The following is a 144,179-nucleotide window of genomic DNA, read 5'->3' on the forward strand; positions in this document are numbered from 1 at the left end:
TGGCAACCAAATTTTACATTTTTTTTTAATTTTTTTACAATTTATTAAGTAATTTTGAAAATCGCAGATCCGATGGTTCAGAAATTTTTACTGTTTTTTACTGTTTACAGAAAACAGCAATTTTCAAAATTGATTAATAAATAGTAAAAAAAATCCAAAAAATGTTAAATTTGGTCTCCAAGCACATTTTAATATGGAGATCACATCTAATGTTTGGATCGGTCGTTTGCACTTTCAAAATGAAAATACGGCGTGAAGTAGAAACGCATTTTACTTCGCAACTCACCGTAGCTCATCTCTAATATTAGAATTGCAACACTCGTGAATTTCTGTTTGGATTAGTACTAGACTGCCGAAATTTTTATTAATATCCAAAAAAAATATGAAATTTCAAAAACTATCTAGGTTTACGCCTTTTTTTTAAATTTACTGAAACCGCAAATTTTTTTGTGATTTTAGACTGAATTATTGCAAAACTTTTTTGTGGTTTTGGAATTCCAAAACCGCAAAAAAAAATTACGGTTTCAATTTTTTTTTTCAGATTTTATTTAAATATAAATATTTAATTTCTTTCTTTGAAAATAGATGAAATATTATATAATTTGATTTATTAGAAAGACTACTACAAATAAGCCGGATCAACATTTTTCATGCCGGATTTTTTGCGTTTATAAGAAAAATTAATATATTTCTTTATGAGTTATTGAAAAAAATAAAAATGCTTGGATTCTGAGTTATTGATCCCAGTTTAAAAGTCACTTCTAGGTATTACAGAAAATATTATGATCATTCTAGTACATTTAATTTATAAACAATTGTATCTATTTTGAGAATTTTTTTTAATAACAATCATGAAATAACTATTTTTTTGTTTTTTTTTCAAAAAATATATACATATTTTTAGAAATTAAATGCACTAGAAGGATGACAATATTTTTTGTTTTAACTTAGAAGTGACTTTTGAACCGGTATCAATAACTGAGAGTCCAAGAATTTTTATTCTTTTCCAATAACACATAAAGAAATATATTAATTTTTCTTACGGCAGCAAAAAATCCGACATGAAAAATGTTGATCCGGTTTATTTGTAGCAGTCTTTCTAATAAATCAAATTATATAGTATTCCATCTATTTTTAAAGAAATATATTAAATATTTCTAATATTCAATACAAAAAATAAATTAATTTTAAATATTTCTATTCAAATAAAAAAAATCTGAAAAATGAAAAAAAAAATTGAATATGCAAAAAAAAAAATTGCTATTCTTTTTTAAAAATAACGACAAATTTTTTTACGGTTTTGGACTGAATTATCACAAAAAAATTTGCGGTTTGGGTAGATTTCACAAAAACATAAAAACCTAGATAGTTTCTGAAATTTCATATTTTTTTTGGATATTAATAAAAATTTCGGACTAGACTGAGTCTTTGTTGACAATCGGAAACTACTTATTTGTATGGCAAATATCAAAATAAATGTTGCATTTATTACATAAATGGTGCAGGGCTGTAATTATACGAGAAACTACATATTTTTCTTTTTTCTTTGTATACTTTTTTTTTCTTTTTATTGATTGAGGAAATGTCCTAAAAAAAAATCGATCCTAAAATTATGGATTGCTTAAAGGATAGATTTCTAGTAAATTGAATAATATCACATATATATTAGAACTTTGGAGAAACAGTCAGGAGGAGGAAGTATAAACCCTCATAAGAAATGTTCAAAATTAATAAAGAAAGATTTATACATACTTAATAGTTGAATACTTGGTTTGTTAGGTGAATTAATATTGTATGAAAGAAAAAAGAAAAAAGTGACAAATAAATTATATTGAAAATAAGGTAAAACATACATGATAGCACAACATAGTGAATTGAATAAAGATAAACCACCGGTACACACACAATTTTAATTGCATACATGATATAATGTAAAAAAGAAAAGAAATTAAAATCACATAAGGATGCAAGATGTATAAATATAGGTTCAAACTTCGCTTAGCGCAATCATTGTTTTTTGTAGCTAAGCACACTATATTTGGTTTGGATAAAAGAAAGTATGGTTTGAATAAAAGTAAGGATAAACAATAAAATGCCTGCAATGACAGAGATGGTTATCCATGGATTCGCAAAGTAGCGGCTCTTGAGCTCTGCGTATGATCTACTATAACTTCTTTCATGATGTTCCCTGACCTTCTCCGACAAAATGTTAAGGTCATTCGGCATACGGACATTATTGAAATCTACATCGTCTCCTTTTAACCGTTGTAGAGAGCTTAAAACCTCCTTTTCGTCTATTCCCGTGCTTGGGACGATTCCATTCGCTCGCAATAGTTTGACATCTGCTTTTGTTGGTAACAAGTTCATCATGCATGCAACATAGGCAGTGACGGGGAAACCACAGTCTACGTAACGCCGTTCAAAATTTAAAAGAGTACGATAGATTTGAAAGCTATACTTGAAAATGTGCAAGGGTGCTATTTGCATCACTCCGGATAACCTCTTGTCCTTGTAAGCCACATGAATACCGGCATGCTTTTCGAAAACAGTTGCCGATAATTTCAAGTCGGTTGCACTTGGTATATAGACGTTACCCATTTTCTTTGTGGGTTGCAACAATGACCTTGTTTCCCCCAGATACTTCCCTGCAGGGGTTCGAGTCCAATGGAAGATGTGTATTAGATGTTTGAAGCCACCAGGGGGGAGGGTACCGATACCGGTACCACCATGCACTTTAGACCTGTGCACTCCCGGATAGAGATCATCAAAGCATGAGAAAGCAAGTTCGTTGATTGGGGTACCAACAAGCTCGCTTAAATTGGAATGGTTTTTACTCGACAAGAAACCACGGAATCTGGTAGTCCATGGTCAACATCTGAAGTTTGATCTTCATCGAGTCTTCCATTATATATTGGTATAATATATAAAACTCTATGGACCTTTGATCTTTTGGATCCCTCATTTTCTCTTTTGTTCCACTCAAAATTTCTATTCCGTCCCGGACATTTTGGAATAAAAGAATGACAAATACTAAGATGCAACTATTGATCAGTACGTATTCTCGGAAAAGTTCTTTGCTATAATAATAACCTTTGCCCCAATAGTAGCCCAGGGCTATATGTTCCTTCTCTTGGATGTATTCAAGGTATGAACGTACGTCGAGATCCAACCACCGCCTCATAAATGCGACAAATTGCCATCCTCCGGAACTTTTACGCTGATTAATATCGGAAACCCAATGATTATACTGATCAAAATAAACGAATTTTCCATTATCAGCAGCAGTAAATATTGATGGCTTTTCTTCACTGTCTGTTGATGCATGCAATGATTCGGTGGGAATATTGGAGAACGGCTCGTTGTGTTTATCTCCAATGTTCACAACCCACTCTTCAAATTGCTGGGCATCATTACTCATTTCTGACACTCTTCCCGATATATCCACAAACAAGCTGTTCTAAAAATAATGTTGAACGTGATTAAATAGTGAACACAGATATGCTAATCGAACAAGCATCGTTAATTGAAAGTTAAGCATTGATTAGATAATTTGTAGAGGTAAAACTAGAGGTGTCAATTAATGGTGTTACATACGGATCGGGTGGAGACATATTTATTACCCATACACATATTCAAATAAAATTTCCTTTACACGTTAAGTATATATTAAAAGATACTGGGTAACAAAACCAATAATAATTAATTATCAAATAAATTGATAGCTTATATAATTTAATTCAAAAACATATAGCATATAAATAGATATATTAAATACATCATGTATGTAATTAATATCATGAAATGTAAAAATAATACATCATGTCCAAATAAATAAATGAGGAGGATCCAATTACACCTTTTTAGGTGTCACTTAATTACACTTTCTATTTACATCTTAAAATCGCTGATCCAATACCATATGTATCCCGGTTTACAGAGGAAAACTGATAAATTTACAGAGGTAAAACTTACTGTTCGGAGAATCAACTAAGATATGGCAAGTGGAGATAAACAAACAAGCTCAAGCTCTTCCGAAAATATAATTGATATTATATATGGCAAGTGGAGATATATATTTTATTAGGCAATGAGGATACACCCAGGTAAGGTAGTCACCCTTATTTATATATAAGATACATTGGGAATAATAATATGTCCCTAACCTCACAAGCAAAGGCATTATTATATTCCAATGCAAAAGCAAGTGAAATTGGTATTGCTTAAAGATATATAGGACAGCTAGATTCTCTCTCTCTCTCTCTCTCCGTTTTTCTCACTTCAATTAAATAAGAGGAGGGTTCAAATGTCTCCATGTTTTTGTGTCTCCATTTCTCTCCATCATTTTCAAAGTTCAAACAGTCGATCTGAACCGCTCAACCTAACCTCCATACTAAAATATGTTTGGAGACCAAATTTTATATTTTTAGAAATTTTTTTACTATTTTTTTAGATAGGTACAAAATCAGTAAATCTGAACCATCTAAAAACAGTATTTTTGTACCTATCTAAAAAAATAGTAAAAAAATTCCTAAAAATATAAAATTTGGTCTCCAAACATATTTTAGTATGGAGGTTAGGTTGAGCGATTCAGATCGACTGTTTGAACTTTGAAAATAATAGAGAGAGATGAAGGCATGATAGAGACACAAAAACATGGAGGCATTTGAACCCTCCTCATTAAATAATGCATCTTGATTAAAGAAACCTATATATTCCACGCAAATGCAGTACAAGAAAAGAACCAAGTCTCTTTATTCCCACATCAACATGTGTGTGTGCCGTTTATTTTAAAATTATTAATGCTCCTTGCTATTAATTTGTAGGAGTTTATAAGCTATAATTGGGCTTGGGCTTAGCAGGCACGGCCCTAGTGCTGTGCAGCCTGGGAAACCGCTCTGGGTCTCAAAATTCAAGGGGCCTAAGAAAAAATATTTTGTATATATATAAAAAACAATGTGTATATATTAAAAATAAATAAAATGTTCAAATAGTTGATCCAAACTATTTAACATGATATTCATATGAAAATAATTTTTTTTTTTTGTTCAGAATCTTCTTAATCAATGGATTTTCTACCTATCTCAACAAATAATAAAAAAATTCCAAGAAAATGTAAAATTTGGTCTCCAAGCACGTTTTTATATGGATATCATACTAAATAGTTTGGATCGACTGTTTGGTTTTTGAAAATGAAAAAAATGACTTAATAGACATATAGTGTTGAAGTACTTATCGAAGTGTATTAGCCGGTCTCATAAAAAAATTGTATATATAAAGAGTCTCAAATTTTCTTTCGCTCCAGACTTCAAAATCTTCAAAACTAATCCTGGGACTGAGATGCATCTTGACCTTATTATAAGTATGTATGCTTCTCAATTTTCTATAATGGATCATCTTTTATTAAATTTTGAAATGCTAGCTTGAGTAATATATTGATAACCAACAAGACTTCAGAACTTCACTATTTAATTTTCTATTCCCTATTTTATATTATTTATTTAGTGTTTTATGGCCTTAATTTATTAATTTTCAACGGATTCATTCCTGAAAATGTTAATATGATAGCCATTAAAGACCTTGTTGATTATACAAAAGCCCATCTTTGCAATTGGGTTGGTTGCTCCAAAATTAATTGTACAATTTATTTAAGATTAAACCCAGCAAATATTCACCAAATACGGCCATTTTTATTAATATCCTTAAAACAAATCAAAATTTTAAAAATGCCCCTGTCCCCAATTTTTTTTAAAAATGCCCTGACCGCCTGGGCCCAGGGCGGCCCATAGCACAAGTGAGGCGCCAGCCCACAGGGCGCCTCATGTATGTGTTTTTTTTTTTTTTTTTTTTTTTTTTTTGAAGAAATCTTAGTATTTTGATTTGAATAATTTTGTGAAAAAAGTTTAGGGTTTATGTATATGTGTATGTGTATGTCAAAAAATAAAATATTATGTGTATGGCTACCGGAAACACTTCGGCCGAGGTGCTTCCGGGGTTATATTTTAGTGTGTAGCAAACAACAAATCTAAACCGTTAGATGTTTAATCTATTATAAAATATGCTTGGAGACCAAATTTTACATTTTTTGGAATTTTTTTACTATTTATTAAGATGGTTTGAAAATAGCTGTTTTTATTAAAATTCTGCACCATTAAAAAACAGCGATTTCAAACCATCTTAATAAATAGTAAAAAAATTTCAAAAAATGTAAAATTTGGTCTCCAAGCATATTTTATAATAGATTGAACATCTAACGGTTTTAATTATATTGTTACGCTTTTAATTATATTGTTACGCATATATTATAATAGATTGAACAGCAGTCCCATAGTCAAAATACTACAGTCAGAAATATATTACAATAAACAAAAAAGTTCACACAAGCAAAATAGCAAGTTTATCTGCCCCTACCACGACGTCTCAATAAACCTAACAAACGACTAGTTGTACTGGTATGAGCTGCAGGTGCGGCATTACTTGTAGAGGCATGGCAACTAGATGATTGGCTCGGAGGAGGGGGGGTTGTGTTCTACCAGTTGCTTCAGCAACAACTCTAGCATTTTCTCTTTCGTTGTGCGCGTTTATGGCATATGAAAATAAGAATACAATTCAGTTAGTAATATAATAAAATCATAAATGAATTTCGTACAATGCTACATACCTGCCGTGCGCCTGTCAGAAACAGAACGGCGAGCCCGATTTCCCGACGGTCGCCTACCACCCATCTCGTCCATGGTCATTACAATACGTTTGTGTCTCCTCCTCCCCTTTCTTATCCATCCTTCTGAAGGGAGTATTCTATCACCGACATATGCAGGCCACTCGTGCTGATCGGGATAAGAATGGAAAGATCCACCCCAAGTGGAAGCAAGGTAATCGGTACGGTACATGTCAGCAATATAGTGATCCTCGCAGTAGTTCCTCACTCGGCATACCGCCATCACGTGACTGCAGGGTATGTGACTTAGTTGGGGTCCCTGGCATGTACAGGTTACCACCCTGGCATCTCCGAATTTAACCACGTACCTGCAAGGCCTCTTGACAAACGCCATAGTGCCGTCTGGTTTACGGCTTCCATCATTACCCATCGGGATCACGGTCATAGTTGCACCTTTGTTCCTGTGTCGTCTTAGTTTCTCCTCCACCCTTGTTGAAAATGACTGGTTCATCCTTATTAATTCTGCGGCCTTAGCACGCCATTCCTGAAACCAGGCATTTAACTTGTAGAATGTGTCCTCTACAATTGCAGCCACAGGCAACATCCGGCTCTGCTTGAATACTGCATTCAGCGACTCGGACCCGTTGGTGGTCGTAATTCCCCAACGCCAACCTCCATCACGGGATTGATATATTTTCTCGTATGCTGGATCTTCGTTGACATCTCGGGGATTATTTTTGCCCACCTTCATTAAGTAGAGATTTGCCTTTGGCATGTACTACATAAAAAATAAGGAAATAGAATAATGTAAGTAAACAATTGTACTAAAAAAAATTGTTTTCTTAAAGTACAATAATATATGTAAACAATTGAAATACATGTACCTTTGCAAAACTGCTAGTCATCTCTACCACCCTTCTCGGCTTTTTCTTTCTGCAATTCCATCTAAATGTATCAGTGACCCACTTGTCGCCCCCGGTTGCCTTGGAAAGGTTCTCCGCAATGTGTTGCATACACAACCTGTGCACACACTGTCCAGTACGTGTTGACCAACCGTAATCTTCACGATCAAAAACATATTTTATTCCTTTGTGCTGGTCTGATATCACGCAGAAAAACTTCCCTTCCCCAATCACCCGTCTTCTTAAAAACTACATAAAGAATCCCCAGTTCTCGCCGTCCTCTTTATGAACAATTGCAAACGCCAAAGGCAACAGCTGGTTCTCAGCATCATATGCGCATGCTATCAGTAGCCTCCCCTCATAACGGCCAGACATGAAGCATGCATCAATGCTGATAACGGGTCTGATGTATGGCACAGCCTGTATACAAGCACCGAAAGCCCATGCTATGCCCTTGAATTGTTGAGCTCCCTCTATTAGTACTCCGTCTTTATCAAAAAAAGGGCCATGCCATCGCTCATATACGGTGCCGACATTGGTACTTGCCATGGCCTGGAGCAATGGTGCCATATAGCCATACGAATCCTTCCAACTACCGAATATCTTGCAGATAGCAAGTTCACGACCTCTCCACAGCCTGTTGTATTTTGGGATTACATATTTGTATTTGTGTCTGACGGTCATAGCCACCGCCTTGATGCTCATCGATGGATCCAACTTAATGTCCTCCTCAATTGCATCGGCAATTAGTGATGTCGTCAGCTGCGCATGGTCTGTCCTTGTTGACGCAGACTTGCATGTATGAGGTGGTTCACACTTCTTAATAATCCATGCTTCCCCTGAACCCGTAGGGGTTGCAAAAAGGCGGAACTCGCAGCGCGGGTGAGTTTTACACAGCACAACTAACATTGTTCGGTCCCTTTTGTGTAATATACATTTCCAGTTGCCGTGAACATGAGTCTCATTTATTTTCTTTACAAGTTCGTCTATGTTGGTATAAACTTGCCCTGCGGCAAGTTCTTTATTGTATTCAACACGAGGACCGAAGAAACTAATGTCTGCCTCTTCGAAAGCTGTGGTGTCGTTGAATGTGGCGACCGGATGCTTACTTCCCCGACCTGTAATCGGGAATTTTTCTGCCCTGGATAAACCTGGTACATTTGCATCACCATCTGATAAGTCATCAGCTTCCCAAACCCCTTGGTATTCGTCCCCCGTTTCCATTTCCCTTTCTGGTATGGCATCAATAGCATCAACATCAATATCAATATCATTTCGATTAACGGGTACCGGTCCTGACTCTGGCATAGTTGAAAATCTAGGGATTATGGGTGTCTGTCTGGGTGGTGGTGGCAACTCTTCAATATTTTCTGGGGAGTTGTGGTACCCCTGGTTGTCATAACCGGGGCTGTGGTACCTCTGGCTGTCATAAGGGGACTGCTGGTGATATCCCTGGTTGTCATAAGGGGATTGCTGGTGGTACTCCTGGTGGTCATAGGGGGAGTGCTGGTGGTACCCTTGGTGGTCATAAGGGGAGTGCTGGTGGTATCCCTGGTTGTCATAACCCGAGTGCTGTTGGTATCCCTGGTTGTCATAACCCGAGTGCTGTTGGTATCCCTGGTTGTCATAACCCGAGTGCTGATGGTACCCCTGGTTGTCATAACCCGAAGGTCCGGCCCCAGCCGAACTTGAAGGTCCAGCCCTCGTCCGGGGAACCCTCTTCGAATATATGTCCATCACCGGGACCCCACAAGCCACAAATTGAGTAGACACAACTCTCAACAAATTGGCATCTGTTATTGGAAACTTAACAAAGTAAGGTCTACCCCCCCCCCCCCTCCCCCGCGTGAGTTGTCAATCCGTGTAGCCAATTCTATTTCATACCTGTTGGGGTTTACAGATGTCTTTTCGTATATTAGCTGCTTCAGTTCCTCAAATGTGGTATTTTCATTAATCTCGAAGCCAAATGCGACTTCTTTCGTGTAATGCACGCCATCTTCATCCCTTTCTAGCTTGCCGCCGACATACAGTGCAACTAACATCCCTTCTTTAACAAACTACATTTTAACAAAAAATTTACAAGTATTACATTTCATACCTGTTGGGTACAGTAATAAATGACTAATTGAAAAATAATTAAAAAAATTCCAATTTTGCTACAGTACGATACAGTAAATGTACAGTGCGCTACAGTAAATGTACAACAGTGAAAATTAACTACAGTAATGACTAACTAATTATCAACAGTAATGACTAATTATCAACAGTAATGACTAATTATTATAATTAAAAAACATACCTAATACTCAAATCCTCGCCTCGAGCGAAATCCTCGCCTCGGCTTCTTTCTTCTTCTTTTTTCTCTTTTTTTCTCTTTTTTTCCTCTTTTTTTCGGCAGAAACGATGGGGGAGAAGAGGCAGAGAGGAGGGGCGGCTCACGGGTGATTATAGATGGGCAGTGGGGCGCCAGATGGGCAGTGGGGCGCCAGATGGGGGGGCGCCTCACTTGGCTTATGGGGCGCCATATGGGGGTCGCCTTACTGGTGTTGTGGGCCGCCAGTTGGGCCGGCGCTCCATGGGCTTTTTTGGGCCGCCCGAAGCCCAGGCGGTCAGGGCATTTTTAAAAAAAAATTGGGAGCAGGGGCATTTTTAAAATTTTGATTTGTTTTAGGGATATTAATAAAAATGGCCGCACCAAATAGCGTCTCTCCAAATATTCCATTAATTGTGGACCTGGATGTCATGAGCAGTATCAGCGAGACATGATTGGCCGAACTGTTAGACATTTGCAGAAATACCCATTAAGTTTCTGAATTTTTTAAAATCTTAACCGAAAATAGTAACTCCCCTTTGCTAACCTTTACCAGATCCTACTCCAATCCAAATTCATATCACCTAAAGCAGCTAAAATTTGAGTTTATATCTGGACCATCAGATCTGATAAGGCGCGAATATTAAAGGATCCCTTTGTATTTTACCTCAGCCAAGATGGGTCCGGATTCTGAACGGACGGTCCTGATCAAACCAAAAATTATGCGTACTCCTCCCATCCACCTCCTTTCCTGCTTCCACAAATTTCCATTTTCCGTGGCTGAACAGAGTGTAGTACTTCGTGTGGCAGGTTTCTTGATAAATTGAGATCTCAAAAAAAAAACTATGTAGGTATCATTTATCGACTTGCTTTAGATTTAAACACACAAGACCGACCAAAGAGGATCTGAACTCACCTCCAAATCTCAACGAAAGACTTCCCAAATGGAATACGAGAAATCTATATCTCAATCTCCGATTCCAACCCTAAACCCCAATCCCCATCCTAATCCAAACCACCACCAAACGGGGCACCGGATCAAAATCTAAAACACGAAATCTGAATCTGCATCCAGATCTCTCCTGTCTTACAGATAAACGATTTGTATGGTTGTCGGGAGATATTGGTTGCTCTCAAATTGTACAATATTTTTTTTAAGATTAAGCCCAACAAATGTCGACTAAATAGCGATGCTCCAAATTTGCTTTGTTGAGTTCAGAAATGTCAGCATTATTGGGACCAATTAATCCACATCCGAATATTTCATTAATTGGGGACCTGAATGTAAAAAAAGACATAAACAGCATCGACGAGATATTTGATGGGCCGAATTGTTGGACATTTGCAGAAATACCCAATCAATTTCTGGGCTTTTGAAAATCTCAACCCAAAAATATTAATTTACCGATACAGAGGATAGAGGAAGAAGCGCAATTATGGCTAACATATTGCTAAACAAAGAGACATAATAGAGGGAGTGAGATAACGAGGAGATTTAAATTTGTGTGTATTATTAATCTGATGAATTTTCGGTTTCTAATGTGAAGCATTATAGCAGGAGGTGTAATAGATAAAGACTGATAGAAGTTTGGATTCAAGACTGGTATCAAAGGACAAGTACCAGTCAGATAAACCACAAGTCAAGAACAAACTAAAAGAAAAACAAATTATGACTCAAGCTTTCTAAAAGTGAAGATGCTATGAAAGAAACTCTATATGGCCAAACCTGAATGAACCATTTGATCAATCAAAGCAAACTCAAAAGGACTTTTGAGTTGAAATCTGGGTAAACAATTACGATTAAAAAGTGAATGTATATAATTGCATCCCTAAATGTGAAATAAACTCATAAAATGGAATCCTATTGTGAAAACAAATCTATCTGGGTAGACAATTAAAATTAGAAGTTTGGAACGATCACACATGCAGCAAATTTCATCAAAGGTCTTCTTCAGCCTACAAGTAAACCAAGCAAATCAAACCCACAAGAAACAAATACCTGATGGTTAAAGCTCACAAAGTTGGCGCTAAGATTGAAGTTAGAAAAAAAACAGACAGGTGGGTCCTGCATGCCAGATTGAGTGATAAAATAAAAATAAAACAGAAAAGTGCAGATGGGGCCATTCTATTTTTTTCCCCTTTAGGATATCCCATTCTAGTTAATTAAGAATTTAGCATAATGATTCTGTCGGTATATATATATTAGAATTGCAACACTAGCTTTTGGTTGTTTGAATTAGTGATAGACTGGGTCTTTGTTGACGATCAGAAACTACATTTTGTCTGAGAAATATCAAAATACAGCTTGCAATTATTATATAATTGTTGCAGGGCTGTAATTGTGATGTTTCCATGTGTATTCTGTCAAATGTCTAATGTCATTAAAAAAACTGGTATAACTAAAATAAGGCATTGGGTCCCCAGGTTCTCTATATTCATTTTTTTTTTCTTTCTGTTTTTTATTGATTGAGGAGAGGTCCTGATATAAATCAACCATGAAATTATGGTTTTTAAAGGATAGATTTATTGATTATTAATTGGCATGAGAGTAAATTGAATAATATCACAGATTATAACATTGGGAGAAACACTGATGAGGAGGAGGATGTATATACCCTCATAAAAAAAATTCAAAATTAATAAAGAAAGATTTATACATAATTAATATTTAATAGTTGAATACTTGGTTTCTTAGGTGAATTAATAATTTAATACTGTACGCCAAGATAAAAGATAAAAATTGCACATGGTCCCACATAAGCACATAAAAATGACAAATGAATTACATTGAAAATAAGGTACAATTTACATGATAGCTAGCACAACATAGTGAAATTATTATAGTGAATTGAATAAAGATAAACCACCAGTATATGTTCAATGGCTGGTGAACCCCCGAGATTGATAATGCAAATTTGGAACTTACTGGCACGGCATCCTGGTTACGATTGTCACAACATTGCTAATTGGGCAAGGATCCATCAGCAGCAGTATACGGGTTTGCCATTCCCTCAGTCTCTTTGCTGTTTAGTGTTTTTTATGCTATGTACTACCTTGTGTTCACTCCAGTTCTTATGTAGTGCTGTTTATATCTATCCTTGTGTGTATTTATATGATGTATCTTTTTTATGTAAGAATGCACTGGTATTAATATAATATACAAGTGCTCAGTGCTGGCCAACTCAGCACTTATAACCTCCCTCATTTGAATGTGAAATGAGCCTGTTCACTTTTTCTGAACAATTTCGTACGTGCAATTTTGTAGTATATGTGATTTTGGCAGGACCACGTGCCATTCCGAAAAACATATATAGGAGATATTCTGCAGATTATTCCAAACAGGAGTACATGCAGCTCTATTTTCATAAAACAAAAACCTGGTTTTAACAAGAAAAAAAGAAAAAGAAAAAAATCTAGGTCTGGTCCATTCATGCATGGAGTAAATTAAATAATATCAGAAATTATTAATTTGGGGGAATTACTTACGAGGAAGTATACCTCCTCTCATAAGAAAAGTTCAAAATTCATAAATAAAGATCCATACATAATTAATAGTTGAAGAGATGTTTGTTAGATGAATTAAAATGGTCCCACATAGACACATAAAAAATGACAAATGAATTACATTGGAAAAAAAAAGGTACAAAACAAATTAAGACGATGGCACAACAAACAGCATAGACTTATTGACTATTCGCATGGGATCGAGTAGATTAATTTAAATTAATTTATACCAGAAATGGGAAACTTCAGGAAAGCTTTCTACACACTCCATATATACACTTCTTAATTTTGGGGGGTTAAAACCTAAAGAATCAATGATATGGTGGAAATTACCGGTTCCGTCAAAAATCAGAATTTCTCTGTGGCTAGTGTCACACAACACAATACTGACCAAGGATAACCTTAGTTTTAAAGGGTGGATAGGAGACCAAACTTGTCATTTTTGTAATGAAAACGAATCTATTGATCATTTATTCATCAAATGCCCTCTAGCACAACAAATATGGTTCTATTTAGGTAAAAGCCAATGGGTAATGCATAATTGGAATACATGGGATGATTTTTTACATTTTGCTCAATCCCTTGATTATGAAAACAAAACTGGTTTCCTAATTGTACTTAGTGCAGTAAGTTGGAGTCTTTGGAAACATAGAAATGAAGTTTGCTTTACTAATTGTGATGTTAAAACTGCTAGAACTTTGATTTTGCTAATTAAAACATTGTGTGGTTATTGGACAGGTAACATGAAGAAGAAAATCAAGGATGCAATTGGCGAGTGGCTTCCCGTAATAGAAGATGCCATACCCTTAGCCCAATTCATGCCCATGGATTTAGTTGCTTATCAGCCCCTTGATGGCTTTGGTGGGGAGGCACCAGAGTTGCCCTAGTGGATCATAAAGCGCAACCTCCAATTTTGTCGTTTAGATATAAGTAGCCTTAGCCCATTACTTAGTGGCCTAATATTAGCTACATTAGTATACTTTTGGAGTATTGCTAGTATTAGACTTTGGTTATTGTATGTTCTGTTTAGTGGTGTTTTGTTGATTTCTATGGATTCTAAGAACTTGGCTAGTTATGACTATGGTTAACATAGTCCAAACAGACAAAGCTTTTTGATGTAATTATCTCTATTCCAATCAATGGAATGGGCTGAATAGCCTCTTTTTTTTAAAAAAAAAAAATTTATACCAGAAATTGGAAGTTTTGAAGAAACACTCAGGATTGAGGCAATTTTAATAAGTTGTTTATTAGGTGAAATAATATTGTACTACGAGAGCAAAGGTAAATATTACACATTGCGCACATAGTCACATAAAAATGACAAACGAATTATATTGAAATTTTTTTTACAAAACTTGAAGGATGCCACAACAAATAACAAAGTGAATATTGAATAAAGATAAACCACTGGTCCCCACACACAATTTAAATTACATACATGATATAATGATATAAAAGAAAATCAAATTTGGATACAAGATGATGTATAAATATAGGTGTAGACTTAGCTTAGAGCAATTATTGTTTGTAGTAGCTAAGCGTTCCATATATGGTTTGAATAAATGTGAGGGCAAACAATAAGATGCCGGCAATGATGGAGAATATTATCCATGGATTGGAGCAGTAGAGTTTCTTGAAGTCTCCAATTACTCTATAGACACTTTTTTTATGATGTGCCATCACCTTCTCCTCCAAAATGACCAGCTCATTTGGCAAAATGAGATTACCGGAAATAAAAGTTTTCAACTCGTTTACACAACACAACACATCCTTGTCATCAAACGTTGTGCCTGGGATGACACCACTCTCTCGCAATACTTGGACATCTGCTTCTGTTTTCAACAAGCAAGCCATGCATGCGATATAGGCTGTGAAGGGGATTCCACAGTCCCTGTACCACTGTTCAAAACTGATAAGACTTTCATAGAGTACACTGCTGTATTGCAAAATGTGCCAGAGTGTTAATTGCATCACTCCAGTTAATCTCTTGTCATCAGAGTAAGACACATCAATGGAGCCACTCTCATCCTTCATGAAAACAGTTTGAGATAATTGCAATTCGGTTGCACTAGGTATATGGAAGCGGCCAATCGTCTTATTTGTTGCCTTTGAAGTATCCTCCCCATGGAGGGTTCGAGACCAATGGAAGATGTGTACTAGATGTTTGAAGCCACCTTGAGGAACGGTACCACCATCCTCCTTAGACGGGTGCATTCTTGGACTTCGTGGAAGGACTGTGAGTGCAAGTTTGTGGATTGGAATATCTAAAAGCTTGCCTATGTTGGAAAGCTCTGTATATATAGCTTCGAGAACAAACCAAGGTATCTGGTATTTCATGGTCACCATGTAACGTTGATTCTTCCCTGGATCTTCTTCTAAAAAGGTTATTAACTTTCCCAAGTCTTTACACGTTAGACATTTTGGAAAATTATTTTGGTTACCTATTTCATTCAGAATAACCTTTCTGTACCGTTTATCGTTATTTGAGAAAACAATCACAAATATTAAGAAGCAACTACTGACCAGTAGGTGTTCTATGAAACGTTTGCTATTTTCAGCAGTATGAAATTGTTCATCGACCTCACGATAGTTGCTCCAGGCTAGATCTACCTTCCCTTGCATGTATTCAAGGTATGATTTTAAGTTGAGACCAAACCAGTGCGTCATACATGCAATAATTTGCCACTTTTTTCTTTCAGGTATGAAAGAGGCCCCAAAATCATCCCAGCATTCCCATTTACCAAATATTGATGGTTCTTCTTCACTGTCGCTACTATCACTATCCATGGATGGTCTGGGTGCATGGGAGATATCCGGGTCCTCTAGTCGACCTTCTATATCCACAACCCACTCATCCATTTCATCCATTTCATTACTCGTGTCTGTTGATGGTCTGGGTGCATGGGATATTTCATCTACTAGTTGTTGGTCATCATCCCTCATTTCTGACCCTTCCCGATTAATCCACAAACGAGCTGTTCTGAAATAATGTGGAACGTGATCATTAAATATTGAATACGTAAGGATGCTAATAAAAAATGCATTGCAAAACCATATCCAGGTTAATCAAAAGTTAAGGTTTCTTCAGATAATTTGTTGCTTTCACGTGAAAATTGATAAATTTACAGAAGTAAGCCTAGGGGTGTCCAATGGGTAAAACTAAGGATCGGTGAGCGCATTTTCATACCGGTATAAAATTAGTCGTAGCGCATTGATAAATCGACCTTCTATATCCACATACCCTACACTTATAAGACAATATGTAACGAATTACAAATAACTGGTAATTAACAAATAAATTGATAGCTTATATAACTTTGTTAAAAAAATTAACAAATAAGTATTTAAATTAAATATATAAATTTTTATTTTTGTAACATTATTTTAAAATGTTAATCATTAATTAAATAAAATGGTATTAAATGTTGGAAAAAAATAATTTTATCATAATTTACTAAAAAAAATATTATAAAAAATGTTGTAAAACCAATGTAATTAATCATGATAATAAAACTTATACAGTTATACATGCAAGTAAAAAAAATAATGAGCAATTTTATTTTTATCAATTACCCTCTAACGAGTATGAAATGGCTCTTATTCCTATCCTAATCATTCGATAAGCTAATAAAAAAGTTTCTTACCCACACGGTTACCTTTACCCTTATCTGGAAAGATAACATGTAAGGAAACAAATAATGGGTAAATTACTTCTATGTAATTAAAAATTATTTCTATACAATTATCTTAAAATGTAAATTACTTATTAAAAAATTCAATATAAATATTTAATTAAACAAAACCATATATAAAATGTTGTAACAATTAATTTTGTCATAATTTACAAAACAAATATTATATAAAATTTTGTAAATCCATGTAATCATAATAATAAAATACATATTTTATACATATAAATAAAACAAAACATCATATAAAATTTTATTTTATCAATTACCCTCTAATCAAGTACAAAATAATTGTTTCATCCATTTCATTACTCGTTTCTGTGTTGATGTGGATATTTCATCTACTAATTCTTGGGAATCATGACCCATTTCTGACCCTCTGTGTATGGCAAAACCAATTAAGCTGTGTTCTGAAATAATGAGTACGTACTGATTTTAATCTTAGAATCATGGCAAAACCATATCAAGATTAATGAAAAGTTAAAGTTTCGTTTGATAAATTTGTTGCTTTCATGTGAAAACTGTTCAATTTACACAAGTAAAAGTAGGGATGTCAAATGGGTAAAACTTACGATCGGTGAGGGCATCTTCATACCCATATAAAATTAGTCTTTGCCACAGAATTACCCTTATTCATTAAGTATTAACTTTACACATACTCTACACTTATATGTTAAGATAACAAGTAACGAAACGCATATATAATAGATAATTACCAAATAAATTGATAGCTTATATAATTTAATTAACAATATAACAAATAAATATTTTTGTTGAATATAAAAATTATTCTTTTTATACCATTATTTTAAAATGTAAATTATTAACTAAATGAAATTATATAAATTTTATATTAAATAAAATGATATAAAATATTGAACAAATTAATTTTATCATAATTTACTAAAACAATATTATATAAAATGTTGTAAAATTAATGTAACTCATAATAATAAAACTTATATAGTTATACGTACAACTAAAAAAATAATTATCATATATAATTTTAGTTTATTAATTACCCTCTAATGAGTATGAAGTAGATCTTATTCATATCCTTATTCGATAAGCTAACAAAAAAAATTCTTACCCATATTCATAATTGTTAAATTAATGATTTTTTTTATTCGATCGTACCTTATCAAATATGATATAGACCGGTTAAACGGATATATATAATGGTTTCACTGACATCCGATAAAACAACAGACACTGAAAATAAAACTTCATAGATAATTCCAACTTAAATAACAAAGGTCAATGTGAGATAAAAATCTGATATATAATTAATTAGACTATGTGATATATACCTTTCTTTTCTAGATTAACTTTAACTTCAGCCACATTTTATTATGTAAAATACAACTTATAAATGTTAATACTATTTTCCGTTTTGCCCAAATTGTGTTATTAAATATTTTACTCTAAAATTATTAACTACCATTTGAAAACAAAAGGTAGTTAATACTAACAAAAGGCACACATTCTCCAGGATATGAAAATAACAAATCTCCCGACACAACTATTCATAACATCTAGTCATCAGCAGATATATATACACTGAACCTGTTGTATAAGCATACCGATCGGACAAATAATTTATAGAATTAAAAAGAAAATGATGCTGAGAATTAGAGAGAAAATGCAAAGATAAGTACCAACGAGGAGAGGAGGCTTGTCTTCGTCTCTATGGCTCTCGCTCCAAAGGTCGAGAAGGCGAATGAGATAACTTAGGAGATTTATAGAGATTAATGGTCAAAGTGGACAAGAGAAGACTACCTAGATCCTTTGCTACGCATTCGAAGTCTCTCTGTCTAGCGAGCTGTATATATTCAACAATTATATATGTAGGGTCAAAAAAGGTCCCTTACATTTTTCTTTATTATACTTCATTCTCCTATAAATATATACTTTATCAAAGTGGACAAGAGAAGACTACCTAGATCCTTTATTGAAAATCGTTGTTTTCATCAAATCTGGACCATAAAAAAATAGTAAAAAAATTTCAAAAAATGTAAAATTTGGTCTCCAAACACATATTAATATGGAGAACAAGATGAATGGTTCGGATTGACCGTTAGGATTTTGAAAAGTCGAATATTGAGCCGTTGCACGGAGGCCCTCTATACTACGTGTAGCATGCTAGCAGGTTCATATATATATAAGTAGAACTAGGGTGTTTTTACGTTCATCAAAGTCTTGATAAGCTTAATTAAAATACATATCAAATATACTTCAAACAACTAACTAAAATTGTTAAAACCCATCTACTTCACGAGTGATGTGTTGTTTACATGTCAAATTTATAAATTTGAGAATTAATTTAGTGTGAAGTCAAGCATTCAAAGAACTAGCTTTAAGTCTAGTGACAAATGACAACCCTATGTTGGGACTTGGGAATTAATTTATAAGTAGAACTAGGGTGTTTTTACACTCATCAAAGTCTTGATAAGGCCAAGGTCTCTAGCATTCCAATTAAAGCAATTAACCATAGAATCTAACTTGAACCCCTGGTTGCACAGCCTGAATATCGACAATAATGTCTCTAAGGGCAGGGGTATATAAATATAGGATCAGAGGTTTTATGTAAGGGATAAGATCAGAAAGGGAGGAGGTAAATGTGTCAGTAGATAAAGACCTAAGATGCCAAACAACTCTTTAAGTTTTTCTTCCTCTGTGGGACATAACAAAAAGCCACTCATTTCATACATTGGAACTCTTTCCAGATCTGTCAAACTAGTGTAAAGGAATTGTTCAAGAATGAATTTACCTAAAGTCGAGCCAGTTTTTCCTCTCTTAATTAGATACTAAAGATTGGAATTAAACTAGAAATCAAATCATCATTCAATTTTAAAATGATCTACACAAATTCAACGGAAATTAAATCTTAGTGGTGAATGGATAACGGCCTAAGTAACAGGTCTAAAGTAACCAATAACTATAAATTATCTCCAAAAATAGAGAAAAAAACAAAATATACACTTTGGATATGAAACTAACAAACCTCCCAACACAACAATTCACAAACAAACCGACATAGTAAGCATATATACACAAATCGGAGGATCGATCCACTAAGATTTGTGTCATTCAATTATGATTTGGAGAAATAAGAATTAGTATTAAATAAAATATGCTTATAATTAGATAGAAAAATATGTAGGGAGAAGTAGCAAAGAGGAAAGGAGAGGACGACTGTCTTCGTAATTTTTTTTTTTGAGGGCACAAGGAAACACACAGGTAAGGTAGTCAACCTTATATATTAACTGAATGTCCCTAACACACTTCACAAGCAAAGGCATTAATATATTCTAAGGTAAAACATGCAAGTAGGATTGGTATTGCTTGAAGATATATATATAGTACATATGGATTCTCTCTCTGCCTTTTTCTCACTTCAATTAGACAATTTATCTTAGTTAATGAAATACAAAAAAAGAACTAAGTCTCCTTATTCACACGTGTGTGTGCCGTCAATTTGAAAATTAAGTAATACTCCTTGCTATTTGTTGGAGTTTATATGTTATATATTTGTTGGTACGGTTGAGATGCATCTTAACATTAATTATGAGTATGCTTCAAATATCTGGATCCTTTTGGGAAATTTTATAATGCTAGTTTGAATAATATAGATGCAACCGACAAGACATCACAACTTCACTATTTAAATTTCTATTCCCCATTTTATTTTATATATTTAGTATTTTTGCAGCCTTAATTTCCAACGGTTTCATATATGCAAATTTTAAATTGACAGGATTCGGCCCTAATCAATAATAGATTCGGCAATTAAAGACCTTGTTCGGCATAGAAAAACCCATCTCTGCAGTTGCGTTGGTTGCTCTTAAATTGTACAATATTTTTATTTTAAGATTAAGCCCAGCAAATGTCAACTAAATAGCGACGCTCCAAATTTGCATTGTTGAGCCCTGAAATGTAAACGTTATTGGGACCAATATGTAGCTAATCATGTATTAAAACTGATTTTTTCAATTACTAAAATTGAAAATTGACGTTGATGGGACATGGATTAGGAGTATGCTCCACAGCCGTGTTATTTGATCACCATTCTCTGGTTCGGAAAACGATTGAGATAAAAAGTATGTTATCATATTATTTAATTAAGAAAAGTAGTCAGGGGTTATGGCTTTCTAGATCTATCGCTTTCTATTGCTTTGATTATCTGTTTGTAGCTTCTTGCGAAATTTGTAGGTTGCTATTGTGTTGTATAGCTTATCTTTATGCTTTTTTTCTTCCCTCTCATGTGTATCTTTCTGGCCATAAATTAAAATCTCACACACGAGGTCCAAGAGAAGTTGTACCGTCAAGTCGTCAACTACATGTGTACTACATTTCATCATAAAGTTGATAGGTGCTCTTCTTCCACAAGAAATTTAGAATACTTGTTGATTGGACATGTCTGTAACAGGAAGACTTGGAGTCGATCAGAGAAAAATCAACATAGTAAGGGACAATTATTTCATGAGATATTCACTTATAATTACCAATCGTTCACATAGATAAAGAAAATGAAAATCCATATGAATATTCTACATCTAGAAAGTTAATATTATCCACGAACTTATCGTGCACTGGAATATTCATGTTCGTTATATCTGGAAAATTTTGCGTCTTCTCAAATTTGTTTGAATTGCTAAAAAAAATAATTAGATTACCTAAAGAAGTAGTGCATTCCACACCTTGAAAATTTCATTATCAACAAAAAGCTTCTGGAACATCAATTTGAAAAAGAACATCTTTCCGAAATTTCAATTAACGCCATTTCCTTATATTTGGAACAGTAAATTTCCTTAATTTCACTGTACGTAATGTTAGAAATGTACCAGGCCAAAATATGTTGAGCCATATTAATAATCAATATTGGATCAGTTCTTATTGGGCTGGGCCCAAATTTTCTGCTCTCATCTGATTTGATCTGATCTGATCAGATCAGGATAAGTGTTTCTGTAGAGGCTCCATGAATTGGTGCAAGTGAACAGGCTCAACGAACTGGTGCAATCTGTTATAAATATACAATAGCAGTTCAATTTTTGGTTAGCCATTCTGTTCATTTCTATTCAGAAAACAAGAGAGAAAAAGAGAGTAAAGAAGGGGCTGTTAATTGTCACACCCCGAGACAACCCGCCACGTATTTATACGTAAGGCGTGTGCACATCACATACATTATCAATAATAAATACTCATGCAATATTTACAAGTCAAACAAAGTCTTTTAACATTACCAATAGTTCACACACATAACATACATTTAACATGAGTTCAAGACAAACATGGCAAAGAAATCGATAATTGTCACGTCAGTCAATGTATCCACTTTCAAAGAGATAATTAAAGTTTAACTAAAAGGAAAATAAAAATATATTTGAGTCATCTGCCGTTGACTTCCTGATCCGCATCCCTTCCATTCGTGCTCCTCATCGGTTTCATCATTTCCTGGAACCCACATAAAAGTGGAACGGGTGAGAGATCGAACAGTCTCTCAGTACGGGATTCAGTTCCAGTCCCGGAGTTTGTCAAATTTACTTATTAACACAAAGAGGATATTAAAATTATATCCTCACATGCTATATTACTAAGGCATATTTAAAACACACACACACACACACAAACATAAGCACACATACACTTCTTTAGTTATCTTTCATGTTTTTAATTGCCTCACCAGGGGGACTCAAACCCTACTAGATCTTGGCCGTGCCACTAGACGGGGACTCGAACCACCGCTAGATCTTCTTTGCCTCACCAGGGGGACTCGAACCACCCTAGCTATTGGCGTCTCACTAGGGGGACTCGAACCACCACTAGTTCAACTGTCTCACTCAACGGGAACTCGAACCACCGCAAGATATTGACCCGTGACGGAAAGTCTAACTAACGCCACGTTAACGAGGGGTCTAGTCGAACACCAGACCCAATGTATACATTCCAACATGCGTTCAACGCATATTGGCTCCTTTCCTTTAATTTATCCATTACATTTCATATTCGTTTCATTAATCACACACGAGTCATACTCAACACATCACGTCCTATAAATCCGTTGATCAAACGAATAATCAAATCCTAGTATTCTAAACAAAGCAAAAAGGATCGTTCGATTCAACATGCATAATTCTATAAATAAATAAATGCAAACAAAACGATAAGTAACAATTTGACAATGTCCAGGAAATCCGTACCTGTTGTCGTGGGATAGTTCACTCCTGCCTCTACGTTACTTCTTACTTCAGAATTCGGACCTAGACCATATAACACGGTTTCTAAATTAATATTTGTACATGTTTCTATTTTAACTAGTCTATTGCTAAACTAATTTTTGTTAAGCATCAGATCCGTATATTATTCATAATATTTAAACAGAAATATATATATTTTTTACTATACGATCTGACAAATAATGAAATTGTATATTTTTGTCTAAATATCATTCGTTAGATACCAAACAGAAATACCTATATCTGTTTTCATCAGTAATAAGATTAATTTATTTATAAGTTTTTAGAAGGGACCATTTTGCAATAAAAATTACTTTAGGGTTATCGGTGAATAAATTCCTAGGGTTATCGGTGAAAAATTACCATTTATTAAAATAATTGATGTTACTCAAAAGTATAAGTATAAATCAGTTAATAATCCCTGTTATCCAACTTCACAGTATAAATCCATTTAATTAAAATAACCCCATATCAAAACTACATAAACGATGACATATATATATATATATATATATATATATATATATATATATATAGTATGAAATAACCTCTTCTTTCTGGTTCCGAAAGAATGATAATCAGATAAAATAAAAGTCTAAGAAATATTTGATTATTGTTTAACAACATGATTTATGAAATTCCATAATTTTCTGACAATCAAAACCATTACTGATTCCATGATCTAGAGATTTTATCAAATAAATAATTTTCAGATAGATAAAACATAAATCTACAAAATAATTTAATTGGGATCAACTATATCACTAATATCGAATAATTAAGAAGTTCTTAAAGGTAATAAAAAAATTATAATACACGACAAGACAACATCTTCATAGAGGATATTAGAAACTATATAGTTTGAGAAAACTTTATTACATAAACAATTATACGAAACTATTGAATCTACGTACTAAGCACTAAATAAAAGATTGAAAATACCTTGATTTGAACAGCTTGGGTCTCTTGTGGAAGTTATGAAGGAAAGAGGAATAAAAAAAATATATAGAGATCTCTTTTGTCTTGTTTATAGCTTCTGTGAAGAAACTGGCGGCCATAGAGTTTCTGATTAGGGTTTTATTATATATTAACAGTGTATAATTATAACTTAAGAATCTGAGGCGTCCATTGCCAATTAATTATTTTTGGGAAGTGGTTTATGGAGAGATATTATAATAATCTGAAACCCACGCTTCAAATTCTTGGGCTGCCGAATCATTATGTTAACATATTTGACATTGTATATATATATTATTATTTATCCTTAATAGTGCTATGTTCTAATGAGCATGATAAATTTTAACGAAACGTTGTGTCAGAAAAGACAATATTTACTACGTAGTATGTAGCATTGCGAAATATTTGCATCAATTATTATTCTAATCCTGCTGAATTTTCCGGACTACACCAATTCTATTCAAGGTGCCTATTTCACATTCTTATTAACTAAGCTATTTAATTAAGAAAAGAAGAAAGATATCTAAATTATTTTCATCGTACTTTAATATAGTACTTCCATTACGTGGTGTTACATTAATTCGGTACTAGCATACCGAATTTCAGTAGTTTGGCAACTTGTTCGTGTGGATACTAATAGAGACGTGACTGCTGTGCTGTTGCGTGGATCTGAAAAGAGAAGGAAAAGAGAAGAAGGCTACTGCTAGGCTTGAAGTTTCCGCTATGCATCTAGTAGTAAACTCGTTTTAAATCTTGGAATTAATTATATACATAGATTCTGATTTTCGGATAGTGAACAAATCTTGAACTGATTCGAATTAATTGTTGCACTATAACTTATCTAAAATCCCAACACGTAATACATTTAAAAAAAATAAAAATGTAACTAGATACAAATAATGAATACGACATAATATTGATAATTATATAAATCTAATTTAATTTAAATGTTCGACACCTACATCTTATGAGCATGCATGCTTCAATTTTCTATAAAGGATCGTTTTTATGAAATTTAATTTGGAATCCAAGCTTAAATAACATACAACCGACTTCACTATTTAAATTTCTATTCCCTATTTTATTTTGCTTATTTAGTATTTGTATAGGCTTAATTAATTTATTAATTTCTAACTGATTCGTATATGGAAATATTATCTGATAAGATCCGGCCCTAATCATACAAGAAAAGTTATAAATTAATGGGATCAACTAATAGTCTCCATATTTCAGTTTCCTAAATGTCTCTCTAACTAACTGATGCATAAAGTACGATAGGGGCAGGCTACTAACTACCTTGGGGAACTACTAACTACTTGGGGAACCACTTATATTTGAAAAAAATTACAACTGACGCGCGCATGTATGGATACTTATACGCACAAGTATTATCATATAATATATTAAGTATTCATACCTAAGACACTAAGTATTAAAAAAAAAAATGGACATCAACTTTTTTTTCACTCTAATCACACACCCATATTTTACACGTTTTTAGAATTGGTCTTTTTTTGTCCTTTTAATCTCATCAATATTTTTAACGATATGTGAGGAATTTTGTGAATCTAAACTCATGAGTATCTTCTACGTAATTTTCTCTTTCAAATGAGATCTATGATGAAGTACTTTCAAGTTCTTTGTCCTTCAAGTATTCATACCTCAGTGTGTAAGTATTTATACATTGTCAAGTATTCTTCTATAAATTGTCGAGTATTCATACTTACTCAATAAAGTGTGAATATTTATGTTGTGAAGTATTTATGAGAAATTCATAGACGTGTCTTGAGCATTAACTACTTGGGGAACCACTATCGACTTGGGGGGACCGCAAATGTCACTTGAAAGCGACCACGATAGGGACCACATGCAGAAAACCAAGAACAAACAGATGCGTAATGACTATCTCAAGTGGCAATGTTGTAATTGTATTCATACCTCTTCAAGTATTCATACATCGACGTGCAAGTATTCATACCTCATTGAACAAATATTCATACAACTTCTAGTATTCATCTCTAAAATGCCGAGTATTCATAATTCCTATACTAAAGTGTGAATATTTATATTGTAAAGTATTTATGTTCAAATACTCATACCTTGTCGTGTAGACATCGTCGAGAAAGTATACATATCACGTCAAGCAAGTATTTATACCTCCTAATGTAAGTATTCACATCTATTACCTAATATATCTAACATGTTTCTAAGAAAAAACTAGGTGCAAGTACTAATGGCTATGCGTGCAAATATTAATATATAATATATCAAGTATTCATACTTACGCATTGAAGTTTTCATACCTCATCGAGAAAATATTCATATCACTTCGAGTGTAACGGTCATCGCAAGTGTCAGCGCTGTAATTGTTGTAAATGTTCAAATCTAAAATATCAAGTATTCATACTCATGCATTGAAGTTTCTGTACCTCGTCCAGAAAAAATTCATAACACTTTGAGCAAGTATTTATACATCATAATGAAAGTATTCATACCTAAGTAAAAGTATGTATACTGGCACAAAGCAGTACATTCAATATTGTTGAATTTATTCAAACAAAAATGGTATGATAGCTTGCATCTTTTTTTGCGGAAAATGTTATACCTTACGTTGCTCCTAACAATAATTAATATTGTTCGACAAGAGCAAAGATAAAAATCACACATGGTCCCACATAGGCACATAAAAAAATACAGATAAATATATTGCATTGAAAAGAAAGATACAGCATATATACCACAACATATTGAATGGAATAATTGATGATAAACCACCCGTACATACACCATCTTTTATTAGAAAGTTATTATTAAAATTTTAGAATTTATTGGTGCATGCTATTATTAACTGGCAAGGTTAAAATGTTCCTCACATCGTTATCTCCATTTTTATAGTCCAAAAAATTAATTCGAACCGCTCAACATCAATATGATCTCAATATTAAAAATTTTTGATTAGAGACAAAATTTTATAAATCTATTTTTAAATAGGTACAAAATCCCTTGAGTAAGATGAAGACTTCTTTCTAGGTTTCTTCTTTAATTTTTTCGATTTACGTGGCTTCTTCCTGCCACGGTCAGATGAATCTGGGGAGTAACTGAGCTTCCTTTTCACAGATTTTGATTTCTTCAATCTGATTTTGTCCTTAAATATATATCCAAAATGCAACCAATACTTAAATATTTCAATTAGACACCTCAATTACAGAAAAAATATAATTTCTGGTGCAAATAAGGCACTTGAAGAAATGAAATCAGACATTCAATCAGATATAATTAAATCAAATTGATTGGACAGGAAGACATTCAATTACTTCAATTTTTTCAATTAGGTTTTACTACTTGAGTAATGTTATGAATAAAATATTAATGTGGATGTCCATAACTCCCAATATTCATTCTCCACTATCCCCACTACTCCATGCACTACAATTGGAATTGATGGCCACTACTATTGAAATTTATTTCTCCATTTATTTAGATGGAATTTTTCATTTACAATTTGTAGCCTATAAATAGAGGCTTTGTAATATTGTATTGTACACATATGAGAAATATATGAATAAAGAGATTGTCATCTTTTTCCTCTCTATTTTGTTTATTCTTCTTATGCTTGTTTGTATTTATTTTATAACACGTTATCAGCACGAGAGCTCTACTAGTTGAAGATTCGAGGTAATTTTAATAACTTTTATTTCAATTTGATTTATATAAATAATACTTCCTAGTAATTGCTAAATGAAATAAGTTATCAATTTATTTATATTTATTTTGAGATGTTTAGTATGATTCATAGAATTTTATATGAAGTGCATTTTTTAATTTAATCTTCCCGAAGAAGGTTTAAAAGAAAAATCTTCTTGAAGAAGATTTATATGATGTATAAATATTGTATAGTGGTCCATATTTTTTTTCTTCAATAATTGAATCTTCTTGAAGAGGATTTCAAGAGATATTACGAAAATTCTCAATTTTATAAAATGCACCGAGCAATTGGCCCGAAGCCATTGTAGCCATTTTATCAACTTGAAGAAGATTTCAAAAGATATTAAGAAGATCTTCCTAAAGAAGATATAAAGAAAAATTATATGATACGCAAATTTATCATGATGTTTATATATATATTTTTTCAATAATTTAATCTTCTTGAAGAAGTTAAAATATATTCTAAGTTAATTTATTATCTCTTTATGGTTGAAGAGATTATAATGAGTTGTTGGACAAAATAATTCAATTTGTTCTGCTTCATTTCTTGAAGTAAATGTAGCAATATATAATAACAAATTTGAAAAAAAAAAAAAAAACTTGTGGACGTGGACGTACAAGAATGAGTTTATTATCATGGTGATTATTATAAAAACACATATTTTGTAACATCCGTAATTTTATAAATACCTCTGAACTTAGTTTTTTTTTATTTACTTATTTATAATTATGAAAAATGTGAAGGTTTAAAACACAAATAGTCCATTTTATTTTTGAAAAGAAAACGTGGCATTATTTTTACCACGTGGGCCCCATGCATGAATTACCCCCACTCTTAACCGACTTTCATTTGTATATCTTAAATACATTTAATCTCTCCATTTGAATAAAATCAGAAGAGAATAAAAAGAAACAGAAAGCGAAAGAATGAGAGAAAAAAAAATAGAAATATTTTTATAAAAGAAATATTGTTATGATATTGATAATCCGTCCGATTGAAATTCTGACTACGTCGCGCTGATTATGTACAATTATTGCAATCTGATTTGGATTTCTGGATTGATCACTATCAGGTAACCGGACTTCTCTATAATCTGTGTTTTCGTTTTGTTTGGTTGAATTGAATTTTGAATTGGGTATTGGATTATGATGCATATTTAACGGGATAGCGGGTCTGAGGTTCGAATTTGATTTGTGAAATGATATGATCGTGTGTTATGAGAATTTGAGAAATGATATGATTGTGTGAAAGGAAATGATATGGATATTGTATGACTTGTTTTATTGATAACCCAGACCCAGGTGCTATCACCAGTTAAATATGCAGATTTAATTTGATTTGAATTTATATGGATTAATCCAGTCTGTTTTGAATGGTTGTTTAATTAAGCCAGTTATAGAGAAGCGCGTCGTTAAATAACCGGTTACTGAGCTTTGTAGCTGACTCCGTATTGTTTCTGTTTGTTATTTTTGTTGCGACGTAGGTTGACGGGACGATGGATGGATGTCTGGGTGCCTCTCTTGTCGCGACTCCGGCTCGGCGGTGGGGTCGTGACATATTTCCACCTGAAGTTGAAAGATAATGAAAAAAAAAATTAAATAATGTGCAAAAATTAATGTGATGTTCATATTTTTTTTAATAATTTAATTTTCTTGAAGAAGATTTATGTGGCTCACAAAAATTAATATGATAATATTTAAATATATCTTCTTGAAGAAGATTTCAATAAGATTTATATGATGTGGAATTTTTTGATGTACTCTTCCCGAAGAAGATTCAAGAAATATTTCGAGTTTATACATTATTTTTTACATTATATTATGTTAATGAAATGGCCCGAAGCCATATGAATATAAATTATATTAATGAAATTGGCCTGAAGCTATTTCATCAATTTTATCAATTGACCTGAAGTTCAATTATAATAAATTATTGAAGCCACATGTCTTGTTCTGGTTGAACAAAATAATAGTTACACATGAAATGGAAAATAATATGATGGACAAACTATTAGATATGGACGTGATAATGAAGAAAAAGTGCATCATTCCACTAGAAGTGGAAAAATAAATGAACAAAAAGAATTACCACTAGAAGTGGACAAATAATTAGAAAGTGAAGAGAATGACAAATAAGAAAATTCGTGCTATTATTAGTCATGTACATGTCGTACACCAATGTACCTGTAGTATGTCAAAACATTATATTGAACTATTATGGACAAACTCAATTTAGTCAAATAATTTAACATTATTTGAATGATGAAAAAGAGATATATAAATAGGTGACATTTCTGAAAAATTGAGCCCTCACTGTTTGAAAAAAAAAATAGTATATCAAACTTATACAAAATTATTTGAAAATAGATGATTTACTTTCATAAATCATTTAATTTTCTATTAATACAATGTCCTAAAAGAAGTTTGTTCGTTTCTATTAATACAATACCTTAAAGAAGCTTATCTATTTCATTAGAGGTATTACATTATAAGGTGGAATTTTATTTTTTATCTTTTATGTTGTTACGGAAAATTGTTAGATAAAAAAAAATGAATAGTTGTTCATTCTTTATTTTGAAAAATGAATTCATACTTATTTATTATTTATATTGATTGTAGTGCATAAAAAAAATGTAAATGTAAGATAAAATTTGCTTATTTATGTTTATTTTTTTAATACTACTTATTTATTATTTTTATTATTGATTATTATTGAAATGGTGTTTATTTATTTTTATAAAAAAAATTGATTGAAAGCTCCAAAAGAATTATTTTGTTGTTACATGGAGGAATATAAATTTATATTGATGATGATGTATTATATTCTTGTAAGTCTCAAATAAATTTGTTAAGTTTTAAGAATATCCGCCGAAATGAATATCATATTGAGACAACTAATGAAAAAAAAATATTGAATATATGAAAAACAATGCATATTGAAAATAAATTGCATATGTTTTTTCTCTGACTTGTACTACACATATATTAGTGCAATTGAAACACATGTTATTGTAAATCAGAAGTTTACATACAAGAATATGTTTATAGTTTGGCATGACCGGTTGGACCATTCCGGATCAATAGTGATGCGAAAAATAATAGATAATTATTATGAACATTCATCAAAGAACTAGAAGATTCTTTAATCTGATGAATGTTTTTTTGTTGGTTTTATTTGTAGAACGTATACAATATGATATTTGTAAAACAATATATCCAACATGTGAAGCATTTGAGTATTTTATGATTTTAATTGATGCATCAATAAGATGGTCACATGTATGTTTATTATCAAATCGCAACCTGGCGTTTGCGAAATTACTTGCTCAATAGATTTGATTAAAGAGCATAATATAATTATGAAAATACGTCTAGACAATATCAAAATTAATGTTAAACATTATGTAGATGTTCGTATATAAAAAGAAGATATGATATTTTACATACAACAAAACTAATTCGCATCATGCCAACTAGCTATTATAAAGCTTCCCCTTATAATTAGTTTTTGGTCACATACCTAATATTTCCCATATAAGAATTTTTGAATGTGCGGTATATGTTATAATTGCTCCACCACAACGCACTAAAATGGGATATCAAAGAAAGTTGAGAATTTATACTGAATTTGAATCTCCATATATAATATAGTATCTAGAACCATTGATGGGAGATTTATTCATAGCTAATTTTGCCGGTTGTGATTTAGATGAAGAAAAAATTTCCAACCTTAGGGGGAGAAAACTATCAGCTTGAAAAAAAATATATTAGTATGAATTATTATTGTCTTATTTTGATCCTCATACTAAAGAATGTGAACTAAATGTTCAAAAGATAATTCATTTGAAAATGTTAGTGAATCAATTGCCAGACACATTCACAGACTCAAAGAAAGTGACCAATTCACATGTACCAGCTGCTAATGCTCCAATTAAAGTCGGTGTCCCTGTTGGACAAACTAATTATAACACGCATGAAGCGTGGAAAAGCAATCGGTTCCAAAGATTAAAAATATAAAAGTCCTCGATAAACAAAAGGAGCAAAGAATGAAAATGGTCAAGTCGAGGATATGATAATTTCAGATAAAACTCCAGAAGAGAATAAAATTATAAGTAATATTGGAGTTCCAGCAGAAACTCAAGTATCTAAAATTCATGAAAATAATGAGATCTTGATAAATTATATCATGAATGAAATAAGATGGAACCGAGATGAAATTGATATCAATAATATTTTTGTATATAATATAGCGCTAAACATAATAAATATTGAGGATCATGACTAGAAGTCTATTAAAGAATGTCGACAAAAGAATGATTGACCAAAATAGAAAGGTGCAATTGAGGTAGAGGTAAACTCTCTTGAAAAATGAGAAGTTTTTGGACTTGTAGTCTTTGTACCTCAAGGTATAAAACCAGTATGATATAAATGAATATTTATGAGAAAATAAAATGAGAAAGGTGAAATTTTGAGATATACTCATATGTGGTGGATGCAACAACTTTTTGATATATAATTAGTCTGGCAGTCCATGAAGGACTTAATTTGCACCTAATGGATATTGTTACAGCCTATGGCTCGCTTGATAATGATATTTATATGAAAATCTCTGAAAGATTTAAGATGCCTGAAGCATGTAATTTAGGTTCTCGAGAACATTATTCAGTTAAATTGAAAATAATTTTATATCGATTAAAGCAATATGGACGCATATGCTATAATCGTTTAAGTGAATATTTATTGAAACATGGATATAAGAATGATATGACCTGTCCATGTATTTTCATGAAAAGATACAGAAATAATTTTATATTAATTGCAGTTTATGTTGACGATCTAACATTCATTAAGCAATCTGATGGTTATAAGATCATTAGATGTGAATAAAGATCATTTAGACCTCGAGAAAATGATGAAAAACTATTTGGTCCCGAAGTACCATATCTTAGTGCAATATGAGCACTTATCTTGATGAGCATACAATACATGATATATTATTTATAGTAAATTTATTAACAGGATATAGTTCTTCTCTCACGCGAAGATATTGACATATAATTAAACATATATTTCACTACCTATGAGAAAATTTAGCAATACACAAAAACAAGTCAAGTATGTGTTTGGTTAAGATCTGTGATTTAACACATTTGTCAGACATGTAGATTGTCTTTTAGAGAAATGATCCCGAAGATCATATATGAATATAATATTATATGTATTGCTCAATGAAAGAAATGATACATTAAAGGAGATATAACAAAACATATTTCACCAAAATTATTTTTCACATATGATTTCCAAAAGAATAATGTTATTAATGTTCAGCAAATCCGTTCAAGTGAAAAATCCAGCAGATTTATTCACTAAGGCACTCCCTATTGCAATATTCAAAAAGCTAGTTCGTAATATTGGAGTTCGCCGACTTAAAGATCTTGATTGATGCTGTCATGAGGGGGAGTTAATATGCACTATATTTTCCTTAACCATGGTTTTTTCCACTGGGTTTTCCTGGTAAGGCTGTAGTTGCGTATTTAGAAGAATATTGTACTCTTTTTCCTTCACTAGGTTTTTATCCCATATGGTTTTTCCTAATAAGGTTTTAATGAGGCATATTCTTATGTAATGGACATCCAAGAGGGAGTGTTATGAATAAAATATTAATGTGGATGTCCATAACTCCCAATATTCATTCTCCACTATCCCCACTACTCCATGCACTACAATTGGAATTGATGGCCACTACTATTGAAATTTATTTCTCCATTTATTTAGATGGAATTTTTCATTTACAATTTGTAACCTATAAATAGAGGCTTTGTAATATTGTATTGTACACATATGAGAAATATATGAATAAAGAGATTGTCATCTTTTTCCTCTCTATTTTGTTTATTCTTCTTATGCTTGTTTGTATTTATTTTATAACAAGTAATAATTACTTAAAAAAGAAATTATAATCACAGATGTTTGTTTCTCTACATAGACACCTTAATAACAGAAAATTATGATTGGAGAGCAACTCAAGACTGTAACAAGAACCCCAACATTGAGAAAACGCAATGGGTTCCTCATGAGAAGATAAATCTAGACTGATTCAAATAAATCTTGATTATTGAACTAAACTCAAGTATTAATTGCAAGAGAGAGAGAGAGAGAAAACCTACGACTAAAGGATAGACCGAAAGTGGGATTGAGAAGAGAGAATGAGAGAGAATCAATAAAAGATATTTATTTGGAGATAACAACCCCAAATTCGGATTCCTTAAAGTAAGTCTGGATCTGGACTGTCCGATATTTGTTAACACCTCGGATCGGATGTCCAGATTCTGATCGAGCGGCTCAGATGTAAGCTAAAATATTATGTTATCTTAGAGAATGTGGATCAGATAACAAAGCTGAGACAATACTGCTTCAATTATTTTCCCTTGACATTTTTTTATTTTCTTTTCTTGTGTGTGAAGTGTCAATTTTACCCCTCATCAAAAGTTCGGTCTATTCATGGAATGCAAAAGTGGATTGGGCCCAGTGAGAAATTCTTGGGTCTTAATTGATTAATAAATTAATTACAATTAGATGCGGCCTATAATGGATTTCCAATTCTAGAATTAAGAGGTTTAGCATACTCATACTGTCGGTATAATATTAGAATTGCAACACTGGAGAATTTCTGTTTGGATTAGTAATAGACTGCCGAAATTTTTATTAATATCCAAAATAAATATGAAATTTCAGAAACTATCCAGGTTTTCGCGTTTTTTCGAAATCTACCCAAACCACAATTTATTTTTGCGGTTTTAGACTAAATTACAGCAAATTTTTCAAAATCGCAAAAAGAATTTGGGGTTGAAAAAATAATCGCAAATTTTTTTTGCGGTTTCAATTTTTTTTTTCAATTTTCAGATTTTATTTTATTTAAATAGAAATATTTATAATATATTTATTTTTTGTATTGAAATATTAGAAATATTTAATATATTTCTTTGAAAATAGATGAAATACTATATAATTTGATTTATTAGAAAGACTGCTACAAATAAGCTGGATCAACATTTTTCATTCCGGATTTTTTGCAGCAGTAAGAAAATTAATATATTTCTTTATGAGTTATTGGAAAAAAATAAAAATGTTTGGATTCTGAGTTATTGATTCCGATTTAAAAGTCACTTCTAGGTAATACAGAAAATATTGTGATCCATCTAGTACATTTAATATATAAAAAGTTGTATCTATTTTGAGAATTCTTTTTAATAACAATCATTAAATAACTTAAATTTTTTATTTTTTTTCAAAAATAGATACAACTTTTTATAAATTAAATGTACTAGAAGGATGATAATATTTTATGTATTAACTTAGAAGTGATTTTTGAATCGGGATCAATAACTCAGAATCTAAGCATTTTTTTTCCAATAACACATAAAGAAATATATTAATTTTTTTTACAGCTGCAAAAAATCTGACATGAAAAATGTTGATCTGGGTTATTTGTAGCAGTCTTTCTAATAAATCAAATTATATAGTATTCCATCTATTTTTAAAGAACTATATTAAATATTTCTAATATTCAATACAAAAAATAAATAAATTATAAATATTTCTCTATTTAAATAAAAAAAATCTTAAAAATGAAAAAAAAAAATTGAATCCGCAAAAAAAAGTTGTTTTTTTTTTTTGAAAAACCGCAAATTTTTTTTTGCGGTTTAGACTGAAGTACCCCAAAAAGAATTTGCGGTTTGAATAGATTTAAAAAAACAGTAAAACCTGGATAATTTTTGAAATTTCATTTTTTTTTTATATTAATAAAATTTTCGGACTAGCTAGACTGAGTCTTTGTTGACAATCAGAAACTACTTATTTGTATGGCAAATATCAAAATAGATGTTGCATTTATTACATAAAAGTTGCAGGGCTGTAATTATACGAGAAACTACATATTTTTCTTTTTTCTTTATATACTTTTTTTTTCTTTTTATTGATTGAGGAAATGTCCTAAAAAAAAAATCAATCCTAAAATTATGGATTGCTTAAAGGATAGATTTCTAGAAAATTGAATAATATCACATATATATTAGAACTTTGGAGAAACAGTCAGGAGGAAGTATAAACCCTCATTAGAAAAGTTCAAAACTAATAAAGAAAGATTTATACATACTAGTTGAATACTTGGTTTGTTAGGTGAATTAATATTGTACGAAAGAAAAAAGATAAAGTTGACAAATAAATTACATTGAAAATAAGGTACAACATACATGATAGCACAACATAGTGAATTGAATAAAGATAAACCACCGGTACACACACAATTTTAATTGCATACATGATATAATGAAATAAAAGAAAATCATACAAGGATGCAAGATGTATAAATATAGGTGCAAACTTCGCTTAGCGCAATCATTGTTGTTTGTAGCTAAGCACACTATATTTGGTTTGAATAAAAGAAAGTATGGTTTGAAGAAAAGTAAGGATAAACAATAAAATGCCTGCAATGACAGAGATGGTTATCCATGGATTCGCAAAGTAGCGGCTCTTGAGCTCTGCGTATGATCTACTATAACTTGTTTCATGATGTTCCCTGACCTTCTCCGACAAAATGTTAAGGTCATTCGGCATACGGACATTATTGAAATCTACATCGTCTCCTTTTAACCTTTGTAGAGAGCTTAAAACCTCCTTTTCGTCTATTCCCGTGCTTGGGACGATTCCATTCGCTCGCAATAGTTTGACATCTGCTTTTGTTGGTAACAAGTTCATTATGCATGCAACATAGGCAGTGACGGGGAAACCACAGTCTACGTAATGCCGTTCAAAATTTAAAAGAGTACGATAGATTTCAAAGCTGTACTTGAAAATGTGCAAGGGTGCTATTTGCATCACTCCGGATAACCTCTTGTCATTGTAAGCCACATCAATACCGGCATGCTTTTCGAAAACAGTTGCCGATAATTTCAAGTCGGTTGCACTTGGTATATAGAAGTTACCCATTTTCTTTGTGGCGTGCAATGACCTTGTTTCCCCCAGATACTTCCCTGCAGGGGTTCGAGTCCAATGGAAGATGTGTATTAGATGTTTGAAGCCACCAGGGGGGAGGGTACTGATATCGGTACCGCCATGCACTTTGGACTTGTGCACTGTTGGATAGAGGTCGTCAAAGCATGAGAAAGCAAGTTTTTCGATTGGGGTACCAACAAGCTTGCTTAAGTTGGAATGGTTTGTATACATACACTCGACAAGAAACCACGGAATCTGGTAGTCCATGGTCAACATCTGAAGTTTGATCTTCATCGAGTCTTCCATTATATATTGGTATAATATATAAAACTCTATGGACCTTTGATCTTTTGGATCCCTCCTTTTCTCTTTTGTTCCACTCAAAATTTCTATTCCGTCCCGAACATTTTGGAATAAAAGAATGACAAATACTAAGATGCAACTATTGATCAGTACGTATTCTCGGAAACGTTCTTTGCTATAATAACCTAAACCCCGATAGTAGCCCAGGGCTATATGTTCCTTCTCTTGGATGTATTCAAGGTATGAACCTACGTCGAGATCCAACCACCGCCTCATAAATGCGACAAATTGCCATCCTCTGCAACTTTTACGCTCATTAATATCGGACACCCAATGATAATGTTGATCAAAATAAACCAATTTTCCATCATCAGCATCAGTAAATATTGATGGGTTTTCTTCACTGTCTGTTGATGCTTGCAGTGATTCGGTGGGAATATTGGAGAACGGCTCGTTGTGTTTATCTCCAATGTTCACAACCCACTCTTCAAATTGCTGGGCATCATTACTCATTTCTGACACTCTTCACGATATATCCACAAACAAGCTGTTCTGAAAATAATGTTGAACGTGATTAAATAGTGAACACAGATATGCTAATCGAACAAGCATCGTTAATTAATTGAAAGTTAAGCCTTGATTAGATAATTTGTAGAGGTAAAACTAGAGGTGTCAATTAATGGTGTTACATACGGATCGGATCGGGTGGAGACATATTTATTACCCATACACATATTCAAATAAAATTTCCTTTACACGTTAAGTATATATTAAAAGATACTGGGTAACAAAACCAATAATAATTAATTATCAAATAAATTGATAGCTTATATAATTTAATTCAAAAACATATAGCATATAAATAGATATATTAAATACATCATGTATGTAATTAATATCATGAAATGTAAAAATAATACATCATGTCCAAATAAATAAATGAGGAGGATCCAATTACACCTTTTTAGGTGTCACTTAATTACACTTTCTATTTACATCTTAAAATCGCTGATCCAATACCATATGTATCCCGGTTTACAGAGGAAAACTGATAAATTTACAGAGGTAAAACTTACTGTTCGGAGAATCAACTAAGATATGGCAAGTGGAGATAAACAAACAAGCTCAAGCTCTTCCGAAAATATAATTGATATTATATATGGCAAGTGGAGATATATATTTTATTAGGCAATGAGGATACACCCAGGTAAGGTAGTCACCCTTATTTATATATAAGATACATTGGGAATAATAATATGTCCCTAACCTCACAAGCAAAGGCATTATTATATTCCAATGCAAAAGCAAGTGAAATTGGTATTGCTTAAAGATATATAGGACAGCTAGATTCTCTCTCTCTCTCTCTCTCCGTTTTTCTCACTTCAATTAAATAAGAGGAGGGTTCAAATGCCTCCATGTTTTTGTGTCTCCATCTTTCTCCATCATTTTCAAAGTTCAAACAGTCGATCTGAACCGCTCAACCTAACCTCCATACTAAAATATGTTTGGAGACCAAATTTTATATTTTTAGGAATTTTTTTACTATTTTTTTAGATAGGTACAAAATCAGTAAATCTGAACCATCTAAAAACAGTATTTTTGTACCTATCTAAAAAAATAATAAAAAAATTCCTAAAAATATAAAATTTGGTCTCCAAACATATTTTAGTATGGAGGTTAGGTTGAGCGATTCAGATCGACTGTTTGAACTTTGAAAATGATAGAGAGAGATGGAGGCATGATAGAGACACAAAAACATGGAGGCATTTGAACCCTCCTCATTAAATAATGCATCTTGATTAAAGAAACCTATATATTCCACGCAAATGCAGTACAAGAAAAGAACCAAGTCTCTTTATTCCCACATCAACATGTGTGTGTGCCGTTTATTTTAAAATTATTAATGCTCCTTGCTATTAATTTGTAGGAGTTTATAAGCTATAATTGGGCTTGGGCTTAGCAGGCACGGCCCTAGTGCTGTGCAGCCTGGGAAACCGCTCTGGGTCTCAAAATTCAAGGGGCCTAAGAAAAAATATTTTGTATATATATAAAAAACAATGTGTATATATTAAAAATAAATAAAATGTTCAAATAGTTGATCCAAACTATTTAACATGATATTCATATGAAAATAATTTTTTTTTTTTTGTTCAGAATCTTCTTAATCAATGGATTTTCTACCTATCTCAACAAATAATAAAAAAATTCCAAGAAAATGTAAAATTTGGTCTCCAAGCACGTTTTTATATGGATATCATACTAAATAGTTTGGATCGACTGTTTGGTTTTTGAAAATGAAAAAAATGACTTAATAGACATATAGTGTTGAAATACTTATCGAAGTGTATTAGCCGGTCTCATAAAAAAATTGTATATATAAAGAGTCTCAAATTTTCTTTCGCTCCAGACTTCAAAATCTTCAAAACTAATCCTGGGACTGAGATGCATCTTGACCTTATTATAAGTATGTATGCTTCTCAATTTTCTATAATGGATCATCTTTTATTAAATTTTGAAATGCTAGCTTGAGTAATATATTGATAACCAACAAGACTTCAGAACTTCACTATTTAATTTTCTATTCCCTATTTTATATTATTTATTTAGTGTTTTATGGCCTTAATTTATTAATTTTCAACGGATTCATTCCTGAAAATGTTAATATGATAGCCATTAAAGACCTTGTTGATTATACAAAAGCCCATCTTTGCAATTGGGTTGGTTGCTCCAAAATTAATTGTACAATTTATTTAAGATTAAACCCAGCAAATATTCACCAAATACGGCCATTTTTATTAATATCCTTAAAACAAATCAAAATTTTAAAAATGCCCCTGTCCCCAATTTTTTTTAAAAATGCCCTGACCGCCTGGGCCCAGGGCGGCCCATAGCACAAGTGAGGCGCCAGCCCACAGGGCGCCTCATGTGTGTGTGTTTTTTTTTTTTTTTTTTTTTGAAGAAATCTTAGTATTTTGATTTGAATAATTTTGTGAAAAAAGTTTAGGGTTTATGTATATGTGTATGTGTATGTCAAAAAATAAAATATTATGTCTATGGCTACCGGAAACACTTCGGCCGAGGTGCTTCCGGGGTTATATTTTAGTGTGTAGCAAACAACAAATCTAAACCGTTAGATGTTCAATCTATTATAAAATATGCTTGGAGACCAAATTTTACATTTTTTGGAATTTTTTTACTATTTATTAAGATGGTTTGAAAATAGCTGTTTTTATTAAAATTCTGCACCATTAAAAAACAGCGATTTCAAACCATCTTAATAAATAGTAAAAAAATTCCAAAAAATGTAAAATTTGGTCTCCAAGCATATTTTATAATAGATTGAACATCTAACGGTTTTAATTATATTGTTACGCTTTTAATTATATTGTTACGCATATATTATAATAGATTGAACAGCAGTCCCATAGTCAAAATACTACAGTCAGAAATATATTACAATAAACAAAAAAGTTCACACAAGCAAAATAGCAAGTTTATCTGCCCCTACCACGACGTCTCAATAAACCTAACAAACGACTAGTTGTACTGGTATGAGCTGCAGGTGCGGCATTACTTGTAGAGGCATGGCAACTAGATGATTGGCTCGGAGGAGGGGGGGTTGTGTTCTACCAGTTGCTTCAGCAACAACTCTAGCATTTTCTCTTTCGTTGTGCGCGTTTATGGCATCTGAAAATAAGAATACAATTCAGTTAGTAATATAATAAAATCATAAATGAATTTCGTACAATGCTACATACCTGCCGTGCGCCTGTCAGAAACAGAACGGCGAGCCCGATTTCCCGACGGTCGCCTACCACCCATCTCGTCCATGGTCATTACAATACGCTTGTGTCTCCTCCTCCCCTTTCTTATCTATCCTTCTGAAGGGAGTATTCTATCACCGACATATGCAGGCCACTCGTGCTGATCGGGATAAGAATGGAAAGATCCACCCCAAGTGGAAGCAAGGTAATCGGTACGGTACATGTCAGCAACATAGTGATCCTCGCAGTAGTTCCTCACTCGGCATACCGCCATCACGTGACTGCAGGGTATGTGACTTAGTTGGGGTCCCTGGCATGTACAGGTTACCGCCCTGGCATCTCCGAATTTAACCACGTACCTGCAAGGCCTCTTGACAAACGCCATAGTGCCGTCTGGTTTACGGCTGGTAGGAACGTACTCATTTGGATTTTGCACTTCGAATTCTGTTCCATCATTACCCATCGGGATCACGGTCATAGTTGCACTTTTGTTCCTGTGTCGTCTTAGTTTCTCCTCCACCCTTGTTGAAAATGACTGGTTCATCCTTATTAATTCTGCGGCCTTAGCACGCCATTCCTGAAACCAGGCATTTAACTTGTAGAATGTGTCCTCTACAATTGCAGCCACAGGCAACATCCGGCTCTGCTTGAATACTGCATTCAGCGACTCGGACCCGTTGGTGGTCGTAATTCCCCAACGCCAACCTCCATCACGGGATTGATATATTTTCTCGTATGCTGGATCTTCGTTGACATCTCGGGGATTATTTTTGCCCACCTTCATTAAGTAGAGATTTGCCTTTGGCATGTACTACATAAAAAATAAGGAAATAGAATAATGTAAGTAAACAATTGTACTAAAAAAATTGTTTTCTTAAAGTACAATAATATATGTAAACAATTGAAATACATGTACCTTTGCAAAACTGCTAGTCATCTCTACCACCCTTCTCGGCTTTTTCTTTCTGCAATTCCATCTAAATGTATCAGTGACCCACTTGTCGCCCCCGGTTGCCTTGGAAAGGTTCTCCGCAATGTGTTGCATACACAACCTGTGCACACACTGGCCAGTACGTGTTGACCAACCGTAATCTTCACGATCAAAAACATATTTTATTCCTTTGTGCTGGTCTGATATCACGCAGAAAAACTTCCCTTCCCCAATCACCCGTCTTCTTAAAAACTGCATAAAGAATCCCCAGTTCTCGCCGTCCTCTTTATGAACAATTGCAAACGCCAAAGACAACAGCTGGTTCTCAGCATCATATGCGCATGCTATCAGTAGCCTCCCCTCATAACGGCCAGACATGAAGCATGCATCAATGCTGATAACGGGTCTGATGTATGGCACAGCCTGTATACAAGCACCGAAAGCCCATGCTATGCCCTTGAATTGTTGAGCTCCCTCTATTAGTACTCCGTCTTTATCAAAAAAAGGGCCATGCCATCGCTCATATACGGTGCCGACATTGGTACTTGCCATGGCCTGGAGCAATGGTGCCATATAGCCATACGAATCCTTCCAACTACCGAATATCTTGCAGATAGCAAGTTCACGACCTCTCCACAGCCTGTTGTATTTTGGGATTACATACTTGTATTTGTGTCTGACGGTCATAGCCACCGCCTTGATGCTCATCGATGGATCCAACTTAATGTCCTCCTCAATTGCATCGGCAATTAGTGATGTCGTCAGCTGCGCATGGTCTGTCCTTGTTGACGCAGACTTGCATGTATGAGGTGGTTCACACTTCTTAATAATCCATGCTTCCCCTGAACCCGTAGGGGTTGCAAAAAGGCGGAACTCGCAGCGCGGGTGAGTTTTACACAGCACAACTAACCTTGTTCGGTCCCTTTTGTGTAATATACATTCCCAGTTGCCGTGAACATGAGTCTCATTTATTTTCTTTACAAGTTCGTCTATGTTGGTATAAACTTGCCCTGCGGCAAGTTCTTTATTGTATTCAACACGAGGACCGAAGAAACTAATGTCTGCCTCTTCGAAAGCTGTGGTGTCGTTGAATGTGGCGACCGGATGCTTACTTCCCCGACCTGTAATCGGGAATTTTTCTGCCCTGGATAAACCTGGTACATTTGCATCACCATCTGATAAGTCATCAGCTTCCCAAACCCCTTGGTATTCGTCCCCCGTTTCCATTTCCCTTTCTGGTATGGCATCAATAGCATCAACATCAATATCAATATCATTTCGATTAACGGGTACCGGTCCTGACTCTGGCATAGTTGGAAACCTAGGGATTATGGGTGTCTGTCTGGGTGGTGGTGGCAACTCTTCAATATTTTCTGGGGAGTTGTGGTACCCCTGGTTGTCATAACCGGGGCTGTGGTACCTCTGGCTGTCATAAGGGGACTGCTGGTGATATCCCTGGTTGTCATAAGGGGATTGCTGGTGGTACTCCTGGTGGTCATAGGGGGAGTGCTGGTGGTACCCTTGGTTGTCATAAGGGGAGTGCTGGTGGTATCCCTGGTTGTCATAACCCGAGTGCTGTTGGTATCCCTGGTTGTCATAACCCGAGTGCTGTTGGTATCCCTGGTTGTCATAACCCGAGTGCTGATGGTACCCCTGGTTGTCATAACCCGAAGGTCCGGCCCCAGCCGAACTTGAAGGTCCAGCCCTCGTCCGGGGAACCCTCTTCGAATATATGTCCATCACCGGGACCCCACAACCCACAAATTGAGTATACACAACTCTCAACAAATTGGCATCTGTTATTGGAAACTTAACAAAGTAAGGTCTACCCCCCCCCCCCCGCGTGAGTTGTCAATCCGTGTAGCCAATTCTATTTCATACCTGTTGGGGTTTACAGATGTCTTTTCGTATATTAGCTGCTTCAGTTCCTCAAATGTGGTATTTTCATTAATCTCGAAGCCAAATGCGACTTCTTTCGTGTAATGCACGCCATCTTCATCCCTTTCTAGCTTGCCGCCGACATACAGTGCAACTAACATCCCTTCTTTAACAAACTACATTTTAACAAAAAATTTACAAGTATTACATTTCATACCTGTTGGGTACAGTAATAAATGACTAATTGAAAAATAATTAAAAAACTTCCAATTTTGCTACAGTACGATACAGTAAATGTACAGTACGATACAGTAAATGTACAGTGCGCTACAGTAAATGTACAGTGCGCTACAGTAAATGTACAACAGTGAAAATTAACTACAGTAATGACTAACTAATTATCAACAGTAATGACTAATTATTATAATTAAAAAACATACCTAATACTCAAATCCTCGCCTCGAGCGAAATCCTCGCCTCGGCTTCTTTCTTCTTCTTTTTTCTCTTTTTTTCTCTTTTTTTCCTCTTTTTTTCGGCAGAAACGATGGGGGAGAAGAGGCAAAGAGGAGGGGCGGCTCACGGGTGATTATAGATGGGCAGTGGGGCGCCAGATGGGCAGTGGGGCGCCAGATGGGGGGGCGCCTCACTTGGCTTATGGGGCGCCATATGGGGGTCGCCTTACTGGTGTTGTGGGCCGCCAGTTGGGCCGGCGCTCCATGGGCTTTTTTGGGCCGCCCGAAGCCCAGGCGGTCAGGGCATTTTTAAAAAAAAATTGGGAGCAGGGGCATTTTTAAAATTTTGATTTGTTTTAGGGATATTAATAAAAATGGCCGCACCAAATAGCGTCTCTCCAAATATTCCATTAATTGTGGACCTGGATGTCATGAGCAGTATCAGCGAGACATGATTGGCCGAACTGTTAGACATTTGCAGAAATACCCATTAAGTTTCTGAATTTTTTAAAATCTTAACCGAAAATAGTAACTCCCCTTTGCTAACCTTTACCAGATCCTACTCCAATCCAAATTCATATCACCTAAAGCAGCTAAAATTTGAGTTTATATCTGGACCATCAGATCTGATAAGGCGCGAATATTAAAGGATCCCTTTGTATTTTACCTCAGCCAAGATGGGTCCGGATTCTGAACGGACGGTCCTGATCAAACCAAAAATTATGCGTACTCCTCCCATCCACCTCCTTTCCTGCTTCCACAAATTTCCATTTTCCGTGGCTGAACAGAGTGTAGTACTTCGTGTGGCAGGTTTCTTGATAAATTGAGATCTCAAAAAAAAAACTATGTAGGTATCATTTATCGACTTGCTTTAGATTTAAACACACAAGACCGACCAAAGAGGATCTGAACTCACCTCCAAATCTCAACGAAAGACTTCCCAAATGGAAGACGAGAAATCTATATCTCAATCTCCGATTCCAACCCTAAACCCCACTCCCCATCCTAATCCAAACCACCACCAAACGGGGCACCGGATCAAAATCTAAAACACGAAATCTGAATCTGCATCCAGATCTCTCCTCTCGAACAGATAAACGATTTGTATGGTTGTCGGGAGATATCTACATTTGGGTTGGTTGCTCTCAAATTGTGCAATATTTTGTTTAAGATTAAGCCCAACAAATGTCCACTAAATAGCAATGCTCCAAATTTGCTTTGTTGAGTTCAGAAATGTCAGCATTATTGGGACCAATTAATCCACATCCGAATATTTCATTAATTGGGGACCTGAATGTAAAAAAAGACATAAACAGCATCGACGAGATATTTGATGGGCCGAATTGTTGGACATTTGCAGAAATACCCAATCAATTTCTGGGCTTTTGAAAATCTCAACCCAAAAATATTAATTTACCGATACAGAGGATAGAGGAAGAAGCGCAATTATGGCTAACATATTGCTAAACAAAGAGACATAATAGAGGGAGTGAGATAACGAGGAGATTTAAATTTGTGTGTTGAGCATTTAGTTACAGGTCTATTATTAATCTGATGTAATTACTTGGTAGCATGTACCAAGCTCTAAAAAAAAAAGAAATGCTTGTGTATTATTAATCTGATCGATGAATTTTCGGTTTATAATGTGAAGCATTATAGCAGGAGGTGTAATAGATAAAGACTGATAGAAGTTTGGATTCAAGACTGGTACCAAAGGACAAGTACCAGTCAGATAAACCATAAGTCAAGAACAAACTAAAAGCAAAACAAATTATGACTCAAGCTTTCTAAAAGTGAAGATGCTATGAAAGAAACTCTATATGGCCAAACCTGAATGAACCATTTGATCAATAAAAGCAAACTCAAAAGGACTTTTGAGTTGAAATCTGGGTAAACAATTACGATTAAAAAGTGAATGTATATAATTGCATCCCTAAATGTGAAATAAACTCATAAAATGGAATCCTATTGTGAAAACAAATCTATCTGGGTAAACAATTAAAATTAGAAGTTTGGAACGATCACACATGCAGCAAATTTCATCAAAGGTCTTCTTCAGCCTACAAGTAAACCAAGCAAATCAAACCCACAAAAAACAAATACCTGACGGTTAAAGCTCACAAAGTTGGCGCTAAGATCGAAGTTAGAAAAAAAACAGACAGGTGGGTCCTGCATGCCAGATTGAGTGATAAAATAAAAATAAAACAGAAAAGTGCAGATGGGGCCATTCTATTTTTTTCCCCTTTAGGATATCCCATTCTAGTTAATTAAGAGATTTAGTATAATGATTCTGTCGGTATATATATATTAGAATTGCAACACTAGTTTTTTGTTTGGATTAGTGCTAGACTGGGTCTTTGTTGACGATCAGAAACTACATTTTGTCTGAGAAATATCAAAATACAGCTTGCAATTATTATATAATTGTTGCAGGGCTGTAATTGTGATGTTTCCATGTGTATTCTGTCAAATGTCTAATGTCATTAAAAAAACTGGTATAACTAAAATAAGGCATTGGGTCCCCAGGTTCTCTATATTCATTTTTTTTTTTCTGTTTTTTATTGATTGAGGAGAGGTCCTGATATAAATCAACCATGAAATTATGGTTTTTAAAGGATAGATTTATTGATTATTGGCATGAGAGTAAATTGAATAATATCACAGATTATAACATTGGGAGAAACACTGATGAGGAGGAGGATGTATATACCCTCATAAAAAAAATTCAAAATTAATAAAGAAAGATTTGTACATAATTAATATTTAATAGTTGAATACTTGGTTTCTTAGGTGAATTAATAATTTAATACTGTACGCCAAGATAAAAGATAAAAATTGCACATGGTCCCACATAAGCACATAAAAATGACAAATGAATTACATTGAAAATAAGGTACAATTTACATGATAGCTAGCACAACATAGTGAAATTATTATAGTGAATTGAATAAAGATAAACCACCAGTATATGTTCAATGGCTGGTGAACCCCCGAGATTGATAATGCAAATTTGGAACTTACTGGCACGGCATCCTGGTTACGACTGTCACAACATTGCTAATTGGGTTAGGATCCATGAGCAGCATTATACGTGTTTCACATACCCTCTCTAAGTCTCTTTGCTGTTTAGTGTTTTTTATGCTATGTACTACCTTGTGTTCCCTCCAGTTCTTTTGTAGTACTGTTTATATATCCTTGTGTGTATCTATATGATGTATCTTTTTTATGTAAGAATGCGCTAGTATTAATATATTACCCACTGGCTATTTCTCTCTCTCTCTAAAAAAAAAACACCCTGTATACTCCTCTGTAACCTAAAATAGAAGTACTGTTGAATAAAAACAGTAGCAAAATCATAATATACAAGTGATAAGTGCTGGCCAACTCAGCACTTATAACCTCCGTCAACATGTTTGAATATGAAACGAGCCTGTTCACTTTTTCTGAACAATTTTGTAGTATATGTGATGTGATGGGATGCAATTTTGTAGTATATGTGATGTGATGGGCGGGACCACGTGCCATTCCGAAAAACATATATAGGATATATTCTGCAGATTATTCCAAACGGGAGTACATGCAGCTCTGTTTTCATAAAACAAAAACCTGGTTTAATTTTAAGCAAACACACATGCATTATACATAAAACAAATTAAGAGGTAATAAAAATTGAATTGGACTTAAACAAAACACTTAAAAGATGGAACGTGATCGATTCTCAAAACAGCACATGATGATACTTGAAACAATTCGATTATGAATGCGGCAAGTTTGAGAATGGGGAAAGACAATGGTCGATATATGTCACACTCCAAACTAGAAATTCTGGATTAAGATGTGAGCATGCCTCGCCTCATGTTTATTAATCAATAAACACGCAAAGCTAACTAAACATAGACAATAATGATCAAGTAAAGCGGAAACATAATATAATCATAAAAGAGCATCAGTCATACATCCATAAATAAACATATACATAAAATATCCGTACAATCCTCATCATAATAAATAGAACATAATCTAGAGAAGGGGATACATAATCTATCGAGTTCCATGTATAATACAGGAACATGAGAACTCGTAAACCTAATCAAAAGTCATAAATAAAGATAATCAAACGGCGTGGCCATCGGGAACAACTCCTGGCATCTCCTGCTACGGATCGCCAGCCTCTGTACCTAAAACCCATATAAAAACTTGTGGGTGAGCGACTAATCACCCAATATGTGACCCAGAATTATCCGTTCAGCGATCCTCTGTGGTCAAAGCACTTTTACTAGTAACTTACATACAGTTTATAATGGTAGTTAATATGCACATGTGTTAATCTATCTCAATATCTAATAAAAAGAAAATACTTTTAATTAATGTCATGATACGGCTAATCTATTATGCCAACATGCGAAATATTCCCAAAATAAAATACAAGAGTGTATTATATTCATAGTCAAAATGGAATCCAGTACGAAATTTTAGTGTGTGTGAATATAATAATAATACGGATATTAAATCACCTCGTGCCGTGCCAATAGGATCAACAGATCCAATACGATATAATCCAAGTGCTGCGATCAGAGGCACAATGATACACGTTGCCTAGTGATATTGAGCATTGCCCACAAGATAGTACACGCTAGCAGATGGTTATATCTAAATTCAGGGTATCAACTCGCCTAAACGATTCTTCAGCCAAACATATAAAATAGGAGAAATCATACAAGCATGACGAAAAATAAGTTAAATCTCTTCTCTCATGAGCAGAAGAGAACTCTACCGTCCGGCCAGACCAATGGGGCCAAGGGCCTTTGTTGCTAACAGTAATGGCATCTTCCTTTTGGGGAATCAAACATATGGAAGCAAGATTAAATTTAGTAATGGCATCTTCCTTTTTGGAAATCAAATATATAGAAGCAAGATTAAATTTAGAGACATCTAAAGTATAATTATAGAAAGCTGTAAATAACTTAAGTAAGTCATCCTTAATGACCTCCCAAAAAGATTGATAGAATTGAAAGGACATTCCATCAGGTCTAGGTGTCTTAGAAAGATTACATGCAAAAACAACCCTTTTAATTTCCTCCAAAGTAAATGGAGCTTCTAAGAAAGCACACTAGTTACTATTGAGATTTTCATAAACCATGCATAAATCATCTTGTAAAGTCAAAAGTCTAGGAGTAGAAGACTCCATAAGACCTTTATAGAACTAAGTAATATGCCTCAATTTCTAAGCTACTTATAGTATTTTTCTTTTTCTTTGTTGATGCAACCACATGAAAAAAAATTAGTTTTGAGGTCCCCTTCTAAAAAAAATTTTAGTTTTGATCTTTGCTGCCTATATTGCTCCTCCTCCAAATATATTTTATGTAAATCAAACTAACATGAGCTCCAATCAGCTAAATCATGTTCATTAAGACAATTATCCTCCATTTGTTGTTCAAAGTACCAAATTCTAGCAAGCTAGATTTTGCACTTTTCTTCTCACCTCTAACATTAGAACTCCACCCTCTTAATATTGCTCCTCTTACTTAAGGAGAAGAATTTAACTCGTGATCAAATGGCCAAGAGACATATTCCATGTGGTTTGTCTTGCGTGCTGTGCAACAACTGTTCGCAAGAAACGGCGTCTCATCTGATGTTTAGTTGTTCATATGCAATAGAGGTGTGGCAGGGTATGACTATATTAATGAGTATGGCTAATATAACATCAGTGTCATTTCAGTCTATATAACACCAATTCCAAAACCTATCAAATCGAGTTCAAATGGTGAATCCAAACCGTTCAAACCAATTTACTTTATGAGTGATGCGTTTACATGCAAACTTTTTATATTTTCAAGTTATTTTAGTATCAAATCAAGCGGCAAAAAAATTGAAAAATGAATGTATTAAAATTAACTTAAAAACTCAAACATTTGACCGCTTGACTTGATATCAAATAAACTCAAAAACTTATAAATTTTATATGTAAATGCACAACTAATGAAGTAGATCGGTTTGAACGATTTGGATTCACCATTTGAAGTCGATTTGATAGGTTTTAGAGTTGGTGTTATATAGACTGAAATGACACTGATGTTATATTAACCATACTCTATATTAATGGGTCTCAATCTGATGCAAAGGGGTAATTCGGTCCAGCATACATGGGATGAATCTTGGGAAATGCTTCGATCACTTTTAGGTAGGGTTGATAAAAAAATTTGGGCGACATGGTTCTTAGCAACAGTATGGTTCATCTGGAAGCAGAGGAACTGTGTGGCGTTTTGTGCTGTGTGACAGAATATTTGAAGAATGTAATCTATGGTTTAAATTTTGCAGAGGATGCGGAAGGGATGCAAGAGCTAGCTGGTGATTTTGTTGTGCGTTAGGCTGGGACTAATAGCTTGGAAGCCACTATCCAATAAATCAAAAAAAAAAAAAAATTTAAGATTAAGTCCAGGAAATGCCAACTAAATAGCGACACTCCAAATTCGCTTTGTTCAGACCTGAAATGTAAACGTCATTGGGACCAATTATATAATCCACATCAGATTATTTCAGTAACAGCAGCGACGAGATATGTTGGGCCATTTGCAGAAATATTCATTAAATTTGGAATAATATTAACTGCATGTCTCTAAGCTACTTCACAAGCAAAAGCATTATTATATTCTAAGGTCAAAGCAAGTTAAATTGGTATTGCTTGAAGATATATAGGACATCTGGATTGTCTCTCTCTCTTCCTTTTTTCTCACTTTAATTTGACAATTAATGCATCTTAATTAAAGATACATATTCCATGCAAAAGGACGACAATAAATTAGAAACCACTATTTATTTCCACATGTGTATGTACTGTTAATTTTAAAATTAATGCTCCTATTTTGTAGGAGTTTATAAGCTATACATTGGGTTTCGGCTGAATTCATCTTGACAATGCATCTCAATTTTGATGAAATTATGGAATGCTAGCTTGAATAATATATAACCGACAATACTTACAAAATCTTGTTTTTAATTATATATTTCTTATTTTATTCTATATATTTACTGTTTTATTGGAATAATTTATTAATTTTCAAAGGGTTCATATATGAAAATGCAAATAGTATGAAGCAACTATTGACGAGTAGGTGTTCTATGAAACCTTCGCTATTTTCAACTCGAAATTTTTCATCAATAACCCTACCATAGTAGCTCCAAGCTAGATCTTCCTTCTCTTGCATGTATTCAAGGTATGAACGTAAGTTGAGACCAAAATAGTGTGCCACTTATAGGTTTCAGGTATGAAAGAGGACCCAAAATCATCCCAACAATTCCATTTATCAATTATTGATGGCTCTTTTTCAATGTTTCTATCCATTGATGTTCTGGTTGCATGGAAGGTGTTTGGCTTCTCTAGTCGAGCTCCTATCTTCACAACCCACTCGTCCATTTTTTTTGATGCACGTGATATTTCATCTACTAATTCTTGGGAATCATTACTCACTACAACAAAGTAAACACTTTTTACGAGGGAAAAAACGTTTGTATGACAGTTGTCCGTCGCAAAAAGAAAAAGCTGAACAATGAGAGTAATCCGTCGCAAAAAGTCACTTTTTAATTCTCACGAAAAGTGTCTCATTCTTGTTGTGACTCATAAATCATATCTGACACTCTTCTCGATTAATCCACAAACAAGAGTTGTGCCCTGAAATAATGTGTAACGTGATTAAATATTTAATACTTACATATGTTAATCGAAGAAGCATCACAAAACCATATCCAGGTTAATGGAAATTTAAAGTTTCCTTAAATAATTTGTTGCTTTCATGTGAAAACTGATCAGTGACGACAGTTTCAGACACTTAACTATATCCGTTAAAGATTGCAGGCAACAAAAGAAAAGAGTGGATAATTATGTATAAATATTCTTATTTAATATAAAATTATTATATTTATACATTTAGTTTAAAAGTAAATTATTCATTAAACAATATGACATAAATTTTATATTAAATAATACGATAATAAATGTTGGACAAATTAATTCTGTCATAATTTACTAAAAATATATTATATAAAATATTGTAAAATCAATTTAATCATAATAATACTAATATAATTATATTTACATATAAAAAAATATTACCCTGTAACGAGTAGGAAATTGCTCTTATCCATATCCTTATCTGATAAGATAATAAAAAAAAATTATTACCCGATCATATCTATTTTATCAAATATGATATGGATCGGGTAATTAAACATATAAAAATGTTTCGTTGAAATCTTAAATAAAACAATAAACACAAAACTTCGTTGATAATTCCCACTTAAATAACAAAGGTCCATAACAAATGGAAGATCATATATATAATTAATCAGACAATGACATATATATATAAATTGTTAATACTATTATAAACGTTAATATGTAAAATAAAACTTATATACGTTAATAATTTTGCCCAAATTGTGTTATTATATATTTTAGTCTAAATATTACTAATTGCCATTTGACTAAATACTAGATTTAAACCCTTGAGATAGTATAAGATTTAAATGTAACATTAAGCCTAGATATATAAAACTTGTTACAAACGAGGCACTCTGCCTAATAATTAAACTAGAATTCAGATCACTAAATTATCTACGCAAATCGACCGCAAACTAAATCTTACAAATTAATATATAACAGCCCGATAGATTTAAGAAAGTAATAACCAAAACTATTCATAACATTGGTATATAAAACTATTCATAATTACATCTAGTCAGCATATATATATACACTGAACCTGTTGCGAAAACTTACGGTCGGACAAATTAAAATTAGTATTAAAAAAAAATAAGATGCTGAGAATTAATTGTAACACCCAGTAATTTTAATTATATTTCTAAAATTTATTTTTGCACTTAGTCATAAAATAAGAAAACATAAAGGGTTGAAGTAAAAATGTGATAACTTTAAAAATAAAATAGAATGAGGTGGCATTATTGCCACGTGGCAATAGCATGGTAAAAGCCTAATATCAACTTGACACAAATTTATTTTTCAAACTGTTTATTAGAATTAACTGCACATTTGTAATTTGATTTTTGTATTATAATGTGATTGTATTTGTTTGAAATGAACGAGAGCTTGATGATCTATTTGTAAATGAAATGATCAACTTTTAAATAGAAAAATATTTTTATTTAATCTGCATCGTATCTGTTAATTAACAAAACAAATCATTGTTTGAATTAATTTGTACGCTAGCTGCAGTACGTCTGGTTGTGCATTTATTAAAGGTAGGGTTCGGAGATAAATAGGTAGGGTTGGGAGCTCGTGCTTCTGTTCATAATTTGGTGACTGGTCATTTCGTTCATTGCACATAAAGCGGAAACGTACAAGAAATTGTTGGGACACATTGCAATTCATATTCAATATTTCACAAATGGTATTAATAATTGAACATATATACAAGAAGTTGATATTACATATCGAGAAGTATATATGGTTCATTCATGGCTCATGGGTGGGCCCGGGCCATTGTTGATATTTATTTATACATAAAATCATAGTATATATATACACAACTCTGAATATTATTTCTCCCTACTGCTGGTCTTTTTTAAGAAAAAAGAACAAAATATTTGAAGTTTGAGAAAACATTAGTATTCTATCATATATAGTCATGAGAAACTAATTCAACATCGATCATTTTTTCAATCATATTCATTGATGATATTGATAAAATGTTAGATTTTGCAGCACTTTTTCTTTAAAAAGTTAGTTTGGTCGTGCATTTAATAAAGAATTAGTTTGGTCGTGTTTCATAATTCATAATTTAGGGTTGGGAATTGCATAGTGAATTGGACGTACAAAAAGTGGTTGGCGCACAGTGCTATTCATAATTCATTTAACATTTGTTGTGCATAATTTGGTAGTTGATACTACGCTGTCAAACATGGTGACGTCTCGAGAAGGTGCAAGAATAAAAGATCTTTAATAACAACAATAAAAGATCAATCATCATTCATTGCTCATGGGTGGGCCCAGGCTACTTATGGTCTTTTTATAATAATAAGAATAAAAGATTTCAAGTTTAAGACAACATTAGTTTTATATCATAGTAGTTAGAAATTAATACAACATTATTTTTTCTTTTTAGACTATCTAAGACTTCCAATCTTTTATAAGATCATAAAAAATTACAAAACCAAAGTGCAAGTGTCAATCTAAACTTTCTCCAATTTCAACATAAATCGGAAAATATTTCAAACTTATAAAGAGCATGGTTCACCAATAATTCTATAACTATCCATTTTTTGCAACTGTTCAGAGTGATAGAAGATTAAATAGTTTTTACATTGATTATAAAATATTTCGTGAATTATTAACATAATATTTAAGACCTCATGAACAAAAATGCAATTTATGTTTTTACAATACATAGAAATTATTAATATATATTTTTTCTTATATAAATTATCAATAATTAAACAAAAATATTAGAGCTGGACCCTTGCATTTTGGGAAATAAATCTGCTGTTATTCTCAGGAAATAACAGAACTTGTTATTCTGATCCCATCCATGCATTCACATTTTTCCATGTGTGAATTCCAACGAAGCAATTCTTTCAGGCACGAATCTCAACCAATATCAATGGTTGGAATTGGAATAACAGGCTCCTGTTATTTTCTGAGAATAACAGCAGATTTATTTCCTTCATTTTGTGGCAGATTTTTCAGTTTCGGTACATGTAATGCGCAGGGGCAGAAGGTAATATAGTGAGAAAGGGTGCTAAGCTCCTCCTATAAATTGAAAATTTATAAGGTCGATGTGAGAAACATGTCAATGTGAGAAACGTGGGGGAGATATTTTGTGTATCATTCCAAACACGAGTTGATGCAGCTCTGTTTTCATACCAAATATATTTGATTCAGCAATCAGCAGTTCATTTCCCAAATTACAAATCTGATTTTAATGATACCAGTCAGCAGTTCAGAAAACTGATCTTTAAAAGAACCATTTTGGCGGGCATTAGACGGAGAGTGTAGCGTTTGGTGCGCATCAAACGAGTATTTGGAAGATGGAGAATATTTTTTTTTTCATACTATCTCTCCTTCAATTATCCTAATTATTCCAACATTCTTTTATTTATTTTTGTGAAAAACTAAATTCGCATCTCTATGGTTTCTGAAGTCTAAAGAGTTAATCTGAATCATTTCACAGGATCTTTACATGAAAATGTACTTGCAGATTGACAGCCATATCAACATATCAAGGTCAAGTTTGATGTCAAAATCGCCTCATTACTATCATATGTAAATGTTGCTTTATTAATTCCTCTTCTACTTAACATGCACTTCCTTGAATGTGATCATTTACTTCTAACAAATGCTTACCTTCAAAACAGTAATGAGGTTGTCGCGTAGCCGCAACATTAAGCATTCTAGTTTGATACCAATAAAGTCTCTATGTGCATTTATTAAAATTAGGACTTAATTGGGAGCTGTTTGTTTTTTAGGCATAAATGATGGATGGATGCATTTAACTGTTCATAATTTATTGACTGGACCCCTAAAGTGCCGATGTGAGAAACGTGGGGAGATATTCTACGCATCATTGCAAACAGAATCAAACCGAATCGAACTTATTCAAGCTTGATTTTGAGTTTGAATAAGATTCGAATCGAATTGGTTTGATTTGTTTCAAATCGAACTAATTTTGAATCGAATTAAATGCGAACTACGAATTTTTTGAATCGAAGTCAATCGAATTATGAACTACAATTTTTTTTTGGTAGCTCTAATTATACTGGTAGTTTATGCATTAGTTTTCTTCTCGCGGAACAAAATTCACACGGTTTTCTTTTACATTTCACGAATTCACACTAATAAATTATGGATCAGTTTAAGATTTCCTTACCTTTCAGCTGCTGGATTGATTAAAATCATGGTATGGACCTAATCAAATTGAACTTATTCCATTGTTAATTTGTTACGCTACTGAAACATTTTTATTATCATTATATTAACAATTTTGAGCTGTGATGTAAATTTGGTTCCTGCATTATTAAAGATTAATGGTACGTTGAATCTATTAGTTGCATTATTTGTGATTCGAACCTAAATAGTTTGTGAATTAATTTCGAACAAATTATACCCAGTTTGAGTTTGATTTGAATAAGATTCGAACCAAACTGGTTTGATTTGTTTCAGAATGAACTAATTTTAAATCAAATCAAACTTAAATCAAACTCAAATCGAATCACGAACTACGAATTTTTTTATTGATTTGATTTGATTTGTGACTCACACATGATGTGCACAGGCTGCCCTTTAATTTTTTTTATAATTTTTTTCATAATATACAACTCCTTCAAATGTTATGATCTATCCTAGCTACTTCTCTTTTCTTAAAGGTTCTTGTCTTTTGTGAGAAGACCAATGGAAACAAATTATGGAATCTTTTCCAACTTTAGAGACGAAATTAAAAATTGTGATTTAAACTCTGAATAAATTACAAAAGTATTATTTTATTTTATAAAAAAATAAGTTAAAAAACGAAGTAATTATAAAAATTATACAATATAAAAAATAAAGCTACAATTTTAATTCATAAGGAAGGCTTAGTCGTTCCTAATTAGATTTTAGATCCATTGATCCGAGTTGAATCTACATATCTTGCTAGACAGAGAGCGACTTGATCACCTTCCTATATAAGAAACTCCTATGCTTTCTAATTCGCCAGAAAGACCGATCGAGAGAGAAGAAGATAGGCGTCCTCTCATCTTTGGTAATTATCTCTTCTCTCTACATTTTCTCTCTAATTCTCAGCACATGTGTGTGTGTGTGTGTATTTCTCCAAATCATGATTGGGTGATTCATATCTTAGTGGATCCTCTTTCGGTAAGTTTAAGCAACCGGTTTAGTGGGGTGCATGTGTGCTTATTAGATCTGTTTGAGAATTGTTGTGTTGGGAAATTTGTTAGTTTCATATTCCAGATAATGTGTACCTTTTGTTTTCTTTCCTTTAGATCTATTACTAATGAGGCCGTTATATATTAGTACTATTTCGTTTGCAGTAAATTTGTGTAGATCATTTTAAGACTGAATAGTGACCTGAATTCTAGTTTTAAGTATTAGGCAGAGTGCCATGTTTGTATCATTTTTTATATATCAAGGCTTAACGCTACGTTTCAATTTTTAACTATATATCTCGAGGGATTAAATCTTGTATTTAGTCAAATGCCAATTAATAATATTTAGTAACACAGTCTGGGCAAAATGTAAAATAGATCATTAACATAATTTACAAGTTGTGTTTTACATACTAAAATGTGGCCCAAGTTTAAGTTAGTCTAAAAAGAAAGGTGTATATATCATTGTCTGATTAATTATATATATGATCTGTCATCTCATTTTAAGTGGGAATTATCTACCAAATTTTCTTTTAAGTGTTTGTTGTTTTACCTTTTACCTGCCTAATCCATATCGTATTTGATAATCCAAGTATGATCGAGTAAGAAATTTTTTCGTTAATATAACTAGTATGGGTATGGGTAAGAAACTTTGTTTTTAGCTTATTGGATAAGGATATGCACAATAGCTATTTCGTACTCATTAGAGGATAATTGATAAAATAAAATTATTATATTATTTTATATAATTAAAATATTTATTTGTTATATTTAAGTAAATTATATAAGCTATCAATTTATTTGGTAATTGTCTATTATTCATTTCGTTATCCGTTATCTAATTAACAGATAAGGGTTGGGTATGTGTAAGGTTAATTGCATGGGTAAGACGGGTACGAAAATTAAATGCCCTCACCGATCGATCCATAGTTTTACTTCTGTAATTAAATTGATCAATTTTCACGTGAAATCCACAAATTATCTAAAGAAACCTTAACTTTTGATTAACCTTGATATGGTTCTGCCATCCTTCTTTGATTAAAATCTAATCATCTTCCACATTATTTCAGAACAGCAATTATTTGTGGATTAATCGGGATCGACGAGTCAGAAATGGATGAGTGGGTTGTGGAGATAGAAGGTCGCCTAGAGAACCCTGACAACTCCCATGCAACCAGATGTCCATCAATGGATAGCGACAGTAGCACCAGTGAAGAGGAACCATCAATAATTGGTAATTGGCAATGTTGGAATGATTTTGGGGCTTCTTTCATACCTGAAAACCGAAAGTGGTGCTATGTTGCATGCATGAGGCACTGGTTTGGTCTCAATGTAAAATCATACCTTGAATACATGGAAGGAAAGGTAGATCTAGCCTGGAGCTACTATCATGGGGTTGATCAACAATTTCGTATTGCGGAAAATAACAAACGTTTCATAGAACACCTACTGGTCCATAGTTGCTTCTTAATATTTGTGATGATTTACTTACAAAATGGAGAGTACAGGAAGGTTATGGACGATAAAATGGATGACCAAACTAGTTTTACAAAAGGCCTAACGAGTAAAGGCTGTAGAAAAGTATTAAATTTTATAATTAAAGCACCAGAGAAGATGCAAGATTACATGTTGACCATGAACTACCAGATACCTTGGTTTGCTATCAAAGCTGTGTATAAGCTTTCCAACATTGGCGACAGTTCAATGCTTTTAAATACCCCAATTCACAAACTGACACTCCAATGCTTTCCAACAAATCCAAGAGTTCATACGTCTAAAGAGAATTGTAGTACTATTATTCCTGAAGGTGGCTTCAAACATCTACTACACATCTTCCATTGGTCTCGAGTCCCCGATGGGAAGTATCTGGTGGATACGAACTCACATCCGTGGATTGGCCACTTCTGGATACCTAGTGCAACAGAGTTGCAATTATCTGAAATTGCTTTTGAAAAAGATGAGGGTGGTTCCATTGATGTGTCTTCCGCTGACAACAGAGTGATAAAATTACCACCCTGGCACCTTTCACAATACAGCACTATATTCTATGAAGGTCTTTTAAGATTTGAACGGGAGTACTATCACTGTGGGCTGCCCTTCACAGCCTATATTATATTAATGGCGTGCTTGTTAAAAACAGAAGCAGATGTGACACTATTTCGAGAGATTGGTGTCCTCCCAGGCACAGCGTTTGACAAAAAGGGTGTTTTGCGCTGTGTACGACAGCTCAGAATTTCAATTACCGATAGTCTCTATATGCCGAATGAGCTGTTCAATTTAAAGGAGAAGGTGAATGCACATTATCGAACTAGTTCCTATAGAGTATATAGAGACTTCAGAAGGCGCTACTGCGTAACCATCTCCATCAATGCCGGGATTTTATTGTTTGTCCTTACTTTTATTCAAACCGTATATAGTGTGCTTAGCTACAAAAAACAATGATTGCGCATGCGCTAAGACAACTATGCATGCACCTATATATATTTATGCAATTTAAATTTTGTGTGTACCGGTGGTTTATCTTTATTCAATTCACTATGTTTTGCTATCATGTATGTTAGTACCTTATTTTCAATGTAATTCATTTGTCATTTTTATGAGGGACCATGTGTGATTTTTATCTTTTCTCTTGTCGTACAGTTTTAACACCTAACAAACCAAGTATTCAACTACTAATTGAGTATGTATAAATGGTTCTTTATATTAATTTTGAACTTTTCTTATTGAGGAGGTATATATATACTTCATCCTCCTGAGTGTTTGTCCCAAAAGTAATAATTTCTGATATTATTCAATTTACTCCCATGCCAATAATCAATAAATCTATATCCTGTAAGCAATACATAATTTTAAGATTGATTTTTGTTGGGACCTCTTTTAATTATTAAATTATTAATTGGTCAAATTTTTTTTTGTCTTTATTTGAAAAATAAAGATAGTGAATTTATTTCCTTCTCTTTTGCAAAATATATTAAATAGCTAAAGGAATTTCTGTGGAAGCTTCCCGTGGAGACACCTGTTAGAGTTAATCACCTAAGCAACTCATATTTCCACCTAACAACACTAATTCAACACGAATTCTTTCTTTCATTGCCGACTAATTAGATCCCTCTCTTTTGTTCCTTGGGGAATCCGCTCATTGACATTTTATTCTTGCTAGTTTCTCTTGTGTGAACCAACCCTCGCGACAACCTCTCTCTTTGACCATTTCTCATCCTTGTCACTAATTTTCTGGAGGGTAAAATTGAAAGTGAGCATGATAGATAGCAGTAGTGCGTGGAGTAATGGAGAAACATAAGCATGAACCCTTTTGTCGGTTGTGCATAACTAGATGCATGTAAGCTTTGGTGCTGGGAGAAGCAGTCATTTAATTGGTCGTGCATCACCTAATTCTGGATATATAGTGGAAAAAAAGCGAGTGTATGACGCATTGACAGTACATTAATTGCAGCGATACTCTAATCACATCATTCCAGATGTTGCCAAGGTGCGGGTTTCGAGTTTTCCTTAGCTCCTTCCAATACATTTAATTGTTTGTTGTTTGTTTGTCAGGTTCTAATTTGAATTCTTGATGTTATTTATTTCTGTGATTGGTTGCTTGCTGAATTATTTAATTTGGTTTTGAATTACATTACTTGAATGCATGGGTATAATTTTCTGAAATTGAAATGTGAAATCAGGTTGGTGATTTTCTGAAATTGAAATGTGAAATCAGTTTAGTGATTGTTTAGTAACATCATATCGCATTCGGTAACTTGAATGCATGGGTATAAGTTTCTGAAATTGAAATGTGAAATCAGCCTAGTGATTTTCTGAAATTTAAATGTGAAATCAGTTTAGTGATGGTTTAGTAACACCATATTGCATTCAATAACTTGAGTGCATGGGTATAATTTTCTGAAATGGAAATGTGAAATCAGTTCAGTGATTGCTTAGTAACACCATATTTTATTATGGGCTGGAAATTTATAAGATTTTAGTGTTGACCTGAACCTGACCACTATACGACTTACCCTAGTTTGGTTATATGCCATGTTTCGGTTTGCTTGGTTGCTAATTTCTTGATTAATGTCTGTTGATCCCTTGTGTGTTAGTCGAATTATTTTTACTTATTAGTATTTAGAATAGTTTGATATGAATAAATGACTATATTTTCTCAAAAGATGAATGCATAATATTGCATATCAGAGATCACCATGCATATTTTCTGAAATTATGATATAATTTTATTGGAAGCATTTTAATTGAAACATATGTTATGGTTGGATTATGAAATATTCGGGTAGCCCATAGCAAGGCTATGTGAGCGCCATATTCGGGTAGCGCATAGCTAGGCTATGTAGGCGCCATATTCAGGTAGTGCGTAGTAGGGCTATATAGGCGCCGTATTCGGGTAGCATAGCTAGGCTATGTAGGCACCATATTCGGGTAGAGCATATGAGGGCTATGTAGGTGCCATATTCGATTAATGCATAGCTGGGCTATGTAGGCACCATATTCTCCTACACCATATTCTCCTACAACAAATAAAATATATACAACATCTTAATTAATGTGCTAGCTAGCATCGATCCCTGCTAATTTTCTAGACATAAACATACATAAATTAATCTGACGACATTTATAAATTAGGATTAAGAATGAAATTCAACTCAATACACAGATTTATACAAATTGAATAATATATATAGAAATTTTGAATTGGTTTAGATGATGATGCGAATGAATGTTACACAGTATTTGTGAGAAATATGTGTTTGAAGGTTTGGACAAAACATACACGGTTTCTTGATTATTACCGTGTATGGAGGTGTCGTACACGGTTCATTAATAACAAACCATACGTGAATAAAAAATGATGTCTTTTGTACGCGGTTGCGTTTTAAATAATTGTGTGTATATATATGTTGGAGCTCATTTTCACGCGAGCATCTCCTCTCTTTACATTATTTATTTAGAATTTTCTCGTATCCGTGTATAATATGTTGTGTATGGTTAACGTTTCTGTAGCAGTGAAAATTAAAGAAGAATGGATATATAGCTTACTCAAATTAATTTGATTTGTTGAATGAAGTTCTTGTCATAATTTTCAATGGAGATTCATGTTATTTCTTGTGTAGTTTTTCTTCTGATATTTTCTAATCACTGTACTTTATGGGCCTTATTGTTAGTTGGGCTCTACAACCTTTTGGACTAGTAATTAAGATCCTAATTAACCAAACAAATTAAAGAATTGCCACTGGACAAGGAATTTAATTTATAAGAAGAGTACCGTCTATATACTTTTTGGAGCATTGGAGAAGGAATTTTATGTATATTTCTGAAAATTTTGAAATTACATATTTTTCTTTCTGAAATTCATAATATCATATTATTAATCAATTTTTTACAAACCGGCAAATTTCTTACATTAATTATGTTTTCTGTTAAAATATTTTTAAATTTATAATTTTTTAATTTTACCCTTTATTGAAAAAAAATGTTTGGTTGTGTATGAGAATTGTTAACCTCTTCTAATTGGTCAGTTTGTTAGGACCAATGATTCATTTCTCTATATATAATGCATTTACCGTGACATTTAGCTATATGATTGTGTGTGCATTCTATGTAGATAAATGAAATATATGTTCTCACAAATTTGTTTATTAAAATAATTAAAAAAATTTTTACATATACAGTATATTTTAGTAAAGAACCAAATTAAAATTTATAAATTTAAAATGAGGTTTAATCAAAGGTTTAAATAGCGTTGATCGCATCATAGGGAAACAGTTAAAAAAACGACGCTATTAATTGCCATATTGCGTCGCTATAGCGCCATAACTTTTATGGTCCGAAAACTCTATAGCACACTATTTAAATAGAACACTGGTTTAATCGAAAAAGTAATAAATTGGGTTAATTTGTTAATTTTTAAAATTTAGAAGAATAAATATAATATTACAAATTTCAGAAGAAAAAAAAGTGTGTAATTTTAAATTTTGGAAGGATATACATCAAATTCTCTTTCCTTAAAATAAAATAAAATAAAAAAGCCCGTTACTTGTTGTCAAAGGACCTGAAGTTCTATACACGTTATTCTGTGACATAAAATAACTTCGAAGAAAATAGGAGGTAGCACAATTTGCTAGAAATGTTGTAATCAAAAATCGAGAGTTCAATTCCTTATAGTATATGAGATTTTCAAAAAAAATAAAATAACTTGCAATAAAGAATATATTAAATGCCTTATAATTGTGAGCAACGACCCCACCATTCGTTTGACTTTACAACTTCACTACCCATTCTGATTGGAACACGTTGCTCCGTAAGATAAAATAATTTTCAGGAACGCACATATTAAATTTAAATGCCATATAATCAGGACAAAACGACCCCACCATTCGTTTGACTTGTAGTTTCACTACCCATTTTGAGTTCCTTCTCCCCAATTTTCTTCAAAAGATCAGAAAGATCCCTGATTTCTAACCACACTATCAATTTCAATGAACAATAATAGTTGGTGCCTCTTCTTCATGCCAATATGGCCACCAGGCCACACTATTCCAATGGTAGAGGCAGCAAAGAGGCTCTTGCAATGCAACTCCACTTCCAGCAACCCTCTTTCCATCACCTTCCTCCTCATGCAAACCCCCACTGCCGACTCGATGTCGAACATCACCGAGTCATACCTCCAATCGGTTGATTCTCTTGACCTCCCTATTCATTTCCATCAACTTCCTGTTGTTAAACCACCGGCCCGATTTGACGATCCGGAGGAATTCATCACCATTTATGTTCAACTCCATTTGCCACATGTCAAAGATGCAATCGCAACCTCCGGATCCCGTGTGGCGGCATTGGTTCTTGACCCGTTCGCTACATCGCTTATGGACCTCGGAAATGAACTCAACATCCCTTGTTACATTTTTCACACTTCAAATGCAGCTTTCCTTTCTTTGGTACTTCATCTCCCAATTTTAGATGAAAAAATTAAACAAGAATTCTCCGAGATTGACGAGCCAATAAACATCCCGGGAATTTCACCTGTACCATCACATTTAATGCCACCGATTCTTATGAACAAGAAATCGGGCTCTTACAAATCTTTTCTTTACCTCGGACAACGGTACATGGAGGCCAAGGGCATTATAGTAAATTCCAGTATAGCTCTCGAGGCAAAAGTTCTAAAAGCTGTAGAACAAGGCCAGTGTGCACCTGAGAAACCAGCACCAGTGATATACCCAATCGGGCCTATAGTATCAATTCCGAAAGTGGGACCGGAGGAGCATGAGTGCGTTAAATGGCTCGATTTGCAGCAGCCGAAATCAGTAATTTTCTTGTGCTTTGGGAGTAGAGGAGGCTTCGAGTTGCCGCAAATTAAGGAGATGGCGATTGGATTGGAACGCAGCGGGCACCGGTTCTTGTGGGCTCTTCGAGGACCTTGCACTGGAATCAAGTAAATTTTTTAACTAATGATATCTAATTTTCATGTAATATTACTAAAAAATTATATTGCCTGATACTCAGATTACATGTATCTTTAAAACTCATGGTATTGGTGAATTCATATCACCAAAGGTTACATAATATTTGTGTTTAGATATTCTGACTGTCCGATCAGAATCGGCCCGACTGTGCATTCCACATCGGGTTGAATTGGTCCGGATTCTGATCAGATAGTCTGGTTCTAAACAGAAATATTCTGTTACCTCAGATAGCACATAATTATATTGTTTGACACTCAGATTACATGTAACTTGGGGACTGATGGTCTTGGTAACCTATTCTGCATTGTTACAGTTTAGATTATCCCTTTTTTATTATATGGAAATTCTGATTAGCACAATACTTTGTCTTTTCTCTTGACAACAACTTCATTCATATGGATTTTTTTTCTCAGATAAATTTTCAAATCAGGTACATAAAAAGGCCTTAGGAATTTTCCTATTTATATATATTTGCTTTCTCTTTCTGTGAGGATATACAAATTACAATTATATTTTAGGATCCATTTGGATACAAGTATCTGCCCCATTTATGGGTAAAAAGAGTGTTTTCTTCAAATGAAACTTCTAACATAAACATGATTTTCATATAAATAAATTCTGTATTTTGACAGCTTCACTGCAAATACAAACTTGGATGAGCTATTGCCAGAAGGCTTTATAGAGAGAACAAAGGGTAAGGGATTGGTGTGGCCAAGTTCGGTCCCGCAAACAGAGATCCTGGCCCACCCGTCAGTGGGGGGATTTGTGACGCATTGCGGCTGGAACTCTATCCAAGAGAGCCTTTTTTACGGAGTACCAATGATACCTTGGCCACTGTATGCAGAGCAGAATTTGAATGCATTTGTTATGGTTAAAGAAATGGGGGTTGCATTGGATCTAAAGTTAGATGCAAAAAATAACAATTTTGTGACTGCTGATGAACTCGAGAGAGCCGTTCGATCTCTAATGGAAGGTTCTGATGAAGGTAAGAATGTTAGGGAAAGAACAGAAGAGGTGAAAAGGGAATTTAGGAAGGCAGTGGAGAAAGGAGGCGCCTCTTATGCCTATTTACAACAACTTTTGAATCAAATTGGGAAATTAGATTCTGTTTAAAATTTGTCGCTTTAGCTTGTTAGCATCACTGGATTGATACCCAAGTGATGAGTTTTATGAAGTTGTAATAGCAATGCCTGAAACTCTATATGAAGTTTGGTTAGTCAGGAATAATGTTTTTATGAATTATGTATGTGCTTTATAAAATTTCAATAGTTGACAATCATAATTAAATGATGGTTGCCTCTGTGCAATGACTGGTTCTTTTGGAGAAAATTAACCAGTAATTAAGAACTATCAAATCCAGTTGGTACTGATAAAATTGGATCTGTCAAAAAAAATTTATAACTGATCAGACAGATCTGGACCATTCGATCTGAAGTAAAAGGAAAAATATACCAGTAATATTTTGATCGGTGAAGCCAGATAATCGCTGTAACTTACAGGAGTACACCAGTATAATCAATTTTGAGTATAGCACTACCCGAAAACAATGAAAAAAAGGTATGTTTTTCATCTCCTGTTATTGCTAGTCTACATTCTACAACTGATAAAGAAAGAAAGAAAGAATGGCGGTACCAGAAAATAACACATTACAAAAATGCAAGTGTTCTATTTCTCCAACTAACATTTTACATTTTGGTCCTTTTTTATTGTTTTTGGAGGCATGCTTCTCCAAATTCCTGCTAAAATACTACCAAAGACCGAGTGACATATGCTCGAAACAGCACATGGAACAGCTGTCAGAGGATTGCCAAAATGCTCTGTTGCTAGAACTACCCCAAGCACCGAATTCTACAATAAGAAAATAAACATGGATGTATCACATTTAAAACAAATATTAGTATACCCATTTAGAGTGAGGGTATAGTACTATCAACTATGCATAGCGCACTTTGGTCCGTACTATGGATACATATCTCCATTCAAAGTTCAAAAAATCAATCCATTCCGCTCAACATGATCTCCATATTAAAATGTGCTTGGATGCCAAATTTTACGTTTTTTAGAATTTTTTTTACTATTTTTTTAAAATAGGAAGAAAATCACCACTTTTTATGGTCTACAATCTTTAGATAAGTGATGTGAATCTATAATACTATGGATCAATATCTCAGTTTTCAAAGTCCAAGCAGTCAATCTGAACCATTCAACATGATCTCTATATGAAAATGTACATGCAGATAGAATTTTACATTTTTTATAATTTTTTTACTATTTTTTAGATTGGTAGAAAATCACTTGATTTAAAACTTCTAAAGGGAATTTAGGAAGGCAGTGGATAAAGGAGGCACCTATTTGAACTTTTCATATAGAGATCATTTGATTTTCATATAGAGGTCATTTGAACGGTTCAGATCAACTATTTGAATTTTGAAAACAAAGATATTGATCCATAGTACTGATCAATCCATGCTATGCATGATACGATAGCTCACATTAAATTTTTCAGAAGAAAAATGAAGTTGGTTTTATTCAGCTAAGTAATAACAGCATCCCATTAAAAAAAATTATTTCACGTTGAAACACGTATCATTTCATAACTAAAAATTTAAACATGTAAATAAATGGTTCTTTTCTGTGAGTAGAACTAGGGTGTTCTTAAGTTCACCAAGTCTCTTGGTGAACTCAAGTCTAAAACCCGTCAAATCAGCTTCAAATGGGGAATCCGAACCGTTGAAATCCGCCAACCTTACGAGTGATGTGTCTACATGTGAAATTTTTAAACATTTGAATTAATTTAGTATAAAGTCAAGCGGTCAAAAAACATTCACAAAATGAATGCATCAAAATTAATTTATTAAGCTTCTAATTTTGACCTCTTGACTTTATACTAAATTAATTGGAATGTTTTAATTTTTTACATATAGACACATCACTCGTAAGATAGGCGGGTCTCAACGGTTCGGATTCGTAATTTGAGGCTGATTTGATGGGTTTTAGACTTGAGTTCACCAAAAGACTTGGTGAACTTAAGAACACCCTAGTTCTACTCCTTTTCTGTCATTACATACATATCAACCGTAACACTAAATAAACCCGATAAACATAAATTAATGATACTTTACCAGGATTATTGACATCAAAGTATCAGGGGACCTAAATACGATTTTTATTTATAATTATTTAGAAATAAAATATTATTTTCTCCTTCAAAGGAAAGGAGTCGGGTATGTTTGCCAAAAATAGGTAACACCAGAAAAGTGTCAGGGGGACCTAAATGCAAAATTTGAAAGTAATGATACCTGCATGCCAACTTCAATGGAAATAGTTCTCGAAGAAGAATCATCGATACCAAGAATTCTTGCCAGAATATAACCAAAGAAGAATCCAGAAGCATGCAAACAGCAAACAGCTGTAACAACCAGTGACCCGCTTGACAGTATGGCTGCGGCATTCTGTGCAATGGCACTGCCACAGAGGAGCGCCACCGTGGCGACGGCTACAAACGGCATTAGAGGAGAGACTATGTGCACCAAGGTGTTGCAATACTGGTTTAGAAGTGCACCAGCAAGAACTGGTGCAAGCACAACCTGTTTATATAAATAATAATTAAACCCATATAAACTAAGATAACTATACAATATAAAAAAATATATATCTCATATAACATTTTTTATTACTGCTTTCCTATTTTGCAAAAAGAGGATGGCAAACTGGCTTAAGATTTCCTAATTATCTAGCGAGATTGTAAGAATAAGGGGTAGTTTAGACATTTATTTAAAAAAAATTCATAGTTCATAGATGACTTCTACTATTGTATGTACGGGCATTAACATATTTTTCATCTATTGAAGCTATGTAGATGTTGTTTGTTATGAAATTTCTCAAAAGAAGAGAGTACTTGGCAACAAACCTGAACAGTAGACATAAAGAGACCTTTAGGATCAACTGCTACAAATTGACCGGCAAGTTTTGATGTGAGAAATGGAGTCATTACCTGCATTTTTGCAAAATAAAAATGCAGTAAAATATATACCAGCATAACTTACTATAGTTGCAAATTAAGTTAAGAAAATAAAGCAAAGATAGAATTCAGGTCAGGTGCATACTTACCGCAGCAGCAAAGGTACTTGCAGCTGTCATTAGCACTGAGAGTGCAACATTTCCTCTTTAATATAACAAAATTAGAAATAATTATCTCATATTTGCATGAAATTAATATAGTCAAGAGTATCAGTTATGCGGGTCCATATCCTCTGAGTTATCTCTACTTTTCAGTTGATGTCAAAACCGGGTTTAAAAGTATTTTCGGAGCCTATTTTGATGCACGGGCAGTATTCATATAAAATGGGTTGCTTTAAGATTTGTGCTCAACTCAAAATTTGAGATATCTTAGGGGATACGAATTCCAGTTAGGTTCATACTGATTATTGGTCATATCTCCTATATTTCCTGGTCAAAGTAACTGATGGACTTATTTGAAAAATGGGTTTCTTTAAGATTCATGCTGAACGGTTCAGATTTTGTAGGGATCAACTCAAAATTTGAGATATTTTAAGGGATGCGAATCCAGTTAGGTTCACTACTAATTATTGGTCACATCTCCTATATTTCATGGCCAAACTAACTGAAGGACTTATTTGAAAAAACCCCAAATATTTCATGGACCACATTGAAAAATATACAAAGATGAAAGTTTGGGTACCAATCATGAAATTTTGCCTGAATAACTACTTCTGCTTACTTTGCAAGATAGGTGACAATATTACTTGCAGTACCTAAAGATAATGAAAACAACGGAAAAATAAAATATTGTAATTCAATTTTAATTAGGAAAGTTAAAATGGGTGAATATGCGAAAAATTATATAAACTGACCTCCAGGACAGCATGCTACCAGAATCAACCCAGCTGCATAGTGTGACGGCAAATTTAACAGCTTGCTAATGAAAAATCCCGATAATGGCATTATCTGATATTCATAAAAAAAATAATGTTGATCTCATTTGAATTATGATCAAAATACCAATCAAGGGATAATGCACTAACACTCATAATTTTAAAAAAATTAATAATGTACATTGAATTTTTTTGTAATGTATTTATATGGTTCAACCACTCTCATAATTTGTGAAATGTGTGCTTGCAGCTTAAAATTTGGGTTTGAATCCCAACTACCACACATTATGCATCTTACATTTTAGTCCCCCACAATCTAATTTCTTTTAATTCTGCCCTTGAACACAAACCGTGTATTGAAGCACAAAACCAGCTGCCAATTCCTTGGGCATTAAAAGTGCCGATCGAAGGTCATCAAGTGTAAGTGTCATCCCCATTCCTGAAAACAATTCCATCGAGGGAGATAAAGATAGTTCATTTAAAGTTGTTAGCATAATGGTCATGTAAAATTAAAGTTTTGCAAGTATATACATGAGATTTAACCACTCTTATTCAACACTGCATTTATACATTTGCTCTTACCAGTAGACACATATCAAATTATAACAGCAACATTGTATTATAACTTGTGCAAACTCCAATTTCAGATTTATGTTTGAAAAAAAAAAAAGATAATTGTATGGCATTGTACCGAGCATAGTGAGAGTGATTCCGACAATCTGGGCCCCACGACCAACCCAGAGAAACGCTGGTGGTCGCCACAAAGCAAGAGCACAAGCGGACCCCACCCAAAAAGGGAAACCCAGAGACAGCACTTCCCCGATCCGTACAACCAGATCCCTTCCAGAGACTTTCCCTTCACCTTCTCCACCACTTCCTTCGCCAAGAGCCGCCGGATCAGCTGAGGCACGTGTAACGAGGAACCTCGATCTGGCGGGTGATCTTGACAATGTGAGATTGGTAACTGATGGTTTGGTGAGGAATCCGAGTGAAAGAGAGTGGTGGTTGGTTGAGGTGGCGCGGTGGAGAGGGGTGGGGAGATGGAGAGACGGAGATGGTCGGAGGAGGAGAGTCATTGCGCCTGAGAGGAGAGAGAGATGGTGACAGCGGCAGTGACAGTGAAGGAAATCTCTGAGAGTTGATCTGGGGAAGATCAAGGCCGTTCAAATTTATTATGCACGGATTTCAAAGCCAGAATTTTAAATGGAGAATTAATAAAAGAAAATAGACAATTTAAAATGTTTAACAGTTTAAGTGAGTATGATATTAGTGTTATTTCAGTATAAATAACATTAATTTCAAAATTAATCGATTTGACTTAAAAGGGTAAATTCAAGCTGTTCAAATCGATTTAGTTTATCAGTTGTACGTTAAATGCAAAGTTTATAATTTTTCAAATTTATTTAATATCAAGTCAAACGGTCAAATATGAAATTTTTTAAATTAATTTTAATGCATTCATTTTTACATATTTTAACCGCTTGACTTGATACTAAAATAACTCGAAAAAATAATTTTCTTTTTGTATGTAAACACATCACTCATAAATAAAATTGGTTTGAACCATTTAAATTAATCGTTTGAAAATTAATGTTATCTGACACTAATGTCATACTAGCCAGACTTAATTTCTCTCCAAAGAAAAGTGTTGATTGGTTACACTTTCAACTTGATGTTATATGAATTAGCAAGAATCAGATTGTGCAAGTAGTTGACATTGATCGAAAATGTTTTAAATCTTTGTTATGGTGAGATGTGTATTGACTCGCAAATTGATTAAGGATTCGTGTTGAAAAATGTCATATGAATTTTGTACATAGACCAGCAAGTTTGCCTAAAATTATTCTAGTCTCTATAAATTAGCACAGATTAGGCATTTGCTAAACCCGGAACGGGTAGAACCCGTTTTGCCCGGTCCGTACCCGTTACCCGTGGTATCCGTACCCGTTGCCCGGGTACAAACGGGTAGACGGGTACGGGTAATAAACGGACCAGATAACATGATTTAAAAAATAACCCGTTGTACCCGTACCCGTCTACCCGCCAACCCGTACCCGCCTACCCGTACCCATCTACCCGCATACCCGTACCCGTTACCCGTACCCATCTACCCGCATACCCGTACCCGTTACCCGTTACCCGTACCCATCTACCCGCATACCCGTACCCGTTATCCGTACCCGAACCGTTTCACTTCAAAAAATTTGAATTTTTTTGAAAAAAAGGGAAAAAAACAGAAAAAAAAAAAAAAAAAAAAAAAAAACGGGCGGACCGGACCCGTACCCGTCAACCCGCAACGGGTACGGGTAATAAACGGACCAGATATAGGTTTTGGCCCAATTACCCGTCTACCCGTTACGGGTTTTACCCGTACCCGACCTACCTCTTTACCCGTCCTACCCGTTACCCGTAACGGGTAACCCGGAACGGGTCACGGGTTACCCGTTAGCAAATGTCTAGCACAGATGTGACATTTTTTTTGTAAAGAAAACTTCCAAGCATTTTTATTATGTTTGTCTAAATCTGACGCTTGACAAGTTCAATAAATAAATGATATAACTTATCTATTCAAATAAAAACATACTGGGCATTTGGTCTAGTGGTATGATTCTCGCTTTGGGTGCGAGAGGTCCCGAGTTCGATTCTCGGAATGCCCCCTTTTTTTATTTTTATAACTCTTGACCTTTCTTCTATTGAAACAGCATGCTTCGAGTTATTGTTATTTTGTTCTGTAACGCGACGCCTATCCAAATCAACTGCAAGTCCATGTCATGTAACTATTTTTAATTGAAACATGATTCCTGGTAGATTCATGTATCAGCACACAGCGACAAAGACATCCCCTCAGCTCCATGTTACTTGCTTTTCATTATTTATTCAAATTACCATTCTAACACGCATCATTTTAGAAATATACAGTGTGTGGTGGGGAATGTGGGACTAAGGGTGGAAAGTGGAAACGGATCGGATATTATATGTCTGTATTTGAATTTGTAATTTGAAAATTGAATACGGATATTCAATATTCGAATATTTACGTATATGCGAATACGATTTTGAATTTTAATTTTTAGTATTTAAATAGTAGATATATACAAGGGTAAATTTCGCTGTAGGTCACTAAACTTTGTTATTTGTCACGAATTGGTTACTCAAGTTTGATTTGTCCCTTTTGAATCACTCAACTTTGTTATTTGTCCCAATCAAGTCTCTCTATATTTTTTCATCCCAAGTTTTAACGGAATATGCTAATTCCGTTAGTATTTTGGATGGAATATGCTCATTCCGTTAATATTTTGAATGGAACGAGTATATTCCGTTAATTTTTTGGACGGAATAGGAATATTCCGTTAAAATTTTGGATGGAAAAGTATAGAGGGACTTGATTGGGACAAATAACAAAGTTGAGTGACTCAAAAGGGACAAATCAAACTTGAGTGACCAATTTGTGACAAATAACAAAGTTCAGTGACTTGCAGCAAAATTTACCCTATATACAATATAGTTTAATATATATTATGAAAATATTTATGTATATATCTACAGAGAGGGGTTCAAATGTCTCTATTTTTTGTATCTCCATCATATTTTTATTTTTTAAAACTTTCGTAATTCAAAATTTAAATTATAAATGTCAAAATAAAACCGTTAGATGTGATCTATATTATTTTCTCTATATACTCATAAAATATTATCACATTTTAATTTTGTTTTTATGTGAATAAGTTGAAAATTCAACGTCTAGAAATTATTCACATTAATACATTTTTTACAATCTCTTGATGACAATCAAAATAAAGTTAAAATATAGTAATATTTACATGTGCGTAGATAAAATGATATAAATCATATCTTACGGTTTTATTTTGATTTTTAAGTTTCAAATCTTGAGTTATTAAAGTTTAAAAAAAAATAAAGACATGATGGAGACATAAAAAATAGAGGTATTTGAACCCTTCTCATCTACCGATATCTAATTCGTATATATTTAATATTTAATCTGTATTCATATTCAAAAAATAAAAAAAATACATATATATTGTTCAGGTACCTTTCGCTCTAAATTGACCTTACCTTTTATAATATAAAATTTTAAATTAATAACTGTCTAATAAAAAAAATGTTATGAACGTTAATTGAATATCTTTAATATCTTTTAATATATCTTACCATGATACTCTTTTATATAATAAAAAATAAAATAAAATGAAAGATGTTGATATACATGATCCTATGTTAGGAGCATAACCTTATTTTTATGAAAATTGAATTTCCTTACAACGCAAAATTACAAAAGTTTTAATAATTACTTGAGTAACTAACTATCCACATAAATCACAAATTAATTACATGTATTTTAGTTTGGCAACATTTGGAAACAAAATAGTATATTTGACTTTCTTCACTTTCTTACTGTATCAGTAATAATTGATTTGAAAATAATGCACCTATGAAAACGAACCAGATTTAAATTTTCAATTTTTTTAACATACATGTTAAATTCGCTTGTAACAAATATATCTGATTTATGATCAAAATAATATATGACATTAAGAAACCACCTCTTTAAAATACTTTTATTAGTTCACAAATTTATGATCAAGGGTTCCATACTTCCATTTCATAATTCTCTCTTATATATATTTTTTTTTGGCAATTTATATTGTTTTCTTATTGATGTTATACTTTATGACCACAAAAAAAAAGTGTATACATGAATTTAAAATTGCTTTGTAATTTCGTTAATGATAAATTTCTGCAAAAAAAAAAAAAAATTTTAAACAATTAAGAGAAATTAATTAAACATCCTTGATTAATCCAACAAATTCTACAAAAGTTAATACATTTTCAACATACGCTAGCTTACATGAGACCAAAATATTCCCCATTAAACATACGTAGAAAAATACACAATACAAATATATACATAACACATAATTAATTAAAGCCACTTCAAACTATTCCAAAGATTCTCTCTTATAATCAAAGCTAGCAAGCAAATATTAATACACTGAAGCAACGAACACCTCCATTACTAGCACGAAAATAACTCAACTGGACCTCTCCATTAACGGTGGTTTGATTTTGTCTCATGGCTATACATCCTGTGAATTAGAGAAGATAATCAACATTAAAATCTAATTTAAGTACTAATAATACTCTAATAGTTCTATGGACTAAATCTAGGAGTGCAAACGGATCAGATATCTATAAAATATTATAGATCCAGATCAGATTTTTAGACAGATACAAGATATAAATCAAATATATTAAATGGATATGGATCGGATATCTGTTTTTACATACTATTATTAATTTATAATCTTTATCTAATTATAATTATAATGATGAATAAAATATTTTTTTTCATAATATAAATTAAATTATATGGTATGCATCATAAAATAAAAATTAAAAATCATATTTGTATTAGTATCTACTTGACATTCGGATATCAAAATATCTATATCTAATTTTCGAATATAAATCCGGATCTGATCCAGACCGATAATATTCGATCCGTTTGCACCCCTAACTGCATCAGACAACCAACCAGTAAGTTCCAAAATTCCCATAAAAAATAATCCGAAAAATATTGGGTTCATCAAAGTACCAAACTCGTCACAAAAAAAAAGAACAAACAAAGAATAAAAAAGGGGGCATTCCGAGAATCGAACTCGGGACCTCTCGCACCCAAAGCGAGAATCATACCACTAGACCAAATGCCCTGTTGGTATAATTCTCTAAAATAATCATAACATAATCAAACTAAAAATAGGAAATTACAAGGCAAAGATCTAATAAATGGTACCAGTCATAGACAGTAGGCGTGTTCGGCTGTGGCCGGTCGAAAATGTTGGTACCGAGGCCACGTGTCGCAAGGTTACTTCCCGGGTGGAACACGCTACGCCACACGTTGCTCTTCTGTGGCGTTGATGGTGTACCTCCCGGTGTAACAGGTGTCGTCGGTGTTCCCGGCATCGACGCCGATTTCTTGAACTTGCTATTACTACTTTCTCCCACAATATCTTCACAAAATCATATAATATATGTTACAAAACTTGAATCATCTATATTAATTTGTTAAGGATGTATATATATAATTAAGATATACATATGTATGTATATATGTACCGGTGTTGACGGTTAGAGGGGGACGGGAGGTGATCTTGCGGAGGCGGCCGAGACCATTGTCAGGTTGTGGGCCTGCTACCACATCATCCCATAGCTTCTCTAGTAGTACCATGGTTAATTACCTAACAATACTATTAGGGTTTGCTCTTTCAGTGATGATAACTGATAAGAGAGAGAGAGAGAGAGAGATGTCTCTATTTATTATGTTTATCTTTATATGGTAAGGAGTATCTTATAAGGAGGTGGCAATGTAGATATGGTCACCCCATGGTGAGATTTGTTAGCTTAATTTCATTGCCTAAAAGTCTGTATATTGCAAACTTTGAATAAGTCTAACTCGAATTAAATTTTACGCAAACTTGTATTAAATTTATGGGGGAATTTCATGTATCTCTCAAAAACTTTAATATTGTATATTTTCTTCTAAAAAAAAATGTAATATCATATTTCCTTTTCAAAATTGCAAAAAAATCACATATTTACTCAATTCATTAACTCTTTCATTAATTTTAAATCCATCAACCTTCTAAATTCATAATTCTCAATTTATCCTTATAAAAACTAAAAGAAATTAAATGAAGCTTCTACTAATATCTCTCCAATTGATCTATGCCGATATTTTTGAGAGGATGCATATATTGAAATTTTTCAGAGTAAATTGATGTGAAGCTTTGAGGGTAAATATGTAATATTGAAATTTTTGAGAGGATGCATATATGAAATTCCCTCTAAATTTATGAAATTAGCATTGGTATGGATAAAATAAGTTTTAATGGAGTCAATTTTTATACTAACATGTATTTGATTGATGAGACATTTTAAAAATTCGTGTCAGATTAAAAATGAACCGTACGTTCTAATCTCACTCTACATTCTATGGGCTTCGTTTAAAATATGTATAATTTTTATTTTTAAAAGTTTACATATTATTTTTTAATTTTATTTCTCAAAATTACAATGCTAAATAAACAAAAACTGTGCCTTAAAAAGGTGTGGACTGTCTATATATCATTTTTGAAATTGAAAGCCATACATGATCAGACCAAAATAAGATATATGACAAATATGACTAACAAATTTTTTTTCTCAAAAATAACTTTTTTTTTTCTATTGAAGTGTTTTTGATTTACTCAAATTTTCTCGGAATTAAGGTTGAAAATAGAGAGTTTTGGAAAATAAATTGCCATGTTATTATTGTTTATTATCAAATTATTATGATAAAATTATGGTGTATGTCTTATTAATAATTACTAATACAGAATTATTATTATTATTTTATATTTATTTTACCAATTATTACGTCATTGGCTTTATTTTGTCGTTGTTATTATTGTTCATTTTAACTTTTATATTTTTTCCAAGCATAAAACCTAAGTATTTTCTTGTAAATATTTTTCTTATAATGCAATCTTTATAGTGGGCAATTTGCCCCTAACCTTAAAAAGGATTAGAGCTATTCATTATCTTTTTCTTATATTTTTCTTGTTCAATTTTGATTGTCCTATTCATTATTTTTTAAAGTTTCTCTATGAGGGTTGTCACATATTCATTTCAATAGAGCTAAAAGTTGAAACAAGGTTCTAAATAGCGTGATATAGCAGCTCAATAGAGCTAAAAGTTGAAACAAGGTTCTAAATAGCGCGATATAGCACTGCTATAGTGTTTTCGGACCATAAAAGTTATAACACTGTTTTTTCAATCAGTCCGCTATGACACGATAAACACTATTTAAACTTTGAGTTGAAGTAATGTATTAATTAAGATTACTATATATAACCAATGTTAATTTATCAGAAGTTACATAAAAATATAAAATGCAACATGATAATCAAGGTTCTAAATAGTGATTATCACGTCATCACAGAAAAATTAAAAAAAAATTTATCACAAATAGCGTAGCTAGTAAAAACTATCCTACATAGCTTTTATTTTTTTGAAAAATTATATTATATAATTCTACTAATTATCAACATCATCTAAAGTCTCATGGAACAATAAATAACACCAAACTTATTAAGAATTATAATATCTATATTGAACCAGTGCAAAATCCAAATTTATATTTCATACACTATTTATCTTTTTTATTCAAATAACCTAAGTATCATGATATAAACTAATTATTATTATTTTTATTCAAAATAACCTAAGCATCATGTCATAAACTATTTATATTTTTCATTTATAAGCAAAAACAATCTGGACACTAAAAAAAATTGGTCCTTAAAAGACATTTTCAATTTGGGCCTTGAAAAAAAGCCTATGTAGCATAGAGTGCGCTATTTGTGCTACACGCTATGCGTTATAGCCAGTGTTTTAAAAATCGGTCTATTCGGTCGAATATTCGTATTCGGTTGGAATTCAAACAGAAAATGAGTATTCGGTCCAATATACGGTTTTGAATATTCGGCTGCATATTTGAATATTCAGTCGCATATTCAGCTGCATATTCGACCGAATTGAGATCAATATATAATTATTTTAGTATTTCATTTAGTATGAGATGAGGATCGATATTTTAACATTTCATCACCAGTTTAACATGTACAGTCAATCATAAATACTTTATTTGTATACAAATTAATATGAATTTTCTTTTAAAATCCACATATATAAATCCGAATAAAAATCCATATATGCGGCCACATATCATATATGCGGTATGCGGTAGCTTTCTGAATACCGCATAAGAACTGATTATTAAAACAGTGGCTATAGCTGTCGTAGCTGAAATAATGTATTTTTTATCTCATAGCTTAGCATTTAAGATCTAAAAAAAAGATATAGCACGTTATTTAGATGATAACAATGGTTTTTTTAAGCGTTATTATTTAAATAAAACAATTTGCTTGTCATATATGGAATTAAGCAGTGTGATGTATTTATGGTGGAAAGTAAATATGTAACTAAAATAAATATAAATTAAGAGTTTTGTAAGAACAACAAAAATATATACATAATTCTACATTAATGACTAGGGTTGATCTGTCATGGTTAGAGACTTTTGAGGAGCTCGATCCACTGATTTGTTTTAATCAGTACCATAGATAAGTTTAGAACTTTGTAGAGATAACAGCATGATTATTATAACCTACTTAGTGGTGAGAAACATTAACACTCACTTGGAGGTGAACTCATCCAGCAAGTCTATAATTAACAATATTTTGCACTGCTCCAACTTGCACACCTATTTCCATAGTAACATGGTATGCATTTTATTTGCAAATAATTTACGAATAAATTTTTTTTTTTTTTTACATTTTCAAACCAAATACTGAATAAAAAGAAGAAAAAAACGTAATATATATCTTATTCGCTAATAAAATGTGAATAAAACACGAAACAAACAAGAAAAAAAATAAAAAAAATTTGGATTTATTTTCTACTTTTTTGTGATACCGAATCATTTTCGAATTATACCCGAATTATTTTCAAATCACGAACTTTTGATCTCATTGAACCGAGCCCGAATAATTCATTTGTCATTATGCCTATTTCAGATAACAATGAATCAATTGTTAGTCCAATATTTTTATTTAATTAAATAATTTTCTCAAATATTATTCTTATAATTAGTAATTCAAACTTAAGAAAATATATGTGCAAAAATAGTACCTTTAATAATTATATATTTATTTATAAAGTCAAAATTCATGTTAAACAAAATAACGTACAATACTATTATAAAGTTATGGAGGCACAATATATAAAAAAATATTTTTTTCTCGCTTTTTTGCAAGTTAGTGCACAATATATATATCTGAAGGTTAGTTTATTTTTTGTTTGTAAACATTAAATAAACATTAAATAAATAAAAGGAGCAATCACTACTTAATACTTAGACTTGATAAGTTTTTTGTACAGCTTATAGTTACAATTAAAAAAGATAATAAATACATCATTAATTCTAATTGCATCTTGCTGATTAGTCTTAAGTCTCTCCACAATTTTGTCCATATATATTTTCTAAGTTTCTTCACTAAGAAATGAGAAAATTGGTATAAACTGATGCATGGTTATTTTTTTGTCACTTCTTTTTGCATGTTAGTGTTTGAATTTTCAATTTGTTTTTACTCATCCTACATTCCTCTTTTGTTTTGTTTTGCTTGTTTGTTTCTTTTTCTTTGTGCGAGGTGAGAAAAATGGTGCTAATATTTGTAAGAATAATTAATTCAGCGTATTGAAATACATTCAGATCTATTTGCATATTTTGTCTTTATGATTTTGTCATTTAATATATTATTGTTTTCTCTCGAACTTATGTAACTAAAGTCACCTCAATTTCTTTTTTACATTAATGTCTAAACATCAATTGTAATTTGTTTCACAAAGCAACATAAATTTGACCATCAAACTATACATGTCTAAAGAACCACCACTAATACAGTTACTATTTCACAACTGGAGTAAGTTCAACAATCAAAGATTCTGTACTAGAGCAATCAAAAGAAAGAATATATACCATTTTTCATTCTGCAAGAAAAGTCGTTTTATAGTTATATTCTAAATACTTATATGCCAACTCTCTCATGAGTAAAATAGGTATGTCATAAATTTAAAATAAAATGATTTTAATAAAAAAAAAAATTATACACTCTCGTATTATTCTTGTGTAAGTAACGATACAAATAGATAATTCGTAATAGAAAACTGATGAGATGAAATATTCTCTTGGAGATGAGGCAAGTGTGCAGCTTTGGTGCTGCATAGCAGCCTTGAAGAGTGAAACATGGAGTAGGCGTGGCAGGATAAGGATGAGAAGGATAAGTGGGTCCCACGTAGAAAATAGCTATAAATATCTCTTTCCAGCATAGTACTGACAATGGACTAGTATGAATGTGCGACATATAATCGTTATCAAAGGGAAACGTGTACATGGCCCCACAGGTTTGGACAAACAACACGATATTTTGATGAAATCAAAATGCTATTGTTAAAGTGTTAAACAATGAACCATAAATATCCCTCTTTAATGCTGCTGATAGTGACAAAAGTAGTTATTTTTTTTACTTACGTAGTGATTTTAACTATTTTATTGGATAGGTAGAAAGAAATATTTGATACAAAAAATACTAAAATAATTCTAAAAAAAAATATAAATTTAGTCCACCTGTACATTTTCATAGATGGATCATGTAATCCGTTTTAATTTTAAAAATAAAAATATAAACTAAAATACAGACTAAATGTGCCCAATGCAAAGTACCATAACCTCACTCTATATATCATATAAAATAATATATTGTATTGGGTACTTTGCATTGGATCAATCCGATGCTCGATCAGAACTGTCCAATGTGCATCAAAATTCGTGCATGCAACTTTAACATTCTTAATGATTGAGTGCTACAATATATATATTATAAGCTATTTAGGCCCGGGTAAATTAATCCACTATGCTAAACGAGACTAAAACCAACCATAAATTGGAAAAAATATTGGGCTTTTAAAGGCCCAATATTCATTTAGGCCCAATTTTGCAAAACCTCAAGTTCCATAGATTACAAATGCAAGAACATTTTGCATTTGCCAAGTGTTAACTACATTTACACCAATCAGTAGAAAAACAGAGAGCAAGTAATGACAGAAGAGAGGGAGCATTGATTTTCCACTAATTAAATACAAAAAGGATTGTAAATTATCCATTAGATCTAGATTTCTAATTTCAATGGAGGTGGATTAATCATAGTTGTAGCATTTCTTGTTTTTTATTTTTTTTCCCTGTTCTTAGAACCCTAGAAATTTCTCTTCTCTTTAAATGCTGTGTGCTGCATTGCTTTGCTTTTTTAAGTGAAGCACAAATCTGCAATAATGATAATGTTAATTTCAATTTATAATAAAAGGAAAAGATAAGGTAAGATATAGGGGTGTCAATGGGTACAAAAGAGGTCAGGTGGAGGCACTTTCATACCTTTACCCGTACCCGATAAGCTAACAAAAAAATCTTGCCCGTACCCTTCTTATCAAAGTACGATACGGGTCGAATAAACGGATAAAAGAGTGCTATTGAATAGATATAGGGTAGGAAATAAAACTATTATCATATCATGCATCATTAACATACAAATATATATTTCTATATACAATTTTTATTTTTAATAATATTACTGTACAAGGTAATGGGTACAAATAGTCTTTACCCGTACCCGTACCCATGAGTGCGTATCCTCTGAGATATCTCAACTTTTGCGTGACCGACGTGTCCGGTGCCTATTCGGAGGTGGTGTAGGGGGTCAGTGTTATGTGTGCTTTGAGATTCGTGCAGAACGTATTTAAACGGTTGGGATTTTCCATAAAGTCACGCAAAGTTTGAGATATCTCAGAGGATACGAATTCCTTACCCATAACCAATAAACTAACGAAAAAAAAAAATTAACCCTTACCTGTAACCAATAAGCTAATGAGAAACTCGGTAACATTTCAGGTCTATTACAGTATATGCTTAAAAGAAAAGTTCTTTTTACAATTTTCTAAAATTAAATAAAGTGTGCTTTTTTGTTCAAGGGGTAGGATTTTGACACAACCACCAATTGTTTGAAAAGAGAAGGTACTTCAGGAGATTCCGGTTAATCTGGAACCTCCGATTGAGATCAGAAGGGTCCAGATTAAATCTGAACCTCCCCTAAAAAATGACACTTCACAGTTCCTGATCAGATTTTGCCAGATACCAGTCAAGTCAGGTACAAGCATAATCCACATCTAATAATAGCACCAATTAACTCTATAATTTTATTACAACTTCTAATAAAAACAAATGGTGAACCCCACGTAATGATAAATCCATTTGAGGAAGAAAACTAAAGCAAATGTTAGACATGTACCAGATATGCATGGCAAGATGAAGAGACCCGAGAGGCTATGAAAGATATTAGAGCTGCTCCACCTCTTCATTGGATAAGGTGTTGAGAGTGCGGAGGAGGCGTCGGCGACACAGCTGGCGCCGACAACTCCTTCTTGACCCGTCAAACTCTGTCAATTCATGAAACCTGCTCATTTCATGTTTACAAAGATTTAATATTTAATGTAAAATAAACATAGAAACAAGTCATTTATAACCTGCAGTGAGGCTATTGTACTATGCATAGCGCAGATTGGTCCGTACTATGGATCAATATCTCCGTTTTCAAAGTTTGAATTGTTGATATGAACTGTTCAACATGATCTCCATATGAAAATGTACTTGTAGAACATATTTTAGATATGTTACAAACTTTTTATTTATTTTAAATAGGTAGGAAATCACAAAAGATAGTAAAAAAATTATAAAAAATGTAAAATTTATTATGTTAGTAGATTTTCACATGGAGATCATGTTGAACGGTTCAAATCGACTATTTGAACTTTGAAAATGAAGATATTGATTCATAGTACGAACCAATCCATGCTATGCATAGTACCATAGCCTCACTCTAAAACCTATCTAAAATAAAAGAACCAATCCTGTGCTTTATTTTCTTATTTTTGTTTGTTTAATAATACCATATTGCATATTTTTTTTCCTTTATAGGTCTGTACTTGTAAAACTAGCATGTTAAGCCAAAACCTAATTCTCTCCTACATCTAAATGCAATTCTAGATATATAAAAAAAAATCATTTAAATGTGGCAGCCCCAGGTTTTGAAATTAGCTAACATAATGACACAGCAGCATTTAAACCAGAATTCACATCCCTTGAGATATCTAAACTTTGAGTTGATATGCGGAAAATCTTAACCGTTCAAATCCTTTCTGCACAAATCTCAAAGCACAATAATACTGACCCCTTTATTCCGAATAGGCACAGAAAAAAATATTGGCCCAGCTTTAGAGAAAATTTGAGATATCTGAGAGGATACGTACCAAATTTTAAGTTTTTCCAGAATACAGGGGCCAGTATTATTGTGGTTTGAGATTCATGCAGAAAGTATTTGAACGGTCAAGATGTTCCACATATCATTTCAAAGTTTGAGAGATCTCAGCAGATGGGAATTCCTAAAATTGGGCATCTTAAGTACTACTGATTAGCATACCAGTAGATAATTACATATCATCTGAAGTACTACTGTTTAGCATAGCACTAGATAGAGATGATAAGTAATAATCTACTGGTATGTTAATCAGTAATTATCTACTGGTATGCTAATCAGTAATTATATCAGTAATTATCTACTTCCTTGACCTGACCTCTATAGACTTCTAGTGTACCAAATCATTAAAACATGGAAATACAATAAAGGAGATCTAGATTTGATACCGGCTGCATTGCTGACAGTACCGTTGCTGGGTCCCATTGAAGAGCACCGATGGCGCCTTTGAGTGCTCAGGGCAAATCCGATGCCTCTGGTAGTACCTTCCAACAGCATTCGCATCAGCCGTGCAATCGTCGGCCTGGCACCGCCAGTCCTTCATCTGTTGTTCATTGAGCACAGGTTGGGCCGCCTTTCTCGACTTCCCGGCGGTGGTGGTGGCGGTGGCGGCGGTGGATGTGTCCGATGGGAGGCTCTGTACCAACACTGGCACGTAGATTATCGTAGCAGATGCAGATTCGGATTTCGATTTCTTGAATTTGGATTTTGGATTTCGGGTTTTGGGTTTTGATCTGGTGCCCGATTTGTTGGTGGCTTGGATTGGGGTTTCAGATTTCTCGGTCTCCATTTGAGAAGTGTTTTGTCGAGATTTGGAGGTGAGAAAGAAAGAGGAGAGGAGGAGAAAGGAGAGAGTTTGGATCCTCTATGGTAAATCCTGTGTATTTAAATGTAGAGCTAATTGAAAGATAGGACCTACACAGTTTTCTTGGAGATGTCTAACCTGCCAGACGAAGTTGTACACTCTGTTGAGACACGGTTAATCGGAAATCTAGAAAAGAAGAGAGGAGTTTAGATCCTCTATGGTATATACTACCTAATTAAATCTAAAGCGAGTGAAGAGATGGGATATACACAGTTTAAAACTTTAAATTGAGATCTCAGCTTGTCATGTACATGCCACACGAAGTGTTATACTCTGTTGACCCACGGAAAATTGGAAATCTAAGGAAGGAGGAAGGGAGGTCAGAGGTGGATTAGAGTAGGATCTGGTGAAGGTTAGCACTGGGGAATCAATATTTTTGGGTTGGGATATAGAAAAGCCCAGAAATTTAATGGGTATTTCTGCAAATGCCCAACAGTTCGGTGTAGAGTGAAAAAAGTGTCCTGCCATGTCGTACCGTGGCTAACACGTCGTGACTTTGGTCTCATGCCGTATCATGCCGTGATCAAGTTAATTTTTTATGTGCCGTGTTGTGACTAAAATATTAAGAGGTGGTCATGACACGTGAATGATCATGCCACAGGAGTCATGCCGTGATTAACCATGCAGTGGCCAAACGTGACTCGTGTGACAATTTAATCATAATTTATATCAGTTTATTCAAAATTCAACATTTGATAAATATTAAATGGTCTTAATTACACATGACTAGATCTTTTGCGTGACGTGCTATGTCAAATTTTCTAAAAATTATCACGACACACGAATAATCACAGCACGGAACACGCGAGTCACAGCACGTAATCAACTCGTATGCCGTAACCGTCCCGAAACAGAGCCTCTGCCGTGCCATTTTTTCCACTCTAGTTCGTGGCCCATCATGACTTGCTAGTTGCTGCTACTGCTTCTCTGTCTTTTTTACACCTAGGTCCCCAATTAATGGAATATTATGATGATGGTAAGAGATACCGAACTCAATTTCATTAATTCTCTGCCCTTTAATTTTGATACTTATATCTAGGGATGGTAAAAAAATCCAATTGACTCGGCGACTCGGTCTTACCCGTCCAGCCCTTTAATTTCATTAATTTTTTGCCTTTTAATTTTGTGGAGATTTGGAGGTGAGAAAGAGAGGAGGTTAGGAGAAAGGGAGAGAGTTTAGATCCTCTATGGTGAATCCTGTGTGTTAAAATGTAGAGCGTGTTACAAGATGGGACCTACAATAGTGACAAATTAATTATTCGGGTTCAGTTCGACGAGGTAAAAAATTTATGATTTAGGAATAATTCAGAATTATACAATGAGTTCAGATTAGAAATTAGGCCCATCAATATATGAGATTAAAATTTTGGACTTTTGAGCTTTCTTTTATATGAGATTAGGTTCAAGGGCGGATCCAGGATTTTCGTCAGGAGAGGTCGAAAAATATCGAATCAGGTTTAAATAACTTATCGGATTTAAACCTATTAACTAATTGGATACTTAATAAAAAAAAATACTTTGACTTATATTTTCCAATACTCTGACTTATAATTTATGATGATTTAACTTAGAATTCTAATTATCAATTATAATTCAAGAAAATTTATTTTGACTTTAACACTAAATTTAACCCGAAATACAAATCAAACATCTAAATGGGGGCAAAAAAAATTCCAGGGAGGAGCAAAGTCGATCAGTACCAATAGATCACCACTAAAACTTGAAATCCAGTGCCCCCCCTCTGGTTCTATATTGGGTCCGCCCCTGATTAAGTCTATCAATATAAACAAGCTTTTAAAATCTAGAAGCAAAAATATTGTGTCCGGTTTTTACTTCTTGCCGCATCCATAGTCCCACATGCAAGAAAGAAATTACTGAGAGTGTTAAGGTTTTTATAAAAGAAGGTTGGGGTGCAAGCGGAATAGGTACTACTTGAACTGGGTCAAAGGGTCATCTATTCAAGGATGAGACTCGTGACCTAAGTTCTTTTGCACTGGCAAGTGGCCCACAAAAGTAAAATTTGTTTAAATATCGTGAATAATTTGTTAAAAAAGCGAATAATTCGTAAAATTTGTGTTTTATTCATAAAATTCGCATTTTAATTGGTCAAAATGTTTGGTCAACCGAATAGTTCGCTATTTTATTAGTGAGTCTACGGTACCTATAATTTTTGAAAAAAAAATATATTAGTACTCTTACTTGTGATTTATAAAAAAAATTCTGATAGCTCGAAGTCCCATGATATTTCAAATCTTACTACTAATTGACACTTCAAAAGGTTTGAAATAAACCTCTATATTTCCCAGAGTTTGACTAATGGAGTGACCTTTTGTTTTCAAACAAAGAAAAACATTATGAAGAAACCAATCCGGCCCAAAACATAGTTATTTTAAAGAAGGCTTTTATAAGGACATCAAGACAAAGGTGAACTGATCTGAAATGCTATGGGCCAGAATGAAGGATCAACTCTAGCCTATCAACTCGAGATTTTTTTTAAGTCAGAGACAATAGGACTTAAGATGAACTACTTCTGGGCCCACCACCTGGATTTCCTGGCCCACCAAAGTAGAAGATGGCAAATGTGAAGAGCTCAAATGGGAAAGGCTTTTGGTCCACAGTGAACTAAGGCAACAATTAAAGAAGGATGAGCATTAAATGAGATGCAGTTGTCAAATAAATACTTATTAGAGGAGAATCTCAAAGGTCAATTGGCACACGTGATATGCTCCCTCTTTAGCATACTATTCTTTGGAAAATAAAATTATAAAATTAATTTGAACAATTTGATAAATTTAGAAATTATTATAATATGAATTGAAAATTAACTATCGGATAAAAATATTTTGAATTAGTAAATATGAATTGTAACAATTGAGAAATTATTATAATCTGTATTTTAATGCTTAAAAAAATAATTATAATAAACAACTGTACATAGTACGAATTTTAAATTAAATGACATATACAGCCTTTTTTAATGAAAGATTAAACTAATGATTCCAACAGTATAATAATAACTATATGATAGTTCAAACATCTAATTATTAGGTAATATGCTTCTTTAAGGAAACAGTAAAGGGTACACTATTGACAAGTATATGTGTAAATTTTGAACCCACAATTAGGCCAGTTTGTCCTCGGTGTATAGGAGAAAAAAGAAATCTTAGAAGTGCTAATAGTAAAGTAGTCAATATTCAATGGAAAATGCCTCCAATGTCAAACTAAGCTATGAGTTACATGTTTCTTGCAAATATACAAAAAAGTTGGTAATTAGATGCTAACATTACAAGGCGCTATTTTCATGCAGAATGATAAAAGATTGTTTTTTTTTTTTTTTAATTTGCAAATCTCCCAAAAATCTGATCCAACTGAAAAAACAATCCAAACTGTCCAAACCCAAACACTCCGCCCAATTAAAAATTGTGTAAAATGCCAATTGCCAAAACCCTAAACCGTAAAAACCAAAATGTCTTATAAACTACGAAGCTATATATATATATATAAGCACCCTTGTGCATTAGACCATAAATCATTGATTCAAAGTCTAAATGACCGATTCAAACCGTTCATTTTGTTCTCCATATTAATATGTGCTTGGAGACCAAATTTTACATTTTTTGAAATTTTTTTACTATTTATTAAGCCACCATATGCTAGATTTTGTGTGATACTTAGATAACTAACTCACTAGTACAAACCGATACGCTACTGGTAAAAATACAACAAGCTGGTACAAACTATTAAGCTACTGGTACAAATACAACTCAGTGGCATCAATGTTTCTTGTACCGGAGGTCTGGACCTGTTGTCTGGAGCGCTCGGCAAAGTTGTTCTCCTTTAGTTTAGGTTTCTTTTTATTTTATTCTGTGGTGGGTATTTTTTATTCTACTTTTTTTTAGATGTTTTTATCATTTTCTCTTCTCTGGTTAGTTTTTTTAGTTCTCCTTTAGTTTTGCATTTAATGGATTATCATTTAGTTATAAACATTTGGAACTAGTACTATTTAATGTTGTATGAGGAAGTATGAATACTTGTTAGTGTCGATATTAATATTAATAGGCGTTAACAAGTGTCATTTATAAACAATTCATGCATAAGTTATATGTATGAATATTTTCTTGAGTACCAATTAATACATCTAAGCACCAAATAGATTAACTAATTTAAGTTACTTTACACCATAACAATTCACACTTCAATACATAATTATTAATACTTAAAATTTTAGATATTAATATTTTTACTAAAACTATAGGATTGATGATTGTGCGGTGGTTACATATGCGCTTGTGATCCCCATAGCTATCGCTTTCAAGTGACGTATGTGGTCTCCCATGTAGGTAGTGGTCCCTATGTAGTTAATGCACGGAGCACATTTAAGGATTTCTCAGGAATATCTTACAACATAAAAATTCGCACTTCAATGCGTAAATATGAATACTTATATTTTAGAAATGAACGTTTACAACAATTACAGCGCTAACACTTGCAATGGTCGTTACGCATCTGTTTGTCCTTGGTGTTTTGCATGTGGTCCCTATTTGTGGTCCACTTTCAAGCGACATTTGCGGTACACCAGGTAGGTAGTGGTCTCCCAGGTAGTTAATGTCCAAGAAACGTCTGTGGGTTTCTCATAAATACTTTAAAACATAAATACTCATACTTAATTATATGAAGTATGAATACTTGACATTTTAAAGAAAAATACTTGATATTTTAGAGATGAATATTGGACAAGGTATAAATACCTACTTGACGAGTTATGAATACTTGCATATCGAGATATGAATACTTGAACGACGAAGAACCTGAAAATACTTAAAAATAGAAATCATTTGAAAGATAAAATTATGTAGAATACATTCGTGGTTTTAGATTCACAAAATTTCTCACAGATCGTTAGAAATATTGACGAGATTAAACAGAGAAAAAAAATCACTTCTAAAAACATGTAAAAGATAAATGTGTGATTAGAGAAAATAAAGTTGATGTCCATTTTTTTTTTAATACATGATGTTTTAGGTATGAATACTTAATATATTATTTAGTAATACTTGCGTGCATAAGTATTCATACATGCATGTGTAAGTTGTAATTTTTTTCAAATATAAACAATATCCCAAGTAATTAGTGGTCCCTGTCATACTTTACGCATCAGTTAGCCAAGGAACCTTTAGCGGACAGAATGGAGGAGACGGTTAGTCACTCCAAATATCATTTATAGTCATGAGAAACTAATTCAACATCATTTTTTCTTCTTCTAAGACTATCTAAGACTTCCAATTTTTTGTAAGATTATAAAAATTGCCAAAATCAAATTGCATGTGTTAATCTAAACTTTCTGCAATTTCAAAATTAATTGGAATATATTTCAAACTTATAAATAGCATGGTTCACAAATAATTCTTTCACTATTCATTTTAGTTGTGTCAAAAATGTATACATCCCATATCAGATATTTGAAATCAAATAAATACTTCTATATATTACATCATTGAATTGTGAAAACAAGATAAAGTGTGAATACCGTATCAAGAAAGTATGCATCTCATATGCATAAATTAATCATTCCATATCATATTCACATATTCATATCAAATATTTTAATTACAGTAATTAAAAAAGGAATAACATAAATATGAAGTATTCATATTACAACTATCATATTATATCTATTAGACACTCAAGTATTCATTTCAGCAAATTTTAAATAAAAACCAGTAAAATTAACATAGTACACACACACACACACAGATATATATATATAGAGTAAGGCTTGGGTGCTATGGATAGCATAGAGGCCTACGGTGCTACGGCTCAATATTCGAGTTTTTAAAATTCTAACGGTCGATCCGAACCGTTCATCTTGTTCTCCATATTAATATGTATTTGGAGACCAAATTTTACATTTTTTGAAATTTTCTTACTATTGTTTAGCTAGGTAGAAAATCACTTGATCTAAAAAATTCTGCACCATTCAGATATTTGATTTTCTACCTATCTAAGAAAATAGTAAAAAAATTTCAAAAAAATGTAAAATTTGGTCACCAAACACTTATTAATATGGAGAACAAGATGAACGGTTCGGATCGACTGTTAGGATTTTAAAAACTCGAATATTGAGCCGTAGCACCGTAGCCCTCTATGCTATCCATAGCACCCAAGCCTTACTCTATATATATATATATATTCTTGAAGTATTCATCCTTATCACTCTAGTTCATCAGATTGTACGGAAATAAACATCAAAAGTTAAACGTAATTAAAAAACGATTGAAAATCAACTACAAATAGAGATGTCAGATGCTTCAAACAGAAATCACAAATAAAAAAATACAAAACGAAGATCAGAGATTATAAATCAATTGAGATCGCACTAATGAGTTACCTGACAAAAATTTCAGCTCGCCAGATTGCCTGACAGCATGATTGCCTGAGTGGAGCGTTGAGATAAGAGTTGAGAATTGAGAGCGCCTGAGTTGAGATGTGAGACTGACAGAGAAAATCGCCTCAGACTCACCTCAGTAGCACGGAGAAAATAAAAAAATTAAAAAAATGGTAGGTAGACGAGATACAGTATTACTTGGTAGGACCCAGTAGTTAGTTAAAACAAGTATTTTTTGGTAATTATGGAAAGACAGTTAGACAGGGGAAAATGGGGGAATGTTATGCGGGGAATTATAATTACTCTTTTAATTTTTTTTTGTCCTTTGATGATTCTTGTATATTTTTCCGACGATCTGTGATTAATTTTGCGAATATAAAAATATACATGTTTTGTACTCAATTTTATTTTTTAAATGAGATCCATGAAAAAATACTTTCAAGTTATTTTCAAATCATTGTTTTATTTTATTTTTAAAGGAAAGGCCATGAGCACTTAAAATTCTCTAGATTTTAAACGTCAGTCTATGGCCTTTTGAACCTGACATGGAAACTATTTAAATGTTTGACACAACTACTTTTAATGATTGTATACAGAGATTTAAATGCATGTGTGATATTATATGATCGATATCAAAAGTTTAAACGCTTGAACATAATAGTTTAAATGGTAACATCAAAGGTTTAAAAGCTTGAAAATGTAAAGCGCTCATAGACTTTACTTAAAAAAATGATTTCAAAATAACTCAAAAGTATTTCTTTATGGATCTCATTTGAAAGAGAAAACTGAGTAGATAACGTTTATATTTTTACATTCTTAAAATTCATCACTGATCGTCGAGAAAAATAACGAGAATAATCAGAGAAAAAAAATTAAAAAAAATGGGTAAAAGAAATATTTTTTTTTTGACTTGAGACAAAAGTAGCTAGGATTAAAACTACACAGATTTATAATTTATCATATTATAAAATTTATCAAATTCTAAAAAAGTAAAAAGAAAAACCGGCATGCCACCCTATAATGTGTTGCTAAACATATTGTGTTCATCTTCAATATTGTCTAATACAGCATGGCATATCATGTTTAGAAATTTTAACGTACTAGTATGGCACGACAGTGTTCTGAACACGTCAACTAAAAGGAACCGAATGGTTTGCTCCCCTTTCTGCCCCCAGAGTCACTGCAAAGTGGATTCTCATATAATTCTAAACCCAAAACCATTTTAACCCTAAACCCTTTAACAGTAACCAGGCCCACCCCACAGTGGCTCTGAGGACAGAAATTTCCTGCGCACCCCAGGGGCCAGGAGATCTGGTTCCCAACTAAAAATAAAGTCCGGTCTTGCATTTATTAAAACTTGGGTTTGGAGCTCATGCTTTTATTTCATAATTTAGTGATTGGTCCCTCAGGTGTCAATGTGAGAAACGTGGGGGAAATATTATGTCGATCATTCCAACTGGAGAGTTGATGCAGCTCTGTTTTCATACCCAATAGATTTTATTCAGCAGCTCTGTTTTCATACCGTTGATATTACGCTGTCAAAGATGGTGACGTCCCGAAATTAAAGTATGAATCATTCATGACTCATGGGTGGGCCCAAGCTGTTGTTGTCTATAAATAAAACAATGACTTACAACTCCTTCATATATTATTCCACCCTAATTAATTCTTGTCTTTTTTTAAGAAAAACAAATTAAAGATTTGAAATTTGATAGTCATGAAAAACTAATTAATGCAACATCATTTTTTCTTCTTATACTATCTGAGATATCCAATCTTTTATAAGATCTTAAAAATTGGCAAAACCAAAGTGCCGGTGATCTAAACTTTCTCCAATTAATTACATAATAAATTGGAAAATATTTCAAACTTTTAAATAGCATGGTTCACGGATAATTCTATTACTATTCATTTTTATAAACTTCCAAACAGAGAAACCATTTAAATATCTTTTACGTTGTTTAAGAAAATAATTCCTGAATTATTCACATAGGAATTATTCATAGGAATTACGAATATTATTTTTCTTATCTAAAATATCAATATTTAGATATATTAGAGTTGGACCCTGCATTTTGCAGGAGGTTTTTTTAAGACTTGGTGCCTATATTATTGCGTTGTTCATACGCAAATTTCATCAAATTTAATCGATCAAACATTACACATTTTTTAATTATGTTGATGCTATAGTTACATATTAACACTACACAGTCAACGAGCAATATTTATTTTGCTTTTATTTATATATCCGTAATTAGAAAATATATGAAAGTTATCCCGTAATAAAAAGAACATGTCAACAAAAATTTATTTGCACGATTAGTAAACAATTTTAGGTTTTCTTAAATTTATTGAAGGAAGTATGTTTATGTTTTAAATTATGAAAATTAAGGGAGTAAAAAAAGATTTCATTTTTAAAAAAAAAAAATTCCTTTGATAAAAAAAATTCATTTGTACATAATTGATTGTACATTTGTATTTTGACTTTTAAATTAATAATGTGATTGAATATGTTTGAAATGAATGGGTTGGTATTGGTCTATTTGTAAAAAAGATTGTGTGAAAAGCTAATTATTATAATTAATGAAGTCTGGTCGTTCATTTATTAAAGGTAGGGTTTGGAGCTCGTGCTTATTGGGTTCATAATTTCGCGTTCATTACACAATTGATAATTTATGGTTGGGAGTTGCATCATGAATCATTGAATTGAACGTAGAAAAAGTTGTTGGGGAACAGTGTTATTCATAATTCATTTTACATATTCTATTCATAATTTGTTTTATATATATTGGCCTTTGATATATCACGTAAACATGGTGACGTCTCGAGAAGTATGGATCAATGATCATTCATCGCTCATGGGTGGGCCCAGCTGGCTATATATTGTTGATATTTAATTATACAAAAATTTTGGGACTTGGTTACGGTGCTATGGGTTGCATAGAGGCCTCCCGTGCTACGGCTCAATATTCGACTTTTCAAAATTCAAACGGTCGTTGTTCTTCATATTAATATGTGTTTGGAGATAAAATTTTATATTTTTTGGAAATTTTTTACTATTTTTTTAGATTTATTGAAAATCGCTGTTTTTCAGACAAATCTGGACCATAAAAAACAGCGATATTCAATAAATCTAAAAAAATAGTAAATTTTTTTCAAAAAATGTAAAATTTGGTCTCCAAACACATATTAATATGGAGAACAAGATGAACGGTTCGGATCGACCATTAGATTTTTAAAAAGTTGAATATTGAGCCGTAGCACGGGAGGCCTCTATCCAACCCATAGCATATTAGCCAAATCCAAAATTTTGTTGGTGGCGTCTCTAGAAGTATGGACATGTCCTGTTTTATGAACTGGAGAGCACTCCAAAACGTTCTTAAGTGTTCTATATATAAATTGAAACGCTGGAGTGCTCGCGGAAACAACAAAGAAACCCAGCAATCCATGGCGAGAGTTGTCTCTTTGACATTGTTTCTCCTCTCATGGCTTCTTCTCTTCTCTTATGCTGCCTCGTATAGCACACCACCCATAGAGTGCCAGGTGTGCATCAAGGTCGTGGACCACATCCATCAGCAGGTGCAGAACAATTCTGCTAAGGTATGTCCCACAAAGGTGCCTTATATTTCATCGATTCGGAGGATTAATTTCTTATTCTTTTTTTATTTGATTGATTTGATTTGGTACTAAAACCCTGGTTGCTATGATTTCTATAAGGCTTCATGCCTGTAAATATATATTATTTGATTGTTAATAATCAATTAAAATGTTGTACAGGTAGAAAAGGTATTTGATCCCACAGATGTTGCTGATTCTGTATTCAAAATTGAACCACAAATTGATAAATTGGCGAATCTTGTCTACTATGATCTGTACCCTGATGCTTGTTCAGTGAAGCCACCTAGTACAAAGGTATATTCTTAAGGCACCTCCTATCCCAAAAGTGATACTTCGCTGCCCATACCGTATAATAACAGTTTAAAACCAGGTCTATCTTCTTTATGTTTTAGTCCAGCACTAGGTTTTGCTTTTAAGATTCAATTTTGTTAAGTTGACACTGGACTCGATTGATGTGTTCAAAAATGAAGGAATTCAAGGATCTTTTTCTTGTGTTTTCTGGCAAAATTTTGGAGGAGACACTGTGAGGCAAAATTGGACTACTATGCTTTATTTCTTTCATTTTCCAACAAATCAAGCAACATTTTCCTTCATTTTCTAGCACATCAAATGAGCCCACTGTGCATCAGGAAGCTTGATGCAAATGAAATTTGTCAGTTGCAAACTGAAGCCTAATTGAGGATTCATTTGAGAACTCATTTGCATAAACAAGAAAAATACACAAGAGTACCTTGTTGTACTTGTATTTACTATTTATCATGAGTAGCATGTATTTATTTAGTTATATTATTGTTTAATTCCAAACTAATATAACCCTGAAATAGAAATATCTACTTTTCTGCAAACTATGGGATGGAATAACTCGTCCACCATTGGACCCAAAAACATCAAACGGTGCTCTGATGGTAAATAAGGACTCGAAACAGAAGACCAAGGTAAAGAAGAAATTGCCAATCAACAAGCAGGTGTCGAAAAAAATTAAAAAAAAGGGGCATAAATATAAAAAAAAGGGCCCCTCGGTTGAGCATAAACATAGAAAAAGGGGCCCCTCGTTTTGGGATAGAGTAGTGCTTGAAGTAGTGCATATGTGTGATCTTAGAAAGAAAGATGATCCTTAAAAGTCTTGAAAGTCAAGAAAATCCGAGCTCTGAGTACCTAAATAAAAAAAACAACTCAGGCCACTGTAGCATGTAATATCTTGTTTCTGTTCAATTAGCTTGAGATAAATTTGGTGTATAATTCTTAGCACAGTTTTTTTTATAGTGAACTTTTCATTTCTTTGAATTCCCTATTGATGTAAAATTAATGTTTTCTAGAAAGCTTGAATTTTATATGAATGTGAATGTGTGAATTCGTACATAGTTTATATTTCTAGTTATTTCGCACATTAAAATCTGAGGTGGTGCATCAATATTCACGATAACCCATCAAAATATATGCTAATGAATTTTGGAAAAAAATATTATCTGAATGATTATTTTGGTGGTCCCAAGTACTTGATATCCAACATTACACAAGATAAACCATGTGATTACCATATCAATCGCTTGTAGATATTTTAAAACGAAATGATAGGCAAAAAAAATATACAAGTTAATGGTGCACATGACAAATTAATCAATCGCTTGTAGGTTAGGAATTTTTTTTTTTGTGAGTAAAAATAAGGATCAAGCTCTCATTTCATTTATCAAATTATTAGTTGAAGATTGGAGGTTGGGAATGTTTTCTTCTTTTTTTGAAAAATCTTCGTTGAAGCTGTGAAGTCGGAGGTTGGAAAAATTAAAACAAATTATTAGTAATAGGAAGATACAAAAAACAAATGAAGTCAATTAGAAGTAGTTAGTACCAACAGATATATTGTTTCATAGTAAGGGCGGATCTATGTGTATGTCAAAGGGGGCTAAGACACTCTATCATTTAAAAAAAAATTAATTATATATATTAGAATTTAATTTATTTATTTTTGTTCTTTGAACTTTTATATAGTCTAGCCTTCCTCATAAAATAACAAATATGTGATCGCATAAATGAAACATCAATAGATAAGAATCTATAAATATCTGTGAGGGGAATTTGTTTTTTATTATCAGTATCGTCGTGGATACTCTCATCGGTAGCAGTGATACCTTTGATAATAGGCACTTTCCTACCCTTACGGATAGTGACAGATTCTTGTAGTTATATATATATATATAGAGAGAGAGAGAGAGATGGGCTATGGTGCATTGCAATGCATGAACCCCCTTATGCATTGCACTATAATCACGGATTTAAAGTCCAAACGACCGATCTGAACCATTAGATGTTTAATCCATATTGAAATGTGCTTGGAGACCAAATTTTACAATTTTTGGAATTTTTTTTACTATTTATTAAGCATTTTTGAAAATTGCTGTTTTGCTGTGAACAGTAAAAACAGTAAAATTTTCTGGACCATCAGATCAGCGACTTTCAAATTGCTTAATAAATAGTAAAAAAATTTCAAAAAAATGTAAAATTTGGTCCCCAAGCACATATTAATATGAAGAACAAGATGAACGGTTCGGATTGGTCGTTTGGACTTTAAATCCATAATTTATAGTGCAATGCATAAGAGGGTTCATGCATTGCAATGCACCATAGCCCGTCTCTCTCTCTCTCTCTCTCTATATATATATATATATATAAAGAGAGAGAGAGAGATGGGCTACGGTGAGTTGCGAAGTAAAGCGACTATTTTACTTCACACTCATATTTTACAATTTGAAAATCCAAACAACTGATCCGAACCGCTCAACATGATCTCCATATTGAAATGTGCTTGGAGACTAAATTGTACATTTTTTGGAATTTTTTTACTATTTATTAAGCAATTTTGAAAATCGCTGATCCGGTGGTCCAGAAAATTTTACTATTTTTACTATTTACAGCAAAACAGCAGTTTTCAAAATTGCTTAATAAATAGTACAAAAATTCTAAAAAATGTAAAATTTGGTCTCCAAGCACATTTCAATTTGGTCTCCATCTCTCTCTCTCTCTCTCTCTCTCTCTCTCTCTATATATATATATATATATAGAGAGAGATAGGCTACGGTGAGTTGCGAAGTAAAGTGACTATTTTACTTCACGCTCATATTTTGCGATTTTAAAGATCAAAACGTCGATCCGAACCGTTCATCTTGTTCTCCATATTGAAATGTGCTTGGAGACCAAATTTTACATTTTTTTACTATTTATTAAGCAATTTTGAAAGTCGCTGATCTGATGGTCCAGAAAATTTTACTGTTTTTTTACTGTTCACAGCAAAACAGCAATTTTCAAAAATGCTTAATAAATAGCAAAAAAATTCCAAAAAATATAAAATTTGGTCTCCAAGCACATTTCAATATGGATTAAACATCTAACGGTTCGGATTGGTCATTTGGACTTTCAAAATAAAAATACGGCATGAAGTAGAAACGCGTTTTACTTCGCAACTCACCGTAGCCCACCTCTCTCTCTATATATATATAGAAAGAGAGAGAGAGAGAGAGAGAGTAAAACTAGGGTGTGATGTGCTCACCAAGAGAGTTTGGTGAGCCGAACTCCAAAAGTTCATCGAATCGACTTCAAACGCCAAATCTAAACCGTTGAAATCCATGCGCTTCATGAGTGATGCATGTGCATGCAAAATTTTGAAAATTTTGAGTTTATTTGCTACACGGTCAAGTAGTCAAAGAAATAATAAAAATTGATTATATAAAACAACTTATAAATTAACTTAATAAAATGTTCATTTCTTTGACCGTTTGACCGTGTAGCAAATGAATTCGAAACTTTCAAAATTTTGCATGCACATGCATCACTCATTAAGCACATGGATTTCAACGGTTTGGATTCGGCGTTTGAAGTCGATCCGATGAATTTTTGGAGTTGTGCTCACCAAACTCTCTTGGTGAGCACATCACACCCTAGCTTTACTCTATTTATGTATATATATGAGATGAGCTACGGTGGGCCATGGAGTAAAACACATTTGTACTCCACGCCATATTTTCATTTTGAAAGTCCAAATGACCGATCCGAACCATTAGATGTGATCTCCATGTTGAAATGTGCTTGGAGACCAAATTTTATATTTTTTTTGTAATTTTTTTACTATTTATTAAGCAATTTTGAAAATTGCTGTTTTGCTGTGAACAGTAAAAATTTCTGGACCATCGGATCAGCGATTTTCAAAATTGTTTAATAAATAGTAAAAAAATTGTAAAAATTGTAAAATTTGGTCTCCAAGCACATTTCAATATGGAGATCATGTTGAACGGTTCGGATCGGTCGTTTGGATTTTTAAAATAGAAATATAGTGTCATGGAGCACAAACTCATTTTACTCCATGACTCACCGTAGCCCATCTCGTATATACACACACACACATATATAGAGGAGGGATCAAGTTACAACAATTTTTAAGTTACAACAAGTTACTACAATCATTTTCTACATTTTCAAAGTTCAAATTGTCGATCCAAACCGTTCAACATGATCTCCACAATAAAATGTGCTTCCAGATCAAATTTTACATTTTTTGGAATTTTTTTACTATTTATTAAAAATGTCCCAAGATTTAATGCCCTATAAAGACATTTCCTCCTCCAAAGCCGAATATCCACTAAAGAGACTATGGAAAATTAACATTTTTGCATCCCCAAAATCGGTACTCTGTTCCAAACCAATAGAAGAAGATGATTCTTCTTTCGGCAAGAAGCCCATACAAGACAAGTCAGTTCTTCTATATATGGTGTTGGTCTCTAGCAACAGGGTATCTGTTACTACATCCAGTTTTAATCCGATAAAAATCTGCAGTTCTATAGTAGTGATAGGAAAATCTATTTCATTACCAAACATGATCTGACATTATTATAAACTATGACGGTATTATTTGCAATTGAAGAGAAATAAATACAACGAATAATCATCACAGTTTTATGAAACATGGCTAAAAGCTATAAAGTGTAATAATTTTCCATGATAAATTAACAAAAGAAGCATCAATTATGAGAACATAATAAACAATGTTTCGTTATGTCACAAATAAAAGATCATAAAGAAAAAAGCTAGATGACGAGCTACACAAAGGCTACGCAAAAGATGACCAGGAAAGATATGACATAAAATATTAATAGATAAAAAATACCTGCCACCCTACTAGAATTCATAGTGGGGCCTAAAATCCAATTTAACCCCTTAACAACAGGAATCACGGCAGGAGTACCTAAAAAGAGAGTGATAACAAGAAGTAGGATGGCGATAGGCAAGCAAACTGAAGCAAGGATCACATACATTCCCAATCCAAATGCTACAACCATACTACCCGCTGCCACCAGAAATGACATTGTTGCAAATACGATAGCGTTGTCAGATAGACCTCTTAGAGTTTCAAAAAGAAGCGCAAATAAGCTTAAGAATCCTTGTATAAATGCGAAGGCATTCGCTAGAATAAATGCCCGGAACATATATTTTCTCCCTAAAATTGGTGTACCGTCATCTTGGTTATAACCTCCAGGGATTGTGAAAGCAGCAGCAAATGTTACAGTTGTGATAAGTACAGAGCCTAGTCCGATGACTTGAGTTCTTATCCATTTATCTTTCAACGGTGGTTCCATGAAATCATTAAACCACTTTTTAGAAAATATTTTACCTTTAGACTCCTGGTACGTTTCAATCATGCCATTATCAATATCCTGTAAGAGAACAACACAAGTTTATGTTATAATATTATTTACCAGTACCAACAGTTCTAGTGAAAAATAAATGATTGAAAGCAAGGCACGTCTTAATTAATTTGTTACCTTTCGTAGTTGCAAAAATTTAAAGCAAGTAATTAACAGATATCAAGTTCTAATATGAAAAATAATTCAAAGGGAAAAGATATATATATATATATATATATATATATTTGTGGTATTGGGTGATACTCCAATACACTGAGAAACTTTAGAAGATCCATAGTAACTAAATCCATAGAACGATTGTAATTTAACAGGAACTATATAATTACAGGCATTAAATTAATAATTTTAAACTTTAGAATTAGTAAATAACATATATATTGGGCTAGTAGATATATCACAGATGTTTAGCTCTCAATTATCACAATTAAATTTAATAGATTTTATACAGTAAAGCCAAAAATTGAATATTTATATATTTTTCTAAATTGACCATGGAAAAATCGAACGGTTGAGATCAATATTCTAACATTTTTTAGTAAAAGAAGGTGTACGAGATTCAAATTCATATTTGTGTTGTAGTACTTTGGCAACAAAATTCTTGGACAAATTTATTAAAAAATATCTATTGTTCATTATGCCTCAGATTAAAAGTATATATAGATTTTGCCTATATTACGAGCATTAAGTTACATTGGTGTTGACACTGAAGTTATTATGTATCACCTGATTACTCAATTAGCTAGTGTGTGTTTTGCGAGCTTGGTAGTTCAGTAGTTGGTAGCAACACACAAGTTAACTAAAATGAACAGAAAATAAATTTTCTGATGTTTTCTTTAATTTAGGCATACCTTATTAGTTTTCAGTACTTGCTTGGCGGAAAGTTCTAATGGTGTGTAGCCTTGCTTGTTTGCAAATTCGAATGGAGTGTGACCTGTTTTTTCATCTTTATAGTGTTTCCAAATAGCTTTCATAATTTTTCTGTTTCCCTTCATTGCTGCAATGTGAAATGGTGTATTTCCTTCATGATTCTTTGCAGTAATCATCCTTTCGCCCGTTTCTTCATCTTTATAGTGTTCCCAAATATCTCTCATAATATCAGTCTTTCCCTCCATTGCTGCAATGTGAAATGGTGTATTTCCTTCATAATTCTTTGCAGTAATCATCCTTTTTATCATTTCCCTCCATTGCTGTAATCTCAAATCGTCTTCTCCCTCAATTTCTGCAATGTTTTTTTTTTTTTTAAAGGTTAGACGGCTCAATGCCACTAACAATTGCATTAAATAAGAAAAGCATTTAAAAACAGTGCTGCAATGTTATATACACCTTTAAATTTTGCCTCCCTTGCTGCAACGTTAAATATACCTTTAAATTTTTCCTCCATTGCTGCAATGTTAAAAAATTCTTGCTCATTCTGTTCCACAGCAATGTGAAAAAGATTTCTTCCAGAAGGATCCCGCAACTCGGCATCATCAGGGTATTTTTGCATGAAATGCATTATCATGTCCAGGTGGCCCATGCGTGCAGCTTCATGAATGGGAAACATTCCATCCGAAAATGGAGTGCATGCCAAATTACGGTCAACTTTTAACATGGTCTGTACTATCTCAGTATATCCTTTGATTATAGCAGCATGCAAGGCTGTGTGTCCATTTTTATTTGTTTCTGTTAAAACATTTTTCACAGCTGCACAATCGCTTTTAATGAGTTCGTCAATGACATCCTTATTACCGACCTTCGCAGCACAGTATAAGGGTGTCTCTAACATGTTGTTCCGTGCTTTCAACAGGGAGGGATCACATTGAAAAACCTTCAAAGCTAGCTCGTTGTGCTCCTCAGTAATAAGTAGGTGAAGAACTGTGTCTCCAAAACGCGTTGCACTATGGAGCTCAGATTGGGCAGTCTGGATTTCTGTGTTTATTTCATCGAGAGCAGAATGGGAGTCCTCTATGTTCACCTGATTGGACAATGTAAAATTTCATGAAAATATTGAAATTGGACATATTTGATATATATCATTTTCATAGATTGAGAAGATAAGACAGATGAGATAATTAAGAGCACATCTGTCTAACATTTAGCTCAATATATAATTACTTTGGAGCTGATAATTGCCCTCCATATAAATTCCCGAGCGCACCCAACAATTATTAAATGTCTAACTTTCATTTTTAGCGCCCATATCTCAGCTTGTGAAGTTCTATTTATAATATTTTAAAATGCTACTCACAAGCACTTAAACCTCTATTTTCAAAAAATTTAATTCTAAATCTGGTTAGTTTTAACTCTCAGTTACTTTTTTTCAAGTCAAAAAAGGAAAGATTCATTTCATTTTTTTTCCTCTGATCATTCTCACTCATTTGGACAAACCGTAATAAATTTTGTGAATCTAAACATACAAACATTTTTTTACTCGATTTTCTCTTTCAAATGAAATCCACGAAGAAGTACTTTTGAATTTTTTAGAGGTTTAAACACTTGAACATAGTAGTTTACATGCATGTTGAAATCAGATGTTTAAATGGTATAAATTGAGTTTTAGAAGTTTGAAAATTTAAAGTGCTCATAGGCTTTACATTAAAAAAAATGATTTCAAAATAACTCAAAAGTATTTTTTTCATGCATCTCATTTGGAAGAGAAAATCGAGTAAAAAATGTCCGTATTTGAGATTTGTAAAAAATTTCACGAATTGTCGGAAAAAATAAAAAAAAAGTAGGTAAAAAGAATATTTTCTTTTTTGAATTGAATACAAAAATAGTTAGGAGTTAAAACTGCACAGAATTTATAATTTAAATTCTTGTAGATAGATGTTTATATGCTTGGGAGTAATATTGCAAAATGTTATAAACAAAACATTAAAAGTTTGAATATGAGCACTGGAAATGGAAGTTAAAAAAAATTGAAAGACTTTTTCTGTTAAACTAGTTGGGGGCACGCTCAGATATGATGGCTCGGGGGCCAGAACATTTCTCAATTCATTTTTCTTTCAAACACTCCTACTAAATAGGGATACTTCCAAAATTGTTTTAGCTGTCATGATTACTTAGCTTGGGAACTTTAAAACCTTTTAACCCTTTATTTAAGACTATCAAAAATCACCACCAATCTATTGCTTATCTTGTACCCATTCAAGAAAGCTTTTATTCACCAAAAGTTCTAACAAATAACTCCTCTGAAATCCCAAAATACCAGGAAATGATCGGCTGTACAGGACATAGCCACTTCGATCATAGTATCATAGCAAAACCGGCCCATAACAGAAGCTTTTAATTTACACCCATCTTTCCACTCGTTGAATTAGGTGGCATGTTTCTAGAGAAAAATATATGTAAAAGACTAATAATAACTATAACTTTTTCATAACATCTAATTAATTCATTTGTTATATGTATAAAGTAATTACAATCAGTATTTAGAAGCTTTATATTGTAAGAAAGTATACGTGGGTGTGTTGTGATATTTGACTGGTTCGTGCATAAAAGAATTTGATAAATAAACTCATGACATAACAAATTTCAAGGCTGGCATCGTGAATTTATGCAAAATAAACTTAAAAATCATGATTTTTGGACATGTATATGCATTAAGGAGTCATTAGTGTTGAAATCGTTTAGATTCGTTTGTGATATATTATTTCAAATTAAATAGTGGATAAGTATTGGACTATATTTGAAATTGTTGAGATGCTTAGAGATGTAATATTGATGTTAGATGGGCCATACAGGATTTAGTACAGAATTTATTTTATATATAACGAAACAATGAATTAAGTTTTAAAAAAAAACAAAGAGAGCTTCTAGAACTTCGCATCAGCTCTTTCTTCCCCTTCCTCCGGTCTCCCACTAACAACACAAATCCTAATTTAATCAAAGTAAAATAGGTAATGCATAGGCCAACTATAACAACAATGACGATGATAATTAATAACAATAATAATAATACAAATAAAATGAAAACTAAATGTAATATGTTTTAGAATTACTTCACAGTCAACATGGGTTTCGCTGTGTGCTTCCCCCATTTAATAATTAGCTTGGTATATTACAGACACTATATAAGCAAGCAATAGTTTTTGAAATATTACCCGGACTTCTCGTTGTTCTTCGAGCTGTACTCCAAGTCGTCGTATTAATCCATCAATGTAATTGCTGTCACCTTTTATTGCTGCCTTGAAAAGATCAACTGGCATAAGTACTGGGCGTAATTCGGGCACCATTTCACTTTGAGATCTCATCCATATTGCTTTTACTATATCATCACATAACTGGGAGTAATTCATTGTTTGCGAGGATGGCATGGCCATTACTACCAAGTTTTGGTTGAATATATTGCTCTTACTATATCGCAAAATAGGATGCATATAGTTCGGGTCTTGGGGAAGATTTTATTGTGGAGTCAGAATATCAAAAACGTGTTATATTTATTTAATTTAATTAACTTCCTACCGGTACCATGTTGGGTCATTATTGGGAAAGACTTCAACTGGTATCTTTTCCAGTCTTCCTAGTCTTTTCATATCCTTTCACATTTAGGATTTTTTAAAAGATAATGATTTCACTTTTCATAAAAAAATCACAAAAATTTTATGTAATACTAAGTTCATTATTATTATTTTCTCTAGGAAGAGATAATTTTATGTACTGTATTAGAGAGCCAAATTACGTTATCATTTTTCTAAGGTTTTTTTAATTTTACCCAATTAAGACGTTCAGCTCTCTTTTAAGGAACCGAATCCTCTGCCCACAAGGGGGCAGAAAAATCCTACCCATAATTGAGTATAGCCAAACTATAATTGACACATGGCATCCACCTTTCAACTCATTGATGAGGATCTTTTAATTTACTTAATTGATTATGAAGATATTATTTCCTCTTTTTTTTCTGTCTTCTCACCTTATATTTCAGATTTAGTTAAAAAAAAAAAAAAAAAAAAAAAAACTCCGTTCCCTTGTCTAATCTCTCGACTGTGAAAAAAAAAACAATTTCTTGCCACAAGGATTTCTTGATTCATAAGAATTTCTTTGAAGGAAAATAGATGCGAACAACATTAAAGAATATTTAATGGGAACCGGTTGGCGGTTAGATAGTATATATCGCTTCAATCAAAGAGTAATTTAGTGTCCTTTAAGGTGGAACTAATACTGTTAAAGACCTCTAGTCAAATAAAGTTAATTAAAACATGCATTAAATTTCTCAATATTTATATTTTTATCCTTATTAATTACTAGACTTTTAACACAGTATATAATATAAATATTTAGTCTTATAATTTGAATAATTTTATAAAATTTCCTACACTTATAAAAGAGTTAGGCTAATATGACACTAGTGTTATATCAAACTAAATAACACCACATCTTAAATCCTTAGATATGCTTTAAGATTCGTACTATCCGCTTTTACTGTTCAAGCACTTCATTTTGTACGAATCTTAAAGCAGATCTAAGGGTTTAAGATGTGGTGTTATTTAGTTTGATATAACACTAGTGTCATATTAGCCTAACTCCTTATAAAATATCAGACAATACTATTTCTTCAAACTCATTAACAAAATGTCCTTATGGAAACCAATTAATACAGACGTACTCTTCTTAAATAAATCTCAATCAACTTCTCATTTAGCTTATTTTTGCTAGCATATGAGACAGATGAAATCCCTTTAATAGTTAATGGGCATTTGTCGAATTTACCCTTTATCTAACGGCTCTAATTAATGGCTCAGATTGACTCTATTTTTTCTCCAAAAGGTAGAGCTACAGAAACTTCAGCACCTTTTGTACATAAAAATTGAAAAGCAATGACAGAAAGAGTTTTAATATAAAAATATGAGTCTGTCCATCTCACTATCGTGGTTATAGACATCTCTAATTTCAACAAATATTAGTTATAATTAGTTATATATTTAACAAAATTAGTTACTTATTAAATGGAGTAACATATGTGCAATATATAGCAGCATAAAATCATCACGATTGTTTAATTGAATAATAAGAATAATTATATTCATCTCCACATTTTTGTTCCCCCTCTGTTCCCGCAACAACATTCAAGTAAAATTGTACTATGGCTTTTTTTTAGATCTGACATGGTTTACGTACGTGTAGGAACTGTGCATGTTAGTACTGTATAGACATGATTCTGCAACCGTGTATAATATATCGACCTTTTAATAATGTTTACGAAGTTTATATGCAGGTCCAGCAAAGCATTCGCCATTTTTGTAAATGTTAAAATAGTCTACACATATTAAAAAATTTCCTATTGTTAGATATATATCATTGAACCTTTCACACAATAAAATATATTAGTCAACCTAGCAATCAGTATTGAAAGTACCATAAAATCAGCAATAAGCATGAAAGTACTGATAAAAGTTATAATTAGTTATAATTTCTAAGTACCATGCAATCGGCATGAAAGTACTGACAACAGTTATTGCTAGTGTTAAATAGTTGGTATTTCTAATTATGAAAGCAATTGTCCATACATATTATAGAGCAGGGATCTTACACTCTACATATAATTTCTATGTACTCCATTACACTCTTTTTTGGTGACACCAGATTATACACTTTACAATTTCAAAGTCCAAATAATCGATCCAAACTGTTAAACATGATGGATATATTAAAATGTGTTTGCAAATCAAATTTTACATTTTTTAAATTGTTTTTACTATTTATTAAGATGGGTACAAAAATTCAATCGTATGAAAACAACGATTTTTTATAATACTTCATAAATAGTAAAAAATTCAAAAAAAATATAAAATTTGATCTGCAAGCAATGTTGAACAGTTTGGATGGACTGTTTGGACTTTGAAAACTTTGAAAATGTAGGATGTAATTCGATGTCACCAAAAAAGGATGTAAGTGGATCCCTCTATATAATATTTAAGAATTCCCACATCAAACTTTTAATTACTTGCTATTTTTAGAAATCACACATCTACAATATTTTTTTAAAATGCAATTATTTATTTAATTAAATTATTGTAAAATGATCTGGTATAAAATTAAAATAATAACAAATAAACTATGCACATGATCTCAAAATTTATTCAGTGTTGAACTCATTCTGCTTCATAGATGAGATGGATATTTAGAAAATAATTTAAATCCAACTTGATAAGTACTATAGTGAGGTTTGAAGAAACCTTAAATATTTCCGCAATCCTATACAAATGATTTATTGCAACTAATAAAAAAATACGAGCATATATATATGCAAAATTTGATAGTTGTATTTTTGCATTTCCGAAATAATTTATCACAAATAGATTTGAATAGCCAAGAAGTTTTATCTAATATTAAACTTATTTCGCCCTCAAAAATTAATATATATACTACTAAATGCAGATACAGCTAAATTATATGATCTATTTTCTACTAATATGTTATTGTAATCAATAATAATTGATGGGCATATATGTAATATTTGTCCTTGTCAGCCAATATATATAGGATGTTCATTTTTATCAAGTTATGCCATTTGTCCTTGTTAGCCAGGAATATTGTAGGGACGGTTCGTTAATTAATAAGAAAAGTTATTGACTGGACATGTCTTTATTAAACTTAGTATCAAGAAGACTTCAGAGTCAACACACTAAGAGAGGATGGGTAGTTGAACATTATTGCAAATAACAATTATTGGTGTCAGGTTGCTCTCTGTACAGGTTTATAATACAAAAATTTCATAAAAGGATTTTTTTGTAGTAGTGATTGTATTTTTGTATTTCAGAAATAATTCATCACAAATAGATTTGAATAACCTAGATGTTTTATCTAATATTAAACTTATTTCGTCCTCAAGAATTAATATATATACTACTAAATGTATATACAACTAAATTATATGATCTATTTTCTACTAATATGTTATTGTAATCAAAAATTAAATAATTGATGGGCATGTATGTAATATTTGTCCTTGTTAGCCAGTATTGTAGGGACGGTTCGTTAATTAATAAGAAAAGTTATTGACTGGACATGTCTTTATTAGACTTGGTATCAAGAAGACTTCAGAGTGAACACATGCACTAAGAGAGGATGGGTAGTTGAACATTATTGCAAAGAACAATTATTGGTGTCAGGTTGATCTCTGTACAGGTTTATAATACAAAAATTTCATAAAAGGATTTTTTTTGTAGTAGTGATTGTATTTTTGCATTTCAGAAATAATTCATCACAAATAGATTTGAATAACCTAGAAGTTTTATCTAATATTAAACTTTTTTTGTCCTCAAGAATTAATATATATACTACTAAATGCAGATACAGCTAAATTATATGATCTATTTTCTACTAATATGTTATTGTAATCAATAAATAATTGATGGGCATATATGTAATATTTGTCCTTGTTAGCCAGTATTGTAGGGACGGTTCGTTAATTAATAATAAAAGTTATTGACTGGACATGTCTTTATTAAACTTAGTATCAAGAAGACTTCAGAGTCAACACACTAAGAGAGGATGGGTAGTTGAACATTATTACAAAGAACAATTATTGGTGTCAGGTTGCTCTCTGTACAGGTTTATAATACAAAAATTTCATAAAATGATTTTTTTGTAGCAGTGATTGTATTTTTGCATTTCAGAAATAATTCATCACAAATAGATTTCAATAACCTAGAAGTTTTATCTAATATTAAACTTATTTTGTCCTCAAGAATTAATATATATACTACTAAATGTAGGTACAGTTAAATTATATGATCTATTTTCTACTAATATGTTATTGTAATCAATAAATAATTGATGGGCATGTATGTAATATTTGTCCTTGTCAGCCAATATATATAGGATGTGCGTTTTTATCAAGTTATTACATTTGTTCTTGTTAGCCAGTATTGTAGGGACAGGTCGTTAATTAATAAGAAAAGTTATTGACATGACATGTCTTTATTAGACTTAGTATCAAGAAGACTTCAGAGTCAACACAATAAGAGAGGATGGGTAGTTGAACATTATTGCAAAGAACAATTATTGGTGTCGGATTGCTCTCTGTACAGGTTTATGGGTAGAATTAGGGAATCAAGTCTATGTACTGTTTTTTTTTTTCAAAATGACAAATAAACGTGGCATAATTTGAGCTGAGCGATTGAAATTCGGTGTCTAGAGAGTATGTTCTGAAATTTGTGTTAGGTTAAAGAACGGTTTGGGTTTAGAGATTTTAATTACCATTCGGTATCTCAATTCGAGAAATGCAGGGTCTTGCTCTCCTCTCTCCTATCTTTAGGAAAAGCAAGAAATTTGGTTCGGTAGAACTAGGGTGTTGTTAATCTGACCAATATTTTAAGGGGAAATTGGTTATTTGTCACTCCAAAATCTTCAAATTTCAAATTGTATTAAACAACTGTGTATTGTTATAAAAATCATATACGAGTCCCTTATAAGAACCGTGTATATTAGCCCAGTTATTATTTATGATTACCGTGACCGTTTATAAATCATCAGACGTTTCAGTGGCTTTTATTTAGTTCTGACACGATTCACATATAGAAACTGTGCATTCTAGTACTGTATAGACACAATTCTGCAACCGTGTACAATGAATATATCGACCTTTTAATAATGTTTACGAAGTTTATATGCAGGGCCAGCAAAACGTTCGCCATTTTTGTAAATGTTAGAATAGTCTACGCATTGTAAAATTTCTATTGTTAGATATATATCATTGAACCTTCCACACAACAAAATATATTAGTCAACCTAGCAATGAGTATTGAAAGTACCATGCAATCAGCAATCAGCATGAAAGTACCGACAACAGTAGTTATAATTAGTTATAATGTCTAAGTACCATGCAATCGGCATGAAAGTACTGACAACAGTTATTGCTTGTGTTAAATAGTTGGTATTTCTAATTATGAAAGTAATTGTGCATATATATAATAGAGGAGGGATCCCCTTACACTACATATAATTTCTATGTACCATCTCCTTGTACTCTTTTTTGGTGACACCAGATTACACTCTACATTTTCAAAGTCCAAATAGTCGATTCAAACTGTTCAACATGATGGATATATTAAAATGTGCTTGCGTATCAAATTTAACATTTTTAAAATTTTTTTTACTATTTATTAAGATGGGTACAAAAATTCAATGGTATGAAAACAACGATTTTGTATAATACTTAATAAATAGTAAAAAAAATAAAAAAAAATGTAAAATTTGATATGCAAGCAATGTTGAATAGTTTGGATCGACTGTTTGGACTTTGAAAATTTTGAAAATGTAAAGTGTAATTCGATGTCACCAAAAAATGAGGTAAGTGGATCCCTCCATATAATATTTAAGAATTCCCATATCAAACTTTTAATTATTTGCTATTTTTAGAAATCACACATCTACAATATTTTTTTAAATACAAATTTATTTTCTAAAATTATTGTAAAATGATCTGGTTTAAAAATAAAATAATTACAAATAAACTATGCACATGATCTCAAAATTTATTCAGTGTTGAACTCATTCTGCTTCATAGATGAGATGAATATTTAGAAAATAATTTTAATCCAAATTGATAAGTACTATAGTGAGGTTTGAAGAAACCTTAAATATTTGCGCTATCCTATACAAATGATTTACTAATCAAAAAATGCGAGCATATATGCAAAATTTGATAATTGTATTTATGCATTTCAGAAATAATTTATCACAAATAGATTTGAATAACCTAGAAGTTTTATCTAATATTAAACTTATTTTGCCCTTAAAATTTAATATATATACTACTAAATGCAGATGCAATTAAATTATATGATCTCTTTTCTGCTAATATGTTATTGTAATCAATAAATAATTGATGGGCATGTATGTAATATTTGTCCTTGGCAGCCAATATATATAGCATGTGCGTTTTTATCAAGTTAATTATGATATTTGTCCTTGTTAGCCAGGATTGTAGTGGACGGTTCATTAATTAATAAGAAGAGTGATTGACAGAATATGTCTGTATATCAAGAAGACTTGAGAGTCAACACGATAAGAGAGGATGGGTAGTTGAACATTATTGCAAAGAACAATTATTGGTGTCGGGTTGCTCTCTGTACAGGTTCATGGGTAGATCATTACGGAATCAGGTCTACTGTTGTTTTTTTAGAATTACAAATAAACGTGGTACAATTTGAGCCGAGCGATTGAAATTTGGTGTCTGTTGTAGATATAGGTCCTGTTCGGGAGCGCTATTGGGAATAGGAATGAAAATAGAAAAAAAAAAATTTAACTGAAAATTACTGTTCATGTAGAGAAAAAAAAATTCAACCTAAGTGAATTTTTTTTTCACGTAAACAGTAACTTTCTTTTTACTACCGAACAGGACCATAGAGAGTCCCATTTGATATTCGTGTTAGGTTAAAGAACGTTCTGAATTTAGAAATTCTACCATCCGGTACTGAATTGAATCTGAATTCGAGAAAAGTAGAGTCATGCTCTCCTCTCTCCTCTCTCCTCTGTTTAGGAAAAGCAAGAAATTTGGTTTGGTAGAATTAGGGTATTATTAATCTGACTAATATTTGAATGAGCTTTTTCTCAACTTCAAATTATATGAAAATAACTTTAAATGGCGAATCTGATTAGCTATTTGAATCTGATTAGTACCATACCCTAACAAAAATTCTCGATCTGCCCCTGTCCATAATCATGTTGTGTCCTATTTTTTCTAAAATTGACATGTTTAAACATGACATGTCTAGACACAGACACAACACGATGGTAAACAGCACATCACGTCAAAATTTCTTATTTTTGAGACATTATTGAAAAAATCAATATTTTTACTACTTACAAATATTTTCTCAAATTATACCAAACAACAAAAATACTACAAAATATTTTGAAAAAAAACTGAAACTTACTAAAAGCATAATTTAATTTATTTCTGATTTTTTGGATATTTTTTCAGACTTTTTTGAATATTATAAAACATATAACAAATTTATCAAATTCTAAAAAAGAAAAAGAAAAACCGGCACGCCACTCTATATCATGCCGTTAAACATATTGTGTTCATCTTCAATACTGTGTGATACAGTCCGGCATAACACATTTAAAATTTTTGACATACTAATACAGCACGACACACATGTTATAGGATCTGAACGCCTCAAGTAAAAGAAGAGTCTGGTCGTGCACTTATTAAAACTTTGGTTTGGAACTCGGGGTTTTTTTTCATAAATTTAGTGACTGGTCCCTCAGGTGTGAATATGAGAAATGTGGGGGAGATATTATATATATGTGGATCATTCCAAACAGGAGTTGATTCAGCAGTTCATTAATTTCGTTGATGCATGGGACAAAGTCAACAAATTACATATCTGCAGTTCATATTACGCTGTCAAAGATGGTGACGTCCCGAAAAGTATCAAGAAGACTTGAGAGTCAACACAATAAGAGAGAGGATGGGTAGTTGAATATTATTGCAAAGAATAATTATTGGTGTCGGATTGCTCTCAGTACAGGTTTATGGATAGAATTAGAGAATCAGGTCTGCTGTTTTCTTTTATTGAATTTTAAAGTGGAACAGAGAATGAATTAACAGTGATTTTATTTATTGTTGTGTTCTGAATTTACAAGCTCTATACAAGAGAATTTATAGCCTAATTTCTACTAGCCGTTAGGCTCTTTCCTATATTACAATGGCTGAAATATTTACTCTAATTGTGCTTTAATTATAATGATTTACAAAGATTAGGCTAGATACTAAATATGGCTTAACAGCTATACATGATGCTAGCCTTATTTGTTTCCTAAACTATGCCTATGATGATATTTACTGAGGCTAAGATTTTATTTCTCAATATCTTTTTTTTTTCCAAAATTACAAATAAACGTGGCATAATTAATTTGAGCTTTAGAGAGTATATAAACTCTGAAATTTGTGTTAGGTTAAAGAACGGTTTGGATTTAGAGATCTTAATTACCATTCGGTACCGAATTGAATCTGAATTCGGGAAATGCAGGGTCTTGCTCTCCTCTCTCCTCTCTTTAGGAAAAGCAAGAAATTTGGTTCGGTAGAACCAGGGTGTTCTCAACTTTTTTAATGAGCTTGTTCTCAACTTCAAATTATATGAAAATAACTTCAAATGACGAATTCATACCTACAAACCAATCTAACTTCAAATGACGAATTCATATGTCAATATAAATTTGTGATGCAAATATATCATTTGTGACGTAAATAATCAGTTTCACAGATTCGAATCCATTATTTAAAATTAAGCTCATCAAAAAAATTGATTAGCTTATGAACATCTTAGTTCTACTTCACTACTCAAGGTTCAATATGACCATTAAGATCCACACTTATAATACAAAATTTTTGTATTTACCATTTTTGAGAAAAAAAAAAGAAAATCATTTAACCAGTTTCTTTGAATGTTTTCAAATTTACCATATTCGCAGGTTAAACCAACAAAGCCAGTAGGTTGGTTCCGCAGGTTTAGTCTGCGGGACCATTATGACATTTAATGCATGCAGTAATTACAAAGAATGGTCTCACATAACAAACCTGCTAGTTTCGCATGTTTAATCTGCGAACTTGATAAATTTGACAATTAATAATAAAAAGAATGGTTATTTGATTTCCGCTTTTGTTTTAGAACATGGTAAAAAAAAATGGCATTTGTAACCATACGTGATGAAGGATGAAGGTTGTGGCGCATTTCACGGAACATATATCAGGTGTGTTAATGGGTTGAAAGCAGGTGTAACTTGCTAGAGCTAAATTCATCCAGGATTTAGGTCCAGTAGTCTACAAGCCCATGTGAAGCCCAACGAATTCAGCCCATCTAATATTATGGGTGTACGTAGCATCTTTTAGAATTTGAACAGTTCTAGCTAGGCCATTGCTCCGATTTAAAAATTAATTTCGAACTGACACAACGTATGGCTAATTTTTGTTATATATCATAATTTAGATCTAAATTAAGATACTTCTACGGTACGCAATGCCTGGTTTAATGTATCTATGATAACAGGTACCGTCAAGACTCAAAAATTGTCCGAACTGCTGAAGTAATGTTTCTGAGTCCAACTTTGCATCTCTGGTTAACATAGGAAAACATCTTCAAAAATCATGAAAACTGACCGACATGTAGTCTTGACATCGTAGAACAAGACTGTGAAGTTTCATCACTCAAAAATTGCCTCGGCCATTTGAAAAAAGCAAAAATTAAATAAATAAAAAAAAATCCGGACCGCAAATATTCTATACGGTCCGGAATTAAATATTTTATACGGTCCGGAATTTTAAATCCGGACCGCAAATATTCTGTGCGGTTTAGGCATTTTTATAAATTTTGCTTAACCGTGGTTATTTATAATAAAAAATATTTTTTTTTGGATAAAAATAAAAATCTCGGCATTTTCTTGGAAATTAAGGATTATGGTTATAGAACCCAGACAAAATGCCACTGTGAATCGTAGAGAGAAACAGAGACATAATGCATCGAGGATTTTGTCATTAAGTAGATGCGATTGTACTTGCCACATATCAATGCAAGGACCCTCTGTCGACCTCCCCTTTGCCCGTTTCGGGCCTTATTGTCGACATGTTTGCTTCTGATGTTATAGATGTTTGCAAAGGAACTTAACATACCAAGCTACATATACTTTACTTCCACCGCAACTTTCCTCTCTCTTGCTTCACATCTCTAGTCCACACGGCAAAAATGATCAAGTAGAATTTTCGGTGCAAGAGGAGATATGTGTCCCCAGCCTCACACCCATACCGACCCCTCTTCTTGACATGAAATCTACACGTCGTGCCAATGTGAGAAAATAAGGAGTTATTCCTATCATTTCAAACAGAATTAATTATTGAAATTCGTATGCAGTGGGACACCGTACAAGAAATTTTAAAAATGATTCCCTCATTAATAGATTCGGAGTACCGTTTTTTTTTTATTTTGTACGAATCTCAAGGCTCAAATAATATTGTTTCTGTACTAGACCGAATCTCAAAGCGATTGAGAATAAATCTCAAAATGTAAAGTACTAAAGAAAATACTGGTCGACAAAAAGTCAATAAACTTAATCCGTTTGATATTAGCAGCTGATATTACGCTGTCAAGCATGCAGATCAGCACATGTGGATCATTCGTACGTGGTTCATGGGTGGCCATGCACATCCTGGAGTTCATTTTGTTTATATAAATAATAAAATAATAGTATACAAAGCTTAGATGGCTCCTTGATGCGGGGTGAGATTTTAATATGGATTCTATACATTTTTTATTCTGCCAAGCGTACCATACGTAGATTTAAATTAGTATAGAGCTGACACTAAACCAAATACACATTGATCATGCACATATTTCAACATATATAATTAATGTAAGCATGAATCATGCACAATTTTATTCAATCAATGGCTTAATATATTGCTCAGTCCCCTACTCCGATATCCGATAGATTCTTCTCCTTTCTCAACACCATTGCAAAGTACAAAAGAAAGGGTCTCTCTCACTCTCTCTCTCTCTCTCTCTCTGAAGATGGAAGGCGCAAGAGCGTGCTTGTACATCGGAGTATTGTGTTGTTTGGTTGTACTGGAGAGAGCGGTTGGCTTGGAGTTCACAAGGTCTGATTTCCCTTCTGATTTTGTCTTTGGCGCTGCTACCTCGGCTTATCAGGTTTTCATATTTTCTCTTTTCTCTTTTTGATATTATTTTCTATGACCAAAAACAAAAAAGCTTGCAAGTAATTGATTTTAACACTAGGAACCTCAAGGAAGTAAATATTCACATTTTGTTGCCATTCAATGGTTATTGCATATAATAATTGGGACGGTCTGAGCCGTTTGATAAAACTTAGTCAGAGCCATTTGATCAACATCACGATCTGCACGCACAGCTTCAAAAAGTTCATTTGGACCAAGTACACATGAACCATGATGGGATCGCATTTTTTGAGTTTAATGAATCTCGACCGTCTAATCAGGATCGGAGCCAACTCGGCCCACACCTATAATGCATGGAGCTATTTAATATTAGTGTGGATCTCAATCCAATGGTCCAAATCAATTAACGCACATTATGTTAATGTAGAGGAAAAAGCTTTGGGCCGATATTTCACCTCAAAAAAAAAGAGCCCATGTGATGTTACAGGGAAATTTTAATTATTTAAACCTGCTGAGGATGGGGAAGTTGTTTAGCTGATTGAATAACGTTTTTCTTGATTTAGCATACAATATTTTAGTATACCTTCTTGATTTGTTACAATATCTTATTGCCAAATTGGCATTTCTTGGCATTAGTTTAACTTGCCGTTTTTCTCTGATAGCCCCTAGATTTTTTCTTATTGTGTAGGTGGAGGGAGCTGTAGCTGAGGATGGGAGAAGTCCCTCCATCTGGGATACTTATGTTCATTCTGGTCTCTCTCTCTCTCTCTCTCTCTCTCTCTCTCTATCTCTCTCTGTATTTTCCATTTTCTCTCTAATACATATAGTCCAAAGCTAAAATTTTTTGAAAGATGGTCATGTACCATATCAAATGTATATATCAATTCAAAATACATTGAACATAAATATAACTATGAGGGTTAACAGTGAATTAATTCTTAAGAAAATAACTGTATAATACTAACAATACAATTCCATTTACTCATATTTGATCTTCTATTAAGATTTATAAAATATTTTTACATATTTGGACTAATATAACAATATTAATTGGTGATTAAATTGTGTTGGACAATATATAATTAGCAAATTAGCAAATTGTTTTGGAAATATTATGCTGTTAACCATTTGAATGCATATATATAGTATTTTTTTTCTGTGAAATATGGGATAATTCCATATGAGTATCCAACTTGTACGTACACGTATCTGAAACTTAATACAGATATTAATACGGTTTGCCATTATCTGTCCATATTAAATCCGTTTATTTTGCTAGTTATAGTGGTAGTATCTTTTGAAATACAGGAAAGATGCCAGATAACAGTACTGGTGATGTTGCTTCAGATGGATATCACAAATATAAGGTACAATGGTATTATCATGCTGCATGGTACTGTTACGTACTGGTAAAGGTGGAAATGTAATGTTACCAAAGGTTGTATGAACTGTATAGTATTATAACTAATGCTATCTATCTCGATGTTACTGCTTGACTGGCCTAAACTTGGTAAACCATAAATTAACACCACAATATACTTCAAAATAGATCTTGAAATTAAAGTGAGAGATGGTATGTTAATATTTTGGGTACTACATTGGGCAATTAATTGACTTGCATCGATTAATTTGTCAAAAATTCCTAATGAATTTCAGGAAGATGTGAAGTTGATGGCAGATACTGGTCTGGAGGCATATAGATTCTCCATTTCTTGGTCGAGGCTTATTCCAGGTACATCTTGTTAGGAATTCAGGTAAGATATGGGGTTCAAAAATTAAATTTCAAATTTTCAATTTCTACTCGAATCAAGATCCATGTGTAAAATAAAACCCAAGATAGAAGTTAACACTAGCAGTGCAATAAAATCTCTTTACAACTCTAGCTGTAATCTTCATTCTCCTCAGTTGTTTGTCAGATGTGAACAACAATAGTAACCCTGTCTCTGTTGGTATCCACACAAACAAGTTGAAAACATCCGTGAGTATGTGTGCTAGTGCCGAACAGATAGCCCCCTCTTTCTCACTTTCTCTAAGTTTGTGGAATATGCGTGTTTTCGGACTTATCAATCAGAGATCCGAACTGTTACTGCTCACATATAACCCTATAGGACAATTTTGCACCTATTTAGTTCCAACAATTTGGTTGCAACTAATCAGTTACACCAATTCGGTTGCACCTATTCAGAATATAGAGTGAGTAAATTATTGGCTCATAATCTATGCAGCGCAATGTGGTTTAACTTTAATCCATATTTTATTACAGAAACTAAGATAATAAATTTCATAATCTATACAGCGCAATGTAGTTTGTGTATGTGTGCGAAATAATGTTGAAAGTTTACTTAAATTGCAGTCACCTCTTGCTAAATATTGAGGCCACATTTTTGTGATTATTTTTACTTTATTAATTTGATTGTGCAGATGGGAGAGGAGAGGTTAATCCTAAAGCAGTGGAATACTACAATGGCCTCATAGACGAGCTTCTCAAACATGGTTAGTATTGGGCAAAAGGAAGAACAAATTAAGCAAACTATTAGCATCTAATATCTTTGTGCTTTCAAATCCATGCAGGAATTCAAATTCATGTAATGATTTATCATTTTGATCTACCCCAAATACTTGAAGATGAGTACCAAGGCTGGTTGAGCCCCAAAATCATGTAATTACTTGGCTTTGTATTTATTTACAAAAACTTTTTTTTTTAAATTAAATAGAGAGGACCGGCAAGCCTAACATATTTGTTTTTTAGCTATGAGGTTTTTTTTATTGTATACTGTAAAATTGACCATTGTACGTAACATGAAAATTTTATAAGATTGATTCTTATTCTTGTTTGACCTCTACCGCTTAAAAGTTTGGATCTTCCCTGCTATCTCCATGCTACATTCGTGTTTTACCTTACCTTCTAACTAGTACAAAATCATTGTATACACAGAGAGGACTTCACAGCATATGCAGATGTCTGTTTCAGAGAGTTCGGTGACCGGGTCAAGCACTGGACCACCATGTCCGAGCCTAACGTTTTAGGCATAGGCAGTTACGACCAGGGCTTATGGCCCCCGGCCCGCTGTTCGAATCCATTCGGGGTCATAAATTGCACCATTGGAGATTCAACGGTGGAGCCCTATATCGCTGTTCACAACCTTATCTTAGCTCATGCCTCTGCATACAATCTTTATCACACTAAATATCATGTAATTTTTTATTTCGGACTTTCGATTTTTTTTTTTTTTGTAAGACCTACATCTGAGCCCCGAACTTCTAAAATTAAGCATACATTGATGCTTAGCTTAGAACCCCCTTGGTAGCCTCTGCCAAGTTTTTCAAACAAAAATAATGATGATTAGGTTAGAACACTATTTGGTACCAATTTTATTCCTACCATAGATGGCATAGAGGAATTTACCTCTCTGTATACCAATCTGCAAGTACCAATAGAGGCATTTTTCTTGCGTACGTACCAGTAAATCTCTAGTCTGGTTTATGCTAAAAGCATGTGCATGCAGGAGTTGCAAGGCGGAATGGTTGGGATAAATGTATACTCCTTTGGGGTCTATCCATTTTCAGATTCACATGCTGACAAAGAAGCAGCACAGAGAATACGCGATTTCTATGTTGGTTGGTAGGTTATCCCTTTTATTCTGGTTTCATTTCTTAGGGTGATTTTACAATTCAACAATCAAATGATGAGGTTTGGTTTCACAATTGAGGAATAATGTCTAAATATATCCTAGCTCTATGCACTGCCGTTGCATAATAATTCATTTATAGAACCACAATAATTTAATATAAAAACATGGTACTTTTGCTAATAAGGATAATAGTTGTTCTTATTGACATTTTATATAACAAAAGGTGCCTTTTCATGGAGAAGAAACTTTCTCGTGTCCAATTTGTTATTTTCCATTTTGTAAGTGTTGCTTTTCATAAAACTGAAAAAGTTGAGGATTTTTCGGGAAAGTTCTTAATAACTCATGCTAACAAATTCATAATTATCTAACCTTAGGATCGTAGATCCGGTAACTAACGGAGACTACCCTCGAGTAATGAAGAAAATAGTGGGTCCCCGACTCCCATCTTTTTCCAAACATCAATCTGAAATGTTGCGGGGTGCTTTCGATTTTATCGGCTTGAATCACTATACTTCTCTGTATATCACGGATGCCTCTAATTATGAAAACTCGGGCCCATGTGACTTTATTGCAGATACTTTTGCTCAAACATCAAGTTAATTCTCTTCCTCCTATATTTTGAATTTAATTTCTTTTTCTTTGGAATGGCACGCTTGATGTCGATATCTATCTTCTTATGCAGCTAACAAGAATATAAGGCCAGATGGCGGGGTAATGTTCTTTACATAATTTCTAAATTTCAAAAAAGTTTATGTTGTATATATGTGATTTTTCTAATTAAGTTCTACATTGTTGAATTTATAACAGTACAACCCCATTGATAGTGAACTTGTGCCTGATCCAAATGGTTTGGAGCATATGCTAGAGTACTTCAAAGCAACTTATGATAATCCTCCTTTATATGTCCAGGAAAATGGTTAGTTTTATTTAATGCACCACTATTCATCCAATTGATTTAAAAAACATGAAGGATCCTGTTTATTTTGACAACATATATATAATCTAATCTTACTCTTTTCTATAGAGGAAAGACGAGAATTCAATTGTGAACTGTCGAGACTTTATTCTGTTCCTCAATTTAACTGCAATTTTGGATTCACAATGATTTATTTTTAATCCTTTTCAAGCTTAAAGTTTACTTAATATATATTATCGATAAATTTTTGTAATTAGGATTGCCAATGGCATATAACAACAGTTTAGAGGATAAAAAGAGGATCGACTATCTAAGCGGTTTTATTGGAAGCACTCTTACTGCTATCAGGTAATGACCCAATACTATTAGCCTTAAATAAGTCAGAGAAACCATCTATTATCTTAATTAGAGAAACCATAGATTTCTGATATATATATATATACTCTTAAAATATTGCTTGATTATAGGAATGGTGCAAATGTAAAAGGATACTTTGTATGGTCGTTTGTAGACGTTTTTGAATTCATTACCGGATACGAAACGACTTTGGGGCTGTACTCAGTTGATTTCGAGTCTGAAGAGAGGACCAGAAAGCCGAGGCTCTCTGCTCATTGGTACTCAAATTTCTTAACAAATAATGGCACTGTTTCACCACCTGATTTGTCAGATGAAAGTAATTACCATGGTGAACAATAATCTCTGGTGCTTTTTGCCTTTTTTTTTTTCATTTTGTTTTCTGTTTCTTAGATTATTAATTAGGTTTTCTAGCAAAATTTCTAGCAAAAATCTATGTATCAAATAGGAGTCAATTGGTACAATACGGTCAGTTGAGTTGAGACTGGAGATATTTTTGTAGTATCATAAAATAAATAAATTATTGTATAAAATCCGGACTTGGATTAGGTTGGGTTGATGTGAGGCAGCTGGTTAATTGGGCTGCTTTGGTTAGGGAGAGAAAATGGAAAAAGAGGCCCAGTTTGCACCAAAAAAAAATATTGGGTTTTTCCATTCTCAATCTTAATCAATTTATAAAAATTCTATATATGGTGTGTTGATTTCCAAAATATTTTCCACACCCTTTGGAAAAACTATTTGAGTATTTTCACCAATCTTCAGAGAAGCACCGATTTCCAACATTTCAATACTATGTTTTACATAGTGTGAGTTAAAAAAGTTAATTAAAGAATTAAATTAGATTGGTGATGCATTTAAAAAAAATATTCATATCTGATCTTGTCAACAATTTCTTGAACAATAATTTAGTCAACAACATTTGCTGTATTTGTCTTCAGTTTTTAAATCACGCTTTATGCAATTAATTAGAGAATCAGTACTTACAATTTTCCTAAATTACTAAGACTCCATGAGAATTGAGAAAGAAAATAATTGATCAATATAATGCCACAATTGAAAGAAATGTTTTACGACATGACACGACACAACACGGCATGCAACATGACTTAGTTTGAGCTCAACGACTCGACTGATCGACTAGATGGATAACCTATACAGCTCGACCGGACTGGCCGCACATTTCCTATCTTTCCCAACTCCCTGGCAAGTTTTTGCAAGTGAACATACGACACACCTTCTCTCTGCACCGCCTTTCTACACGCCAATTTCATCTCCTCTGCTCGAACCCGGGCTCTCCTCCCTTCCTCAGAGCCCGCTTCCATCAACTGCTTGATTGCTCGTTCAAGCTTGGTTGCCGTCACGAATCCCTTGTTCTTTCTATCAAACTCTAGTGCAACCGCAACGTGCATCTCGTTGATCAATTGAAATGCATTCAGGTGTTGCTCTGCGTACATAGGCCACGGGATCATTGGAACGCCGAACCAGAGGCTCTCTAAGATTGAGTTCCAGCCACAGTGTGTCACGAATCCTCCAATTGCTTGGTGTGACAGGATGTCGATTTGTGGAGCCCAAGTGGGCCACACCATCCCCCTTTGTTTTGTTCTTTCTAAGAACCCTTCTGGGAGAAGCTCCTCCAAGTTTGCATCAGTTGGACCACTGTAATAAATTATATATAAATCAACTTGCATATATTTGTTGAGGGTCATTAATTTATTTGGTGATAAGGTTTGCATGATAATTAATTACTTTAATTGAAGACAACAGGTGGTTGGTTGAAAAGAGAGGAATTGGGTACGTAGTGGGTACTTGACAAATTATAAAACAATATATGTACATATGGGGAAGGAACAATTAATTAAACTATCAAGGGGTATTCTCTCAAACAAAAAGGAAAAATGGATAATATGAAGAAACATGCATGCAATCTTTCATATTGGTCAAGTGATATAAAACCAAATTTTTCCCCATCAAAATGAACAGGTGAAACAATAAAATTCACCCTTATACATATATGTGGATTTTCAATTTTATTTCTTTTCTGAGATGAAAATCAGAAACCAGCAATGAAAGTTACCTCAGGAACTCTTTGCCAAGCATACGCAAAACCCACAAGAAGCGATGCCCGCTTAGTTCTAGACCGGCTGCGATCTGCCGGACCTGTGACGCCTCGAAGGCTCCCATGCTTCCAAAACACAAAAAGATGACAGATTTCACTGGTTGCTTGTCAAGCCACGCCAAACACTCGTGTTCTTGCCCATTGTTTTCTCCGAAGGAGATAACCGGTCCAATTGGGTATATTTCTGGAAACATCCTGTCCGGTGTAAGCTGAGTTACAATACCATGAGCCAAGGCCTCGACAGCTTTCATCTCGATGTGAACGTTGGAATTGATAATTACGCCCTTGGCCTCCATGTGGCGGCGTGTGTGGTAAATGAGGGCTCTATAAGATGCAGATTTCATGTCCATAAGAGGTCTCGGCATAGAGATTGTCGGTATGGGTGTGAGGCCGGGGACACATATCTCCTCCTCCACCTCCGAAAAATCTACTTGATCATATTTGCTTTGTGGACTAGAGAGGTGAAGCATGAGAGAGAGGAAAGTTGCGGTCGAAGTAAAGTATACGTAGGTTGGTATATTAAGTTCCTTGGCAACATCTATAGCATCGGTAGCAAACATGTCGACAATAAGGCCCGAAATAGGCAAAGGGGAGGCCAACAAGGCGTCCTTGATATGCGGCAAGTACTTTCGCATGTATATAGTGATGAAATCCTCCACGCCATCAAATTGTTGCGGCGGTTCGACAAAAGGGAGTGGATGAAAATGAATTTGAAGGTTTTGTGCTTGGATGGACTTAAGGTAAGAATAACAAACAGGAGAGGCAATTTCTGGGTTGTTTGGTTGTGTAAGAAGGAAGTGAATGGAAAATGAGTTGCTGGAATTGGAGTTACATTGCAAGAGGTTCTTGGCAGCCTCTACCATGGAGATGAGATGGCCTTGTGCATAGACAGGAAGGAAGTACACACAAGATTTCTTCATGTCAGCCATAAGAGCTTCTATTAATTGTTCTGCGTTGGGTTGTGTTGGGTTGTGTTGGGTTGTGTTGGGTTGTGTTGGGTTGTGTTGGGTTGTGTTGGGTTGTGTTGGGTTTGTGTTGGGTTGTGGGTGCTGTAATTTATAAGCTGCCAAATTTATTGCATTTGAAGAATTAGGTTAAAGGTGACAATTATTGAATCTGACATGTGCGGTGACGGACTGAATTTTAATCTCGTAGGATAGTCTATCAACATCGTTTAATGATAATTTGGCAATTTAGATTTATTTTGGCTTGTCCAATTAATGTTGCAACTATATATTTTATACATGACATAACCAACAATGACAGCTCTCGGTTTGGTACTATTTTATTATATAAAAAGATTTCTCATAATTGGCTTCCTTTTTTTAATGATATCAAGTTATCAACCCTTAAACAAGTAAATCATTTTCTTATATATACTGTGTCACAACAGAAAAACATTATTTTATTCTGTAAATGATTATTATATCTTTTGAGTGGCTAGCATGTTTTTTCCAATAAATGCTCTGGAGTGTGGGTTTATATTTTAACATTTAGAATTTATTGTATGTGCTGGTAAATCATTGATCTTCAGATAATAATAAATATTGCATTGGTGGAGGAAATTAAGGACAAATTCATATAACCCACAGACACCACATAAAAAGTTGTCGGCTTCTAGAAGGAAATAATAAATATGAATGGCATAGGGTTGGAGATGGCTACATCCACCATCAAATTATGGGTGGAGATATGATATGATATGCTGATTGCAATCTAGCTACAATAATAACCAGTGTTGTAAAAAAGTCCATTTAGACCGATTAATCAGCTAATTAGTTGTTGGCGGTGACTAAACCGTCATGAATTTTTTCAACTAATTGACCGATTATTTTCGATTATGGCCGATTATTCCCAATTATTCCCGATTAATCGCTTGGCGGTACCTTATCCATCCGATGACTGCATACATACCGTTATTTACAACACTCTGATAGCAACTAGTGCATTGTACTTCATAGTGACAACAAGTGCTTGTTGTTATATCCCATGCATGCTTTGGTGAAATCGTACATAGCAATTTACCATTTTAACTTCCCAAATCGTGCATAACATAAGTAGTGGCGTAGTGGACCCATTTCTGCTACTGACGTAACCGACCCCACTCTTCTCTTTAGTCTTCACATTGTATGTAATGTACCCTACCAGTCAACCGAATACAGAGTAAAAGACAAAAGAGATCCTCTCTAAAAACTCCTCTGTTACATTTACAAACAGAAACAGAGAGAAACATAGAGAGAGAGAAAGAGAGAGCGCTGATGCTTCACCTGCCCACTTTATTACAATCTGGTAATGAGATCAAGGTTCTAAATAGCGATTATAGCGGCATAGCGGGGAGGCCAAAAAAAAAAGCTATTGCGAATAGCGTAGCTATAGCGGAAGCTATCACACATAGCGATTTTCCCTTTTCAAACTTTATATTCTATATTTCTACTAATTATCAACATAATCAATATTAGAGAATTGATGTAACAACTAATCTAAGTCTATACTTTTTATCAATTACGTAAATAAGAATGAAAAAAATCTAAAAAGTAACATTATTTAATAGTTTATACTTCATGGTATTACATATTATAATAGACAAAGAGCAATTAATTTTATAAGGTAAATGAAGTCAATATACATATTTAAACATTTTATAATTATAATAATAATCAAAATCAGCTTTCAATTGAAACAAACGATAATAATTTTACAAACGAATACTATAAAAAGAGTAATCAAAATGAATAATTAGTATTTGAATATTTCTCGATATAGAATGATAGAATAAATCACAAATAAAAACAGAAGCATATAATTTGGTTTAGTATACTTATCGTAGAATACCATGTAGCATTAGAAATAAGAATAGAAGTACAGAAGTTCATATAAATTGCAAAAAAAAAACCATGTAGCATAGCGGTAGCTATAGCGGGTCTTATATAGCGGTAATAGCGGTCAGCTATTATAGCTATAGCGGTCGTAGCTGAGTTAGCGCAATTTTATCTCATAGCTTAGCGTTTATGGTCCGAAAAAGCTATAGCTAGCTATTTAGAAGCCTGAATGAGATATATAGATTTTTAGGAGACTGAGGAAGACTTATGGTATCGCACCTGTACCGGCATGCACTCTCGGTACCAAAACCCCTAATGAGCTCCAAACTCAGCTCTTTCGGGTAGTTTGTTCACCACACCTGACGGTACACTGAGATCAACGGCATAATAGTCATATCCTGCTCTGATCTCGAGCCAAAGGCAATGGAAGCCATGGTAACGGGCCCCATACATGATAATTGATCCATGGAGCATGAATGCTTCAAATGGTTAAATGAGCAGCCGATGAAATCAGTGGTGTTTTTTTACTTAAACCAATTTTCCATAAACTTTCTTATCTTTCTTAGCCATTCACAAGGTACCTAAAGAAGCCATCCAGATGCAAGAAAAATATACAGCTGTAGTTAATTGCTGATTTATTTTAGAGATGCTATATATCATTTTGCAATTATTTAAACTTAGGTACTAGATTCTTATTTAACAGAATAATTTGTTGCTAATTAATTCTAGGAATGAAAATGCTTTTATTGCAAAAAGTTATATTCCGGCAACTTGTAACCATCTACTGGTTTCACCAGCTGCTCATCAAAGTGGTTACAAGTGTAAACTTATTCAAACTCAAAGTACTCAAACTAGTGTAAATTTGATTTGGTTCGGTTCGTTTGCAGCCCTAGCTCCATCCACCATCACATTCTGGGTGGAGATATGACATGCTGATTGCACTCTAGCTAGCAAATGTGCTAGCAATAATATGCTCTATTTGCGAAGATAAAAGTGTTTACCATTGTTGTCGGTGTGTTTAAGAATATTTTCATTGGTAATAGCGATACTTTCGAAAATAATAATTTATCTCAGCTTACTTTCCACAATAGTTATTTTTTTTATCTTTGTATAGATAAACAGAATTTTGTAGTGATGGATCTACATTTATTCCAGTTATGTTCTAACTCAATTGTGTCATTAATTACAGGCTGTGGTGTTAGCAAGAATTGCATTAATTTATTCCAATCATGTTCTTACCCAAATATATATATAATGACCTTGAAAACATTAATTGATTATCAATTATATCAACATCGTCATTTACTTGATGCTTGTGATATTTCTCTTTGCCATTTGCTTCACATCACTGGCAATGCATTGCAAGCAAATATCACAAAATTAATGTGATACAACGTTTCATAACTATAATAATAAGCTTTTTGTCCTCTTTATTTTAAGACATATTGGGATTCAATGTTACGGTACTATTAATTACAACCATGATAACATTCTAACTATGGTACCATTAGAACTATGATACAACAATATACAATTCCACAATTATTTTTAGTATTGACTTAAGTAATAAACAAATAATAATAGTTTAAGGCATGACTTAATTAACTTTAAGCTACAACAAAACAACAATAACTTCCTCCTTAACTTTAATCCACCAACAATAACAAAACAACATTATTACCACCACGTAAACAACATACACATTTCATAGCTTGTCCAACTCTCCGACGAGTTTTTGCAAGTGAACATACGACACACCTTCTCTCTGTACTGCCTTTCTGCATGCCAATTTCATCTCCTCTGCTCGGTCCCGCACTCGCTGTCCTTCCACGGAGCCCGCATCCATCAACCGCTTGATCGCTCGTTCGAGTTCCGTTGCAGTCACAAATCCCATGTCCTTTTCATGAAACTCTAGTGAAACCGCAACGTGCATCACGTTCACCAATTGGAACGCATTCAGGTGCTGCTCCGCATAAATCGGAAATGGGATCATCGGCACGCCGAACCAGAGGCTTTCTAAGATTGAGTTCCAGCCGCAATGTGTCACAAACCCTCCAATTGATCGGTGCGACAGGATCTTGTTTTGCGGGGCCCAGCTGGGCCACACCATTCCAATTTCCTTGGTTCTCTCTAAGTATCCTTCTGCAAGAAGCTCTTCCAAGTTTGCATCAGTTGGGCCGCTGTTAAGAAAGAATAAATTAAAGCAAAATCAGAAAACAATAACGTGTATGTAATATCAAAGCAAAATCAGAAACCAATTATGATAATAACCTCAAAAACCCTTTGCCAAGCTTGCGCAAAACCCACAAGAAGCGATGCCCACTTTGTTCAAGCCCGGTTGCAATCTGCCGGACTTGTGACACCTCGAAAGCTATATTGCTTCCAAAAGACACATAAACAACTGATTTCGCGGGCTGCTTATCGAGCCACTTCAAGCACTCATGCGCTTCTCTGTTGTATTCACTGAAGGAGATTACTGGTCCAATTGGGTACATTTCTGGAAATATTTTGCCCGGTTTAAGCTGAGTTACACTACCATGAGCTAAGGCCTCGACTGCTTTTGTCTCGATGTGAACATTGGAATTGATGATTATACCCTTGGCCTCCATGCAGCGGTTTGTGTGGTAAACAAGGGTTTTATAAGATGCAGATTTTCTGTGCAGAAGAGCAGGCGGCATAGAGATTGATGGTATGGGTGTGAGGTTGGGGACACATATCTCCTCCACCTCCGAAAAATCTACTTTATCATTTTTTACTTGTGGAGTAGAGAGGTGCAACAAGAGAGAAAGAAAAGTTGCTGTGGAAGTAAAGTATATGTAGGATGGTATGTTAAGTTCCTTTGCAACATCTATAGCATCGGTAGCAAACATATCAACAATAAGACCCGAAATAGGCGAAGGGGAGGTTGACAGGGCAGCCTTGATATGCGGCAAATATAATCGCATGTAAATAGTGATGAAATCCTCGAAACCGTCAAACTGGTTTGGCTGTTCGACGAAAGGGAGTGGATGGAAGTGAATTTGAAGGTTCTCTGCTTGTTGGGATTGAATGTAAGAATGGCAAATAGGAAAGGCCTTATCTAGGTTTTTTGGCTGGATCAGAAGAATGTGAATGGAAAATGAGTTGCTGGAAGTGGATTTACATTGCAAAAGGCTCTTGGCTAACTCTACCATGGGGATGAGGTGTCCTGCTGCATAGAGGGGAAGGAAGTATACACAGGATTTGTTAATATCAGCCATAAGAGCTTTCTATAATTACTAATGTTGTGTGGGGTTTGATTCAATAAGCTACATGCCATATATATATTGCATCCGAAGTAGGCCCACATTATGCCATGTTTAATGTGATTAATTATTGACGACAATCATTGAATTAAGCTAACTTGTTTTCTTTAAAAATTAGGGAGTGAGCACAAATTAAAGTTTACCCCTTCTCTCTCTCTTTGTGAGTGGATGACATTTAAATGAGCACAAATTATTGATAAAGTGATATTTATGAGTGGATGGAAGTGAATTTGAGTGCTGAGAGAAAACTTTATCAATAAATATCTAATTTACCCTTCTCTCTCATATTAACTAATCCAGAACCTCATTTAAATGTCATCGGCATCATCCATGCCATAGTTGACAGAGCCATCTCTGATTCCCTTCTCTCATCTCTTTAAGTCTTCCAACAGCCTAAACTTTCTTGGAACAGTACGTAAATTTTTACATTGTTATTTTCAATTGTAAAGAGAGAAAGAAATTGCAACTAGAAATAAAAAAAAATGATACAGTAAAATATCAGTTCCTTAATTCTGAAGTATGATTAATACTTGTTACATATAGAAGTCATGGTTTGGAAACTCGGCCGATACCGAGCCAACTCGGTATCGGACGGGACTGGTCCGAGTTTCACCCGAGTCTCGTATCTATACGAGTTTTTCAGCAAAAATCGGATGAACAGTGCTTGACTCAGCCGAGTCAAGTCGAGTTAAACCGAGTCAAGCCGAGTTAACCGAGTTTTACTCCAATATTTCCCAAGTTGACTCGCTTGGACGAGTTATATATAGAAAATCGATAAAATCGAGACTGAATCAAAATAATCGGCCGAATTTTCACTCATTCTCTACAGCAAAAGTATATTGTTTTAGTACTTTCATCGGACCAATTTTGAATTTTTGCAATGGCAGTCGAAGGATTTGGGGGGAGTCGCGGATGCAGAGAGAAGAAGAAAGAGTTTAGATAATTATAAAATATTGAATCGACTAGGTGTATGTGTGATGTACTACTTTGTTTTGGAAATATTAATGGTTTATTATGAACCATGTGCAAGCTGATTATTAAATAGAAAACAACTATTCTTAATGCATATTCAGCGCTAACATTGTATTTGTTTCATTAATACCAAAATTAATGAAAACATTTAATGTGTAATGGTACAAATTTGGACAAACTCCTTTAATTTTGTAAAGGTCACAACTAAGGAAAGGAAAAAAAATTTACTCTTATCCGTTTATACAAAATTAACCAACAAAAGTTTGAGAATCATTTTATATATTGACAATCTTTACTATTTTATCCATAGTAGGAATTACCAGCCGATACCAATCTGGATCGGCTGATACGTATCGGTATTGGCCGACACCGATTCGATACTGAGCCGATACTCATGGATTTTCTGTTTTTCGTCCAATTTCTGTTATTTTGATCCGATTCTGGTCATTATTCGTCTGAAAACTTAAACCCGTGATTGATTAAATAGAGTATAAACTATGCTCATGCTAAAAACTCATCACATTCATTGATTAAATAAAGTATTAAGTATCAACTATGCTGAAATAGAGAAATATGAACCCGTGATTAAAGATGTTAACAATCTTTCATTTGAGTCTACAATGTCTTTTTTTTTTTTTGTTCCAGACAACAATATCTCCATTTTTATCATAATACAAACGACAATGAAGTGATCCAGCCAACACGACATAGTTTCTAGCAGTGAAAGAGTGTGTTTATAGTTTTAATGCTTGTATTATGTTGTATTAGTGGGTTATTTGATTGTAATCATTTATCTAAACATAAATTATTGACAAATTAATTTTTTATCAATTTTTTTTCTATTTTTTTAGTGTAAAACAAGCTTCTGACAAAAAAGTCCGATATTCCGATCTGAATCAGCCGATACCGACCGATACACCGATCCTGTATCAGTATCGGCTGGGACCGATCCTGATCCCGATACCGATAATTCCTACTATGATTTTATGTTGGTAAATAAAAGAATATGAACATATTCTTGTAGCTAGAGACCTAGAGTGCAATCAGCATATTATATCTCCACCCATAATTTGATGGGGTGGATGTAGCCATCTCCAACCTAAATATACACACACTTTAGGTTACCTATGTCATTCATATTTATTATTTCCTTCTAGAAGCCGACAACTTTTTATGCGGTGTCTGTGGGTTATATGAATTTGTCCTTAATTTCCTCCACCAATGCAATATTTATTATTATCTGAAAATCAATGATATATATATACCAGTACACTGGACAACATGTATATTCACGAGTCGAACTAGGGTGTTCTTAAGTTCACTAATTCTCTTGGTGAATATTTACCAAGTCTAAAATCTGTCAAATCAGTTTCAAATGATGAATCCAAACCATCGCAACTCACCATAGTACCGAAACCCCTAATGAGCTCCAAACTCAGCTCTTTCGGGTGGTTTGTTCACCACACCCGATGGTACACTGAGATCAACAGCATAATTGTCATATCCTGCGCTGATCTCGAGCCAAAGGCAATGGAAGCCATGGTAACGGGCCCCATAAAAGTTTTCCCCAGTGGGGCCTGTTATCGTGTTACATGATAATGGATCCATGGAGCATGAATGCTTGAAATGGTTAAATGAGCAGCCGGTGAAATCAGTGGTGTTTTTTACTTTTGCCGGGTTGGAGAGGAGCGGGTGCCGGTTTTGTGGATTCTTTGAACTGACGCAAACTTAGAGGAGCTTTCAGAGGGGTTCATGGAGAGAACCAAGGAAAGGGGAATGGTGTGGCCCAAAGTAATGAGCAATCCAGAACTTAATAGGCCAATGCACTGATATTTGTCTATTTCAGAAAAAAAAAAAAACTCTCCTTTGTTGGTAATCCATAGCATCTCAGTTCTTGCATCTCTGTTTCAGTGAGTGAAACAGAGCTTTTTTTCTTCTGGAAACGTAAAGAACAAAGAAAGTAGTAAAACAGAGCTTTTATTTTTTTGTGAAGTGCAGAATCAACCAATGAATATTTTTCTATTCTTTCTTTTTTCCCAACGTGATGCGTACAAAATAAATTTAGTCCGAAATATGAATTGTTATTTATAATAACATAAAATAATTTTAAGTTCATTTAGTAACATGTAGTTACTTTTGGCTACATATGACGTGTCGTGACATGTTATGTGTTTTGTGTTGTATTGTGTCGTTATCAGATCAATTTGCATATCGTGTTATGTCGCACATTTTATTAAAAAAATATTATAATACGCAAATAGATATGACATGTGATACACAAATTACGTCATGTAATCGACATGTGAGATGAAAAAATAAACCTACAACCACTTGAATCAAAATCAAAACTAAGTATATGAAGAGATGCAGCATGTTTATACTCTCATGAAGGAACCTTCTTGCATCAAAATTGAGTTTTTGATTGTCATGACTGGAGAATTGAATGATTTTCAATATATATATTTACTTAGGTTCCAGTAGTGATCATTTTACACAACAAAACAGCATGGATTATATATAACTCAGATAAGTGTGTGCATGCAGCTGCTTGTTGTATGGATTATAACACAGAGGCCTCACTGCATTCTCCTTCAGTCAGATTCAATTAGCGTAATTTGTATATTGGCCCAACATGAAAGTAGTTATTATATCTTGGCCCATAAACGATAAATTAATAGAGGCCCATAACTAGTGTCATGTTTACATTTGAATATATCTAACTAATATTTTGAAAGAGTTTGGCTGAGGAGCTATGGATAGCATAGTGGCCTCTATGCTACGGCTCAATATTCGAGTTTTCAAAATCCAAACGGTCGATCCGAACCGTTCATCTTATTCTCCATATTAATATCTGCTTGGAGACCAAATTTTACATTTTTCTGAATTTTTTTTACTATTTATTAAGTATTTTACAAAATTGTTGATCCAACGGTGGCTGCACAAAACAGTAAAACCGTTGGATTAGCGATTTTCAAAGTGGCTTAATAAATAGTAAAAAAATTCAGAAAATTATAAAATTTGGTCTCCAAGCAGATATTAATATGGAGAATAAGATGAACGGTTCGGATCGACCGTTTGGATTTTGAAAACTCGAATATTGAGCCGTAGCATAGAGGCCACTATGCTATCCATAGCACCCCAGCCTAACTCATTTTGAAATATTTACTTATATTTATCAATTTGCCGATTAGAAATTGGAACCTGGAGAACCTTTGTTTTATAAGTGTTCACTTCTACAAGATAGATACTGTTATTAACAACTTATCATTATTAAATTGTTGATGGGTATATATTTAATTACCCTAAAATGTGGTCTACATATTGATTTCATGACGTCAACGCTATATATTGTGGTGAAATTGTACTTTCTTGCTGTGAATTTCAAAGCTTACCAGGAAAGTAAAGAAGGCTTCAAAGCTTTATGATACATTTGTGGCTAATTTGTAAGTTTTTTCATTTCAAAAATACCAATATATATTGTGTCTGTAGTTTTAATTTTCTAATAACAAATTATTTGCAACCAAAAGTATATTTATTTTACTTTATTTATATCACAGATTTTTTTTTTCTCTTAAAGCGGTTATGATCTCAAAAAAGGTGGTGAAGCCTGCTGAAAATATTTTCTAAATTTGTTTATTCTGAAATTTCAAAAAATTATGCAATTTATTTGTTTGGAAGATATTTTTTAAAAATATTAATTTCATTTATTTTTAACAGATTATTATCTTCGTAGCGAAATTTAAAAATTCTATTTTTTTATGGTGAGATTTGATTGGATTATACAATGAGATTTAATTGAATAATTATATAAAATAACTTATGTTTTGCTAAATAAAATGCTTAATTGAGACACAATTTCCGATTTTTTTTTTGTAGTTATCTCAAAGTGCTAAACAAGATCTTCACAAAAGTCATACTTAGCACTTACTAATAAATTAACTATTCTTAAAAAATCTATTATAAATGTTAATGTCTCACTCTTGAAAAAACTTCTTAGGTTTGAATTTTTTTTTCTTGATATAACAGGTTTTATTCAGTAGAGATCACACTAGAATTTCATTCGGGGTTGAATTAATTAATAATGAGAGAGTTAATAGAACATTATACTAAGTGTTATATTAAATTGCGCCACCAATTAATACAAATCTGAAACCTATAATTTATTCAATACTAAAAGCAGTAGAAGGTAATCAATTAAAATATACCATTAAAGAAACATAGTTTAAAATCACATTATCCAAACACTAGTTAAGAGACCTTCAAAAAAAAAAAAAAAAACTAGTTAAGCTAAATTTGGTTATGAATAATTAAATTGTACTAAGACTCCAGTTTTTCTGAATTCCTTGTGCAGTTCGTTGCTTGCTGATAAGCATTATTTACTTCTATGCATTTGAAAGTAGTGATTTTCTATCTATAGATAAGAAGAATAGTAAAAATATATAATATTTTATATCTTGTATACCATTTCGACTGTTTGAATTTTAAAAACGAAGATATTGTGGCGGTTTGGTGGTATGGTCGCTTCATGATGGGATATCAGTGCTAAGAGATCGGTGGGATTCAACCTGGGTGCATGTTTAGGCACTGTGGAAAGAGAGGAACAGAATAACCTTCTCCGACCAAACAAAGCCGGTGACCATGCTAATCAATGATGCGGTGGAGGATGTGCATTTCTGGGCTGGGTTAGGGCATGCATTGATAGACATTGTAGGGTTTAAAGGGTTTTTGCAGTAATAGCAAGACAACAATGGGGACAAATTGAAATTATAGAGGATTGTTAATAGAGTTGTACCCATATGTGTACATAGGATTGGAGCGCCAGCTATTTAGATTTCTTTGTAAAAAAAATTCTTATCTATACAAATTGTTGGAGCATTAATTGTCTCCAACCTTAAAAAAAAATAATAATAAATAAAAGAGATATTGGTATATAGTACAGACCAGTATGTGTTATGCATAGCATGCATCATAGCTTCTCTCTTTTGTTGTATATGAAGGTTAATGTCAATAATTAGGTGATGCGATTACATATATTGCTATTGCTCTTCAATGTCTCTATCTTCCAGAAAAGGTTAAAAGCAGAAAATAGACGAGTCACCTTTTTTCGCTCCGTAATTTCTGGGCGAAATTGAGGTGAATTTGAAGAGATGGGAGGGCGCACCAGAATAATCCCAACTGGAGATGGTTGGATGACCGTCGTGTCCAATCGCCGTCGCCGTCCACCCTACTACTACCGTCGCCGTCCAATCGCCGCTGCTACAGGACCTTCTCTCTCTCGTCGCCAACAGCGCTACCACCATAATACCCGAAAATCCAGGAGATATTCGGCGCCGCTTCACCAGAGCTTGTACTCTACCTACCTTCAAAGACCAAGAAGCATCTCCCAGCTTTTCCCTCTCCGACCTGGAGCCACTCAAAGCAAGATGGGACAACCGCCGATCTACCACAGCCACCACCTTCTCCACTCTTTATTACCCCCTTCACCAACCCCCAAATCCACTACATTTCCCTCAAATTCTCATCAGAAACATTCAATTCATCTCAACAACCAGAAATTAAAGATGCAGAACCTTGTCAAGTATGGTATTAAAGCTCTAGAACCCATCCAAGGCTTTCCTCAAAATATAAATACCTCTGCCGTTGGCCTCAACAATGGCGCTAGGCACATTCCTCACCCATTACCTCCTCAAAACCAACCTTGGAACTATTTTCTTGACCAAAACCCTTGGGCAGGGGTATCCTTGAACCAGGGCAATACCACTGCTTCCTCACACCAACCTTTACCCTTACCACCTGACCCAACAAGCTCGGCTTGGAAAGGTCGGTGCTACAACTGTCTACAATTTGGCCATGATCAGAACACTTGCCCCTGCCCCGACCGTGTCTGTGCCATTTGCTGGAAGAAAGGTCATGAAGCAAGGGCTTGTGACCAATCTATCTTGGCAAAAAGGCAGCGCTTCGACCCGTTGGAGCCAAGGGGTAATCTTGGTGAGTCACTGCTGCCGGAAAATAGACCACAAACAGCAATGGTCTTCCTCCCTGAGACGAGGCAGATGCAAAATGAGCGGTATGAACTCAATGGAGCTATTATAGTGGATGCACGACTCATGCCTGACCACCACTACTATACAGTCCAGTCAAGTCTCATGGCAGCTTGCAAAGCTGAAGTGCCTTTCGCCCTTACTCACATGGAGGGGTTCCTGTACTTAGTACTACTACCACTAAGCGTCGAGCGACATCGATTCCTCAACCAACATGGTAAGGATATTCAGAAGTTTGGGTTGGTAGCTTATCCATGGACACCGGGTGTCAATGCGTACCCGTTAAAGCTGAAATATAAGTGTTGGATTGAACTCCGTCTCTTATCACCTCAAGCGTGGAATCTGGATCACATAATCCCGGCAGTAAGCTCGTTTGGGGTGGTGCTTGATCATGGTCCCTTAACCAATTTACGCTCGTTAGAAAGACTTATGGTTGTGGTGGGACTACCGGACCTAGCAACAATTCCGAGACTAATTGTGTTATGGGTTCGCGGCATGGCACGAAACCTTCAAGTTATAGTTCGAGGTTGGATTGAGGAACCCTCCCCCTTTACTCAACAACCAGACACAACCCCGAACCAGTCTGTCTTTGATGAGATCAAGTGTGCACAAAAAGAAGCAATGGAGGCTTTCAACAAAAAACAACAGCAAAAGGAAATGGTGCCGATTGAATTCAACACTTTGCTCGATGTCTGGGGCAAGATGCCGTCGGGGCCAAAGCGTGATGAGATTGAACGCTCTCTCAGACAGAGCCCCTGCTTTGCTGTCTGGGAGAAGGAGGGTTTACTCCCCGGCAATGGTGAAGGTGAGAAAACAATGGAGGTCTCCAATGACCAACCAACTGGAGTTCAAACTGGCTCTCAAACGGCTCAAATGGAGACTCAAGTCCAACACTGCACTGGAGAAGGGTCAGGCACAGCAGCCAAGAATTCAAAATTTTTTGAGTTAACGGGTGAGCAACAGCTGGAATCTGCCTTGGAAATACAACCACAAGTGAATAAGGTAAATCAAAACAATTCTCCTCTTCTTCTCGAAAAAATCTCAGATTTTAGCGGGCCTAACAAAACAGGCCCTTGGAAATCAAAAACTGTTCTCTCTTGGGCCGATATGGTTGAAATGGAGGAGGAGGCCTTAAATGATGAAGTCGGATCTCCTCTAAGCCCGGGCCGTTCAACGGGCTTTATGGACTCTCCAAGGCTAAACTCTCCACAGATGGGCCAAATGATTTTAGAACCTTTAGAAAATATCTCCCCAGACCCAGAGGAAATCATCTCCCCTGAACAGGCCTTTCTGCTTCCCCCAAACAAACGCGGCCCAGCACGTGCCTTACTGTTTGAGGCACCGCCAATCAATCTTAACCCGATATCCTCCACTCCAAACCCGACTTCTCCTAATCCCAATCCGATATCTCCACCTCTTAACCCGCTGCCTACCCCAACTCCTTTACCAAACCCGCTATCTAACCCTCTCCCTCTCCCCAACCCATTATCAACAAACCGCACTTCCACCCCTCCAAACCAGAATAGGAAGGGAAAAGGTAAAGTTGGGGCCACACCGACTCAATCTTGTGCCGCTCAAGCACTGCGTAGAAGCGCACGCATCAATGGTAAAACTCCCCAAACTCAATTTTACAAAAAAAGGGCAAAGGCAGGAAAGGGGGAGAGCTCGGCTGGGGTTAAGAAAGCTGCTCAAGTGTCCGTTAGCAAGGCGCGGGTTATTGAAGCACTCCAGGAGGAGAATCTCATGGCAACCCCACTTCAATCTGACATTGCCGCTGACGTGGAAGCCTACTGTGGCATCACTGGACCTCCAATCCAACCCAACAGGGAGGGACCAATACCTCCTCTCGACCTGGCCGAACTCTATGAAGAGTCAGTCATGGCTGCCTTTGACTCGGAGCCAGAAGAGATGACTGAAGAAGACGATGAGTCCAACTGAAGTAAGTAGTGATTTGGTGATAAGGTGTGCTTTAGTGATAACTTTTTGGATATGTTAACTATTCTAAGTCTTTTGATGGATTTTGTTGTGATCCTTGCTATTTCTAGCTTATTTACATTAAGTTGTGTGTTTCTTAATTTAGAGATTCTGTTGTGTTTTCTAAATTCTAGAGATCAGCCAATGCCTTCATATGGCTTTTTTGTGTAATCAATCAATGTCAAACAACATGAATGATTTTAATTTTCCTTTCAATGTGATGAGTTGGAATGTGCGTGGTTTGGGTGATGTTAAAAAATGTGCGGTAGTTAAAAACTTAGTAATTGATCAAAATTGTGATATTGTTTCATTTCAAGAGACCAAGTGGAGTGACACTTCTATTTTTAGAATGAGGCAAGTGTGCCCTCCTAAATATAGAAGTTTTGCAAAGCTTGATGCATTGGGCTCTAAGGGAGGTATCCTGCTAGCTTGGACAGATGCATTCACTGAGCTACAATCTTTAATTAATGAGTTTAGTGTGACAATAATTTTGAGTAGAGGTGCATTTAAATTTATGGTTACTTGTGTATACGGCCCACAAGCTGAGGATAGTAAGTTGCGGTTTCTAGCGGAACTAAGACTAATTACATATCAAAATGATTTGCCTTGGATTTTAGTTGGTGATTTTAATATAATTCGAAATATTGAGGAAACAACAGGAGGGTCAACAACAGTGCCTAGTATGACACATTTCAATAACTTTATTCATGACTTAGCTTTGCTAGATATCCCGTTAATAGGCAGGAAATTTACATGGAGCAACAAAAGGCCGAATCCCACTTTCTCTCGTCTTGATAGAGCGCTCATCTCATCACATTGGATTGACTCAAGCACCTTATCTCATCTAAAAGATGCACCGGCAACAACATCCGACCACCCTCCTCTAATTTTGTCCTTGAAACCACATGGTCACTCATTTAAAAGAACATTCAAGTTTGAAAATTTTTGGCTCTCTCATTCTGATAGTCACGAAATTGTCAGACAAGCTTGGGATTCAATACCCAAAATTCCTAATTCGGCCAAGAGATTCCAAAAGAAAATTCAATGCACACAAAGAGCTTTAGCTAGCTGGGCACAACAAAAATTCAAAAACAAGGACAATTTCCTCAACAGGTCAAGATGGGCTGTGCAAAAATTAGATCGGGTAGAGGAACTCAGAAATCTGAATTTAATTGAGTTGCAGCTTAGAATTAAACTCCGATAACATATCTTTAGATGGGCAAATGAAAAAGAGATTAAGTGGAAACAGCGCGCTGGAAGTCGTTGGCTACAACTGGGAGATAATAACACGAGATATTTTCACGCTATTGCCAACCAACGAAAGAATAACAACCATATCTCTTTGCTACGAAATGAAGATGACTCAACGGTCCCTCAGAATAGGTTGGCCGAAACTGTGCTCAACCACTTCAAAGCAACACTTGGTAAAAAACAGAACAACTCAAGACCATTCAATCTGACTGGGAAAGTTGGTCAGTCATTTCCCCATCAATTAGCACACCTGGACCAACCTATTACAATGGAAGAGATATCAAGGGCCTTAAGTCAACTGCCGAGAAACAAAGCGAGTGGCCCCGATGGATTGCCGACAGAATTCTATCAAACATTTTGGGAGATAATCAAGGAAGACCTGATAGACCTAATCTCGGATTTTCAGCAAAACCGATGCAACCTCAAAGCCTTGAATAAAGCTGCAATTACACTAATCCCCAAAAAGGAAGGTGCGGTCAGAATGGAGGATTTTAGACCGATAAGTGTCATAAATACGATTTCAAAGATAATTACAAAGATCCTGGCAGATAGACTACAACCTATGCTGCATGATTTGATTAGCAAGCAACAAACTGCCTTCATTAAAGGTAGATCTATTATGGAATCTTTTATGGTAACAAGGGAATTAATGCAATTCTATGACAAAAATAAGATCCCAGCGATAATGATGAAAGTGGATTTTGCAAAAGCCTTTGATACGGTAGACTGGTGCTTCTTGGTCAACTTGCTCATTGAAAGAGGCTTTCCACCGAGTTGGATAAGCCAGGTATTAAAAATACTACAATCATCCTCCTCAGCAATCAGGTTGAATGGGCAACTCACTTCCTTTTTTGTTCATAAGAGAGGCCTACGACAGGGTGACCCGCTTTCCCCCCTCATCTTCATCTTAGTGGCTGACTCCCTTCAGTGCTTTATTAAAAATAGCATTCCAGCTATGCATCATACTATGTTCATGGCACCTCAAATCATTCAGTTTGCTGATGACACGGTCATCTTTGTTGAGCCGCATCCCAAGACATTAAGAGTTATAACCTTGATCCTGCAACTATATGAAGATTTGACGGGACTTCAAGTTAACAGAAGTAAAAGCTCCTTTGTTCCAATCGCCTTGCCTCAAAATCTGATTAACACTGTCAAAATCCTCATATCCTGCGACCCGGCTGATCTACCCATGAAGTATCTAGGCCTACCGCTCACCAAGAGAAAACCTTCCAAGCTACACTTTCAACCGCTGATTGCCTCGGTTCAGAAAAAATTGGCAGGTTGGAAAGCAAATGTCTTGTCCTACAGGGGTAGAGTAACCTTAATTAAATCGGTCTTGTCATCGATTCCGCTACACTACATGCAAGCGTTCAAAATTCCAAAAGGGGTAATCATGGAAATAGATGCAATCCGTAGAAGATTCCTTTGGAAAGGCAACGGGACTTGCTCAGGACTTAATTGCCTAGTAAATTGGTCGAGAGTATGCACCCTTAAAGAAAATGGAGGATTGGGCTTCATCGATCTGACAACTCAAAACGAAGCTCTACTCACGAAATGGTTATGGAAGATAGAAAGAGAACCGGACAGTCAGTGGTCTATAACACTTAGAAGTCTACATAACATCACTCGCTCGGCTCAATTAACAAGTCAAAACCAATCTTTCTTCTTGATAGACCTTTCCAAATTAAAAGAGTTCTACTCCATCTCAGTCGAATATCAGCCGGGTCTCATAAACTGGCGCTGGACAACTGGAGGCAATTTCTCTAGTTCTTCGGCATATCATATGATACATAACAGCGAAGTGATGTGTCAATACCACCGCATCTTGGGGAAGATCAAAGCCCCACTAAAGGTAAGGGTTTTCATTTGGCTCTTGAGACAAAATAAAATTCTTACCCAGCAGGTCCTGCAAAGGAGAGGAATACAAGTCACTCCCAAGTGCGTTCTATGTAATCAAGATATCCTCGAAGCCAAAGACCACCTATTTTGGATGTGTCCTTTTGCGAGACGGTTCTGGAGAGGCTTGTTACCTCAATTGAGTAACTTAAATTTCCCCAATAGAATCATCACAGTTTGGTGGCGGCAACGTAGGTCTCTTCAAGAAAATCAAAGAGCAATTTGGGATACCCTTTGGGCGGGAGCGGTCTGGGCACTGTGGCGGGAGAGAAATAGATGGATATTTTCCCAGCAAAGGAAGGAGATTCGTATTTTAATCAATGAGACACAACTACAAATCAGATTATGGTCCTCGGTGTTGTAGAGAAGGACCCATAACAGACATGAGAGAGGGGGAGAGGGACCAACACAGGTGCTACTGTATTTTATTACAAGGGGTAGTTGATAGCTAGTTACAAAGCTTCAGCGTTTAAATTTTGTTTTTTTGGTTTTGCTTTTAGAATATTTGATTGAGACTCTGTCCTTGCAGGATGTAAGGTTGTAATTATTTTTTCTTATATTAATACAAATTGTTGGTGAGCAATTGCTCACTGACCCTCAAAAAAAAAATGTCTCTATCTTCCAGCTCAGTGTTAATATAGGACAAGAGACGTTTCAACACAACGTCAGTGTCTTCTATTATTTTTCTGACTATTTTTGGTGGAACGTCAAATCATAATTAGATAGACGTCTTAATTACAAAATATATATATATATAGAGAGAGAGAGAGAGGGGGGCTAATATGCATTCGGTTGCATATGGACCGAAGTGCTTACGGTCCAAATTTGATTTTTCAAAATCCAAACGGTCGATTTGAACCGTTCATCTTGTTCTCCATATTAATATGTGCTTGAAGACCAAATTTTTTATTTTTCTGAATTTTTTTACTATTTATTAAGTATTTTACAAAATTGTTGATCCAGCGGTAGCTTAACAAAACAGTAAAATCAGCAGCTACCGTTGGATTAACAATTTTGTAAAATACTTAATAAATAGTAAAACAATTCAGAAAAATATAAAATTTGGTCTCCAAGCACATATTAATATGAAGAACAAGATGAACGGTTCAGATCGACCGTTTGGATTTTGAAAAATCAAATTTGGACCGTAAGCACTTCGGTCCATATGCAACCGAATGCATATTAGCCACTCTATATATATATATATTTTTTCAGAAGAAACTTCTTTTCTGATTTCAAACGAAAGATTTTGTCAATTTATCTAATATTCAAATTGTGATGCACGGGTATCATTACCTCTACAATTAATGTTGCATAATCCATATACTTAATTTAGATTTTTGATTAATTAAGATGAAGTAAAATTATATCCTTCCTACTCTTTAGTTTAACCTGATCAGAGCAGGCAAACTAAAAGGAAGTCAATTAATTACTCGATCCTAGCTAGCAATACTCTTCCGACCCGTGTCATCTACTCAATAAAAGAAGTAGAACGGGATCAAAATAAATATATAATGAAAGAAATTTTGTTCCAGAACTACATTCTGCAACAACTAGTTAAGCAAAATTTAGTTGTGAATAATTAAAATTATAAAAAGACTAACACATTCTGAATTCTTTCTGCAATTCCTGGCACAGGGATAATCATTTATTTCACATATTTTTTTTTTGTATAATGCAGGGGCTCAGTTGAAAAGTAGCTTCTCTGTTTTGTTATATGTAAAGGTTAGAGTCAATAATTAGGTGCCGCCATTAAATTAGGGTTGGTGAAGGTCCTATATCTCACTGAAACCGAATCGTCTGCCCCCCGGGGGCAGGAAATTCCTACCCCCAGAGTCTCTGCAGGGTGGGACCGGGGTGGGACCGGTTACTGTTTAAGGGTTTAAATATTGTTACTGTTTTTAAATGGGTCCCACTCGCAGAGACTCTGGGGGCAGGAATTTCCTGTCCCCCGGGCTATATCACTTTCCAACCTCTACCTTCCAAGTTCCAACTCAGCACCAATAATTGAAAGAGAGGTTTTCCAAAACAACATCAACTTGGTGGGGACGGGTCGACCAAACTCGCAATTATAGAGGAGGAATAATTAATCTTTGATACTAGCAAATTATAGAATGAAAGAAATTTAGTTTCAGAACCACACCATCCAACTCCAATCTCTCTTCTGCCTGAGCACTACCAGCAGCTCTCATTCAAAACAAAGATGGTGATGATACTCACAGCCTTCCTGCCAAAGTTTGCACTTCTCGTGAAAATGGTGCAGGATGAGGTGGGCATGCTGCTGGGCATCCCAGGTCAGATCAAAAAGCTTGGCGAGACTGTGCGTGACATCCAATGTGTCCTTGCCGATGTGGAGAGGAAGCAAAGCAAGAGCAGTTCCATCGAGCGGTGGCTCATGCAGCTCAAGGATGTCATGTATGATGCCGATCATGACATCATTGACCTATGTCAGATCAAGGCAAAGGAGCGCCTTGCTGCTGGCTCCAGTTCACATTCCTCTTCAAATATTTCTCGTTGTGGCTTCCCTTTGTTGTCTTGCTTCCGCAACCCGATATTTGCTTATGAGATTGGTTCCAAAATCAAGGAGATCAATTTCAGATCGAGTTCGCCGAGTGGACCCGATCATCAACCTCAAGACTGATCCCTCAGTTTTGCTAGCTGGTATTGTGGGAGAAAAGATTGAAAACGATACTAAGCTACTAGTGAATTGGTTGACCCAAGAAGAGACAAGAGAACCCCTTCCTGTTGCTACTATTGTGGAGATGGGAGGGATAGGGAAGACCACTCTAGCAAAAATGATCTTTAATGATCCAAGAATTGATGAGGAATTCAAGTTAAAAATTTGGATATGTGTCTCAAAGGAGGTGAAAGGAATTGAAGTGTTGAAGTGTGTGATTCGGGAGGCAGGAGGTAAGTACGGTGCCGCCCAAGAAAGATCAGAGCTAGTGCCTTTACTTGAGAGGATCATACAGAATAAAAAGTTCCTTCTTGTTCTTGATGATGTTTGGATAGAGAGCCGAATGGTTTGGGACGATCTAGTATGTGCTCCCATGAGTCGCGGAGCATATGGTAGTAGAATACTTGTCACCACTAGAGATGAAAGAGTCGCGAATGGAATGAAGACAACAAAATTACATCGGGTGGATAAGTTATCTGACATGGATGGCTGGTCCTTATTAATTAAACAGGTATCATTTATACCCATAGAAGGAAAAATAAGAATTGGAATCGGCCGATTCCGATC

The 144,179-nt window shown here is 33.7% G+C and overlaps 12 protein-coding genes, 1 long non-coding RNA gene and 2 other non-coding genes across 23 annotated transcripts in view; 6 read left to right on the forward strand and 9 right to left on the reverse strand.

Moving 5' to 3' along the window:
* Positions 1-12,576: 12,576 nt before the first annotated feature.
* On the forward strand, positions 12,577-36,304 carry LOC144545345 (uncharacterized). Its single transcript, XR_013508477.1, has 2 exons — positions 12,577-12,666; positions 36,201-36,304. It is a non-coding gene; the product is annotated as an uncharacterized LOC144545345 (long non-coding RNA).
* Positions 14,677-18,851, reverse strand: LOC144545343 (UPF0481 protein At3g47200-like). Of its 2 annotated transcripts, none has more exons than XM_078293934.1 (2): positions 18,720-18,851; positions 14,677-16,352 (listed from the first exon to the last, which is right to left on the reverse strand). In XM_078293934.1, the coding sequence occupies exon 2, from the start codon at positions 16,313-16,315 to the stop codon at positions 14,891-14,893; it is 1,425 nt and encodes a 474-aa protein (XP_078150060.1). In that variant the 5' UTR covers positions 16,316-16,352; positions 18,720-18,851; the 3' UTR covers positions 14,677-14,890. The 2 variants fall into 2 exon arrangements, with proteins under 2 accessions (XP_078150060.1, XP_078150061.1); XM_078293935.1 differs by having other exon boundaries at positions 14,677-16,347; positions 18,720-18,839.
* A 52-nt stretch (positions 36,305-36,356) lies between the features above and the next one.
* On the reverse strand, positions 36,357-37,259 carry LOC144545015 (UPF0481 protein At3g47200-like). Its single transcript, XM_078293569.1, has one exon. It carries the CDS (start codon positions 37,257-37,259, stop codon positions 36,357-36,359), a length of 903 nt encoding a protein of 300 aa, XP_078149695.1.
* Positions 37,260-63,537: 26,278 nt separating this feature from the next.
* Positions 63,538-65,910, forward strand: LOC144545218 (malvidin galactosylase UGT88C3-like). The gene is made up of 2 exons (XM_078293805.1): positions 63,538-64,592; positions 65,256-65,910. Exons 1-2 carry the CDS (start codon positions 63,640-63,642, stop codon positions 65,734-65,736), a joined length of 1,434 nt encoding a protein of 477 aa, XP_078149931.1. The 5' UTR covers positions 63,538-63,639; the 3' UTR covers positions 65,737-65,910.
* A 260-nt stretch (positions 65,911-66,170) lies between these two features.
* LOC144545310 (Sodium Bile acid symporter family) lies at positions 66,171-70,657 on the reverse strand. The gene is made up of 8 exons (XM_078293901.1): positions 70,210-70,657; positions 69,869-69,957; positions 69,498-69,591; positions 69,365-69,398; positions 68,734-68,788; positions 68,534-68,617; positions 67,923-68,210; positions 66,171-66,471 (listed from the first exon to the last, which is right to left on the reverse strand). The coding sequence occupies exons 1-8, from the start codon at positions 70,592-70,594 to the stop codon at positions 66,301-66,303; spliced, it is 1,200 nt and encodes a 399-aa protein (XP_078150027.1). The 5' UTR covers positions 70,595-70,657; the 3' UTR covers positions 66,171-66,300.
* Positions 70,658-72,103: 1,446 nt separating this feature from the next.
* On the forward strand, positions 72,104-72,175 carry TRNAP-UGG (transfer RNA proline (anticodon UGG)). The gene has a single exon. It is a non-coding gene; the product is annotated as a tRNA-Pro (tRNA).
* A 2,138-nt stretch (positions 72,176-74,313) lies between these two features.
* Positions 74,314-75,876, reverse strand: DYL1 (dormancy-associated protein-like 1). 2 transcript variants are annotated; one of them, XM_078293694.1, is made up of 3 exons: positions 75,654-75,876; positions 75,331-75,547; positions 74,314-74,623 (listed from the first exon to the last, which is right to left on the reverse strand). In XM_078293694.1, the coding sequence occupies exons 1-3, from the start codon at positions 75,763-75,765 to the stop codon at positions 74,587-74,589; spliced, it is 366 nt and encodes a 121-aa protein (XP_078149820.1). In that variant the 5' UTR covers positions 75,766-75,876; the 3' UTR covers positions 74,314-74,586. The 2 variants fall into 2 exon arrangements, with proteins under 2 accessions (XP_078149820.1, XP_078149821.1); XM_078293695.1 differs by having other exon boundaries at positions 75,306-75,547.
* TRNAP-UGG (transfer RNA proline (anticodon UGG)) lies at positions 75,176-75,247 on the reverse strand. The gene has a single exon. It is a non-coding gene; the product is annotated as a tRNA-Pro (tRNA).
* Positions 75,877-81,234: 5,358 nt separating the features above from the next.
* LOC144545079 (squamosa promoter-binding-like protein 10) lies at positions 81,235-84,353 on the reverse strand. The gene is made up of 3 exons (XM_078293634.1): positions 83,887-84,353; positions 82,475-82,639; positions 81,235-81,456 (listed from the first exon to the last, which is right to left on the reverse strand). The coding sequence occupies exons 1-2, from the start codon at positions 84,285-84,287 to the stop codon at positions 82,522-82,524; spliced, it is 519 nt and encodes a 172-aa protein (XP_078149760.1). The 5' UTR covers positions 84,288-84,353; the 3' UTR covers positions 81,235-81,456; positions 82,475-82,521.
* Positions 84,354-94,151: 9,798 nt separating this feature from the next.
* Positions 94,152-95,643, forward strand: LOC144545266 (uncharacterized). Of its 3 annotated transcripts, none has more exons than XM_078293853.1 (3): positions 94,152-94,362; positions 94,525-94,659; positions 95,190-95,643. In XM_078293853.1, the coding sequence occupies exons 1-3, from the start codon at positions 94,195-94,197 to the stop codon at positions 95,481-95,483; spliced, it is 597 nt and encodes a 198-aa protein (XP_078149979.1). In that variant the 5' UTR covers positions 94,152-94,194; the 3' UTR covers positions 95,484-95,643. The 3 variants fall into 3 exon arrangements, with proteins under 3 accessions (XP_078149979.1, XP_078149982.1, XP_078149981.1); XM_078293856.1 differs by having other exon boundaries at positions 95,280-95,643; XM_078293855.1 differs by having other exon boundaries at positions 94,152-94,347.
* A 3,684-nt stretch (positions 95,644-99,327) lies between these two features.
* On the reverse strand, positions 99,328-104,395 carry LOC144545121 (uncharacterized). Its single transcript, XM_078293701.1, has 4 exons — positions 104,138-104,395; positions 101,418-102,009; positions 100,904-101,274; positions 99,328-100,064 (listed from the first exon to the last, which is right to left on the reverse strand). The coding sequence occupies exons 1-4, from the start codon at positions 104,354-104,356 to the stop codon at positions 99,450-99,452; spliced, it is 1,797 nt and encodes a 598-aa protein (XP_078149827.1). The 5' UTR covers positions 104,357-104,395; the 3' UTR covers positions 99,328-99,449.
* An 11,137-nt stretch (positions 104,396-115,532) lies between these two features.
* Positions 115,533-121,141, forward strand: LOC144545143 (beta-glucosidase 22-like). 2 transcript variants are annotated; one of them, XM_078293728.1, is made up of 13 exons: positions 115,533-115,690; positions 116,366-116,429; positions 116,986-117,044; positions 117,334-117,409; positions 118,099-118,170; positions 118,249-118,336; positions 118,613-118,871; positions 119,184-119,299; positions 119,684-119,904; positions 119,992-120,020; positions 120,117-120,225; positions 120,483-120,573; positions 120,693-121,140. In XM_078293728.1, the coding sequence occupies exons 1-13, from the start codon at positions 115,553-115,555 to the stop codon at positions 120,919-120,921; spliced, it is 1,551 nt and encodes a 516-aa protein (XP_078149854.1). In that variant the 5' UTR covers positions 115,533-115,552; the 3' UTR covers positions 120,922-121,140. The 2 variants fall into 2 exon arrangements, with proteins under 2 accessions (XP_078149854.1, XP_078149855.1); XM_078293729.1 differs by lacking the exon at positions 115,533-115,690 and having other exon boundaries at positions 116,406-116,429; positions 116,963-117,044; positions 120,693-121,141.
* Positions 121,142-121,615: 474 nt separating this feature from the next.
* On the reverse strand, positions 121,616-123,677 carry LOC144545073 (malvidin galactosylase UGT88C3-like). Its single transcript, XM_078293627.1, has 2 exons — positions 122,654-123,677; positions 121,616-122,235 (listed from the first exon to the last, which is right to left on the reverse strand). The coding sequence occupies exons 1-2, from the start codon at positions 123,622-123,624 to the stop codon at positions 121,686-121,688; spliced, it is 1,521 nt and encodes a 506-aa protein (XP_078149753.1). The 5' UTR covers positions 123,625-123,677; the 3' UTR covers positions 121,616-121,685.
* Positions 121,616-128,796, reverse strand: LOC144545074 (malvidin galactosylase UGT88C3-like). 3 transcript variants are annotated; one of them, XM_078293629.1, is made up of 3 exons: positions 127,786-128,796; positions 127,215-127,694; positions 121,616-121,729 (listed from the first exon to the last, which is right to left on the reverse strand). In XM_078293629.1, exons 1-2 carry the CDS (start codon positions 128,751-128,753, stop codon positions 127,220-127,222), a joined length of 1,443 nt encoding a protein of 480 aa, XP_078149755.1. In that variant the 5' UTR covers positions 128,754-128,796; the 3' UTR covers positions 121,616-121,729; positions 127,215-127,219. The 3 variants fall into 3 exon arrangements, with proteins under 3 accessions (XP_078149755.1, XP_078149757.1, XP_078149754.1); XM_078293631.1 differs by lacking the exon at positions 121,616-121,729 and having other exon boundaries at positions 127,093-127,694; positions 127,795-128,796; XM_078293628.1 differs by lacking the exon at positions 121,616-121,729 and having other exon boundaries at positions 127,093-127,694.
* A 14,180-nt stretch (positions 128,797-142,976) lies between these two features.
* The window catches only part of LOC144544744 (putative disease resistance protein RGA3), a 3,843-nt gene continuing 2,640 nt past the window's right edge, over positions 142,977-144,179 (forward strand). The window contains exon 1 of one of the 2 annotated variants that reach the window (XM_078293299.1): positions 142,977-144,179. This exon is cut by the window's right edge and continues 1,100 nt beyond it. In XM_078293299.1, the coding sequence (XP_078149425.1) occupies positions 143,139-143,576 (438 nt within the window). In that variant the 5' untranslated portion in view covers positions 142,977-143,138 and the 3' untranslated portion in view covers positions 143,577-144,179. The other variant, XM_078293298.1, reaches the window with a different exon arrangement.

This window comes from Carex rostrata, chromosome 27 (assembly GCF_964058835.1).
Source record: "Carex rostrata chromosome 27, lpCarRost1.2, whole genome shotgun sequence".
NCBI lineage: Eukaryota > Viridiplantae > Streptophyta > Magnoliopsida > Poales > Cyperaceae > Carex > Carex rostrata.

What these genes read in the sequence shown, in the direction of transcription:
- LOC144545073 (XM_078293627.1), bottom strand. Translation starts at nt 123,624, where the DNA reads ATGGCTGACATGAAGAAATCTTGTGTGTACTTCCTTCCTGTCTATGCA. An exon ending in CTTGGCAAAGAGTTCCTGAG is followed by an intron (nt 122,236 to 122,653) that starts GTAACTTTCATT and finishes AATTTATTACAG; the next exon opens with TGGTCCAACTGATGCAAACT.
- LOC144545074 (XM_078293629.1), bottom strand. Translation starts at nt 128,753, where the DNA reads ATGGCTGATATTAACAAATCCTGTGTATACTTCCTTCCCCTCTATGCA. An exon ending in CTTGGCAAAGGGTTTTTGAG is followed by an intron (nt 127,695 to 127,785) that starts GTTATTATCATA and finishes CTTTCTTAACAG; the next exon opens with CGGCCCAACTGATGCAAACT.
- LOC144545121 (XM_078293701.1), bottom strand. Translation starts at nt 104,356, where the DNA reads ATGGCCATGCCATCCTCGCAAACAATGAATTACTCCCAGTTATGTGAT. An exon ending in AAGAACAACGAGAAGTCCGG is followed by an intron (nt 102,010 to 104,137) that starts GTAATATTTCAA and finishes TTGTCCAATCAG; the next exon opens with GTGAACATAGAGGACTCCCA. An exon ending in AAGTACTGAAAACTAATAAG is followed by an intron (nt 100,065 to 100,903) that starts GTATGCCTAAAT and finishes GTTCTCTTACAG; the next exon opens with GATATTGATAATGGCATGAT.
- LOC144545143 (XM_078293728.1), top strand. Translation starts at nt 115,553, where the DNA reads ATGGAAGGCGCAAGAGCGTGCTTGTACATCGGAGTATTGTGTTGTTTG. An exon ending in TTTATCACACTAAATATCAT is followed by an intron (nt 118,872 to 119,183) that starts GTAATTTTTTAT and finishes ATGTGCATGCAG; the next exon opens with GAGTTGCAAGGCGGAATGGT. An exon ending in ATATAAGGCCAGATGGCGGG is followed by an intron (nt 120,021 to 120,116) that starts GTAATGTTCTTT and finishes AATTTATAACAG; the next exon opens with TACAACCCCATTGATAGTGA.
- LOC144545310 (XM_078293901.1), bottom strand. Translation starts at nt 70,594, where the DNA reads ATGACTCTCCTCCTCCGACCATCTCCGTCTCTCCATCTCCCCACCCCT. An exon ending in GTTTTGTGCTTCAATACACG is followed by an intron (nt 69,592 to 69,868) that starts GTTTGTGTTCAA and finishes TATGAATATCAG; the next exon opens with ATAATGCCATTATCGGGATT. An exon ending in ATTGTCACCTATCTTGCAAA is followed by an intron (nt 68,789 to 69,364) that starts GTAAGCAGAAGT and finishes GTTATATTAAAG; the next exon opens with AGGAAATGTTGCACTCTCAG.
- DYL1 (XM_078293694.1), bottom strand. Translation starts at nt 75,765, where the DNA reads ATGGTACTACTAGAGAAGCTATGGGATGATGTGGTAGCAGGCCCACAA. An exon ending in CCCTCTAACCGTCAACACCG is followed by an intron (nt 75,548 to 75,653) that starts GTACATATATAC and finishes GATTTTGTGAAG; the next exon opens with ATATTGTGGGAGAAAGTAGT. An exon ending in ACGCCTACTGTCTATGACTG is followed by an intron (nt 74,624 to 75,330) that starts GTACCATTTATT and finishes TCTAATTCACAG; the next exon opens with GATGTATAGCCATGAGACAA.
- LOC144545079 (XM_078293634.1), bottom strand. Translation starts at nt 84,287, where the DNA reads ATGGAGACCGAGAAATCTGAAACCCCAATCCAAGCCACCAACAAATCG. An exon ending in TACTGTCAGCAATGCAGCCG is followed by an intron (nt 82,640 to 83,886) that starts GTATCAAATCTA and finishes TGAAATGAGCAG; the next exon opens with GTTTCATGAATTGACAGAGT.
- LOC144545015 (XM_078293569.1), bottom strand. Translation starts at nt 37,259, where the DNA reads ATGGAAGACTCGATGAAGATCAAACTTCAGATGTTGACCATGGACTAC.
- LOC144545343 (XM_078293934.1), bottom strand. Translation starts at nt 16,315, where the DNA reads ATGAGGGATGATGACCAACAACTAGTAGATGAAATATCCCATGCACCC.
- LOC144545266 (XM_078293853.1), top strand. Translation starts at nt 94,195, where the DNA reads ATGGCGAGAGTTGTCTCTTTGACATTGTTTCTCCTCTCATGGCTTCTT. An exon ending in CTAAGGTATGTCCCACAAAG is followed by an intron (nt 94,363 to 94,524) that starts GTGCCTTATATT and finishes AATGTTGTACAG; the next exon opens with GTAGAAAAGGTATTTGATCC. An exon ending in TGAAGCCACCTAGTACAAAG is followed by an intron (nt 94,660 to 95,189) that starts GTATATTCTTAA and finishes ACCCTGAAATAG; the next exon opens with AAATATCTACTTTTCTGCAA.
- LOC144545218 (XM_078293805.1), top strand. Translation starts at nt 63,640, where the DNA reads ATGAACAATAATAGTTGGTGCCTCTTCTTCATGCCAATATGGCCACCA. An exon ending in GGACCTTGCACTGGAATCAA is followed by an intron (nt 64,593 to 65,255) that starts GTAAATTTTTTA and finishes GTATTTTGACAG; the next exon opens with CTTCACTGCAAATACAAACT.